The 144,179-nt window shown below is 41.9% G+C and overlaps 3 protein-coding genes across 6 annotated transcripts; 1 reads left to right on the top strand and 2 right to left on the bottom strand.

Moving 5' to 3' along the window:
- Positions 1-16,311: 16,311 nt before the first annotated feature.
- On the top strand, positions 16,312-38,815 carry LOC110521777 (terminal uridylyltransferase 4). Of its 3 annotated transcripts, none has more exons than XR_016495244.1 (29): positions 16,312-16,710; positions 18,049-18,617; positions 18,786-18,958; positions 23,355-23,471; positions 23,771-23,948; positions 25,429-25,517; positions 25,998-26,049; positions 26,418-26,487; positions 26,735-26,861; positions 27,166-27,285; positions 27,481-27,666; positions 28,022-28,196; positions 28,542-29,113; positions 29,390-29,540; positions 29,776-29,862; positions 29,993-30,096; positions 30,216-30,273; positions 30,412-30,515; positions 31,624-31,827; positions 31,995-32,072; positions 32,232-32,409; positions 32,497-32,544; positions 32,665-32,747; positions 33,005-33,141; positions 33,391-33,551; positions 33,887-33,984; positions 34,199-34,348; positions 35,132-35,308; positions 35,502-38,815. XR_016495244.1 is itself a non-coding variant. In XM_021599628.3 (29 exons), exons 2-29 carry the CDS (start codon positions 18,131-18,133, stop codon positions 35,588-35,590), a joined length of 4,689 nt encoding a protein of 1,562 aa, XP_021455303.3. In that variant the 5' UTR covers positions 16,312-16,710; positions 18,049-18,130; the 3' UTR covers positions 35,591-38,815. The 3 variants fall into 3 exon arrangements, 2 of the variants coding, with proteins under 2 accessions (XP_021455303.3, XP_021455302.3); XM_021599628.3 differs by having other exon boundaries at positions 33,005-33,120; positions 34,199-34,805; XM_021599627.3 differs by having other exon boundaries at positions 34,199-34,805.
- A 4,697-nt stretch (positions 38,816-43,512) lies between these two features.
- On the bottom strand, positions 43,513-57,675 carry LOC110521776 (cytochrome P450 2J2). 2 transcript variants are annotated; one of them, XM_021599626.3, is made up of 9 exons: positions 57,300-57,675; positions 56,899-57,091; positions 55,142-55,291; positions 50,969-51,129; positions 47,833-48,009; positions 47,248-47,389; positions 46,837-47,024; positions 46,358-46,499; positions 43,513-44,176 (listed from the first exon to the last, which is right to left on the bottom strand). In XM_021599626.3, the coding sequence occupies exons 1-9, from the start codon at positions 57,498-57,500 to the stop codon at positions 44,001-44,003; spliced, it is 1,530 nt and encodes a 509-aa protein (XP_021455301.3). In that variant the 5' UTR covers positions 57,501-57,675; the 3' UTR covers positions 43,513-44,000. The 2 variants fall into 2 exon arrangements, with proteins under 2 accessions (XP_021455301.3, XP_090088072.1); XM_090231946.1 differs by lacking the exons at positions 55,142-55,291; positions 56,899-57,091; positions 57,300-57,675.
- Positions 57,676-71,542: 13,867 nt separating this feature from the next.
- LOC110520956 (pituitary adenylate cyclase-activating polypeptide type I receptor-like) lies at positions 71,543-132,156 on the bottom strand. Its single transcript, XM_090230776.1, has 13 exons — positions 131,953-132,156; positions 130,290-130,398; positions 103,607-103,711; positions 81,940-82,040; positions 76,534-76,631; positions 76,181-76,313; positions 74,960-75,113; positions 74,696-74,756; positions 74,474-74,543; positions 74,229-74,320; positions 73,859-73,988; positions 72,390-72,431; positions 71,543-71,964 (listed from the first exon to the last, which is right to left on the bottom strand). Exons 1-13 carry the CDS (start codon positions 132,154-132,156, stop codon positions 71,677-71,679), a joined length of 1,587 nt encoding a protein of 528 aa, XP_090086902.1. The 3' UTR covers positions 71,543-71,676.
- Positions 132,157-144,179: the final 12,023 nt, after the last annotated feature.

Here is a 144,179-nt window from a genome sequence, read left to right as displayed (position 1 = left end):
TACGACCGGTCGTAGACCTAGGGTTTTGGAGTCTCCTAGGAAGGTTTAGCCACCATAAATGTTAGACTAGGCAATGTGGGCACAGCATGCTTGGGAAGGTTTATCCCCCATACAGGTTAGATACTGTAGGTACTGTGGGCACTGCGTGCCTATAAGGGTTTAACCATCCCCTAGGACTAGGAGTTGAAGTCCCCTAGGAGGTTTGAGGGGAGTGGCCATACATACGACATGTCTGTTTGACTGTCTGTATTGTCAGTGTGGTATTGGAGAAGTTGGCACATCTGTATACTAGTACGCATGGTGAAGGTTGCATGTAAGTTCTGGAAAAAGGGACATTAAACAGAGCCATGGATACACTGAAAGTGGCCCACAAGCAATCTAACAATTTGGCTTGAGTATGGGAAAATGTTTAGCAAATTTGATAAAATTGGTTAGCACTTCCCTGCTGATGGAAAATTCCACACTGATTATCTGAGATGAGTTGGCACAAGCGTTTTAATGTCAGCGTTCTATCAATGGAAAGGTAAAACCGATAAAACCAAAACTAAAGACCTGCAAGGTCAACTAAACTAGACGACTCCAGTAAGACGGGCGGCAGGGTAGCCTAGTGGTTAGAGCATTGGGCAGGCAGGTAACCGGAAGGTTGCAAGTTCAAATCCCCGAGCTGACAAGGTACAAATCTGTCGTTCTGCCCCTGAACAGGCACTTAACCCACTGTTCCTAGGCCGTCATTGAAAATAAGAATTTGTTCTTAACTGACTTGCCTGGTTAAATAAAGGTAAAATAAAAGACGTGACCAATAAAAACTAGGAGTAACTGGAGTGGAATCTAAAGCTACGCAACTATTACCCATGCCATTGACAATAGGTCCAATAACAATACCGGGATCATTCTTTATGGTAGCTGGGGTAGAACCGATTTTAGGTTTGGATAATCTTTGTGAACTGTGGGCAAAAGATGCCTTTAGATTGCGGTCTTATCAAAGGGTGTAAACCTTTGTGGTGGAGGGTTTACACCCTTTGATAAGACCGCAATCTAAAGGCATCTTTACCACCTACACGGCAGTATCCGATTAAGCCGGGGGCTGGGGACTCAGTGGCGGTGGATATCCTGATATTACTGGAAAGGAGTATACTTATACAAGAACCAACTCATTGTACCAGCCTCTATTTCTAGTGAGAAAGGAAAGGATGTGGTGTATCATATTGGATTCCCATGTATTACTAACAAACATTCAGTTAGGATAACGCCTATAGCCCACATCAATACTATTCATTCTCTGGGAGGACCAAACACTCTACGTACGCTCAGAAAAAACCCTGCCGTTTTTACATTTCTTGAGACACTTTATTCCGTCTTATTCTGAAATAGGGGAACCTTTTACATGACGAAAGAGAGGAGGGGTCCTCATGAGAGAATAGAGTGGAGCCAAGATTGTGAGGATGTGTTTTATAGAAACAATTCAAGATTGTGAGGAGGCATTTGTATAGTTAAAGAATCAGTTGTGTCAAGTGCCTGCATTGGGGTTGCCAAACCTGACATTTCCATGCATGAATAAGATAGGTTCTGTGGTAAGTTGTGCGGCACCATGGGGGAAAGACAGACCAGTCATGTACTGGAGTAAATCCTTAGGCAAACGGAATGCCACTATGACTAGGAGAAGTACAAGCAACCAAAATGGTTCTGCAAAACACCGCCTCGATTACTATGGGTCAAAACATGTTCCAAATGCAGTTGCAACTACTGTTCACAGTACAAAATCCCAACACGCCCGGTGGACTAAATGGAAAAGGACGCAGAAATCTGTAAGGGGTAGTTCAATCGATACAGTACGTTTTAATTTGGTGAACATTTGGTATCTGGCTGATATATTTTATAATATGGGAGCATTACATATTCATCTCCAAATAAGACATCAATGAGTGTGAAGCCAATAGTGAATAGACCGCGGCGATTGGTAATAAATATATACAGTAAAAACTTCAGGGTAGATTCAAATACAAACGATACCTTCCAATAAGGAGAAAGTAAAGGGGGGGAAGTGGCTTCCCTGTAAACAGAAGTTATCATGTGTGGTTTTGTCTGTAATGAAAACCTTTTTGCTCACCTGGTAAAGTATTGTTAGAGGGTAAGAGAGGTAGAGTATAGTAGAGATTGTAGAGGGAAGAGATATGTGCTGGCTGATGGTGATTGAGAGGGCTTTCCTGTTGGGAAGAGTGGATGAGTCGGAGTTGAGGGAAGCAGATATGTAGACGAGTGAAAGTAACAACGAACGTGAGAAAGAAAGGAAATGGGAAATTAAATGGGAAGTAAGATTTCGAATTTTTAGGACTGGTTAAAAGCAAAATGTGTATTTTCTCCACCAGGAGAGGATGGGGTGTCCCTATCTCTCCCTTTGCAATGCTTCCTGAGGCTGTTGCCTTGGGAGAGCAGTTTGTGAAATTCTGCAATTCCATAAAGTTGGTGCTCTGAATCCTGTGTCATTATTGCCCTTGCCCAATGAGGGAGAAGCTCATGAGTGTGATCCAGACTAAATCACTCCAAAGCCTCACCCCGATCTGTAGGAAACAGAACTAGAATCGGGTAAAGTAGGCTATTATACACAGATGGCTCTAGTCACATGACGACAGGAGGAAAGCGAGTGATTGGACATGCTCTGTGTGATGATGTGGAAGCATTTAAAGCTGGCCCATTGCTGCATCAATTTCAGCCCAGGGAGTTGCGCTGTCGGTTGCCAGCAGGGGAGGATGCTACAATGTACACAGACTCTCTCTATGCGTTAGGAGTGGTTCATGATTTTGGGACTCTGTGGTCACAAAGGGGCATGCTAACTGCGACAGGAACACCAATTAAACATGGACACGAAGTAGAGGCATTACTAGAAGTGTGTCTATTACCCTAGTAGACTAGCTGTGGTAAAATGTGAAGCTCACACCAGTCATACTGATGATATAGCAGTAGGGAATTTCCGAGCAGATGAGGCGGCGAAAGCGGAGTCACAATCTAAAACAGAAGATGCGACCAAACTGCATGTAAATCGTGTAAATACTAAAGCTGGGATTCTCAGCAAACTCCCACCAAACAGCTACCACCACCAGACGGATCCTTTACATCATTGCAGATGGACTTTATATGGCCACTTCCTCGAAGTAGGGGTAAGACTCACGCACTGGTAATTGTGGACTGGTTTTCAGACTCTCCTAAGGGAGGTAATTCCACAATGGGTGAATCAATGTTGTCATACTGTCAGAAAATGATCCATGCCTTGCAGTGTATTTACAGGTAAAATTAACACACCCCAGGAGATAACCACAAGCACAGCCTGAGTCTGGGGGACTGAGTGTACATCAAGGTCCACCAAGCCGGAGTGTTCGGACAACGCTCACCACGCCTACAGCAGTGAAAACTACAACCTTTCCTCAGTGGGTCCATATTTCTCATGTGAAACGAGATCCGGCTGACTAAGGGGTAAGCTGGAGGAGGAACTACTAGCAGAAGAGCTGGAGAAAATGAGACTTGAGTAGGAGTTATGTTCAGAAAAGTGTCATAACAGCATCCATCTGTGTACTGATAACTGTATTCCTTGCACTAGCAGTGGTGATTTATGGGAACAATGATAATTACCGCATTTCAATGCCAGTACCATGAATAGGAGAGTGGACAGGTGAGAAGGTGAACTGGGTGAGAAGTGCAGTTAATATCACAGGGGCAAAGCAGATCATTATCCTTTTCATACGTGAGTTCCAAAATATCTCTAACAGTCCCCCAGAGTGAGTTTTCTTATGTGCGTAATGTCCGAATTCGCTCACTGTTCCAAAATGTGATTGCTAAGCAACAAGACAGTTAACATTTGCTGCCCTCAAACTAAGGCACGCTGCCTGCTAATTTTCCATAGGTTTGAGGCACGCTATGCTAATCAGTGGAGGCTGCTGAAGGGAGGACAGCTCATGATAATGTCTGGGACAGTGCATGGAATGGAAACCATGTGTTTTATGTATTTGATACCAGTCCGCTAATTCCGCTCTAGCCATTACCACCAGCCCGTCCTCCCCAATCAAGGTGCCAGCAACCACCTGTGATGCATATGTAAGACAAGGATTAGCTAGATGAGCTGGGCAAATGTATCTCTTCGATGAGAGCCCAATGGCCCAAGTACTCCACCAGTGTTTCCTCAGATCAAATGGGCAGACATTTGTGCATCTCCAGTCAGAACAGAACCTGCCTGAACTCTTCCCTTAGTGCATTTTCCGGCTGGTGCTCACATCGCATTCATTGTTGTTTTCCTGACTAATAAATACTGTGTGTATTCATATCAAAGTCAGTACCTTATTACCTTATCATAATACAGTTTCTGTATATCATGTTATGTCATTTCTACTGTAGCAGACTGTATTTATGTATGGGGCATAATGTATTCTGTGTATATTCCTTTATAAGCGTGGACAAGCAAGGTACTGATTTCATAACCTTGATTGTGTTATATTCAATTTTGATCATGTGGTTGCATTCATCTATTAGTTCTGCGAAACGATGTTAACACTAATGGCGTCAAGGAAGTATTAGCTGGTGTTGTATCCGGAAGCTGCCCTGGCCTTATCACATTGCATTGGCCTGCACTTGGCCTGTATAGCTCTGCCCTGCCCCCTTGTGGAGCCCTTGTGGAGATCATCAGTTATTATGTTGCAGGTAATATGTTTTTATTGCTGTATCCTCATGTTGTATTCTAATTACTAATCATTCCTCTTTATTCTGTACTTTCAGAAACCACACACACACACACAGTATTTGCCAATATCAGAACTGGAACTGGACATATTTTGTGCTGAAGATTGAGGACAGCTTTTGTATGTTAGAAATATACTGTTTGGAGAGGGAGTAGGGAGGATAAGGGAGTGGGGAGGATGAGGGAGTAGGGAGGTGGGTAAAATATTGCCAATAAAATCGCATAATGGGACTGTGTTTGATTTACATGCAAAGTTTATGTTCAATTACAAAAAAAAGGGGTTTTGGTCTCCAGACGGAGACTCATCAAAGCAAACAGTAGAGCCAGGAGGGGTGAGGCCATTCAGCTACCACAGACCTACTGCACCTCACCCACTATAGCTCTGCCTACATCACCACCAGCATCTTCAGAGGGACCTGGGCCTTCGTCGGTGAGCAAGGGGTCCTCAGATTCAGGGGTCTCAATGGCCACAAGGTTGGGGGGCAGCTCATCACTGTCACTGTCAGAATCTGATTCCTCACTGTCATTCTCAGAGTCATTCTCAGAATTTCTGCATTTGCGAGTTGTCTCCTTTTGAAAGACATGGCTAATGCTACAGCTTAGCCCACTGACTACATCCATAAACAACAACAATGAATGGCTCCAAGTGAGTATCAGGGATGACATGATTGGCTGCCGGTGTGGTGATACTGATGAAATGTCTCCACAGATGGTTTGCTTACATAACAGTTTAGGATAACTAACATGGCAGGTTAGGAGAACTAACGCAGCAGGTTAGGTGAATTAACAAGGGAGGTTAGGAGAATGAGGTTAAGGTAAGGAAAAAGGTTAGGCTTAGCTACAATGCTACAGTTGTTGACAACTGTGTTCCCCCGAAGCGACCACTGGCTAGAGCTGATGTAGGCCTAGCTACTCCATCTAGCCACAACGGTAGAAACGTAAACAAACCATGTGTGGTGACAAATCATCAGTATCATAACACTGACACATGCCAATTGTTTCAATGAATCTCTATCAGAAAATGGTTTGTGTGGTAATCATTTCTTTATTTACTGTTTCAACCACATGTTTTCAAGTACTGGTGACAAATGTCCCACACGGTGACATGATATCATTGACCCACAGTCCCACACGGTGACATGATATCATTGACCCACAGTCCCACACGGTGACATGATATCATTGACCCACAGTCCCACACGGTGACATGATATCATTGACCCACAGTCCCACACGGTGACATGATATCATTGACCCACAGTCCCACACGGTGACATGATATCATTGACGTGACGTGCAAATGATCGATAGAAAACCGATCGCGCAAATGTCACCATTCTGATTTTATTAGTGCGGGTGCAATGAGCCGCCCCAGTCAAGATGCCGCCCTGGGCGGCTGCCCATGTCGCCTATACCTAAATCCGCCACTGGCTGGAAGTTTGACATTTTTGCTGCCCGTAGCATTTTCATTTTTGATTATCTGTTGAATGTCTGTTGCAAAACTACATGATGTTGCACACTTTCCATGAACTGTTTTCGTATTTGTTCATTTAGCCCATACATTTGACTCTTTAAAAGCTCATGCACTTTTTAAGGGATGGCAACTGATTTCAGGAAGTCAATGTAAATGAATTTCTACAAAAATAAAAAATAATAAAACCAATGAAACTACACATAAAGATGTAGAAGGAGGATACCATTAGCCAACAAAATAACACAAGTTGTTTCTGAATACGGAGTGTTATTTATATGTATGGGAAGAAACAAGGCTATAGAGCCTATAGCATTTATGATTATATAAACTACTGAGACTATAGACACGCAAGACTATAGATACTGTAGACTATGGACTACATACAGTGCCTTGCGAAAGTATTCGGCCCCCTTGAACTTTGCGACCTTTTGCCACATTTCAGGCTTCAAACATAAAGATATAAAACTGTATTTTTTTGTGAAGAATCAACAACAAGTGGGACACAATCATGAAGTGGAACGACATTTATTGGATATTTCAAACTTTTTTAACAAATCAAAAACTGAAAAATTGGGCGTGCAAAATTATTCAGCCCCCTTAAGTTAATACTTTGTAGCGCCACCTTTTGCTGCGATTACAGCTGTAAGTCGCTTGGGGTATGTCTCTATCAGTTTTGCACATCGAGAGACTGAAATTTTTTCCCATTCCTCCTTGCAAAACAGCTCGAGCTCAGTGAGGTTGGATGGAGAGCATTTGTGAACAGCAGTTTTCAGTTCTTTCCACAGATTCTCGATTGGATGCAGGTCTGGACTTTGACTTGGCCATTCTAACACCTGGATATGTTTATTTTTGAACCATTCCATTGTAGATTTTGCTTTATGTTTTGGATCATTGTCTTGTTGGAAGACAAATCTCCGTCCCAGTCTCAGGTCTTTTGCAGACTCCATCAGGTTTTCTTCCAGAATGGTCCTGTATTTGGCTCCATCCATCTTCCCATCAATTTGAACCATCTTCCCTGTCCCTGCTGAAGAAAAGCAGGCCCAAACCATGATGCTGCCACCACCATGTTTGACAGTGGGGATGGTGTGTTCAGCTGTGTTGCTTTTACGCCAAACATAACGTTTTGCATTGTTGCCAAAAAGTTCAATTTTGGTTTCATCTGACCAGAGCACCTTCTTCCACATGTTTGGTGTGTCTCCCAGGTGGCTTGTGGCAAACTTTAAACAACACTTTTTATGGATATCTTTAAGAAATGGCTTTCTTCTTGCCACTCTTCCATAAAGGCCAGATTTGTGCAATATACGACTGATTGTTGTCCTATGGACAGAGTCTCCCACCTCAGCTGTAGATCTCTGCAGTTCATCCAGAGTGATCATGGGCCTCTTGGCTGCATCTCTGATCAGTCTTCTCCTTGTATGAGCTGAAAGTTTAGAGGGACGGCCAGGTCTTGGTAGATTTGCAGTGGTCTGATACTCCTTCCATTTCAATATCATCGCTTGCACAGTGCTCCTTGGGATGTTTAAAGCTTGGGAAATCTTTTTGTATCCAAATCCGGCTTTAAACTTCTTCACAACAGTATCTCGGACCTGCCTGGTGTGTTCCTTGTTCTTCATGATGCTCTCTGCGCTTTTAACGGACCTCTGAGACTATCACAGTGCAGGTGCATTTATACGAAGACTTGATTACACACAGGTGGATTGTATTTATCATCATTAGTCATTTAGGTCAACATTGGATCATTCAGAGATCCTCACTGAACTTCTGGAGAGAGTTTGCTGCACTGAAAGTAAAGGGGCTGAATAATTTTGCACGCCCAATTTTTCAGTTTTTGATTTGTTAAAAAAGTTTGAAATATCCAATAAATGTCGTTCCACTTCATGATTGTGTCCCACTTGTTGTTGATTCTTCACAAAAAAATACAGTTTTATATCTTTATGTTTGAAGCCTGAAATGTGGCAAAAGGTCGCAAAGTTCAAGGGGGCCGAATACTTTCGCAAAGCACTGTAGACTATTGAGACCATAGACAATGAGATACTATAGATACGCGAGACTACAGATACTATAAAGAGTATAGATACTGTAGAGACTATGGCGACTGTAGAGGAACCGCCGAAGATACATATGACGTGGAAGAAGGCTGGAGCTAGGGCAGGTAACAGTACCATGCCCTGCAGACAGCTGTCTGTAGGCATTTATAAGAGAAATATTTATGTGGTCTGCAGCCACTGGTAGAGAATAGTATAAAGTGCACTAGGTCCTATTCTATACGTATAGTGAAGATACATATGGTGTATAGGAAGTAACGACAGAGAATCGTTGAAGATGCCAAGTTTGTTTGGGAATAGTACTAAGTGAATATGGCTGTGGAAGTTAGAATTTTGGATAATAAATGGATTGAAATGATTACTATTAAGATTTAAATGTGGATAATAAGATTGATTGAAATTTGGAAAGTAAGCTGATTGGAATTTGGATAAGAGATTGAAATGTAGCTGTAACGTACTGGGTGAATGATCTTAGACCTACTGTATCCAAGTCATTCATCCTCCTTTTAGCTTCAAACGATGGAGAGAAACAGATCATTTAGCAATTAGGCTGTAATTGATTGCACCTCATTCCAGTTCTGTATGAGAGTTTTTCCATCTATAACGCTATATAGGCATTCTGTCCACCACCACCCATCGTAGTCTGGGACTACTAATAATAGCACGTGGTGTTTTTGAACACAGTGTTTTGTTTTATATGTATAGATGTAGCGGTCTATAGGCATTTCTGAATTGTCTATGTGGTCTGGGACCACTGTCTTTTCGAGGCTAGAAACGTTGAAGATACATATAGATGCACATGGGGTGACGGTGGTGTGAATACTTAGGTATAGCTATATAGGGGAAATAATAAATACCCCCAACCAGTTCTGTGTGAGCTGAGTTTTTCGATCTATAATGTTATCTTGGGTTGTGTCCACCAACGCCCATCGATCTTCAGGTAGTGAGCACTGACAGGAGAAGCCGTTGAAATATTTGAGAGGGTAACAGCCGCCGGACACTGATTTCCTCGATATGAAAGAGATGTGTACCTCTAGGGCTGCTGCGCTGTGATCGTTGCTGCGGTTTGGAGGTACAAACCTAAAGATTTATAACGTTATAAAGGAAAGAAGAGAGTATTATTCCCGAATATGCTGTTAAATAGAACAATGGTGTGAATATTTAAACCCCTGTATGAATAGAACACTAGTGTAGATGAGGAATTTGTGATGTAAAATGGGTTATTAGAAATAAAGTAACATAATATTGAGTATAATGGGTTATTATGATGATCTGATGAAGTAAGAATAGAAACATAATAAAATACAACTTGCACACCGAAACGTAGATGTACGTAAGTGGTGTAAAAAAGTATTCTGAGGTATGTTCAGAGTGGTCCCTTTCTAGATAATTTGAGGTTAAAGCATTAGACGGGACTTGACTTAGCCCTAACCAATAAAACTATAATTATAACCAATGAATGTTGAACATGATTTTCTGTTAACTAAACTTAACCCCACAATTTATTGTAGTCCTGATGAGATATTAAAGCCAAACTGAAACACTCCCCGAGGAGGAGTGGGGGTCTCAGGCGCCAGACATCTTATATATAGAACATTCCAATGACAGTGGACTGATAGGCAGTGCTAGCCCAGTTATATCAACTGTTTACCTCTCCCCTTCTGAATTGACTGATGTATGTTATAAATTCGGAACATTTACATATGAATCTTAAAATAATAGACATTTAATAAGTGTCAAACAGAAAGTGAATATCCAACAGAAATTTAGAGTAACATTGTTAGGGTGGGCTAAAATGAAAACAATGCCTTCCAATAGAGAAAGTTATCATGTTTGTTTTGTTTTGTTTTAAACCTTGCAATAGGGATAAAAGCAGAACATTGTTTGAGAGTGATCCGTGTGTATTAGGAGTAGTGATTGAGATTTTTTTCCCTACTGGATGGAGTAGAAGGGTTTTAGTTGAAGGAAACAGGTTGTGGAGACTAGTGAAAGTAACAAAGTGAATGGTAATTGGCTTTCAGATAGCATTCTAATAATGCAATATTTTAGTAATTTTGAAGAAGATTGAGCATTGGTACTGATATTAAATTAGAGGCTTTAATATCCACTGCTTTCTTGTTTAAGTCATCTGTTGTTTGTGACAGAATATTGAGCTGATAAGCCAGCACCAACATTTTGAAGGTCCTAGCAGATTTGTTAAACAACAGGTTTTATATTTTCACCAAGTTTATGTCCCTGGGACAGTTTGTACAGAATTGTATGTCAACGCAACAGGTCCAAATAACAATGATTACAAGAGAGGGGCACTGGGATTGTTTAATTTAGAAGGTGCATATTCAGCTTGACGAGACACTGTATCATCTCATTTGTATAATTCTGTATACGACTGATGGAATGTCTGCTACCAAGTTTTTTTCCCATGTTTATCAATGATTCTGTATCTCTCTTTGAAAGGCTTCCTAAGCCAAGTGCCTTGGAGGAGCAGCTAAAAGGTACCCAGATCCAGCTATTAAGGGAGCTCCAAAATTAAGTAAGGCCTGGCCATTTTGTTTGTTTTTACCCTAAGATTTTTACCACCCACACACAACCCACCAGTTAATGAAAATTTGTTAGTGGTTAATACTCTGTTTGATTTATTGGTGGGGTCTTTCTTTTTTTGTTTTAGTGGTTTTTCACGGGTTAGAAAGGATGCACAAATTACATTTTTTGAAGTTTCTATTTGTCAGAGTTTTGGTTGCAAAACATGTACTGAAAAACCCAATGTAAGCCTGATACACAACATGTTTGAAATGTTTAAAATATCATTAAATAATGTCTGAGGTACAGGGAAACAAACACTCACTTAATGGTGTCATGTATTGTCATGTTGTGTGTTTCTGTCCTTTCCCTTCACCCTGTCTCCCTCTGCTGGTCGTTGTTAGGTTTCCTTTTCTCCCCCTCTTTCCCCCAGCTGTGCCTTGTCTCCTCCTAACTACCCATTCACCCCGTTTCCCACCTGTTCCCTTTTTCCCTCTGATTAGGTCCCTATATCTCTCTCTGTTTTTGTTCCTGTCCTTGTCGGATTCTTGTTTGTTGTGTTTCATGCCTGAGCCAGACTATCGTCATGTTTGCTGTAACCTTGTCCTGTCCTGTCGGAATCTGCCGGTCTATCTGAGCCTACCTATGTTTGGTAATTAAAGAAGCTCTGTTTAAGTTAATTCGCTTTTGGGTCCTCATTCACGCACCGTAACAAATGGAGCTGACTGACCTCTGACCTCTGTTCTGACTTTCTTGTGAGGCCTGATCACCCTCACGATTAAGACTAGAGACATTGGGTGAGATATAGATGGGCTATGTAAACACTAATAATTAGAAAATTTTTATAATTTATCATTAGTCCAATGTTTTATTCGCCCCACGAGAAGGACATAGAGAGCGCTGCCCCTGAATGAGGGACACCCGTCTCTAGTCTATTTTACCATTACCTTACGGGATACAATTATTTCCTTATGGATTCATCAAGAGTTGTAATTCTAATTTGTTTATACTTGATTTAACAGGCAGTGATGTTTTTTTGGACATTTGAATCACGATGTGCGTCATGCGTCCAAAGGGGGGAATTACCAGTCCCTTGTGGCTTTTTGGTAAATATGCAAATAGATTTTCTTCACATGCCTGCCTGTAAAAGGAAAAAAATATATGTTGGTAATGGTTGAGAGTTACTCCAACTGTATAGAATTTTTCCCCACATCAAGTGATACGTGCATTGTTGTTGTTGTTTTCTTTATGTTCTTTGTTTTTGTCTTGCTTCAATAACAAATCTCATCAGATTGGGTCTGCCGGATGGTCGGGATTTCTCCCTAAGGATTTGCCCTCTCCTTGACCTGTAACTCTGCAGTGAGATCGCCAAGATGATAGGGGAGCATAAGCCATTTTTTTTTTAAAATGATGGTTTCAACTGTGTGTCGTTATTTTCTTTGACATTTGAAATCTGTATTAAGAATCAGGTAGTAGTAATCATTTGTTGTACAGTAAATCATTTGTCTGGATTTTCTGAATCAGAAATGTCCTAAACTAAACTGTTGTTCTGGTCTGTCCTCTCTCGTGGTTATGGCGAAGGTGACCACAGATAGTATCTAGATGCATGAAAGATAATTAAGCCGAGAAGAGTGTGAACCTCACCCCCTCTAACCGGGTGAAATAATGGCGAAAATGGCGTTCAGGATGATTCTTCACCACTTTTACCGTAAGACCTGAGTCCGAGCCAACAACCTGTACACAGCATCCAGTCGAAGCGATCAACTGCCTTTTCTCCCAGGAGTGTGAAATCATTCAATGTGGGGTGAGCATGGAGAGAGATCCTGTCCAAAACTTCTCATGCTGCTGGTGTACTGGTAGGAAAATGGACAAGACATAATGAACTGTAAAGGACAGTGACATTATCAAGGGCCATCCACTTTGAACATGTGCCATTAAAAACATGAACTGAAACACTACCTGAAGAAGGGGGGGGGGGGGTCCTTAGGTCCTTATGCTCCCAAAACCGTACCGCAAGCAATGCATGTTAATGTTCAGACTGAGCGTTGGGGATCTTAACAAACCCCCCCCCCCCCATACAGAAGAAGACACCTTCATCCAATGACTCTTATGTGTAGTGTAATGGAACTGAAAGTCAAAATCAAGGGCTAAATCCATGATACTATTCGTGACTTCAAACGGATCCCCCAGGTAACACTGATCCAAACCCTCACTCCCACTATAAACTAATCCAGGGATTTCTTAGTTTCCTTCACAACTTTACTGTAGCTCACTCATTCTCTCTCTCTGTAATCTCATCTTCACCTGACCCCCAATCAGTTTCATACAGAAAATCTGTAACCGCCATATTCCCTCCAGCACTCTTCCTAGTTCCTGCCCTGAATTTTTTTTCACCACCTCCTTCTTTACTTTCCCCATCACAACACCAGAGGATTCCAAATTCAACCAATGAGAATTATTGAGTCTGAGTGACAAAAGCTGTACCAAAGGCAAACTGTGTCATTGAGGGGAATCAATGAATCTGGCCCAGGTGCCTGGATAGGCGCAATTAGCAAGTGGAGTAATCATTAGGATTCTGTTTTCACAAGTGATTTCTTTTGATTCAAACATTTACAGTTGTCAGAAGTTTACATACACCTCAGCCAAATACATTTTAACTCAGTTTTTCACAATTCCTGACATTTAATCCTAGTAAAAATTCCCTGTCTTAGGTCAGTTAGGATCACCACTTCATTTTAAGAATGTGAAATGTCAGAATAATGGTAGAGATAATGATTTATTTCAGCTTTTATTTCATTCATCACATTCCCAGTGGGTCAGAAGTTTACATACACTCAATTAGTATTTGGTAGCATTGCCTTAAAATTGTTTAACTTGGGTCAAATGTTTCAGGTAGCCTTCCACAAGCTTCCCACAATAAGTTGGGTGAATTTTGGCCCATTCCTCCTGATAGAGCTGGTGTAACTAAGTCAGGTTTGAAGTCATCCTTGCTCGCACACGCTTTTTCAGTTCTGCCCGCATATTTTCTATAGGATCGAGGTCAGGGCTTTGTGATGGCCACTCCAATACCTTGACTTTTTTGTCCTTAAGCCATTTTGCCACAACTTTGGAAGTATGCTTGGGGTCATTGTCCATTTGGAAGACCCATTTGCGACCAAGCTTTAACTTCCTGACTGATGTCTTGAGATGTTGCTTCAATATATGCACATAATTTTATTGCGTCATGATGCCATCTATTTTGTGAAGTGCACCAGTCCCTCATGCAGCAAAGCACCCCCACAACATGATGCTGCCACCCCTGTGCTTCACGGTTGGGATGGTGTTCTTCGGCTTGCAAGTCTCCCCCTTTTTCCTCAAAACATAACGATGGTCATTATGGCCAAACAGTTCTATTTTTGTTTCATCAGACCAGAGGGCATTTCTCCAAAAATTAGGATCTTTGTCACCATGTGCAGTTGCAAACCGTCGTCTGGCTTTTTTAAAGGCGGTTTTGGAGCAGTGGTTTCTTCCTTGCTGAGCGGCCTTTCAGGTTATGTCGATATAGAACTCATTTTACTGTGGATATAGATAATTTTTTACCTGTTTCCTCCAGCATCTTCACAAGGTCCTTTGCTGTTGTTTTGGAATTGATTTGCAGTTTTCGCACCAAAGTACGTTCATCTCTAGGAGACAGAATGTGTCTCCTTCCTGGGCGGTATGACGACTGCGTGGTCCCATGGTGTTTATACTTGCGTACTATTGTTTGTTCAGATGAACGTTTGTAAATTGCTCCCATTGATGAACCAGACTTGTGGAGGTCTACAATTTTTTTTCTTAGATCTTGGCTGATTTCTTTTGATTTTCCCATGATGTCAAGCAATGAGGCACCGAGTTTGAAGGTAGACCTGGCAGTACATCCAGAGGTACACCTCCAATTGACTCAAATGATGTCAAATAGCCTATCAGAAGCTTCTAAAGCCATGCCATCATTTTCTGGAATTGTCCAAGCTGTTTAAAGGCAGAGTCAACTTAGTGTATGTAAACTTCTGATTACTGGAATTGTGATACAGTGAATTATAAGTGAAATAATCTGTCTGTAAACAATTGTTGGAAAAATGACTTGTGTCATGCACAAAGTAGATGTCCTAATCGACTTGCCAAAACTATAGTTTGTTAAGAAGAAATTTGTGGAGTGGTTGAAAAACTATTTTTAATGATACAGTTAAAGTCGGAAGTTTATATACACTTAGGTTGGTGTCATTAAAACTTGTTTTTCAACCACTCCACAAATTTCCACAAACAGCTCAAATAAGTAAAGAGAAACGACAGTCCATCATTACTTTAAGATATGAAGGTCAGTCAATCTGGAAAAATGTCAAGTGCAGTCACAAAAACCATCAAGCGCTATGATGAAACTGGCTCGTATGTGGACCACCACAAGAAAGGAAGATCCAGAGTTTCCAGAGGATAAGTTAATTAGAGTTACCAGACTCTCTACCAGACCAGAAATTGCAGCCCAAATGAATGCTTCAGAGTTCAAGTAACAGACACATGTCAACATCAACTGTTCAGAGGAGAGTACGTGTATCAGGCCTTCATGGTCGAATTGCTGCAAAGAAACCACTACTAAAGGACACCAATAATAAGAAGAGACTTGCTTGGGCCAGGAAACACAAGCAATGGACATTAGACCAGTGGAAATCTGTCCTTTGGTCTGATGAGTCCAAATGAGAGATTTTTAGTTCCAACTGCTGTCTCTTTGTGAGACGCAGAGTAGGTGAACGGATGATCTCTGCATGTGTGGTTCCCACCGTGAAGCATGGAGGTGCTTTGCTGGTGACACTGCTTGTGATTTATTTAGAATTCAAGGCAAACTTAACCAGCATGGCTACCACAGCATTCTGCAGTGATATGCCATCCCATCTGGTTTGCGCTTAGTGGAACTATAATTATAAACTATAATAGTTTTTCAACAGGACAATGACCCAAAACACCTCCAGGCTGTGTAAAGGCTATTTGACCAACAATAAGAGTGATGGAGGGCTGCATCAGATGACCTGGCCTCCACAATCAGATGACCTGGCCTCCCGACCTCAACCCAATTGAGATGGTTTGGGATGAGTTGGACTGCAGAGTGAAGGAAAAGCAGCCAAATAGTGCTCAGCATATGTGGGAACTCCTTCAAGACTGTTGGAAAAGCATTCCTTGTGAAGCTGATTGAGAGAATGCCAAGAGCGTGCAAAGCTGTCATCAAGGCAAAGGGTGGCTACTTTGAAGATCCAAAATATAAAAAAAATATTCGGAATTGTTTAACACTTTTTTGGTTACTACATGATTCCATATGTGTTATTTCATAGTTCTGATGTCTTCACTATTATTATACAATGTAGAACATAGTAAAAAATAAAGAAAAACCCTTGTATGAGTAGGTGTGTCCAAATGTTTGACTGGTACTGTATGTTTCAGTAAGATTGGATTTTTAGCATTTATAGCGATGGTTATCAACTGTACTGCAGGGATGGAACGTAAGTGGCAGAGAAATTGAGGTTGTGGTGGCAGCTGCAGAGAGGTATTTGGGTATATGAGATTTGACCTCAGAAGAGTTACATGGTGTGTTAAGAGGTGGTGTCCTATCCTTTCAGGTTGTTGGCCTGAAGTAGGACTAAATATATTTAGATAGTGGAGTAGGGTGGTGTTTTATTTTTTTAGTGAGTGTAATGTTAAATGGTAGGGTATTGTTTTTTAAGCAAAGAATAAGGGAGTTACACTCCAGTCTAGTAGGAGGCGGTAATGCAACATTTATTGAATGAAAACCGCCGTTAAACCTCATGGAAGAAGACAAAGTGTAGAGGGATTAACATGGCGTCTATGGTTGCTGTGTTGATCGGGGCCGTGGATGAGAAAAACAATATACTGAACAGGAAGATAAATACGGTCTAGGTCAATTTTCAGCTAAAAACCTGCATATTACAGTAAGGCATAAGATATTATTTGTGGACGTTTTGACGATTTTGTCGTGCATCAGTTTTATAGAGTACCTAGCTAGTAAAACAATTGTCAATAGAAACGCTAAGCCGCCAGCGGAGATATGTCTAGTTTGCGAACTAGCTAGCCAGCCATTTATTAGCTACTTTGACTTATGTAGCTGTCGTTAGCAAAAACATTTGCTAGCTAGCAAGTCCGTGCGCGAGCTTGCGGATATGTATTTGTCTCGAGCCGTTTTTAATACATTTTAGTTTGCTGCTTCTGCAGGGTTTCTCGCTGAGCGAGAAGGCCATTTCGCCTTGTGGTTTGGTTTCGTTTCTTAATAAATAAGTGCTTCAGCCATGGTTTTGTTAAGCTAGATGCTTTTAGCAACGCGGGTGTATTTACATACACTAGCGTTGCTCCGAATTGTATTGGGTTGCACAGAAAACTGTCCGCGGGAAGCCCGTAGTTAAATAAAATAAATAATCATTTCAACTTACTGTGCTGGTTGGACATTATGAAAACATTGAATTTGAAACAAAATAGAATAGGGATATAGGAATGTATTGTAAGTGTAATGAAACAGCAGGGAGCAGGTCTCGAGCCCGAGGTCCGGCGCGCTATCGACTGTGCCGCAAAAGCATGCTCAAGCGGCAGAGTCGATAGCGCGCCGGTTCGAGACCTGCTCCCTGCTGTTTCATTACAGTATTATCAAACGGACTTTCCAAACGTGGGACTATTGTAGAACCACTTCCTCTCTGGTTACCTCATGTCAATATAAAAGTCCCCCACAAGTTATTCCTTTTTCGTCCATGTAATAGTGCAGGACTTTTATTTTGATATGAGGTTAGTGTGTCTACAACAGACCCACGTTTTGGAAACTGTTTAATAATACTTGTCTTTAACTAGATATTTTGTTAACTTCTGGCATTTTGGGCTACCCAATACTATTGGAAGCAATGCTAGTGTAAGTAAACGCAAAGCGTTGCTAAAAGCAGCTACTAACCAACTAGCGTTAACTACGCCCTCTGTTATATTGTAATAATGTGTCTTTGCAATGAACATAGCTAGTTATCATTTTACCTTTTTCTGAACTGGTCCAACTAACCATATATTTTCCTAGCTTAGATGCACTCTTGTTTAATCAGGCCTTTGGGACTTCATTGCAGCAAAGGTTTTGCCACTGTCCATTGGCTACTTTCTCAGTTCCTCTTATCAATACCCAATTTCTTCAATATATGATTTGATAGTATTACTATTTAATATATAATAATAGTTTAGGCTATTGCTCTTCTAAGGTATATGTAGGTAATGCCAACAATGAATGCATTTCATCTCTCCAGGTTTTCGTTGGACTAGCTGCCTCACTAGACCCTGATCACTCAATACAGAGTAGCAGTTAGTGGGAGAGGACAGGATCGAGGCATGGAGGAATCAAAAAGCCCATTAAAATCAGTCAAGTCCTCTCGCAACGAGGCCAAGGGAGCCAAAGCTTCATCCTCTGCCAGCTCCAGGCCCCTGAAAGAGGCTCCAGTCCAGAGAGAGTGCCCCAAGCCTGCCACTGCCTGTCGGAGCAAGGAGAACATCACCACAGCCAGGGAAGACCATAAGGACCAAGGCAGTAACTGTGGGACAGGCACAGGCAGAGCCTCCACTGCCAGCCCTCATGACCCAGGGAGAGGGAAGCCTCGTAGGCCAACTGGTAGGACCAACTCTGGGGAGAGGGGGAAGGTGAGACTTGAAGGCCAGCGGCAGCAGAGGGTTGATGCTAGGCCCTCGTTGGTTACAGGACGCAGCCTGGCTGGTGTAGGTGGAGACAGAGACACAGGAGCCACAGGTATGGCGGCCACTTCATCTGAAGAAGGCCTTACTTTACAGACCAAGACAAGTCCATTGAAGTTGAAGTCACCGGGTGAGTTATTCTATACTTTACATAAATATAGGTTAATGTTTGAGCCATTAGCCGCTATAATATGTCTCTGTTAGAGACCTCTTGTTGTTGTTATGCCATGGAAACTATTCTTGGTCAAAATATTTGTTTCCTACAGCTGTTTCATATTCTGCCTGTCTGTGTTTGCAGGTGAGAAGGCTAGTGCTGTGGTGGGCACAGGGCAGCCTGCATTGGAGGTCACTGTGGTGGGGTCAGGGGTCAACCAGCGTGGTCAGGGTAGAAACATGACCTCTGAGCAGAAGCTGGGTCTCAGACAGGCTGAGGAGCGCCTCTACAGAGACTACATACACAGACTGGTCAAGGTGAGGAGAGAAAATAAGTTACCTCAGTTTGTATCAGTCAACTGTTGTCTGTATGTATTGTCTGTATTAGTTACTGGAATTTATGTACACAATTGCACATTTAAGGCAGCTTCAGTCTCAAGTTAGATCGGTCTGATGGTGCTGAGCGATTAACCAACATTTTGGTTATTGTTCATTTTTTTAAGCAGCTAACTGACCCGCATCGGTTAACCTCTTTCAGCTAGGGGGCACTATTTTTATGTTTTTAAAAATAGGCCCATATGCTAGAATATGCATATAATTGACAGATTAGGATAGAAAACACTCTAAAGTTTCCAAAACTGTCAAAATATTGTCTGTGAGTATAACAGAACTGATATTGCAGGCGAAACCTGAGGAAAATCAAACCAGGAAGTGGCTTCTATTTTGAAAGCTCCATGTTCCATAGCCTGCCTTCGCTCCATTTAAAGGGATATCAACCAGATTTCTTTTCCTATCGCTTCCTCAAGGTGTCGACAGTCTTTAGACATAGTTTCAGGCTTTTATTTTGAAAAATGAGGGAGAAAGATAACATCGCGTCGGTGGATAGCTGGGTGTTCCCATGAGTTTTGCTTGCGTAACACAGTGGGGCAGCCATTGACTCTCCCTCTTATCGATTATTTATTTTAAAAACAACCTTAGGATTGATTATAAAAAACGTTTGACATGTTTCTGTGGACATTACGGATACTATTTGGAGCCGCTCGAGCCTGTGGATTTCTGAACATAACGCGCCAAACAAACTGAGTTATTTTGGATATAAAAATAACCTTTATGGAAAAAAAGGAACATTTATTGTGTAACTGGGAGTCTCGTGAGTGAAAACATCCGAAGATCATCAAAGGTAAGCGATTAATTTTATTGCTTTTCTGATTTTCGTGACCAAGCTACTTTGATGCTAGGTGTTCATAATGTTTTGTCTAGTGATTGATAAACTTACACAACAGCTTGGATTGCTTTCGCTGTAAAGCATATTTTCAAAATCTGACACGACAGGTGGATTAACAAAATGCTAAACTGTGTTTTGCTATAATGCACTTGTGATTTCATGAATATAAATATTTTTAGTAATATTATTTATGTGGCGCTATGCAATTCAGCGGTTGTTGATGACAATTATCCCGCTAAAGGGATGGGTAGCATCAAGAAGTTAAGAACAAGTTTATCTTTAATGCAACCGCTGTGTCAGATTTCAAAAATGCTTTATGGCAAAAGCACAATATTGAATAATCTGAGAACAGCGTTCAGCCACAAAAACAAGCCATACAGTTACCCGCCAAATTGTGGAGTCAACAAAAGTCATAAATAGCATTATAAATCTTCACCTACCTTTGCTGATCTTCGTTGGAATGCACTCCCACAAGAAATGTTCGTTTTGTTTGATTACGTCCATATTTATATCCAAATACCTCCGTTTTGTTCACACGTTTAGTTCACTATTCCAAAGGCACAATGCGCGAGCCCAAAATCCAGACAAAGTCGTGTTCCATTACAGTTTGTAGAAACATGTCAAACGATGTTTACAACCAATCCTTAGGGTCTTTTTATAATACATCTTCAATAATATTCCAACTGTACAATAGCGTATTCATTACAGAGGAAAAAGAAGGAACGGCGCACCCGTGTGACCGGCAGTAAACAACTGATTGGCCTCAGCGTAGTCCACTTGTTGAAACAGCTCTTATTCGACACCCTTCCACAATAGAAGCCTCAAACAACTTTCTAAAGACTGTTGACATCTGCTGGAAGCCTTGGGAAGTGCAATCTGGCCCCATAGACACAGCATATTGGATAGGCAATCACTTAAATGAAACTACAAACCTCAGATTTCCCACTTCTTGGTTGGATTTGTCTCAGGTTTTTGCCTGCCATATGAGTTCTGTTATACTCACAGACATCATTCAAACAGTTTTAGAAACTTCAGAGGGTTTTCTATCCAATACCACTAATAATAGGCATATACAGTGCCTTGCGAAAATATTCGGCCCCCTTGAACTTTGCGACCGTTTGCCACATTTCAGGCTTCAAACATAAACATATAAAACTGTATTTTTTTGTGAAGAATCAACAACAAGTGGGACACAATCATGAAGTGGAACGACATTTATTGGATATTTCAAACTTTTTTAACAAATCAAAAACTGAAGTTCAGTGAGGATCTCTGGATGATCCAATGTTGACCTAAATGACTAATGATAATAAATACAATCCACCTGTGTGTAATCAAGTCTCCGTATAAATGCACCTGCACTGTGATAGTCTCAGAGGTCCGTTAAAAGCGCAGAGAGCATCATGAAGAACAAGGAACACACCAGGCAGGTCCGAGATACTGTTGTGAAGAAGTTTAAAGCCGGATTTGGATACAAAAAGATTTCCCAAGCTTTAAACATCCCAAGGAGCACTGTGCAAGCGATAATATTGAAATGGAAGGAGTATCAGACCACTGCAAATCTACCAAGACCTGGCCGTCCCTCTAAACTTTCAACTCATACAAGGAGAAGACTGATCAGAGATGCAGCCACGAGGCCCATGATCACTCTGGATGAACTGCAGAGATCTACAGCTGAGGTGGGAGACTCTGTCCATAGGACAACAATCAGTCGTATATTGCACAAATCTGGCCTTTATGGAAGAGTGGCAAGAAGAAAGCCATTTCTTAAAGATATCCATAAAAAGTGTCGTTTAAAGTTTGCCACAAGCCACCTGGGAGACACACCAAACATGTGGAAGAAGGTGCTCTGGTCAGATGAAACCAAAATTGAACTTTTTGGCAACAATGCAAAACGTTATGTTTGGCGTAAAAGCAACACAGCTGAACACACCATCCCCACTGTCAAACATGGTGGTGGCAGCATCATGGTTTGGGCCTGCTTTTCTTCAGCAGGGACAGGGAAGATGGTTAAAATTGATGGGAAGATGGATGGAGCGAAATACAGGACCATTCTGGAAGAAAACCTGATGGAGTCTGCAAAAGACCTGAGACTGGGACGGAGATTTGTCTTCCAACAAGACAATGATCCAAAACATAAAGCAAAATCTACAATGAAATGGTTCAAAAATAAACATATCCAGGTGTTAGAATGGCCTAGTCAAAGTCCAGATCTGAATCCAATCGAGAATCTGTGGAAAGAACTGAAAACTGCTGTTCACAAATGCTCTCCATCCAACCTCACTGAGCTCGAGCTGTTTTGCAAGGAGGAATGGGAAAAAATTTCAGTCTCTCGATGTGCAAAAGTGATAGGGACATACCCCAAGCGACTTACAGCTGTAATCGCAGCAAAAGGTGGCGCTACAAAGTATTAACTTAAGGGGGCTGAATAATTTTGCACGCCCAATTTTTCAGTTTTTGATTTGTTAAAAAAGTTTGAAATATCCAATAAATGCCGTTCCACTTCATGATTGTGTCCCACTTGTTGTTGATTCTTCACAAAAAAATACAGTTTTATATCTTTGTTTGAAGCCTGAAATGTGGCAAAAGGTCGCAAAGTTCAAGGGGGCCGAATACTTTCGCAAGGCACTGTATTAGCATCTGGGGCAGAGTAGCAGGCAGTTTACTCTGGGCACCTTATTCATCCAAGCTACTCAATACTGCCCCCCTGTCACCAAGAAGGTCAATTATTTGAATTCCATTTAGTTTTTTTCCTGTCAGCTCGATGTTCAGTTTCTGTAGAGATAAATCAGATTAAGCCGAACTGTGCAATATGGTAGGGAGTTGTAGTTTCCAACAGCCCAATATTGGACATAGTTTAGCAGAGAAAATTGTGTAATTAACTACAATGAGCATAATCCATTGCACGCCTGCTTACTTGTCTATGTGGAACAGACACAGAGAGAAAAGAACACGTGAGAGGGGTAGAAAGCAGTTGCTTTGCAAGGTGTACTTGAAAATGCATGATCTAAGTGATTTGATATAGTTGGTAGCCTGTTCAGCAGTCATAAAAGTAGGCCGTATTTACTTTGAAGAACTAATCAAATTGTGATTTTGTCTGACAGCATAGGCAGCAGCTCTATAGAGATGAGGACTTGGAATAAATAATAGTCATCCAATTAAATATTTTATTAAAGTAATGCAAATGAATTATGGCTAAGGGATAAGCAGTAATGGTCAGTCACTACCATCATGGGATTTCTATTTATTATTTTATTCTGTGTTGCAGTATTCAAACCACAATGCATAGTGCATTAAATGTTTAAGTCTTATCAACTTGTAATTGGTTAATGAGAATTATCACCAGGTAAAACTGTTTCAATGCTAATAGTCAACAGCTCAAGACGTAGAGTTAAGATTTCCATGTCTACAGGGCAGAGGGGTGGGGCACTATCATATCATCATCTCTTACATGTGATTGGTTTCACTGCTCTATCTCCGCCTCTACAGCCGTCTCCTGAATACCCTAACTTCCAGTATCTATGCAAGCTGTGTTCTGTACACATTGAGAACATACAGGGGGCACACAAACACATCAAGGAGAAAAGACACAAGAAGAACATCATGGTGAGAGAAAAAGCTACTTTTATTTAATTTGTCATAATTATCATGTTCTCCAACGACAACGGATGTGTATTGTAACTTAGAAGGGAAACCTAGGCTGTTATTTCCATTTTTCTGACATTTTAGAAGTGGAAACATTTACTTGAGGTGGAGCTTATTGATGTGTGTCTGTTTATTTTTCCTCTATTTTTCCTTCCTCTGTATCCCCCCCCCAGCATTTTCACTAGTCAATTAGACAGGGCCATTGGAAATTTGAATTCACCATGCCTTTGTCCCTCTCCCCTGTGCTGTAACTGTTTTAGGATAAGCAGGAAGAGAATGAGCTGCGGGCGCTGCCTGCCCCCTTCCCAGCCCAGCTCGGAGCCGTTGACGCAGCCGTCCTCCGGGCGGCCAACCAACACGGCATCTCAGACCAGGACTTCCTGGTGCGACAGGAAGTGGTCGACAGGATGGAGGAGATCATACAGCAGCACCTCTCAGGTAACAAACTCTTCCTATCCTTCTGTCTCCTCCCTGTCATCTAGGCCTGGGTGAAAGCTGTGCAAACGCAGCTGGTCTTTCTCTTGAATGTGCGTGTCCAATAATGTCCACTTCACGTTCATGCGCATGTCACGTGTGGCAGCTGTGGCAGTGTTTTCCCCTTTCTGCCACAATGACATGCAGATCATTATGCATTGATATTTGGGCTGGGCGATATGGCCTAAAACACATCTATTTTTTTTTTTCCAAACTTGTGGGCGGTTCACGATTATATATCAACAAACAAAATATTCTCTCTAAAGAAGCTTTTTTTCTGTACAATTTAAAGGTCAAATACACTGAATTTATACCTAGGCCGAATATATGCTTTCCACAATCATAAGACCCACTAATAATTTTAATATTTTATCAAAATAGTTGTACCTGCTTTTTTGTTGTTGTTGCAATAATCACTGATCTGACTTTCAGGTCTGTCTATAAAAATGCCCTTTTTGTTACACATTTATACAGAACCATGCACAATGCACATTCACTAATAATGTAACAGGCATAAAATAAAATAAACACCCGACTCATGAACAATCTCTCAGGCACAATCCCAGGTGCTAGTGAGTAGCCAGCTAATATTTATATTTCAAGTTTAGTCAACTTAGATCATGGTATAATTTCACAAGCTCTGAAAGGAAAAGCAGTTCAATTGTTAAGAGCACAACCGTCCGTCTCCTACTGTTTGAACAGTATGCTAGTCTTTCCACTTTGTTCAGATGTTGAAATCAAGTTGGCTACCTTATTTCTCAGAATGAGAACGAGTTGCCAATTCCTTATATAAATAGTTTGTTTATTGCACATGTTTATAAGCCTAAACAGCTAGTATTTTATTTTTTATGTATTTCCCTAAACAGCTAGTATAACAATCATTATTTGACAAAAATGCTGCTAGCGATACGTGGTACGGTAATGTGCATGTGACAAACTGAGCATTAATTCTTCAGAATGATTGTTCATTGGTACATCCATTTTAGTAGTGTCTGTTGTCCTCCAAATTTGAGGAGTTGAAACATAAACAGGGTATGGTTATAAAGGCTAACCTCTCCTCTATTACAGTAAAATAATGTATCTTGGTTTCGGTGTCCATATGCCTGATTCTGTTGGACCAAACCAATGCAGTATTAAATGATACACTGAACAGTAAGGTTCAATCCAATGTGTTGTATTGAGTAGAAGTGTGAATATCGGTGACTGGATTTCGTGTAGCAAATCCGCAAAACATTTTGAAGAAGGGAACAGGCGAACAGGACGCTAAGGCCACTGACATTTTTCCTAGTGGTATCGCGATACTACACGGTATCGTGATACTTGTCCTGCTATCGTATGATGAGTGAAATGTTGGTATCGTGACAACACTAGTAGGGAGATTATATGATCTGAATCATGTATAATGCTGTTTAATGTATGGCTTTTGATGTTGTTTCTTATCCAGTTTGCTCCCTTCGGCTCTACGGCTCCTGTCTCACCCGATTTGCCTTCAAGACAAGTGACATTAACATTGACGTCACCTACCCCTCCACTGTAAGTCTTTGTTGTGTTCTCACCTAACCACTAATGCAAGTTATATAAATGTTAAGTGGGTGCACATCGAATTGTTGTTAGTGTTAAGACGTATCTTTGGAGTTAACAGTTACATCAGTGGTAATCAATACATGGCAAACAAGGGAAGGAGGCTATTCAAAACTATTGGGACACAGCCTTGGTTTGCATCATCACCTCAATGTCAGTCTGTATCGGATGATCAGCGATTGCTCTTCAACATCATTGCTTTGGATAATATTTAACTGATTTGGGTAGTGCTTATTAGTTAAGAGGATCCAAGTACCTGTGAATAATAGGACTTCTAAACAGGACACTGTAAAACAAAACACATTTAACAGTGCGGACCGAACCGAGTTCACCAAATTGACACCCCTAATGAATGCATTTGATTGAATTTGATATGATCAACTTTGATGCCGACCCTGACTAACAAATGTCATGCTGTTGTTGTTTCTCCAGATGACCCAACCAGATGTGCTGATACTAGTACTGGAAATCCTGAAGAACAACAGTGAGTGTTGAACAGCCCTGCATGAATAAACACTGTCAGTGTAGAGAGCGACTGTAGATTCAGCACAAGGAGGATTGACAGAGTCAGTGAGCTCTTTGTTCCAGCCCACAGGCCAGAGCAGGGAAGAGTAGAGCTGTACTGAGTTCTGTGTTAGACTGGAGAGTCCATATTAACCTCCTTGAATGAAGAATGTTGTTATGAAATGAGAACATTTATAGAAAACCTGATAACTAATGCACGTTAGTTTTAATACAACCCCTCTTTTTTTCAGAAGTTACAGTATGTCAATTGGTGAGCCAGCCTAGGAGATAATGTTGTTGTCTTTGAGTTTGGGAGCAGTCAAAGAATGTTCACCTTTCTCTTTACAGCTGAATATTCTGAGGTGGAGTCTGACTTTCACGCCAAAGTTCCGGTAGTGTTTTGTAGAGATGTCAACAGGTCAGTGGAATGTCAACTCTACTGCTTTCTATTAGCTCTACTTTGATCTATTTACAACATACTACTGTTTGAAATATCCTCTGAGTTACTGGTTGCTGGATGGTTTTCATTCCTGGGCACATTAAAGCAATACATTTTGCAACAGAAAACAAAAATGATTTTTTTCAGGTAGCCCCTCTGTTTCAGTCAGTTTTCTTCCGTTTGGTGCCTAATGAATACAACCCTGATGAGTTTGTTGTCTCCACAGTAGGTTGTTGTGCACGGTGAGTGCAGGTAATGACGTAGCCTGCCTCACTACCAACCACCTGGCTGCCCTGGCTAGACTGGAACCCAGACTGGTGCCTCTGGTCCTGGCCTTCCGCCTCTGGGCTAAGGTAAGGGTGGCCTGGGGGACATTCTCTTTAATGGATAGTATGCCATCATATGATGTAAATGGTATATATCTAGTGCTTTTGATGATTACACTTTTTCAATGTTCAGGCCTTTGCTGACTAAACCTAAACCTCTTCATGCCTACAGTTCTTAAAGTGTACTGTATTTGTCTGTGGGTTTCATTGTAATGAGTCAATGATATGATGGCTCGACATACCTTTGCATACTGTAGTTTTAGTTGTTTTGATGACACCAACAGCCCCTGACCAGAGACAATTATATATTTGGTTGTTTCCGTTCCTCTAGTTGTGCCACATTGACTGCCAGGCGGAAGGGGGTATCCCCTCCTACTCCTTCTCTCTCATGGTCATCTTCTTCCTCCAACAACGCAGGGACCCCATCCTCCCTGTCTACTTCGGCTACTGGGTAGGTGACACCACAGAAATATAATAACTAGAGTGGACATCGTTCTCTTTGTCACGCATTTGATCATTTTAATAGAACTGGTCACCATTATGACAGGCACATTTGAAGGTAATAAATTACTTTCAAGTGACAAGTCATAACATGTTGCTGGCTTTTCTGTTGTTGATAGCTAAGCTATGTTGTGTTCTGTTTCAGATTGAAGGCTTTGACGTGAAGCATGTGGACGAGTACCATCTGACGGGGATAGAGATGGATATATTTGTGGGGTGGGAGCACAGATCCCCCAGTACAGAGGGACGGGGGGACGGCAGGGGGGAAGGACGGAAGGCCAAGTCTGAGCAAAAGAAACCTGATGTGAAGAACCGGCATGTAGCGGGGAAGGTGAGTAGTCCGGGAGGGGAGGGACTACTCACCGGCTCTGCAAACAGCACACTCACACTATGGTCGAGTTCTGAATTTCTTCACTTTTCCCAAAAAGTGTACACTAGCTCACTCTCCCCTTTATGGATTTATTAGATTGTTTTGCATAAGCTAGCTCGAGAGATCTGACACCAGTCTTTTGGTAACACTTAATGACAACTTTCATAAGTACACAGTCCATGAAGGGAAGTGAACGAGGAGAGAATGTGAATGTTAATATGGCTTTCAAGAATCAGAATGTTTTTTTTTTATGGAGCTTCCTGAACTAAGCCTATGTCACTGACATAGTGTATTTCCCACTCTCTGTCCCTCCCAGACGCGTCTATCCCTGGACCTGGGTAAGGGTGTTTCCCTGGGCCAGCTGTGGCTGGAGCTGCTGAGGTTCTACACGCTGGAGTTCGCCCTGGAGGAACACATCATCAGCATCCGCCTCAAAGAACTTCTCTCTCGAGAGATGAAGAACTGGCCCCGACGCAGGCTGGCAATCGAGGGTAAGTGACAGAGAGGGGGAGGGGAGAGACCGCTGAATGGGGGTGTATTCGGAGAGGTGAAATGATAGAAACGTACTGAATAGAGCTGACATGTCATTGTATTCTACATGACAGACAATCAGGTTTGTTTTACACAATACATTTTTATGTGTGACTAGCTCTCCTCCTTTGTTACCTATTTTGTCATTACTATTTGTCTCCCTCAATGAGCCTGCTGAAGTACCAGGGGTTAATAAGTTGGGGTTGGAAAGGTCAGAAGGACCTCTTATTTTTTGATTTCTCAGTGAGTTTCTACACCCCGCTACCACCTTTCAAGTCGTCATCCTCCATTTCCTCTTCTGTCAGATCCGTTTGCCCTGAAGAGGAACGTCGCACGCAGCCTCAACAGTCAAATGGTCTTTGAGTACATCCAGGAGCGCTTCCGCACCGCCTACAAATACTTTGCCTGCCCGCAGAGCAAGGACCGAAACACCGTGGGGCAGCAGAGAGGCAAGAATACAACCAAACATGGGGGCATGAAGCAGGAGGAAGGCGAAAGAAAGGGTGGAGAAGACGGGTCTGAGAAGAGTGGAGGTGGACAGGGCGATGGGAATGAAGGGAAAAGTCAGAGCTCTGAGACAGGTCAGAAGGAGGATGGTGAGAGTGATGAAGAGGAACGGGCTGAGCGGACTCAGGAGAAGGAGGAGAGGGCATTGAATGGCGGGCTTATGGACTTGGTCCTTAGTGGGGGGGGGACTTCAACGGATGGGGCTGTAGCGGAGCCTGGCACCACTCTGGAGCCTTCCTCCGCCTCAACCCACAACGGCCTACTGGATAGGGATGAAGAGGAGGAGAACCATGTGTCAGAGAAGCAGGGACACATTGCACCAGAGGACCTGCACTATATCTTTGACAGAATGATCTTCACTGGCGGAAAGGTAACACCTTACTCATCAAACTTGTTTTCCAATGGACAATGTAAATTCTATAACTGATTTGACAGCACATTTTGTATATCTTTATGTAAGTTCCAGAACTCCTTTGCCATAATTGTAATAGTTTGACTCATGGATTTGGCTTAAAGTTTATGAGAAAGCAGGTCTTTACCATAGTTTTCAGGTATTATCTTAATGAGTTTCTGGTCATTTGGATGTTCACAAGTTCTGCTTTCCAACAGGTCAATCCTCTTTATTATTTGATTATCCCCCCTGCAGCCTCCTACAGTCGTGTGCAGTACATGTAAGAGAGATGGCCATCTGAAGGACGAGTGTCCTGAGGACTTCAAGAAGATCGAGCTCAAACCGCTGCCCCCCATGACCGACCGCTTCAGAGACATCCTGGATGGCCTTTGTAGACTCTGCTACCGTAAGTCGTCCGCTGTTCATCATCCTTGTACCATCTTACAAGGAGTTTGAGTGATTTTTTTTGTCCAGATTTTGTCCCAGCATATCTTCTATATTATGGAGCGAAGACAGGTGTCTTTAACCATACACTGTTAAAAACAATATACTTAAATAACACACACAGGAATATTCAAGCACGCTAAATATCATTTTTATTTTCCTGTTTTTTTGTTGTTAAATGTCTGTTGTGTTTGTAGATGAGCTGTCCCCTTCCCCTGGAGAGCAGCAGAAGAGAGAGCAGATCCTGGGTAGTCTGGAGAGGTTCATACAAAAGGAGTACAATGGTACGTACAGATAACAACTGAGTTGCATATGTAACGGCTGAGAACAGCAGTGTAAAGGAATACGGAACTTCCTATACAGTGTTACCACTTCAGTGTGGTACTATAAAACATCTATGATATCATTCTACAGACAATGCCCAGCTGTGTTTGTTTGGTTCCTCGAAGAACGGCTTTGGCTTCCGTGACAGCGACCTGGACATCTGCATGACCCTGGAGGGCCATGATACAGCAGAGGTACATTAACTCACTGGACCGGCACCCATTTTGACATTTTAAACTAAGCCTTCAGTTCTTTGTCTGATCTCATCTCCCTAGTCATTTTGAGATGTAAATATGTCTACCTCTACCAACAGAAGTTGAACTGCAAAGAGATCATCGAAGGCCTAGCCAAGGTGCTAAAGAAACACACAGGTAAGAGACCAGTTCGTCCACAGCACATTACATTGACTCCTTTCAGAATGCAAGGTTTGACTGCTTGCTATGAGTACAGAGTAGACAGTCATATTTTGTGACTTTTGTGATTGATTAACCTGTGTTTTCCCATATCAGGTCTGAGGAACATCCTGCCTATCACAACAGCCAAAGTGCCTATTGTGAAGTTTGAACACAGACAGAGCGGACTGGAGGCAGACATAAGCCTCTACAACACTCTGGTGAGTAAACAGACTGGTAAGCGTCAGTCACTGGTTAACAGGTCCTTTTGTAACTCAAGCTAAGTTGCTATTATCTACATAATTGCTTACTAGCTTAAAAGTTTTTATGGGCGGTGAAATTGCAGTGCGCAAAATTCTAAAATACCAAATTCAAATATTTTACATTCTTGAAAATATATGTGTTATACATCAAAATTAAACTTAATTTATTGTTAATCAAGCCAGCCGCTGTGTCAGATTTCAAAAAGGCTTTACAGCGAAAGCAAACCATGCGATTATCTGAGGACAGCGCCCCGCATACAAACACATGAAAATCATATTTCAACCAGGCAGGTGCGCCACAAAAGTAAGAAATAGCGATATAATAAATGCCTTACCTTTGAAGATATTCTTCTGTTGGCACTCCAAAATGCCCCAGAAACATCACAAATGGTCCTTTTGTTCGATAATGTCTTCTTTATGTCCCAAAAATGTCCATTTATTTGTCGAGTTTGATTCAGAAATACACCGGTTTCAACTCGCCCACAAAGTATCTAATAAGTTACCTATGAACTTGGTCCAAACATTTCAAACAATGTCCCTAATCCAACCTCAGGTACCCTAAAATGTAAATAATCGATTAATACCGGATAAAAACAACGTGAAGCGCGCTCCAGTCCACGCGCATCAAAACAGTAGAGTCCACCTGGAGTGACACTTACTTCTTCATTTCTCAAAAAAAAAAAACATTGAACAATTTCTAAAGACTGTTGACATCTAGTGGAAGCCATAGGAACTGCAACCAGGTTCCTAATAAGGGTATCCCATAGAAAACAATTGGAAAATCCTATGACCTCAATTATTTTCCCTGGATGGTTTGTCCTTGGGGTTTCCATATCAGTTCTGTTATACTCACATACATTATTTTAACAGTTTTGGAAACTTTAGAGTGTTTTCTATCCAAATCTACCAATTAAATGCATATCCTAGCTTCTGGGCCTGAGTAACAAGCAGTTTACTTTGGGCACGCTTTTCATCTAGAGGTGAAAATACCGCCCCCTACCCAAGAGGTTAAGCAATTAAATGCATGCATCTGTATGTATTCATTGGCATCAATCCTCTTATCCAGGCTCAACACAACACCAGAATGCTGGCTACCTACGCTGCCCTAGACCCTCGCGTGCAGTTCCTGGGATACACCATGAAGGTGTTTGCGAAGCGCTGTGACATAGGTGACGCGTCCAGAGGAAGTCTGTCATCCTATGCCTACATCCTCATGGTGCTCTACTTCCTGCAGCAGAGACAGCCCCCTGTCATCCCTGTTCTCCAAGAGGTACTGTTCACTTACCCTCTGTTAACCCTTTTTACAACCCCAAAGTGGTTACTGTTATAGCTTGTCTGTATGGACGTAGCCCACACCAACAGAACATGCTGAAAGACTTTTGTAAAATAATTTATAAAAAACTTAAGGAAATAACCCAATGTTGATCTTTTTCTTAGGTCTTTGATGGACATTCTGTACCGCAGAGGATGGTGGATGGTTGGAATGCCTTCTTCTTTGATGACATTGAGGAACTGGTGAGTTGTTTGGTCATCAACACTACTGAATGTAACATCCTACATGCCTGCTTTTCCTAAATTATGTTTTTGTTGTTGCTTACTAGTCATTGTAGTCAAAAGCGTTCTCTAAAAGTTCTGAATATAATAAAGCTCACTATCTGTTGACGTCCCCCGTAGCGTCAGCGTCTGCCAGAGCTTCCGCAGAACCGCGAGACTGTGGGGGAGCTGTGGCTGGGCCTGCTCAGGTTCTACACTGAAGAGTTTGACTTTAAGGAACTCGTCATCAGCATCCGCCAGAGGAAACGACTCACCACCTTCGAGAAGCAGTGGACCTCCAAGTGCATCGCCATCGAAGGTAGTGAAACTATCCTTCTCAGTCACATGGTTGTGATGATGAAAGGACCAATTTGATCACTGATGACTGACTTTTTGTTTTCCTTAGATCCCTTCGACTTGAATCACAATCTTGGTGCTGGAGTTTCTCGCAAAAGTAAGTGAACTATGTCTCCTAAAGTCATCCTTAGGAGGCCAATTCTGTGTTGTCTCTAGTATTTCAGTGATCATGGTCCCTAACACCCCCCCCCCCCCCCCCCCCCCTCTCTCTCCTCAGTGACTAACTTCATCATGAAGGCCTTTATCAACGGCAGGAAGCTGTTTGGTACTCCTTTCTACCCCCAGCCTGGCATAGAGGCGGTATGACACACATTAGATATAGGACTGTATTAAACAGAGTGTTAGAGTATGAGTGCTGGTATAGGTTCATTTTTGCCTTTTTAAATGACAATGAGTAAGAATGGGACCTGATCCAAGATCGGCACTCTGAAACACATTTTAAGTATGGGCATTGTTGCCTTGACACTGAGTTGCATTTATGAACACGTATCAAATGGTTCCATTTGTCTAAGTAAAGTCTGTTCTCATGTCTAACAATGTTTTCTTCTGTGGTACAGAACTACTTCTTTGACTCCAAGGTGCTCACGGACGGGGAACTTGCACCTAATGACAGGTGCTGTCGGATCTGTGGCAAGATCGGTCATTACATGAAGGACTGCCCCAAAAGACGCAGGTACACAGGGAGAGAACATCAGTGAGTGTTTTTGGAATGTGTGTGTGTGTGCAGACCTGAGTTCAAATACTATTTAAAACATTTTCAATACTTTGAACATTTGCTTTAGCATGCTTGCAGTGCCAGGTGTCACCGGTTTGCACTTTTGTCTGTTGGTTCTATTGCAACAGGCATAGTATATATTATTTAAACCTGTGTTGGGTGGTGTTTCCATGTTTGATTGAACTAATCCTCTGTTTCTGTGCGTGTGTGTGTCATTTGTCCAAAAAGGGGGATGAAGAAGAAGGAGAACGAAAAAGAGGAGGATGTCAAGGATGGAGACGATCATGAGCCTCGGGAGCGTCGCTGTTTCCAGTGTGGTGAAATTGGTCATGTACGGCGGGACTGCCCAGAGCACCGCCACCTTAGACAGAAAGCCGCAGGGGGACCAGGTACACACACACACACACACACACCTCAATGTCCTTTTATTTGCACTACTTTTTAATGGGTACAGGTGACATAATGTATATTAACTGATACCAAAGAAAATACTGTACCAAGTTTGACTATGATTGTTTTTAGAAGCTCAACTTTATTTGAGTGATCCACAATGTTTTATTTATTTATTATCTGAGCTAGTGGATCACAGCAAGAGTATTTACCAGCTATGTATACAGTAACTAATTAATGATTGAAGTATTTTCTCATTACTAGTACTGCCCAGCACAGGGCAGCAGTGGGACAGAGTGATGTATGTGGTGGTTGGTTTCTCTGTTTCCTCCAGTTTCCCACATAGTGCGAGCCATGGCAAGCTCCCAGTCCATCCCCATCCCCCAACCTCCCCAGGACCTCCCTGGACGCACCAGACAACCTTCCGAATGTGTGAGTACAACAGGGAATTGTCTCTCTCTCCCTTAGCCACCCTAACCATGCTCAAATATAATGCATTGAGTACTGTTGCAGCTAGCTTCTTCATCTATCAATACTTGTATGTATGTATGTATGATATATTTATTTTCATTTTTTTCTGTCTTTCCCACTACCTCCTGCTCCCTTGCTGTCTCTCCAACTCTGCTCTCTCGGTCTCTCTGTCCAGTCTGATTCCCGCCAGACTCCGCCCTATTCCCCTCAGCCCACCCTGTTCTCCCAGGGTTCGAGCCAATCCTCCAGCTCCCCCCAGCCCTCCTCTTCCAAGACCTCCACCTCCGCTGGAGGGGTACCCCACAAGCAGCCCCAACATCCCCAGGTTCCCCTCTCTCTCTTTAGCTTCCCTCCCTCCCACCCAAGCCAGTACCATCACCCTGGAGCTCTCACTGCTCTGGGGCTACTGCCGTCCCACCACAACCAGCACCAATCACACCTGTCCCAGGGACACCAGGCCCATCACCAACCTCACCACCCCTCCACCTCCTGGCCCATCCATGGCCCCGTCCTCCAGACCTCCAGTGGCCCTGAAGGGCCCTCCCCGCCCGGCCTAAAATTCTCCTTACGCCAGGCCCCCGGGCAAGGGAATGGGAACACAGGCCCAGGGGGGTCTCCGGTGGGTGGCAGCCCCATGAACCTCAATGACCCCAGCATCATCTTCGCCCAGCCGGCGGGGAGGCCCATGGGGTTGGGAGGAGGGCCGGGACTGGACGGGCACTGGCACAACCACCTGGCACAGCAAGGGGCACTGGTGGCTAATGGCACTGTGGGCAAGTCAGGTACACACTGGGTGGCACTCTGTCTGTGTCATTCTGTCCACGTCTTTGTTTATTTGACTGACTGTGGTCAGATTCTGTCCTTGTTCCGGGAGTCTTTAGCAGTAACTGTCTGTTTCCCTGTTAACGGTGCTGATTGTGTGGTCAGGTAAGAGACACCAGTGGTTTTGGCTACACACTTAATTTACTGTTCACAAAAAACTGGTGCTAGGACAGAAGGATATTATCAAATTATTGTAGTTGGCTTAGTTTGTTTGTTTTAAATTCCAAGGATGTTTTGCTGTACTGAATTTGAAGACCTCTCCATTCCTCCCTCCCTCCCCCCGCAGATCCGGGCTACCAGACCCAGTTTGGGGGGGTGAGTCAGCAGGGCTCTAGGAATTGGGAGCACAGCAACGCAGCCCACTACTCCCAGTCCCCGTCCTGGCCCTACCGCATGCCACAGAAATTCATCCAGCAGGGCAACGGGTGCTACCCACAACCCGGCAAGCCCGTCATGTCCCAGAGTAAGAGGCTCAGAAAGCGAGAGGGGATAGGGAGAGACGGACACAGGGTCAAGAGATGTACTGCTAGGATGCCACCTCTCATTTAGTATACTTTTTTACTAAACGTAATCTAAATAATTTACCCCTTCAATCTTAGAAAAATGCCCCTACAGCAGTTAACTTTACTTCCTTGTTTGTCTTGACTCCGCCCCAGGTTCTGTGGTGCACCCCAGTCAGCATTTCCCGCTCCTCCCCCACGGACGACGACATGTCAACCTCAATTACATCCAACAGAAGAAATGAACTTTGAATTCTAAACTCTGCTCCCATAGCATATCCATTCAGTTAGGTTTTATGGTCCTTCACCATGACAAAACAAAAACGATATAATCGAAAATTTGCATAATTTGGTCACACTACTTTTTAAATGAATTTGATCATTTTTGTACATTTTTTACACGTTTCCTTTTATCTCCTTACATTGATTTGTGATACAAATGTCATATTTTAATATCCCCATTTTTGAAGGGGTCCAAAAAGTGTTTATTTTATTGTGTAAAGGAAGTAGGTAAAATATTAGCTTTACTCATACTTTGCTTGCTTATTAAGGATAAAAGCTTTGAATAGATATTTGTAAAATATATATATATATATATATATCATGCTCACCCCTATCAGATAGTTACAGTGCCTTTAGAAAGTATTCATACACCCTGACTTATTCCACATTTTGTTGTGACAGCCTGAATTGAAAATGGATTCAATTGTTAAAATTCACTCTGAATTACACAATACCCCATAATGACAAAGTGAAAACATGTTTGTAGAAATATTTTGCACATTTTATAGGACATTAAATGCATGCATTGAATTTACATAAGTATTCACACCCCTGACTCAATAATTTGTAGAAGCACCTTTGGCAGTGATGACAGCTTAGTCTTTCTGGGTATGTCTGTTAGAGCTTTCCACACCTGGATTGTGTAACATTTGCCCATTGTTGTTAAAAAAATCCTCCAAGCTCTGTCAAATTTGTTGTTGATCACTGCTAGACAACCATTTTCAGGTCTTGCCATGGATTTATGTCAAAACTGTAACTCGGCCACTCAAACATTCACTGTCGTCTTGGTAAGCAACTCCAGTGTAGATTTGGCCTTGTGTTTTAGGTTATTGTCCTGCTGAAAGGGGAATTCATCTCCCAGTGTGGTGGAAAGCAGACTGAACTAGGTTTTCCGCTAGGATTTTGCCTCTGCTTAGTCATCAACACTAAGAAACAGAACGGAACTATCTGAAAAACTCCCCAGTCCTTAACGATTACAAGCATACCCATAACACGATGCTGCCACCACTATACTTGAACATGTGGAGAGTGGTACTCAGTAATGTGTTGTATTGGATTTGCCCCAAACATAACACTTTTTTTCAGGACCTTGTTGCAAACAGGATGCATGTTTCAGAAAAATTTAATTTTATACAGGCTTCCTTCTTTACATTCTGTCAATTTAGGTTAGTATTGTGGAGTAACTACAGTGTTGTTGATCTATCCTCAGTTTTCTCCTACCACATCCATTAAATTCTGAAACTGTTTTAAAGTCACCATTGGCCTCATGTTGAAGTCCCTGAGCGGTTTCCTTCCTCTCCGGAGTTAGGAAAGATGCCTGTATTTTTGTAGTGACTGGGTGTATTAATACACCATCTAAAGTGTAATTAATACCTTTGCCATGCTCAAAGGGATATTCAATGTCTGTTTTTTGTATTACTTTTACCCATCTACCAATAGGTGCCCTTCTTTGCGAGGCGTTGGTAAACCTTCCTGGTCTTTGTTTGAAATTCACTGCTCGACTGAGACAATTATCTGTAAGGTATGTGTGGGGTACAGAGATGAGGTAGTCATTCAAAAATCATGGTTAACACTATTGCACACCTAGTGAATCCATGCAATGTATTATGTGAATTATTAAGCAGATGTTTACTCCTAAATGTATTTAGGCTTGCCAAAACATAAGGGATTGAATACTTATTGACTCAAGATATTTCAGCTTTTCATTTTTTGTTAATTAAACATTTCTACAAACATAATTCCACTTTGGAATTAAGGGGCATTGTGTGTGTGTAGGCCAGTGACCAAAAAAATCTCAATTTTAAATGTAGGTTGTAACAACAAAATGTGGAAAAAGTCTAGGGGTGTGAATTATTAAGGCACAATTAAGGCACTGTATGTAGTGCCAAAAATACCTATAGTAAGTGGCAACATTTTAAAATGAATAACAAAGTCCCCCAAAAATACTTTAAACACAAACACTTTGTTTTTGGTGACTATTTGTTGACTGCAGACAATTTTGGTCAGTTTCCCAAACAGATTAAACTTAATCCAATCCTGGACTAAAATAATTTTTAATAGAGATTCTTAATCTGTCCTGGAAACCACTGCCTTGTTTTTTTTTTTTTTTTTTTTTAAATAGCCGATTGGGACAGCAAATTGTTGTCGCTCTACGTACAATGCAGTACAGTATGTTTTTCACGATCAGATTCGGTAATGATTTACATAACTGCAGCTGCTATACTAGAACATGGATTTAATCAGCAGGACACTGGTATTGCATACAATGTCACTGTAGTATTATTGATTCATACATTTGTTGATTCTAAAGTTACAGATTTCAGTTATTACATAATGGTAGTGGTTGTCACCCAAGTGAACATTTTCCTAGAAATGCCTCTGAGGAATGTTTTTCTCTCAAATCAATGGAAGAAGCTGTCACAGCAGTCCACTTTGCATTGGGTTTGGGCTCTCCCACCTTTGCCTAGCCCATAGCCTTTGTGTTGGATGGACAATGTGAAAGGCAGTAGCAGTAATGTATACAGTCTGGTAGAACTTTTCCTGTTAGTCTCAGGTAAACCAGAACAGTAGGGGACAGAGGTAGGAAAGGAAGGATGCAAGTAAGAATGTATGCTTATGAATAGGTGGACTGAATAAGTGCTCATGATCACTACTAAAAGTCTAGTTATTGCAATTTCAAAACTATACTACACACAGGCATGAAGGTTGTAAGGCTGGAGTGTGGGCCCAACCTTGCTGTATGGTCTGGTCTTCTATGAGGTGTACAGGTAGGCAACCTCTACACTGGCCGGTCCCTACACCCTGGCTTCTGGTGGGGAACATGCCCCAGCTACTGAACAAACCTGCACCAACTTTTGCTGAGGCAGTGGTGTGAAGTAACTAAATAAAAATGCTTTGAAGTACTACTTTAGTAGTTTTGGGGGGTATTTGTACTTTACTATTTGTATTTTGAACAACTTATTCTACTACATTCGTAAAGAAAACATACTTTTTACCCCCATTTTCCCCGACACAAAAGCTAATGCTTTGGAAGGACAGCAATGTTGTCCAATTCACACACCTTGTCAATATGATGAGATGTCAAGCCTCTGATCTGGTGGACTCACTAAACACAAATACTGTTTGTACATGATGTCTGAATAATGGAGTATGCCCTGGCTGTCTGTAAATAAATACAATTTTAAAAATGGTGCTGTCTTGTTTGCTTAATATAAGGAATTTGATATGGCAATCTAGTATTTTTATCCATAACTGTACTGTACTCAAAAGTAACAGTATCTGGTGTGGCCAGCAGCTGCAATAAGTACTGCAGTGCATCTCCTCCCCATGGACTGCACCAGATTTGCCAGTTCTTGCTGTGAGATATTACTCCACTCTTCCACCAAGGCACTTGCATGTTTCCGGACATTTCTGGGCGGAATGGCCCTAGTCCTCACCCTCCAATCCAACAGGTCCCAGACGTGCTCAATAGGATTGAGATCCTGTCTTGCAGGAAATCACGCACAGAACGAGCAGTATGGCTGGTGGCATTGTCATGCCAGGATGAGCCTACAGGAAGGGTACCACATGAGGGAGAAGGATGTCTTCGCTGTAACACACAGCGTTGAGATTGCCTGCAATGACAACAAGCTCAGTCCGATGATGCTGTGACACTGCCCCAGACCATGACAGACCATCCACCTCCAAATCGATCCCGCTCCAGAGTACAGGCCTCGGTGTAATGCTCATTCCTTCGACGATAAACATGAATCCGACCATCACCCCTAGTGAGACTAAACCGCAATTTGTCAGTGAAGAGCACTTTTTGCTAGTCCTGTCTGGTCCAGCGACGGTGGGTTTGTGCCCATAGGTGAAATTGTTTCCGGTGATGTCTGGTGTGGACCTGCCTTACAACAGGCCTACAAGCCCTCAGTCTAGCCTCTCTCAGCCTATTGCGGATTGTCTGAGCACTGATGGAGGGATTATGCGTTCCTGGTGTAACTCGGGCAGTTGTTGTTGCCATCCTGTGTACCTGTCCCGCAGGTGTGATGTTCGGATGTACCGATCCTGTGCAGGTGTTGTTACACGTGGTCTTCCACTGCGAAGATGATCAGCTGTCCGTCTTGTCTCCCTAAAGCACTGTCTTAGGCATCTCACAGTACAGACATTGCAATTTATTGCCCTGGCCACATCTGCAGTCCTCATGCCTCCTTACAGCATGCCTAAGGAACGTTCACGCACATAAGGGACCCTGGGCATCCTTCTTTTGGTGTATGTCAGAGTCAGTAGAAAGGCCTCTTTAGTGTCCTAAGTTTTCAGACCTTAATTAATGACCTTAATTGCCTACCGTCTGTAAGCTGTTAGTGTCTTAATGACCGTTCCACAGGTGCATGTTCATTAATGGGAAACAGTGTTTAAAACCTTTTACAAAGAAGATCTGAAGTTATTTGGATTTTTACGAATTACAGTGCCTTGCGAAAGTATTCGGCCCCCTTGAACTTTGCGACCTTTTGCCACATTTCAGGCTTCAAACATAAAGATATAAAACTGTATTTTTTTTGTGAAGAATCAACAACAAGTGGGACACAATCATGAAGTGGAACGACATTTATTGGATATTTCAAACTTTTTTTAACAAATCAAAAACTGAAAAATTGGGCGTGCAAAATTATTCAGCCCCTTTACTTTCAGTGCAGCAAACTCTTTCCAGAAGTTCAGTGAGGATCTCTGAATGATCCAATGTTGACCTAAATGACTAATGATGATAAATACAATCCACCTGTGTGTAATCAAGTCTCCGTATAAATGCACCTGCACTGTGATAGTCTCAGAGGTCCGTCAAAAGCGCAGAGAGCATCATGAAGAACAAGGAACACACCAGGCAGGTCCGAGATACTGTTGTGAAGAAGGTTAAAGCCGGATTTGGATACAAAAAGATTTCCCAAGCTTTAAACATCCCAAGGAGCACTGTGCAAGCGATAATATTGAAATGGAAGGAGTATCAGACCACTGCAAATCTACCAAGACCTGGCCATCCCTCTAAACTTTCAGCTCATACAAGGAGAAGACTGATCAGAGATGCAGCCAAGAGGCCCATGATCACTATGGATGTGTATATTGTCGTATATTGCACAAATCTGGCCTTTATGGAAGAGTGGCAAGAAGAAAGACATTTCTTAAAGATATCCATAATAAGTGTTGTTTAAAGTTTGCCACAAACCACCTGGGAGACACACCAAACATGTGGAAGAAGGTGCTCTGGTCAGATGAAACCAAAATTGAACTTTTTGGCAACAATGCAAAACGTTATGTTTGGCGTAAAAGCAACACAGCTCATCACACTGAACACACCATCCCCACTGTCAAACATGGTGGTGGCAGCATCATGGTTTGGGCCTGCTTTTCTTCAGCAGGGACAGGGAAGATGGTTAAAATTGATGGGAAGATGGATGGAGCCAAATACAGGACCATTCTGGAAGAAAACCTGATGGAGTCTGCAAAAGACCTGAGACTGGGACGGAGATTTGTCTTCCAACAAGACAATGATCCAAAACATAAAGCAACATCTACAATGGAATGGTTCAAAAATAAACATATCCAGGTGTTAGAATGGCCAAGTCAAAGTCCAGACCTGAATCCAATCGAGAATCTGTGGAAAGAACTGAAAACTGCTGTTCACAAATGCTCTCCATCCAACCTCACTGAGCTCGAGCTGTTTTGCAAGGAGGAATGGGAAAAAATTTCAGTCTCTCGATGTGCAAAACTGATAGAGACATACCCCAAGCGACTTACAGCTGTAATCGCAGCAAAAGGTGGCGCTACAAAGTATTAACTTAAGGGGGCTGAATAATTTTGCACGCCCAATTTTTCAGTTTTTGATTTGTTAAAAAGTTTGAAATATCCAATAAATGTCGTTCCACTTCATGATTGTGTCCCACTTGTTGTTGATTCTTCACAAAAAAATACAGTTTTATATCTTTATGTTTGAAGCCTGAAATGTGGCAAAAGGTCGCAAAGTTCAAGGGGGCCGAATACTTTCGCAAGGCACTGTATAAATCATTTCACCTTCCTTATATTAAGCTAACCAGACTGCACCATTCATATATTTATTTTTGTTACGGATAGCCAGGGGCACACTCCAACACTCAGACATAATTTACAAACATAATTTAGTAAGTCTGCCAGGTTGCAGGGAGGTTCTGAACGTTTTACTCTGGTTCCTTAAATGTTTTCGAGGGAGGTTTTATTAACGCTCTGAGAATGGAAATGATAGTTTATTTTTTTAATTTTTTAATTTTTTATTTTACCCCTTTTTCTCCCCAATTTCGTGGTATCCAATTGTTTTTAGTAACTACTATCTTGTCTCATCACTACACTCCTGTACGGGCTCGGGAAAGACGAAGGTTGAAAGTCATGCGTCCTCCGATACACAACCCAACCAAGCCGCACTGCTTCTTAACACAGCGTGCATCCAACCCGGAAGCCAGCCGCACCAATGTGTCGGAGGAAACGCCGTGCAACCTATTCTTCTATACCAACTTGAAACAGCTGAAAATACTATATTGTTGGTTATTGAAACAATATTTTACAGCGGTTTAGATGATAGTATAGATTGCTTGTTTTGTCACCAACTGAAATTAGGCCAACTATTAGAATTTCAGCAACCAGGAAATGGTGGAGCGATATCTGCATATTGCACATTTAAAACTATCAATAAGACTTTCAATAACACTGCTAGCTTATTTCGGGTAAAACATGTTTTAGTTCAAGTACAGATAGGACATATGGAAATACATTTTCTTAGACATTAATAACACAGCAGTGAGATTCAAACCTCTAAACTTCTATTCTCTATCCATGGAATTAGTCCACTGATGGATCCAACATGCTATGTTCTTTTTATGCATACAAAGCTGGTCATTGTAGTCTATTCAAATGGACCCCATTTCAAAGGAGCCAAGCACTCATCGAGATACATGTCTCGCATTACTTATTTCATATGTATATAATGTATACTGTATCCTTCACTATCTATTCTTTACTATCTATTGCATCTTAGCTGCTCTGTCTGTCACTGCTCATCCATATATTTTATACTTATATAGTCTTATCCCATTCCTTTACTAGATTGTGTGTATTGGATTTTGTTGTGAAATGTGTTAGATATTAGGTTTTGTTGTGGAATTGTTAGATATTACCTCTTAGATACTGCTGCACTGTCAGATCTAGAATAAGCATTTCGCTACACTCGCAATAACATCTGCTAACCATGTGTATGTGACCAGTAACATTTTATTTTATATGGTGTGGCCAATTAGTGGACCAACACACTTGAACACACTTAACAAGATAGCAGATAAAGAGAGTTTTGTTAATGATGAATGTATATATTTTATGGAATGTTTTCTTAACATTCTCGGAACAATTTAAGAACATGACTTTAAATAGAACCATATGGAAACATTACTGAAATTCCCACAGAAGAACATTGCTAACATTCTCTGAACTATTTGAGAACATTCCCAATGTCAAAACAGTTGGAGAACGTTCATAGAACATTACCAAAATTGAAATGAAATGTAATCATGTTTGAACTTTTAGGAAACGTTCTGTTAAAGTAATAGGAAGGAAATAAATTCCACAAATTAACTTTTAAGAAGGAACACCTGTTAATTGAAATGCATTCCAGGTGACTACCTCATTAAGCTGGTTGTGAGAATGCCAAGAGTGTGCAACGCTGTCATCAAGGCAAAGGGTGGCTATTTGAAGAATCTGAAAAATTAAATATTTGTTTAACACTCGTTTGGTTACTACATGATTCCATATGTGTTATTTTATAGTTTTGATGTCATCACTATTATTTTACAATGTAGAAAATAGTAAAAATAAAGAAAAACACAAAGTGTATATTGTAGTGTATATTGCCTTGATAGAAAATAAAAAGGTACAGAAGAAATCACAATCCACCAGACCATGGGTCAAATACATTCAGATATGCCATATACATGAAAGACATGTAGTATGTTTACATTGAAAATCTAAAACACTCCTACATGATCAATCAAATATGTCCTTCTTATTCAAGTTTAATCTAGGACTACAACATATGGTTTGAGATCTTGATATGTAGAGTATTATTGGTATGTGTAGTGTCACTACGTGAGTGTGTTTTCTCCATCTGCAGCCTTTTCAGTTGTTTGGTGTTAAGAAAGACTTCATTTCCTTTTCATTTGTGTCAATTTAAAACCTAAGCAACCAGGCAAAGGAAGTTTTAATCAATTACCTTAGTTGATCAATCAAGTACAAGGGAGGTGTGAACCTTCAGACACTTGGCCCTCCAATAATTAATTTTTAAACCCCAGCAACATAATGAATAGGGCAGCTGTGGAAGACTCATCGAGGTGTTGCACACAGCTGGTAAGGCTTGGGACTGTGTGTAACCCCCATCTGAAAGTCCAGGCTGGGTTCCACCCCTGGGGGAGAGAAGAAGGTGAACCTCTGCAGCAGGGAGGTGAAGAACAGGAAGAGTTCCATCTTGGCTAGCTGCTCCCCAGGACACACCCTCTTACCTGGGGAGGGAACCAATCACAGTAAACCTTCTCTAACTGACACTGTAAAGCAGGGGTGTCAAACTCATTCCATGGAGGGCCCAGTGCCTGCAGGTTTTTGTTTTTTCCTTTCAACTAGACAACCAGGTGAGGAGAGTTCTTTATTAATTATGACCTTAATTCAGCAATCAAGTACAAGAGAGAAGCAAAAACCTGCAGACACTCGGCCCTCCATTGGAATGAATTTGACACATGCTGTAAAGTACAGAACAGTTACTTTGGATTGGGATACTAACACTAACGTACACTGAAAAACATTTCCTGTAAAATGTACAGTAACTTACTGGCCTCAATTTATTTAGCAGTACAGCTACTGTAATCCATTTGACGGTAATCCATTTTATAGTACCAAAAATGTTACTAATATCCAATTACCCATGCAGTGACATATTACACAATGTTCTTAGCAAGTCTTTCATTTTGGTCCATTCAAATCGATTGTGCCCCCTCGCTTTGAGCAAATTCAGATGCTCAAGCATAATCTCCAGATAGGCAACATCGGTGAGCCATTCCTCACAATTGAAATGTTCGAAGCTCATAAAAGCGACCCAACAGTTTACCCCCGGAAAGCCAGCGGACCTCTGCATTATAAAGCACCTGCTGGTGCTCCCTCCCCATATCCCTGCAGAAGGCCTGGAGACACCTGCTGGTGCTCCCTCCCCATATCCCTGCAGAAGGCCTGAAACACCTGCTGGTGCTCCCTCCCCATATCCCTGCAGAAGGCCTGGAGACACCTGCTGGTGCTCCCTCCCCATATCCCTGCAGAAGGCCTGAAACACCTGCTGGTGCTCCCTCCCCATATCCCTGCAGAAGGCCTGGAGACACCTGCTGGTGCTCCCTCCCCATATCCCTGCAGAAGGCCTGAAACACCTGCTGGTGCTCCCTCCCCATATCCCTGCAGAAGGCCTGGAAACACCTGCTTTTCGTTGGAACTCTTTGATATATTTGACCGTTTCTTCTGAAACTCCTTAGTCTGTTCTTGTTCTGAGAAATGAAGGCTATTCCATGTGAGAAATTGCCAAGAAACTGAAGATCTCGTACAGCGCTGTGTACTACTCCCTTCACAGAACAGTGCAAACTAGCTCTAACCAGAATAGAAAGAGGAGTGGGAGGCCCCAGGGGACAACTGAGCAAGAGGACAAGTACATTAGAGTGAATAGTTTGAGAAACAGATGCCTCACCAGTCCTCAACTGGCAGCTTCATTAAAAAGTACCTGCAAAAGACCAGTCAAGGTCAACAGTAAAGAGGCGACTCCGGGATGCTCGTCTTCTAGGCAGCGTTGCAAAGAAAAAGCCGTATCTCAGACTGGCCAATAAAAAGAAAATATTAAGTTGGGCAAAAGAACAGACACTGGACAGAGGAACTGCCTAGAAGGCCAGCATCCCAGAGTCGCCTCTTCACTGTTGACGTTGAGACCGGTGTTCCAGCAACAATAGTCATTTACAACATTAACAATATTTACACTGTATTCTGATCAATTTGATGTTATTTTCATGGTCAAAACATTAGCTTTTCATTCAAAAACAAGGACATTTGTTTGACCCCAAACTTTTGAACATTAGTGTATGTAAATAATTGTTTGAATATGTTGGTAACCCGTTGTATAAAGGTGATAATGCCCTCGAACTCGATGTTTAGAGGATACATTGTCACTTTTTGCCGGCCCTCAACTTTGTCTCGGGTCTAAAACCCGTACCAATATATCCTCCGAACACAGGCTTCTCGGGCATTATCACTTAAATAGGAGGACCTAGTCGGAAGGTATAAATGTAAGCGCTTGTGTGACCTGTATGGGTTTGCTATGTACTGTAGCTGCAACACCCAGTGTGGTGATTAAATCTAATTTCAGTTTCTCTGGGTCCATCTGGATTATTGTACCAGAATTTAGAACATAACAATACAGTATCATACCGTTAATGTATACAGTAAGTAACTGATCAAATAAAAGTCTAACGGTGTACTCTAACTATATAGGCAAGTCAATGATTCAACTTCAAGTCAATCAGTTAAACCGATTAAACCGAGTCAAGTATTACTATGTAAGGAAGATGAGTTGTGCATGTACTATTTCCTATAGCGCAGCTTTATTTGGCACCAATATGGGGGTCAACTGATATGGAAGAAACGTAGTACAGTATTACCCAAAGAGAATGGAAGGAATGCGTCTCTCTTCCTGAACTTGCCCTCCTGATCCAGGAAGTGTCCCGGGTTGAAGGTGTGAGGGGTCTCCCACTCTGACTCATCAAACAGGATCGACTGGAGGGTGCCAAGCACAATGGTGTTCTGAGGGGGGGAAAAAAATAACAGACATTATCTCATCAACAAGTACACAATGTTATGGCATCAATGTTTTATGTGTAGTTGAAATAATACGGAAAATGAGGAAAAAGGAAAAAAGCTTATGCTTTTAAGTGTAGGGATGTCCCTATACGATAACCAAACACATTTATTTCTTCTTCTAAATGTACAAACACCACATGGTGACAACATACTACACATTAATGTAGTTATAAGGAAGACATCTTTATAAAGCGCTGAATCATGCAGTGGATGCGCCGTGAGATCACATGATTAAGTAGAACAAGTACATGATCTCTATGCTTGAGATGAGACGACTGACCTTAGGGATGGTGTATCCTCCAACCTCAGTGTCTTTAGTGGCCATGCGGGACACGTTGAGCGGTATGATATTCCCCATCCTCTGTGTCTCATGGATGACTGCGTCTGTGTAGGGCATGCGGTTCCTGTCTTCCATGGAGGGCTGCCGCGACGACCTAACAACTGCATCGATCTCTGCCTGCACCTTGGCTACAACAGGGATACAAAATATAAAGACACAACACAAAGGAAGTCTTCATGCAAATGGATTGTGTGTGTGTGTGTGTGTGTGTGTGTGTGTGTGGTGTGTATGCGTGCCTCCATGTGAGAGAATGACCTTTTATTAATCAATCAAGATCAATCGCTTTGACGAACTGATTAAATGCTATAGGGGTCGAAACGTAGTCATTGTGATGGCGGTGGGAGCACTTACCTTGTATCTCCGGGTAGTTGATCATAAACAGAAGGCCCCAATAGAGGGTGGTAGAGGTGGTCTCTGTCCCAGCCACAAATAGATCCAGAGTGCAGAAGGACAAGTTCTCCAAGTTGAACCCAGCCCTTGTGTCATCTTCACACTGTGGAACAAAACACACCAAAACAACCTCAACATGCTAGATACTTAAAAATATTTGACAATCTAACGAATTCATGATGCTTTAGCTAAATTACCAATGTGTCAAGAAAATGTGATAAAAAATGTTTACATGTGTTGCAATACAAATAATAGCTCTGAATCCACATTCATTTGGATGGTAAGTGTGCCCTGCACCCACCACTTTTTTGTTTAAACTACTTGATTATGTAGAACCCCTCCCTAATACTATTATCCAATCCGACCTCATCATCATCATGAGTGTAGAGGAGGGTAAACATATACTATACGTAAACACCACTTACCTACCTACTGCGGAAAAATACTATAGGGAGCAGTACTATATTCACTGCGAATGGCAATCAGTTTTTACTTCTTTTTTTTTACAACTACATCACCGATAATGATTGTCATTATCATCGTCACCTTCTCTATCTCGTTGAGGAAGCAGTCAATGAAGTCTCTTGGTGACGAGGGGTCGTTGTCCTTCATGTGCTCCTGAATCCTGATGTTGATGAAGGAGATGACCTCCTTCCAGCCAGTGAAGATCCTTCTGTGAGGACCAGGAACCCGACGCATGACCCACGGCATCATGTTATACATCTGAGGACAGAGTTAGGGCAGGGACGGACTGAAACCAGAATTCGGCCAGGGAATTACAAACACAGCAGCCCCTCAAGGCCCTAATTTTTAGTAAAATAATGATAAGTCTGACAAAAACATAGTTCCTGGCAGCAATTTGCCAGTAAGTTACTGTAATTTATTTTACATATATCTACTGTAATTAATTTTATGGTACCAACACTTTTACTGTAATCTAAATTACAGTACCAAGTATGTACCTGTAATCTAATTTACAGCATATGACTGTAATTTCCCAGTGTTCTTTGCACATTTTCATTTTACATTCACATTTAGGTAATTTAGTGGGCGCTCTTATCCTTAACATCTTACAGTTGGTGCATTCAACAAAGGTTGATAAAAACATACCACAGTCATAGCATGTAAAGAGTTTCGGTAACTGTTACTGAAAATATTGTACTTAAGGATACTCTGATCTTCAAAATTATTGTAATTTCAACAAGATATCTTATGATAAATATATATCACTCTGGATAGTGCCAATACATTGCTGAAATATTCAAGGTAACTTGATGCCAACTTCCTGTACACTACTGTAATGTCAAGCAACGAAACAGTAAAATACTGTCAAAGTGACAAGGTAACTGTAAAAAAGTTCTTACCATATTTTACAAGGGGTTGGAAAAAGCAGGTTGGCTGCTAGGCATTTGAATGAAAACTTGATTTATATTACTTGCACTATTAGAGGCCGAAACAAAAACTTCCAACCAGGCCATGATTACAGGGCAAAACAAATCAAATGGGCATGGTTACATTTTCAACCATTAGAGGTTTAAGGCCCATTGCCAATCTGATTAGTGATGGGTTGTTTGCGAACGAACAGCTCTTGCCGCTTTTTGAACTCAACAACGTTTTTCTGCAGATAAGTTACAAAATAATTATGGAAAGAGAGTGACTCCTCACTGCTGAAACAATAAATAGTGGAGAGAGCGTTTCAATCTGGTCCATTCTGAATTTTTCAGTGCATTACATTTTTTTTATGAGGGCAGGTAAAAATTTATTTGAACTCGCTTTTCATGATCTGACATAATTGTAGCCCACCTTTTGGGCTTTACATTGGGAACCAAATGAGCCATCTCTTTTACAATGAGCCGGCTCAAAGAAGTGATTAAGAATTCCCATCACTAACTCTGATCTGTTCCCTATATACAGTGGGGAGAACAAGTATTTGATACACTGTCGATTTTGCAGGTTTTCCTACTGAAAATCAAATCAAATCAAATTGTATTTGTCACATACACATGGTTAGCAGATGTTAATGCGAGTGTAGCGAAATGCTTGTGCTTCTAGTTCCGACAATGCAGTAATAACCAACGAGTAATCTAACTAACAATTCCAAAACTACTACCTTTACAAGTGTAAAGGGATAAAGAATATGTACATAAAGATATGTGAATGAGTGATGGTACAGAACGGCATAGGCATGTAGAGGTCTGTAATTTTTGTCATAGGTACACGTCAACTGTGAGAGACGGAATCTAAAACAAAAATCCAGCAAATCACATTGTATGATTTTTAAGTAATTCATTTGCATTTTATTGCATGACATAAGTATTTGATCACCTACCAACCAGTAAGAATTCCGGCTCTCACAGACCTGTTAGTTTTTCTTTAAGAAGTCTTCCTGTTCTCCACTTATTACCTGTATTAACTGCACCTGTTTGAACTCGTTACCTGTATAAAAGACACCTGTCCACACACTCAATCAAACAGACTCCAACCTCTCCACAATGGCCAAGACCAGAGAGCTGTGTAAGGACATCAGGGATAAAATTGTAGACCTGAGTGGATTAATCAAATTGATGGCGCAAACTAAACTGACTTTTGGGGATATAAAGAAGGATTTTATCTAACAAAACGACACTACATGTTATATCTGGGACCCTTTGGATGACAAATGAGAAGAAGATTTTCAAAAAGTAAGTGAATATTTAAATCACTATTTGTGAATTTATGAAACCTGTGCCAGTGGAAAAATATTTTGATGTGGGGCGCCGTCCTCAAACAATCGCATGGCATGCTGTCGCTGTAATGGCTACTGTAAAACGGACAGTGCCGTTAGATTAACAAGAATACAAGCTTTCAACCCGATATAAGACACTTGTATGTAACTAAATGTTTAATATCCGTAATTTTTAAGATTTTTTTTATTTGAATTGCGCGCCCTCCAGTTTCACCGGAAGTTGTCCTTCTAGCAGGACGCCTAGACTTACAAATTCTTATTTTCAATGACGGCCTAGGAACAGTGGGTTAACAGCCTTGTTCAGGGGCAGAACAACAGATTTTTACCTTGTCAGCTTAGGGATTCAATATTGCAACCTTTCGGTTGCTAGTCCAACGCTCTAACCACTAAACTACTATTTTCTTTGTAAATACAATTTTTAAAGGGTGTAGTTTATATTATGTGCCTTCAATTTGAATACATTGAATCTATAACGCTCATTATATATGAAATTATCTGAGCAGTTACATTTATGACCAATAAAACAAATACAGTGGCTCTAATTTCTATATATATTTAATCATAGCAGATTATTTTATTTTTCCATTAGATTGAAGTTGAGTGGGGCTATGGATATTCTTGATCAATATGATCTTAGATGATTTTACTATTATCCATTAGCCTTTACATGCACTACATGACCAAAAGATTGGTTGATTTAGATAGGGTTTTTGGGGCAAAAAGAGCTACGGCCAGTATGTTTCTGACAAAGTTAGGTTCAATGGAAAACTTCAGTCCAGTCAGATTTCCTGATAATTCTTGAATTGATGGATGGCCATAATATTTACATTTAAAAAAACCTATTAGTGCATTTAATATTGTTTTCTCCTCTAGGGTAGACAATTGTAGTCAACAAGTCAAAGTAAGTAACCACAAGGTTGAAGCAGTCTACAAATAGAATAAGAGTGAGAGACTTACCCCGGCCCAAAAGCCCCCTTCCAAGTAAATAATCTCGTTCATTGTTTTCAGGAGGGTTTGGAATTGGTCATCGCTGTATTCAAAGCGGGCACCAAACACAAGACAGCAGATCACATTGGAAACAGCATTGTTCATCAGTATCTGGGGGCTGAAGGGTTTTCCTGCATGGGCCAAAAGAAAACCTTATTCCCCACAAAAGCAATATGGCTTACATCAAAAGTAAAATGTCACCATATAGGCTAGTGGCCAATCCTCAAAAAGGGCATTTGTTTGAGATACCCCTACCAGAGGTATAACAAAGCACAACCATGTTTTTTCCCCTCTGAGGTCTCCAATATATGAAATTGATGGTTGTATACATAAGCTCATGTGGCCCAATATCGCAAACTCTGATATTGCAAAAATGTTGAATTACAAGTAGTCAATTGTCTCCCCTACATATACAAACAAACAGCATTAGGATATCTTAAAGGATTTTGGAAATATAGACCTGTAAACAGATACATTAGGAGGAAATATTAACTATGAATACAAATGTAACTTTCTGATAGTTGTTCAATAGACAACTTCCAGGTCAAATTTGCTCTCATTCAGTGCTGTATGGTCCTGCCCGACAAAAGTGTATAAAGTTACGTTTTTTTGATGTTGTGGCTATTGCAATCAGCTCTAAGGCAAGTGGGCCCAGACACTGAACGCTCATTTATTTCAAAGGTTCCTCTGTGGACTTTATACATTATGTGCCCCCCCCACCCAAATCCAATATGGTGTCCAATATCCAATATGCCTGCAACATCACCATTAACTGGTGGTTCAATTACCTCTGTACATGTTTTAAATTAGATATTTTTCAGGTTTGTGTACTGTACTTATGACCTGTACTCAAGACAATTTTTTGGAACTTCAACTACATTACATGACCAAAAGTGTGTGCTCATCAAACATCTCATTCCAAAATGTGCTGCTTTAACTGCCTTCACTCTTCTGGGAAGGCTTTCCACTAGCTGTTGGAACATTGCTGCAGGAACTGGCTTCCATTCAGCCACAAGAGCATTAATGAGGTCGGGCACTGATGTTGGGCAATTAGGCCTGGCTTGCAGTCGGCATCTCAATTCAGCCCGATGGGGTTGAGGTCAGGGCTCTGTGCAGGCCAGTCAAGTTCTTCCACATCGATCTCAACAAATTTCTGTATGGACCTCACTTTGTGTACGGGGCATTGTCAAGCTGAGAGGAAAGGGCCTTCCCCAAACTCTTGCCACAAAGTTGGGAGCACAGAATCATCTAGAATGTCATTGTATGCTGTAGCGTTAAGATTTCTCTTTAGTGGAACCATGAAAAACAGTCCCAGAGCATTATTCCTCAAACCAAACTTTATAGTGCTACACGCTTCAATACACTCGGAGGTCCCATTCTGTGAGCTTGTGTAGCCTACCACTTCGCAGCTGAGTCGTTGTTGCTCCTAGATGTTTTGACTTCACAGCACTCACAGTTTTTATTTTTATTTATTTTTTTACCTTTATTTAAGTAGGCAAGTCAGTTAAGAACAAATTCTTATTTTCAATGACTGCCTAGGAACAGTGGGTTAACTGCCTGTTCAGGGGCAGAACGACAGATTTGTACCTTGTACCTTGTCAGCTCGGGGGTTTGTACTTGCAACCTTCCGGTTACTAGTCCAACACTCTAACCACTAGGCTACCCTGCCGCCCCAGTTAACAGCAGCTCTAGCAGGGCCGAAATTTGGCCACAGAACTACAACAACGATTGGCTACTTTGTCTCCTCACCATTTAAGGACACACGCATGTCCTTGTTGATATGCTGTAAGTGTGTGAATGAGATCGAAACATGAACACACATTAAAAAACTAGTTGTTTGAATATGCAAGGTGGTTGGTATAGGATCGAGAAGGCAGGTGATATCACTTTCCTGAGCATATCTGTGTCAACCAGGGAAAATAAATCCATAGTGCCTTTGCGTGGTAGGCTAGGGCACATAAACTTCTCATCAGGTCTTGCTTCACTGATACCCAGCCTAATGTTTGTTATCTTATCTTTGAAATATGCCGTAAACTCATCACTCATTTAGATGTGGAGGAAAGTTCACCTACATTTGCGGGGGTAGGATTTATCAGGCCATCACTGCTCGAAAAGAGCTCTCGAATTATTCTGATTATTAGTGATCAAGTTAGAAAATGAGGTCATCTGGCAGTTCTAATTGACTTGTTATATATGCCAAGTTGCTCTCTTAGAACATCATAATGGACCTGCAACTTCTGCTCTGCCTTTCTGCAATATCTCTTTAATTCATACATTTCCTCACTAATCCAAGGGGCTCTCCGTTTGGATCTGGCCTTTATCAACTTTACTGGAAATATTCATTTGCTATTAAAGTTATCAACTAAATCATGACAAGAGGGAGGAGGAATAGGTGATGGAGCATTGTTCATACACTCAGTAAAATCTGTAGCAACTTCAGAGGTAAGACAGCATTTCTTAATAATGTGTTCAAGATGACCCTCTGCTATGGGCAAAAAGGTAGTAAAAAATACAAGATGGTATTCAGATAAAGCAACATCAACAGTAGAGGATATGTCAATTGGAAGGCCCTTGGTAATAACCAGGTCCAGAGGATGGTCCCGGTAATGGGTGGGCCCAGTGACATGTTGGATAAAGTCAATAGAGCTCAAAAGATTAATATATTCAATGGCCTTGGAGTGAATATTAAAATCACACAATGAGTTTTATCATAGTTCTCAAGGACAACAGTTCAGATAAGTCAATAAAGAAAGTGGGGAAGTGCTTTCGTGGCCTATACAGGGTTCCCTACGTGGAACAGATAGGAGACACTTCAGAACAAACTTCCTTTTGATTTGTTTTGGTACTATCTGAGAGATGTAAGAAAGATCCCCATAAATGTATTTATCCCCTTATTTTAGGCACTAAACTATCTAAATACATAATACCATAATTTTTTTAAAACTGGTACCGGGAACCTTCAGATGAGTCTTGTGAGCATCCTAGAGGAAAACAACCAACATGTATTTGTTTGTGAGAGTACCTTTCCGCATAGGGGTCATATTAATATTTAGCCTGGCCTCCCGAGTGACGCAGCAGTCTAAGGCAAAGCATCGAAGTGCTGAGGCGCCACTACAGCTCCGGGTTCAATCCCAGATTGTGTCACAGCCGGCCGTGACCAGGAGTCCCATTGTGCAGTGTGTCAAGAAGCAGTGCGGCTTGGCAGGTAATGTTTCAGAGGACGCATGGCTCTCAACCGGCACCTCTCCCGAGTCTATTGGGGAGTTGCAGCGTTGAGACAAGATCATAACTACCAATTGGATATCACAAAATTGGGGAGAAAAAGGGGGTAAAATATGTTTAAAAAATAAATAATAATAATATTGGTGTGTAGCCCAAACTGTTCGGACACTACAGACAGAAGCTGGCAGATCGGCTGTACCGACTTCAGACGAGTCCCAAGACGCTTGTGCGGTAAGACCATCTTGTTCATGAGTGTCTCACATTTCCTTAGAGATGTTTTCGTGAGAAGACCGATTTTCAGGACATCTCATGGTCTGACAAACACCACTCTGGCTCTGCAACCTTTCACTGCAGATGCGGAAGGCAGATATCGGCGGAAGCGGTATTTGAGACGCAGCCCATACAAAAACAAATTGCTTAAACAAATGGATTTTGATGGAGATTTTTTAGTATTATGTTCATTTGCTTTCCACAGGTGTGCGGACATTTTAGGCCAATTATTTTATTATGATAATTAGATTTCCATGGGGGCGCTGACATCGACCTTAGAGACCTTAAAGATATGGAAAAACGCTAGTGTTTTGTAATGCCTCAGGTAGGGGCATCTAAAAATGCTTTATATCTCTACACTGAACTTCAGTCTGCAAAACTTCTCTGTAAGCACCACAGCTCATATACAGCTTTGTTGTATTTTTTTTGCTTGGTGCTTGGACTCCTGATCTGAACTGAATCTGTTTTCAACGTGAAAATCGAAACAGTTTTTAATCGCTATATGTCTGTTGCATCCAAAACAGAGACAACTCGTGTAAACTTAATGCCAGTGCGGTGTTTACCCAAATCTGTTTTGACAAGTATATTCATTTCCTTGCAGGGACAATAAAGTTTGAATTGAACTGTAACCATATCAAGTTTCCACTGTACCTTGTTCACTCTGAATGGCTTCATTCAAACACTGCGCTTCAATCTGGATGGATGGCTCCAGACTCTTCTTGCCCAGTCCAAAGTTCCTCAGTGTAGAGAGAGCAAACCTCCTCTGTTGCTTCCATGGATACCCGTTCGACATAACCACACCTACAGTGGGGCAAAAAAGTATTTAGTCAGCCACCAATTGTGCAAGTTCTCCCACTTAAAGATGAGAGAGGCCTGTAATTTTCATCATAGGTACACTTCAACTACGACAGACAAAATGAGAAACAAAATCCAGAAAATCACATTGTAGGATTTTTATGAATTTATTTGCAAATTATGGTGGAAAATAAGTATTTGGTCAATAACAAAAGTTTCTCAATACTTTGTTATATACCCTTTGCTGGCAATGACAGAGGTCAAACGTTTTCTGTAAGTCTTCACAAGGTTTTCACACATCTGTTTCTCAAGCGTGAGGCAGGTTGATGGAGAAGTACACACCCTAGACAGGATTCTAGCTTCTTATGGAGGTGATCCCTGCAGAGGGACCGCTCAGCGGAATTTTCAGAGCGCCACCTATAGTACTTTACTTAGTACTCGTTAAATCTCAAACTTTCATTAAAATACACATGCCAGGTACTGAATTAAAGCTACACTCGTTGTGAATCTAGCCACCGAGTCAGATTTGTAAAATGCTTTTCGGCGAAAGCATGAGAAGCTATTATCTGATAGCATGCACCCCCCAAAATACCAGCACGACACGTAAACAACAGATTTTGCGGTAGCCGGCGCTACCCAAAACGCAGAGATAAAATATAAAACATTCATTACCTTGGACGAGCTTCTTTGTTGGCACTCCTATATGTCCCATAAACATCACAATTGGGTATTTTTCCCGATTAAATCCGTCATTGTAGGCGTTTACAGGGGGTTTGCATATATTTTCCCTCGTCTTAAACAATTGATTGAATGGCGGATTAATATTTTTTGTTTTTGGTGAACAGTTTTACCAGGGATTTTTACTCCTAAACACGTTCTGTTATAGCCACAGACCCGATTTAACCAGTTTTAGAAACGTCAGAGTGTTTTCTATCCACACATACTTATCATATGCATATACTATATTCCTGGCATGAGTAGCAGGACTTTGAAATGTTGCGCGATTTTTAACAAAAAGCTGCGAAAATTCGCATCATCTATAACAGGCTAGCCTGTCAGGGCCTGTCACCCCCTATCCATCTCTTTAATACTGATGGCCAAGCAAAGAGGCATGAGGTCCCATTTTGGAGTCTTTGGTAGGACTTGAACGGGGATCGAACCCCCAACCTTTCCATTTTTAAGGATTGACACTAATACACTAAATATGTAATATTTCTACAATAATAAATTATTATGATCCATAATCAATTATCAGTTAATAACTGTAAGATGATGACAATGTCCTGCAAGCCCAGGGTCTTGTCAGGCAGAGGTCGGTAAATCCAGAGTAGTGGCAAAGACACAGGACAGCAGGCAGGCTCAGAGTCAGGACAGGCAAGGGTCAAAACCAGGAGGACAAGAAATAGAGTGACTGGGGAAAGGCAGGAGCTGAGACAAAACACTAGTTGACTTGAACAAACAAGAAAAACTGGTACAAACGGACAGAAAACACAGGTATAAATACCCAGGGGATAAGTGGGGAAGATGGGCGACACTTGGAGGGGGGTGGAGACAGGCACAAGGACAGGTGAAACAGATCAGGTCGTAACAAGTATAAAGTATGTGAGCGTTACCTTTACTTCCCATTGCTTGACTTCCAAGATATATATCTTCAAATAAGGGAATGGAGGGACGATCGACAAAACTGTCGCCATTGTGGACCAAGGCCTCTTTCACCATCTCGTATCCACTCAGAATAACCCACTTTGACCCTTGGTTTGCTGATGGAATTCGAAGGCTGAAAATCTTTCCATATTTTTTTTCACACTACAAGAAGAACAACAAGAAATAACGTTTGTCATCAAAAGAGTGCTAAGCAGCATTAAGTTAGCCTGGTGCCATATCTGATTGTGCTCTTGCCAACTCCATTGCTCATTGTCAAGCCAAACATTTGTCTGGCATGACAATTATTGACAAGGAGTTGGAATGATAGCACCAACAGAATGATACTCAGGCTAGCGTTTAGTAAACCCACCTCTTCAAACTGAAGATGTATCTTAGCAGGATCAAATTGAAACATGTTGCCAATGAAAGGCCATGACCAAGGTCCAGGAGGAAAATTCTTTGGAGTTTTGTTCTTCAGGAGGTCGGCAAGTACCAAGAAAACACAGAGGAAAATCAAAAAAGTCTTTATGTCCAACCATTCCAAAACAGAAGAATGAAGTAATTTGCTCATCTCACTACAAGTGGAACTGACTCAAAAAAAAAGCACACAGAAACTAAACAGAGGAATGACGTGCCAGTGATTTCTCTGTAACCTGCTCCCTATCTCTCTGCTTCCAAAGTAATGTCATAATAACCACTGTTGTGTGTGTTCATACTTGGGACTGGGCGTGTGCTACTACCATAACAACGGCAGAGTTCATGCATTTCCCCTTTGTACAGAGTTGTTTTCTCTCCTCAGAAAACCATGGTTGCACAATGACTACACAGAATTCCTCCTATAGAGGTAGATTTCAGCTTTGTTGCTAAGTCCTTAGCAATATTACTTTACTGTAGTACAGTGCATTGTAGGCTGTATACTGCACAATGGACAAATTGTATGGCCCTGAACATTGTGCTTTCCATTTATTAACAGTACTGACTGCTCAATAGATTTTGACTGGTTGCAGGTTCATATCAACAAAGAACAAGATTTACAATATCACAGAGACAAAGGACAAGTTTGTGAGATGCAGGGTACAGTACTGTAAAAAAATAGGGGTACAAGGAGGAGGAAGAACAAAAAACAAAATTGCAAAGAACAAAGCAGAGTAGTCATTTCTGATCAATTTTGAGCTACTATGATAGAACATGTTTTCGTTCATCAAAAGACAATGACGGAGAAATTTGAATATTTTTTTAGATAAAAAATATACTTCTCCCTGAGGATTGTATGTTTTGAACAATGTGTTTTCTATTTTTCGGTGTATTGTTAACTGACTGCTTGAGAGTGTATATCATTTTGATCACTTTGTTTATGATTTGAGAGCAGTGTTTGATTTTGAACAAAGGTCAAACTGTTTTGAGGCGAATGTTTCATTTTGCAAGAGGAATCAGAGGTTATGCAAATAGTGCTTGAAGATGACGTTTGTGTTTAATGTTTTCAGGAAATGGAGCAAGGTTTCAGAAATTGTGTTTTAGCAATTGAGAAACTGTATGTCCTGCAGTGCATCTCCTCCTCATGGACTGCACCAGATTTTACAGTTCTTGCTGTGAGATACCCCACTCTTCCACCAAGGCACCTGCAAGTTCCCGGACATTTCTGGGGGGAATGGCCCTAGCCCTCACCCTCCGATCCAACAGGTCCGAGACGTGCTCAATGGGATTGAGATCCGGGCTCTTCGCTGGCCATGGCAGAACACTGACAATCCTGTTTTGCAGGAAATCACACACAGAATGAGCAGTATGGCGGGTGGCATTGTCATGCTGGAGGGTCATGTCAGGATGAGCCTGCAGGAAGGGTACCACGTGAGGGAGGAGGATGTCTTGCCTGTAACGCACAGCGTTGAGATTGCCTGCAATGACAACAAGCTCAGTCCGATGATGCTGTGACACACCGCCCCAGACCATGACGGACCCTCCACCTTCAAATCGATCCCGCTTCAGAGTACAGGCCTCGGTGTAACGCTCATTCCTTTCACGATTAACGCGAATCCGACCATCACCCCTGGTGAAACAAAACCGCGACTCGTCAGTGAAGACCACTTTTTGCCAGTCCTGTCTGGTCCAGCGGCGGTGGGATTGTGCCCATAGGCGATGTTGTTGCCGGTGATGTTTGGTGAGGACCTGCCTTACAACAGGCCTACAAGCACCCAGTCCAGCCTCTCTCAGCCTATTGCGGACAGTCTGAGCACTGATGGAGGGATTGTGCATTCCTGGTGTAACTCGGGCAGTTGTTCTTGCCATCCAGACCGCTGTCCGTCTTTTTGACACGTTGAACCACTCAGATAACAGAGCTACATCATAGTTACCCCTTGTGTGTGTGTGTGGCTAGTTAGGTTTCACTGACTACCATCACAGCTCAAAACAGCTGTTCTGGGGGTGTGTTAGTGCATGCACAGCACATTGTCTTAGTGTTTGAGTGTGAGTGTGAGTGTGAGTGAGAGAGAGAGGGGGAGGGGGAGAGGTAGGCTTGTTGAAATGTGAAGCGCATACTTCACAATCGAGTGGAGTGAACACACACATTTAACCCCAGGGCAGTGTGGAATGGAGTGATGAAATATCAACAGTCATAATTCCTGGGAACTGAGATTCGAATCACGGACCCAGTCAGATCTGCGTTAAGAGACACTCATTTATCTTTCTCTTCAATTCTCTGACTTTGTCCATATCTCTTGCAATGTGAATAGCCTCTTGAACGGTGTTGAGTGACGAGAACCTGTTTAAGACTCACAAGTTCCCTGGCCGTCTGTCTGCGCCCTGAGGGAATTGCTTTGCACCACGAAAGTGTGTACAGTGGTACGGTTCTCTTCCTCTCCCCTTCTGTTTCGGAGTGGACCTCCAGCTCCTATCCAAGCCACCAGCACATAAAACCAAGAAGGAGTTGTCACTGAAATTGTGTTGTTGTTTTATGGACATCACCGCTGAGATGGTAAGATTTATTGTCAAGTTTCCACTCCTTCTGAAACAATACTAGGCTGCCTATACTGCATGAAAATGTAATTGGCTTTCACTCTCCTCTAAATTGTTATATTGCATATAGTCTATGACAAATGGATGTTTTCTCTTTACAGTTAATACAGCACTATAAAAGGTGGATTGGTACTGTTGTTCATCTGAAATGCTTTTTCTGATTGGTATGATAAAAAATTATGCTTTGGCTCATTCAACCTATTCTGTTAAATTTGTCTGGAATCAAGTAACGAATTTGACAGATCAATGTGATTTTTTTTTTATTGAATGAAAGTTTCTAAATTGCTTTCAACACCTCATTCATATTTGCTTTGCATAGTGGTGGGTGTGACATAGCTGCGGAAGCCTATCAGAAGAGTTGGAGGCGTGGCCTATTGAGGGCGTGACTTTCAGTTTGTTATTTTTGGCCACCCGTGAGTATATATGTCATTGCAGTTAATCTTTTTTTTAAATTTTTTTTTTACGATGTTCACTGACAGCACTCAATCTAAAATGATATTGTTGTAAGTACTGTGATACTAAAGAGCAGGGAAGATTTACGTTGATGAGGTGGTTATGATTTGGTGCCAATATTGTAACCAGTTAATAAAGTCTTATGTAAAGAAAGTTTTTGGAATCATTATTTCATGTTATGGAACCAAGTTAGTATATTGATTACCAAGAAATGTATTGAATTGCTTGTAACCCAATTGTAGAAATGTGCATATGTTTTTCCAAAGTGACAAATCTTCTTGGTATAACATGACAAAATGAGTTGTATATATTAGTTATTTGTTAGGTTTAACTAAAGAGGTAAAGTAAATTGAGCGTTGAAAGAAATAGGTTGCAACTTCAAACATAGGTTTGTTAACCCATTGAGTCCCACCATTGCGGCGGCGTGATTTAGGACTTCTAACCCCTTTTAAACATTGTATGTTTGAGCGACAGAATTCTGGGTTCTGGGTCATTGGATTTTGTTTATTTTTTTGTACCAACAAATAGTCTGTGTGATTGACGGGGGCTGAGCTAGAGAAGTGTTAGTGAGACAAGGGCGGATCCCGAAGGGGCCTTTGGCAGAGTCTTTTTTTACAAAAACATCAGTTGTTTGAGCTACAAACTATTTCAAATAGCTGAGACTCTCACGAGCACCCATGTGTAACATGTTTTGCTCTATGATGCTCACAAGCTACACAGGAGTCGTTAGAAGATCATAGGAAATCCCAGGACATAATGTCTATAATACTGCAATAAGTTCACATAGGCAGAAAAAGGCCTATATAATTTTAAAACAGGTTCAAAAATGGGAGAGATGGACAAATACTGATTTCAAAACAAAATGGACAACATTCTCAAAAGATGCCAAATTGATTTTGTGATGTTGTCCTATATTAAATGTACTTATTAGACTGTTAAAATGTAGGGGAAAAGGCAGACGTTGTATATACTGTAAACATTGGATTTCTCTGGTCTGAATTGCATAATCATTTTTGTTTTCAGATGTTTTCCGTTGGTAGACCTACTCATGTGTCTCTCCTCACTTTGAAATCCTGCTCACCAATGTCAAATCAAATCAAACTTTATTTGCCACATGCAAATAAAGTGCAGACTTTACTGTGAAATGTTTACTTACAAGCCCTTAACCAACAGTGCAGTTCAAGAAGAAGAAAATATTTACCAAGTAGGCAAATAAAAAGTAACACAAGAATAACATTAACAAGGCTATATACAGGGGGCACTGGTACTTAGTCAGTGTGCAGGGGTACAGGCTAGTTGAGGTCATCTGTACATGTAGGTGGGGCTGAAGTGACTATGCCTTAGTCACTTAACAAACAAACATTGAGTAGCAGCAGCGTACAAGAGGGGGGGTCAATGTAAATTGTAGGATGCTAATTTTTATGAATTGTTCAGCAGCTTGGGGGTAGAAGCTGTTGATGAGCCTTTTGATTTTCAGTCTTCTGAGGGGGAAAAGGTTTTGTTGTGCCCTCTTCATGACGGTCTTGGTATGTTTTGACCGTGATAGTTTCTTGGTGATGTGTATACCAAGGAACATGAAAATCTCGACCTGCTCCACTACATCCCCGTCAATGTTAATGGGGGCCTGTTCGGCCCTCCTTTTCCTGTAGTCCACGATCAGCTCCTTTGCCTTGCTCACATTGAGGGAGAGGTTGTTGTCCTGGCACCACCCTGCCAGTTCTCTGACCTCCTACCTACATCCCGTCTCATCATTGTCGGTGATCAGGCCTATCACTGTTGTGTCGTCAGCAAACTTATTGATGGTGTTGGAGTCATGTTTGGCCACACAGTCGTGGGTGAACAGGAAATACAGGAGGGGACTAAGTACACACCCTTGAGGGGCCCCAGTGTTAAGGATGAGTGTGGCAGGCGTGTGGTTGCCTACTCTTACCACCTGGGGGCGGCCCGTCAGGAAGTCCAGGATCCAGTTGCAGAGGGAGGTGTTTAGTCCCAGAGTCCTTAGCTTAGTGATGAGCTTCGTGGGCACTATGGTGTTGAACGCTGAGCTGTAGTCAATGAACAGCATTCTCACATAGGTGTTCCTTTTGTCCATACCAAAGCTGATAATTGTGACTTGATTGAATTTTTATTATTTGAATAATAATAATGATGATGATGGTGAGAGCCCTAAACCCTTTAATCATCGGCTATTGTTTCTTTTTGTCACTAAAGTCACATTGTTTTCGTTGCTTTAATCATGTGACAAATTGTCTTAACTGAAACGTCGAAATTTTGGCCATTTATAGGATATTTTATTTTCCACATGAAATGTTTATTTTCATAACTGATCAAAATTTGGTATGCTATAGCCTACAGATAATTTTCTCCCAATATGTACAAATACATTTTAGGCCATATAACGAACAGCTATGCATGATTTAATGAAAAGCAGCAAACAGACACAACATTGTTTCACATTATTTAATAAAAAACTCATTAACAGAAACAAGCCATGTGATATATAGCTGTCTTCACAGTTTCCCGTCAAATAGGCTTACAAGGGAACTCTGTATCTCTACGAAGTTGATTGCGTGAGGGGGTCTGTGCTCATCAAAAAGACATGTAAGCTCAAACTGTGTGGACACCAAGGAACTTGAAGCTCTCGACCTGAAGTTCCTTGAAGCTCTCGACTTGAAGCTCTCGGTCCATCAAGGTAGATGGGGGCGTGCTTGCCCCTCCGTTTCCTGTAGTCCATGATCAGGTCCTTTGTTTTGCTAAAGTTGAGTTGAGATCAACTTTAGCAAGGGTCCTGATCTTGGTGATGAGCTTGGAAGGGACTATGGTATTGATTGCTACACTGTAGTCAATGAGCATTGATATTCCTTTTGTCCATGTGGGTGAGGGCAGTGTAGAATGCAATAGAGATTGCATCATCTGTTGGGGCGGTATGCAAATTGGAGTGGGTCCAGGGTGTCTGGAATGATAGTATTGATGTGAGGCCTGACCAGCCTTTCAAAGCATTTAATGGCTATAGATGTGAGTGCTATGGGACGATAGTCATTTAAGCAGGTTACCTTGGCGTTCTTGGGCATGGGGACTATGGTGGTCTGCTTGAAGCAAGTTTGTATTACAGACCGGGTCAGGGATAGGTTAAAAATGTCAGTGAAGACACTTGCCAACTGGCATGCTCTGAGTACGCGTCCTGGTATTCCGTCTGGCCCTGCGGCCCTGCGAATGTTAACCTGTTTAAAGGTCTTACTCACATCGGCTACAGAGAGCAAGATCACACAGCTGGTGCTCTCATGCATGATTCAGTGTTGCTTGCATAGATGGCATTTAGCTCCTCTGGTAGGTTTGCATCGCTGGGCAGCTCACAGCTGGGTTTCCCTTTGTAATCCGTGATAGTTTGCAAATCCCGCCACATCTGTCAAGCATCAGAGCCAGCATAGTAGGATTCGATATTAGTCCTGTATTTAGACTTTGCCTGTTTGATGGCTTGTCGGAGGTATTTGAGGGATTTTTTTATAAGCATCCAGATTAGTTTATGCGCTCCTTGAAAGCGGCAGCCTTTACCTCAGTGTGGATGTTGCCTGTAATCCATGGCTTCTGGTTGGGGTATGTATTTACGGTCACTGTGGGGACGATGTCGTCGATGCACTTACAGTGGGGCAAAAAAGTATTTAGTCGGCCACCAATTGTGCAAGTTCTCCCACTTAAAAAGGAGAGAGGCCTGTAATTTTCATCATAGGTACACTTCAACTATGACAGACAAAATGAGAAGAAAAAAATCCAGAAATTCACATTGTAGGGTTTTTAATGAATTTATTTGCAAATTATGGTGGATTTTCTAGATGTTTTTTTCTCATTTTGTCTGTCATAGTTGAAGTGTTCCTATGATGAAAATTACAGGCCTCTCATCTTTTTAAGTGGGAGAACTTGCACAATTGGTGGCCGACTAAATACTTTTTTGCCCCACTGTATGTGTTAAACTCCTCAATGTTATCAGATGAATCCGAGAATATATTCCAGTCTGTGCTAGCGAAACAGTCATGTACCTTAGCATCTGCTTCATCGGACCACTTCCATAATGAGTGTCACTAGTACTTCCTGTTTAAGTTTTTGCTTGTAAGCAGGAAGCAGGAGGATAGAGTTATCGTGTGATTTTCCAAAGGTAGGGCGATGTAGGGCCTTGTACAGTATGTATCTTTGTGTGTGAAGTAAAGGTGATCTATGAGTTTTTCACCTCTAGTTGCAAAGGTGGTATGCTGGTAAAAAAATGAGGTTTTTTCACCTGCATTAAAATCACCGGTCATGAGAAACGTCACCTCTGGATGTGCATTTTATTGTTTGCTTATGGCCGTATACAACTCGTTGAGTGCGGTCTTAGTGCCAGCATTGGTTTGTTGTGGTAAATAGACAGCTATGAATAATGTAGATGAAAACTCTCTTGGTAAATAGTATGGTCTGCAGCTTATCATGAGGTATTCTAACTCAAGTGAGCAAAAACTCGAGACATCCTTAACATTAGAGATCGCGCACCAGTTGTTGTTAACAAAGAGACACAAACCTCAGGTAACTTCACTGTTAAAAATGTCTTATGGTACACTACCAGCTACTGGTTGTCGTGAAAATACGATAAATATACAATAAATTACAGTTTTTTTCTGCTAAATTAAGGTGTTTTTGCTGTATGCTAATTCATTGGGATTTGAACTCAAAACCTACTGGTTATTAACTACTTGAATTTCCTGCTGTGCCAACAGGTCAGTGAGAATCCAATATAAAAATAATATTCAAATACTCTTTGAAGAGGTAGTGTTTCAGATGTTTTCGAAAGATGGAACGGGACTCTGCTGTCCTAGCTTCAGGAGGAAGCTGCTAATCTTGCTGCTCCATAGGCATGTACCATGGTCTTGTAGTGGATTCAGTGGATTGTGCGGAGGAGCAAGGTGACATTAGCGACCTTGGGAAGCTTGAGCCCCAGGAGGACGACAGCATACTGGATAAATTGCAGGGGTTTTATGGCACAAGCGAGGAGCCTAGTCTGCAGCAAGTTGCAGTAGTCCAGATGAGAGGACAAGTGCCTGGATTAGGACCTGTGCCACTCGTCAGTGAACTTCAGGTCGGAAGGTCGAAGCTCTAGAAAGATGCCCGACATGGAATTCTGAGTTGGATGACTGATTAAAACGGATTTTTCCCAGTCGGAGCTCGTTTTCCCCCTAAATTCCCAGTTGTCTTGAACGTACTGACATCAGAAGTTCAGAGATCCCAGTTGTTTTGAACGCAGCATTATTTTGAGGAAGACAGGTGACAGGAGTTAAACCAGTATTTAAGTTTTATTTTCTACAGTTTGGACTCACCTTGCTGTGCTCACTTGAACAGGAAGGTGGCACGACGGTCCTCCGTGGGCCAATTTTGTCATCAAAGTCCGGCATTCTCTGTGCTTTCAAGACGACTGGGAACTCGTAAAAAAAAACGAGGTTGAATCATGAGGACGTCATTAATCTTCAGGTCATACTGTAGCTCTAGAAAGAGGCCCGAGTTCCTGACTTCGGAGAATTCGGAGTTGGATGACCGTTCAAAACGTATTTCCCAGTTGGAGCTAGTTTTTTTCCAGAATTCCCAGTTGTCTTGAACTTACTGAAGTCAGGTTTTCAGCCGTTCCGAGTTAAGAGTTGTTTTGAGTATGGCACAAATCATGCTCCATTGACATCATGGCCATTGTTTAATGTTTATCATTTTAAACTTGGAAAAGAGACCCCTAATCCCAGATTTGGGACCACACAGCCACTCCACTGAATAGCAGGCTAGTGATTGCTTTACAATTCTTGCACTTAGCTCCTGCCAATGATTGTTTCCAAAACACTCATTGTTGAATTTGCGAATTCCAACTTGTTGTGTAATGTTTATGTCCAATGAGCACCGATACATTTGGTCTATAATTTCTCTTCATATGACATGGATTAAAAAGGATTTGCCAGTAGATTTGTCGACTTGATTCATGATGATGACTGCTTGCTAAGATTTTGAAAGTATGATGTTGACATGATCAGTCCAATCAAAGCTACAGTAGATATAATGTGATTTGACATCATTTTATCTGTGGCCAATGACCTTGAGCCTTCTTGGATGGGCACTTCTAATTTAACTCTATGACAGCACCCAAGGGGCTTGAATTTTCAAAGTCTACCGTTAGACTTGACAGGGACTACTCTCCCCATGATTGACAGAACACTGAGCTAATCATGGCGCAACTGCAGCTTTATTAACTCAACAATTATTATAGCATTTTTTTTTACATTGTTTGCAAACTCATGTGACATGTATTAATGCCAAAATAACATGCAAAACTGTTTTAGTTTGTTTAGTTTTTTTTTTAGCAAAGAAAGTGGGGCTCAATACAGGTGGGGCTCTGCCCTGAATGATGGTTCGCCACTGATCGTAATAATGTAGCTAACCAGATAGTATAACAGGCAAAAATGCTAACAATTCTTTGTGGCTATCTGGCTAGCTAACAGTAGTAGCTAGCCAGTTAGCTCTATTTACTTACTATGGGATTGCGACCTACGCACACTACAGTGGGTATAGTAGGCAGGTAACCATGTCAAAATGAACACAGCATGCATTTATTAACATATCAAGATACAATACTGTAGTCAGGCAATACATGAGATGTGAATAGTGTAAGACACAGAATTAAGCTACTATTGCAGTATCTTGTAAATGTCATACTCGTTTGAACCAGACAGCATCAGATAGTGTGCTGTTTTGCACGCTCAGATGCTTTCTCCTTCTGAGATACATTCAGCCTCTTGCGAATTGAAGGACAATTCTGCAACACATTTTTAAGGGAAGCCTGGCTTCCTTTGACATCCATGAATACATGCCACTGCTTTCACTGCTGCAGTGTTTACGTGTCTTGTTTTGATGTACATATTTAAGAGGTGTTGTATAATATTATTGCATTATTGACTTTAAGTCGCATGAAATGTTTAGGACATAAATGTTTGTGCTTTCTTACCAATTTATGGCCACTCTCTCGCCTTAGATGAACATGCCAGTAGAAATTGGTAAGACAGCACAAACAGATCTGGCACAAGTGTCACGTTCTGACCATCGTTCGTGTGTGTTTTCCTTGTTTTAGTGTTGGTCAGGACGTGAACTGGGTGGGCATTCTATGTTGGATGTCTTGTTTGTCTATTTCTATGTCTGGCCTGATATGGTTCTCAATCAGAGGCAGGTGTTAGTCATTGTCTCTGATTGGGAACCATATTTAGGTAGCCTGGGTTTCACTGTGTGTTTGTGGGTGATTGTCCTTAGTGTCCTGATGTCATTGTGCTTTGTTAGGTTACACAAGTATAGGCTGTTTCGGTTTTCCTTAAGTTTATTGTTTTGGTAGTGTTTGTGTTTAGTTTGTTTCTTCATTAAACATGGATTGCAATAATCACGCTGCATTTTGGTCCGACTCTCCTTCTCACACGGAAAACCGTTACAACAAGGCTAGCCCTCTATTCCTCATCCCAAAGAAACAGCATCTCACCAGAAACATTCAGAAATATTATACAATTTAAACTCCTAAATAACAAAAAAGCTGTTTACACAGGAGCTCAAGTTCAAGTGATAAATCCATTGATCCTTTCAAGAGGTAACAATTTCTCAGTCAATCAGATCAGTTCTATTTTCTTGTCACATTTTACAGTACCAATACTTCTGACTTTGTTCTTGTTCAGATAATGTACACTACATGACCAAAAGTATGTGGACACCTGCTCGTCAAACATCTCATTCCAAAATCATGGGCATTAATATGAAGCTGGTCCCCCACTTTACTGCTATAACAGCCTCCACTCTTCTGGGAACGTTTTCCACTAGATGTTGAAACATTGCTACAGGGACATTCAGCCACAAGGGCATTAGTGAGGTTTGGCACTGATGTTGGGCCATTAAGCCTGGTTCCAATTAATTCCAAAGGTGTTCAATGGGGTTGAGGTCAGGGCTCTGTACAGGCCAGTCAAGTTTTTCCAAACCATTTCTGTATGGACCTTGCTTTGTGCACGGGGGCATTGTTATGCTGAAACAGGAAAGGGCCTTCCCCAAACTGTTGCCACAATGTTGGAAGCACAGAATTTTCTAGAATTTGTTGTATGCTGTAGAGTTAAGGGGCTTAGCCATCAAACTTTACAGTTGGCACTATGCATTCGGGCAGGACACGTTCTCCTGGCATCCCAGATTTGTCCTTTGGACTGCCAGATGGTGAAGTGTGATTCATCACTCCAGAGAATGCGTTTCCACTGCTCCAGAGTCTTATGGTGGTGAGCTTTACACCACTCCAGCCAACACTTGGCATTGCGCTTGGTGATCTTAGGCTTGTTTGCGGCTACTCAGCCATGAAAACCCTTTTCATGAATTTCCCGACAAACAGTTGTTGTGCTGATGTTACTTCCAGAGGTAGTTTGGAACTCGGTAGTGAGTGTTGCAACCGAGGATAGACGATTTTCACGCATTACGCGGTTTCACCGGTCCCGTTCTGTGAACTTGTGTGGCCTACCACTTCGCGGCTGAGCCGTTGTTGCTTCTAGACAGTTCCACTTCACAATAACAGCTCTTACAGTTGACCGGGGCAGCTCTAGCAGGGCAGATATTTGACGAATTGACTTGTTGGAAAGGTGGCATCCTATGACGGTGCCATGTTGAAAGTCACTGAGCTCTTCAGTAAGGCCATTCTACTGCTAATGTTTGTTTATGGAGATTCCATGGCTGTGTGATCAATTTTATTCACCTGTCAGCTAAGGGTGTGGCTGAAATAGCCAAAAACATTCATTTGAAGGGGTGTCCACATACTTTTGTATATATAATGTATTACATTGACAGAAATAAAATATGACTCTCCAGTGCTCCCTTGTGGAGAAATGCAATTATTGACAGCAAGAAATAAACAGACACGTTAATCCAAAGAACTGCACATTTTCCCAACTACACGATACAAATACATACGCATACTGTACAGTTTTAACGTATAGTCAAATAAATATGTTAATACAATAACCATTCTCTAAAATGTAGCACACAAAGTATGTAACACATCTTCTTTGCAATTGTTGAAATATAAAATGTATATATTTCTATTTCAAGTATGTCATATTTGATTTGATTAACCTACTCATTTAATTATATTATAAACCTATTACCTACAGTACAGTTACATATGATACAAAAATATTTGATTGATCACAATGAAATCATTAAGATGTGTTGTCTAGGTATATACAGCGCCATGAAAAAGTATTTGCCCCATATTTGTGATACTGAATCAGAACTTCAACCAAACCTAATATTAGATAAAGGGAACCTGAGTGAACAATAACACGACAATGACATATTTACTTCATAAACAAAGTTATGCAACACTCAAAGTAATTGTGAAAAAGTAATTGCCCCCTTACACTCAATAGCTGTTTGCGTCACTTTATCTGCACTTCCTGTAGTTGTTGATCAGTCTCTCAAGTTGCTGTGGAGGAATTTTGGCCCACTGTTCAATGCAGAACTGCTGTAACTCACCGACATTTGTGAGTTTTCAAGCATGAACTGCTCGTTTCAAGTCCTGCCACAACATCTCAATTGGGATTAGGTCTGGATTTTGACTAGGCCATTCCAAAACTTTAAATGTGTTGCTTTTTAGGCATTTTCCTGTTGACTCTGTATAGGAGTTGCAGCGATGAGACAAGACTGTAACTACCAATTGGATACCACAAAAAAGGGGTAAAACTTTTAAAAAATGATAATAACAAGTATACAATTTTTTAAAACTCAGGTTCCCTTTATTTGATATTTGTTTTTGGTTGAAGATCTGATAACATTCAGTATTAAAAAAAATCTAACATTTAGAAGGGGGGCAAATACTTTTTCATGGCACTGTATTGTATAGATTGCTCAAATATGATATTTTATATAAATAAGTTGAAATTGGTATTTATAAAATCTGGTTCCGTATCTCTAAATAAATGCAATGTAATCCAAGAAAACAGGAGTGCACAGTTTCAAAAACACAACCCATACTAGACTATATAATTCATTCATTCATGGCGATTTACACATCTATTGTTAATCACAAAAAACAAGAGGGTCTAAATAAATAATTGTACAGTGTAGTGCTCCAGATGTGCTGCTGCACTGTGCAACATGTTGCAATGCAATCCGTAAGGTAGAAGTGGCAGTGGTGTAATGTACTTAAATAAATATACTTGAAAGTACTACTTAAGTAGTTTTTTGGGGCATCTGTACTTTACTGTACCATTTATATTTTTCACATCTTTTACTTTTACTTCACTGCATTCCTACAGAAAATGATGTACTTTTTACTCCATGCATTTTCCCTTACTCGTTACATTTTTTATGCTTTGCAGGACAGGAAAATTGTCTAATTCACACACGTATCAAGAGAACATCCCTGGTCATCCCTACTGCCTCTGATCTGGCGGACTCACTAAACACATGCTTCGTTTGTAAATGATGTCTGAGTGTTGGAGCATGCCCCTGACTATCAGTAAATAAAAAAAAAATAAAAAATGATGCTGTCTTGTTTGCTTTATATAAGGAATTTGAAATAATTTATACTTTTACTTTTGATACTTAAGTATATTTTAGCAATTACATTTACTTTTGATACTTAAGTATATTTAAAACCAAATACTTTTAGACTTTTACTCAAGTATTATTTTACTGGGTGACTTTCAAATTTACTTTAGTAGTTTTCTATTAAGGTATCGTTTACTTTTACTCAAGTATGAAAATTGGGTACTTTTTCCACCACTGATAAGTGGTTGTTCTTCTCTGTACACTTCAGGTTGATGAGGGGAGAGAGGTCAGTTTAACATGGACGATATAGGGAATAATTTGCCATTTCAGATGCAGGCACTGTTTGATTTCTTACTACTCTGGATTCAAGCCCATGTCTGGCAGAAATACCAGCAAACAACCCAAACACAGCACAGTTCGAAATGCCCTGACACACAAGGCTGTGTATATCATTGTACTATGAAATATACTGTATATTGTAGATACTATAAGGGTTGCTTCAGTTGGGAATCTGGTCAAACTGTGGCAATTGTGATATAGGGACTCAAGGATTTTCCTGTAGAGTTCTTCGTCAGTCTATGGAACCCCCCAGCCAAGCCAATCAGTCAACACAACAGATACCACAATCTATAGAACAACATTCAAAGAGAGACCTCTCTAGAGACAGTTCTATCTGATATTTGGCGATTGCAGGACAAGGAGAAGGAAAGGAGAGACCATTTAATTTTTGTTCACTCAGACAGTGTGAGTGTGTTAGTGCAGGTGGAATCAGAGTTGTGTGTTAGGGTGTGTGTGTCGTCACAGATTGAGACAGAGCTGTTTGTGAGTGTGTGTGTGTCGGTGTGTGTGAGTGTGTATGTGTCACTGATGCAGGGCAGTTCCTTGGGGGAGGACTTCTCCAGCACAGAGATCTGTGTGACGGTGGAGCTCTCTGTGAATAGGGTGCGTCTTCTCCTACTGTAGCTCATATAGCCCTGGGTCTGCCACTTCCACAGACGCTTCTTCAGCTCCGCCTGCACCTAGACACACACACACACACACACACACACACACACACACACACACACACACACACACACACACACACACACACACACACACACACACACACACACACACACACACACACACACACACACACACACACACACACACACACACACACACACACACACACAGTCAGAGAGAGTGATATAGTAGTTGGGGGGAGAGAGAATTGATGGGGGGAGAGAGAGAGCGAGAGAGAAACTCTCATTTAAAATCACATTGAGAGGTCTGTACATGGCGTACAGTACTTAAGATAATCTGGACATTAGAGACTTGAGAAAGCAGTCTATAAGAATTTTGGATTTTCATCCTCGTCTCCGCAGTAAGAACACTAAGTGTTATTCAATCAAAGTTCTAATTCTGTCATTCTAATTATGTTGGTAACCCCCCTGCTTACTTCTCCATTCAGGAAACAGTAGAGCAGAGCCACAACAAAGCCCTAAGAAGAAGGAATAGAAAGTGAGTTGTACTGTACATCAGGCCATTTTGACTAGCTACGTTATTACAAGATCATATACAGTTGAAGTCGGAAGTTTACATACACCTTAGCCAAATACATTTAAACTCAGTTTTTGACAATTCCTGACATTTAAACCAAGTAAAAAATCCCTGGTTTAGGTCGGTTAGGATCACCACTTTATTTTAAGAATGTGAAATGTCAGAATAATAGTAGAGAGACTGATTTATTTAAACGTTTAATTCTTTCATCACATTCCCAGTGGGTCAGAAGTTTACATACACACAATTAGTATTTGAGTAGCATTGACTTTCAATTGTTTAACTTGGGTCAAACGTTTCAGGTAGCCTTCCACAAGCTTCCCACAATAAGTTGGGTGAATTTCGGCCCATTCCTCCTGACAGAGCTGGTGTAACTAAGTCAAGTTTGTAGGCCTCCTTGCTCGCACACACTTTTTCAGTTCTGCCCAGTAATGTTCTATAGGATTGAGGTCAGGGCTTTGTGATGGCCACTCCAATACCTGGACTTTGTTGTCCTTAAGCCATTTTGCCACAAGTTTGGAAGTATGCTTGGGGTCATTGTCCATTTAGAAGACCAATTTGCGACCAGGCTTTAACTTCCTGATGTTTTGAGATGTTGCTTCAATCCATATTTTGTGAAGTGCACCAGGCCCTCCTGCAGCAAAGCACCCCCACAACATGATGCAGCCACCCCCGTGCTTCACGGTTGGGATGATGTTCTTCGGCTTGCAAGCCTCCCCTTTGTTCCTCCAAACATAATGATGGTCATTATGGCCAAACAGTTATATTTTTGTTTCATCAGACCAGAGGACATTTCTCCAAAAAGTACGATCTTTGTCCCCATGTGCCGTTGCAAACCGTAGTCTGGCTTTTTTATGGTGGTTTTGGAGCAGTGGCTTCTTCCTTGCTGAGCGGCCTTTCAGGTTATGTCGATAAAATACTTGTTTTACTGTGGATATAGATACCTTTGTACCTGTTTCCTCCAGTATCTTCACAAGGTCCTTTGCTGTTGTTCTGGGATTGATTTGCACTTTTTGCACCAAAGTACATTCATTTCTAGGAGACAGAACACGTCTCCTTCCTGAGCGGTATGACGGCTGCATAGCCCCATGGCCCCATGGTGTTTATACTTGCGTACTATTGTTTGTACAGATGAACGTGATACCGTCGGGCATTTGGAAATTGCTCCCATTGATGAAAAACGAGCTTTAATGACTCCAACCTAAGTTTATGTAAACGTCCGACTTCAACTGTATTACGTCAAAACACACTTATTCAGACAGCGTCATCCCCAACACACGTTGCACGTCACATTCTGTACGTTGCATAAACACACACACACACGTGAGCAGGCACGCGATACGGGCACTCACGCACACACACATCTACCTGGAAGGATCCCAGACCCAGCTCTATGAAGATGCGTGCCTCCTCTCCTGTGTTCTCTGGTAGGAAGGCAAACACCATGTAATGCATCCCAAACAGAGGGATCAGGAACAGGGTGGACTTAGCCAGCCTCCTGCGCGCACACACACACACACACACACACACACACACACACACACACACACACACACACACACACACACACACACACAGCAATTAACACTCTAGGCCAATGCGTAGGCATTTGTTGAGGGAGCCATTACAACTGTTCTGGTCTGAGATGTACTCATCACGCAAGCGTGGTCACTGAACCATCATCGTTATGTATGTGTGTGTGTGTGTGTGTGTGAGGAGGGGGGGGGGGGGGACTCACATGAAGTGGCTTGTTTTGTGTCCCCTGACACCGGGAGATTTTAGCTTCTGGACCAGTATACGGATCACATTAATGAAGATGATGAAGTTGACCTTAAGCAGTGGAGAAAGTTAGGGCAGAATACTTTGCAACACAGGGTGGTTTAGGGTTGGAGTTGAGGCTAAGGCTAGGTTTATGGAGACCACGGTCAGGGTTAGATTTGAGGTTAGGGTTAGGTAAGGTTAGGTGAGTGTTAGGCTATTCACCAGCAGTGATGCAGTTATAGGCCCTTTGATAATCCACCAAATGAAGGCCACATCGGTGTCGTCCCAGCAACTACATTGGGACAGAACAAGATGATATCAGACAGTACCGTATTATAACCAATCTCCAATTGTATTACATTAGGATTCATGTATGAATTTATAGGCTACATGACCATATCAATTCAGAGTAAATTCAAAGCAAATGCTAGTTTCCATACTTACCCTCTGTTATCATAGAAGTTTCGTGTCAGAACCCACACCAACAATACTGTGGTTGGGAGACCTAACAGACACAGAGAATGGACAAACATCAGCAAGATGTTGTAACAAAGCCATGCCTCTTTGAGTTGTTGAGGAGAGAGGGAGAAGGGAAGAGAGAAAGAGAGAGAGTGAGTGTGAAAAGAGAGATAGGTGTGTGTGCGAAAGACAGAAAGAGGGAGAGAGAAAGAAAGAAAGAAAGAGGACAGATTGAGAAAGGTCACCTACCCCAGCCGATGAGTGTGTACCACCAGAAGTACTTATTGTGTGAGACAAAGGTGAGGGCAAGGAGGGTCTGGAGGTACATGCCCTCGACCAACAACCAGAAGTAGTTAGCCAGGATGCTGAACTGGAAGAACGCCACTGCTGATTTACACGCCGTCTGCAGGAGAACACAAGATACACACACAAAAAAAAAATGCTGTGTTTGGCTGACCCAATTGCTGGGTTACAGGCATTGGGTCACTTAGTTGTTGAATTGTTTTCTTTAAAAAGGAAAATGTTGGGTTGTTGATGATGGGATATTGAGATATGACCCAGTGAGTCAGATCAGAAGACTGGAGGTGTGGCTTAGTAGGGGCGTGGCTGCCACATAGTTATTTTTGGCCAGCCGTGAGAGTAAATGTCATTCCGGTTCATCTGTTCCGGTTCACTGACACTTTTGTAGTTTTAATGAGGCTTACACAAGTGTATGAGTTCTACAAAAACCCATGCATATCCCAATTACGGGATAGTTACCACTTTGTTACAATATGTAAATAATAATGTTATTAACTTTATATTAGAATACGCAATGTGCAACAATATTCAAGGAAATGTTACATTTGCAAATTACCTGCACACTGCCACCTCCACCCCTCCCCTTCACCCTCGGGTTCCCCATCCACCATGCCAATGACTCCCTGAGACACAATCACACTTTCACACCTTTCTATAGTTGACTCTCTATTGCCTCGATCTCCTCTCTGTGCTGTGGATTTACTTTCTAAGTATAGAATTCCCCATCGCCTTGTCTGTACATACAGCCCTTTTCTCTCAACTGGACGACTTGCTCTGTTTAGAAGCATGTATCAGCATAAAATATACTGAGGAGAAAGTCTTGACTCGCTCTCTCACAGACTCGTTTCAATAACTTAAAATGTGTTCAAGTGAGATTGTGTTTACCATCTCACACTGTTCCCATACAACAAGATGAGTCATACACTCTGAAGGCAATGACATTCAATGGAGGAAAGTGCTAGGATGAAGACTTATAAAGTTTCAGGAACTTAGTATAGATCGATGGGATACTCTATGAACTTACGTGAAGTTAATGTAGATACGGTATAGAATATCTAAATACTGTATATGGTGGTGTAAGAGGTAGAAGTCACAGGGAGTTAGAGACAGTTTTGGGACATTAAATCCTGTGTAGTAAGTGTCCTTTGTTGATGACATCATGGCACTCACAGTGGACATGAAGCAGTGGTCGAAGTTCTCATCAGCAAAAAGAACCCCATCCTTGATGAAGACGGCACTGGCTCTCAGGATGAACGAGGAGAAGAGGTTGATGTGGATGTAGTTCCTGGTACAGTGGAACTTCCTGTACGGGTGAGTTAACTTCTTATTAAACTGACATCATTTCCTGTCAGGCGAATTTAGAGGGTCCATGTTTTCAAATGTATTCCCATACAATATATAATGTACCATTATAAACTATGATACCCATATGAATGCAGTCCATTCTTACAGTGTTATCTATTTATCATGTATCTGTGTATCTCTTAGGAACTAATATTGGACTGAGTATGTCCTAGTGTTACCTGAACACAGCGAATACAAAAATGGCTGATATGAGGGAGATGAGGGAGGTGGCGTATCCAGCAGTGTACACCTGACTGATGGTCAAAAAGTATGTTGTCTGGAAATCAACAGGAGAAAGGTCAAAAAGAAACATGAAGTACTGGTTTTAGTATTTGGGGGGAGGTTCATTTATTTGCACCAAATAAAACTAGTGAAAGACAACAGTACAGATAGAAAAATGGTGTGCAAGAGAAGTTGGAAACCAAAAAGGGATTACGGTGCATTTGGAAAGTATTCAGACCCCTTGACTTTATCCACATTTTGTTACGTTACAGCCTTATTCTAAAATGGATTAACTTCTTATGGGCAGGACGGTAGCGTCCCACCTGGCCAACATCCGGTGAAATTGCAGAGCGCGAAATTCAAACTACAGAATTATAAATATTTAACTTTCATAAAATCACAAGTGTAATACATCAAAATAAAGCTTAACTTCTTGTTAATCCAGCCGCTGTGTCAGAATTCACAAAGGCTTTACGGCGAAAGCACACCCTGCGATTATCTGAGGACAGCGCCCCGCATACAAAAATCATGAAAAACATACTTCATCCAGGCAGGTGCGCCACAAATACTGCCCCCTACCCAAAAGAGGTTAAAAAAAGAAATTTCCTCATCAATCTATACACAATACGCCATAAGGACAAATAAAAAACAGGTTACGGAATATCATATTTACATAAGTATTCAGAATCTTAACTCAATACATTATTGAAGCACCTTTTGCAGCGATTACAGTATTGAGTCTTCATGGGTATGACGCTACAAACTTGGCACATCTGTATTTGGGGAGTTTCTCCCATTCTTCTCTGCAGATCCTCTAAAGCTCTGTCAGGTTGGATGGGGAGCGTCGCTGCACAGCCATTTTCAGGTCTCTCCAGAGATGTTAAATCGGGTTCAAGTCCGGGCTCTGGCTGGGCCACTCAAGGACATTCAGAGACTTGTCTCAAAGCCACTCCTGTGTTGTCTTGGCTGTATGGTTAGGGTCATTGTCCTGTTGGAAGGTGAACCTTCGCCCCAGTCTGACGTCCTGATCGCTCTGGAGCAGGTTTTCATCAAGTATCTCTCTGTAAATTGCTCCGTTCATCTTTCCCTCAATCCTGACTAGTCTCCTAGTCCATGCCGCTGAAAAACATCCCCACAGCATGATGCTTCCACCACCATGCTTCACCGTAGGGATGGTGCCAGGTTTCCTCCAGATGTGACACTTTGCATTCAGGCGAACATGGTTTCATCAGACCAGAGCATTTTTTTTTCATGGTCTGGGAGTCCTTTAGGTGCTTTTTGGCAAACTCCAAATGGGTTGTCATGTGCCTTTTACTGAGGAGTGGCTTCCGTCTGGCCACTTTACTATACAGGCCTGATTGGTAGAGTGCTGCAGAGAAGGTTGTCCTTCTGGAAGGTTCTCCCATCTCCACAGAGGAACTCTGGAGCTCTGTCAGAGTGACCATCGGGATCTTGGTCCCCTCCCTGACCAAGGCTCTTCTCCCCCAATTGCTCAGTTTGGCCGGGTGACCAGCTCTAGGAAGAGTCTTGGTTGTTCCAAGCTTCTTCCGTTTAAGAATCATGGCATCTACTGTGTTCTTGGGGACCTTCAAGCCTGCATAAATATTTTGGTACCCATCCCCAGATCTGTGCCTCAATACAATCCTGTCTCGAAGCTCTAGGACAATTTCTTCGACCTCATGGCTTGGTTTTTGCTCTAACATGCACTGTCAACTGTGGAACCTTATATAGACAGGTGTGTGCCTTTCCAAATCATGTCCAATCAATAGAATTTACCACAGGTGGACTCCAATCAAGTTGTATAAAGAGTTCAAGGATGATCAATGGAAACAGGATGCACCAGAGCTCCATTTTTGAGTCTCAGAGTAAAAGGTCTGAATACTTATGTATATAAGGTTTTTCTGTTTGAAGTTTTTTACATTTGCAAAAAATGTAAGAACTTCAAATACCATCAATACTTTGGCTGCATATACTCAATCATATATTTATATAATTATCATATACTGATGATTAGATAAAACAACGTAAGCTTAGCAAATTAACTTATCCAGACAGGAAGGTATTGTTGGGTTTCTGTCTGGGGAGTGAAACTTCTTAATTAGAGTTTTCACATGCATGGCACGATCACACACCTTTCTCATGGCCTTGGCAAGTGTGTGTGTGTGTGTGTGTGTGTGTGTGTGTCTTCTATTATGTAGGTGACAGAGGGTGTGTGGAGCAGTGGAGGCTCCTCAGAGGAGGAAGGGGAGGACCAACCTACTCAGTGAATTTCATAAAAGTTTAAATAGTGACACATTAAAAAAGTTCATCCTTTTTAGATAAAACAATACTAAATATATTCACGTCACGAAATAGCTGATTAAAACACCTTTTTGCAATGGTCTACAGTAGCCTCAGGAGCAAGAGAGAGAGAGAGAGAGCTAAGTTTATCCAACATATGATCTGCTGGTGTAACGGCTAAACAGCTTGCTGTACACTGTACTGTGTGGTTGTACGCTTGGATTGTGTGTTTACTAACACGTTAGTTCTAGTAGCTAGATCTGAGCTGTGTAGCGGTTAGCAGTTATGGTATGAAGGTTTGGCTTGGAGAGTTTTTTTGCCTGGTCACAGACAGCTGTTGTGTTGTGCACAGAAGTCCACAATCAAAAGGAAAACGTTCTAATTTTGTTGTGTTACAGCCTGAATTTAAAATGGATTAAAATTAGATTTTGTGTCACTGATTAACACACAATACCCCATAACGTCAAAGTGGAAATATGTTTTAGAAAACAGTACATTTTTTCAAATGAATAAAAAAATGAAAAGCCTAAATGTCTTGAGACAATACGTATTCAACTATTTTGTTATGGCAAGCCTAACCAAGTTCAGGAGTAAAAATGCCGTTAACAAGTCACATACAGTGCATTCGAAAAATATTCAGACCCCTTGAAATGTCTTAAAACCTGTTTTCACTTTGTCATTATGGGGTATTGTGTGTAGGTTGATAAGGGGAAAAAAACAAATTAATCTATTTTAAAATAAGGCAGTAACGTAACAAAATGTGGAAAAAGTAAAAGGGTCTGTATACTTTCCAAATGCACTGTAATAAGTTGCATGGACTCACTCTGAGTGCAATAATAGTGTTTAACATTTTAAATGACTACCCCATCTCTGTACTCCACACATACAACTATCTGTAAGGTCCCTGCGTCGAGCAGTGAATTTCAAGCAAAGATTCAACCACAAAGATGAGGGAACTTTCCTATGGATCGCAAAGAAGGGCACCTATTGGTAGATGGGTAAATAAAGCAGCCATTGTATATCCCTTTGAACATAATGCAGTTATTCATCTTACACTTTGGATGGTGTATTAATTCCACCAGTCACTACAAAGATAGAGGAGCCTTTCCTAAATAAGTTGCTGGAGAGGAAGGAAACCACTCAGCGATTTCACCAAGAGGCCAGTGGGGATTTTAAAACAGTTACACAGTTTAATGTTTGTGATAGGAGATGACTGAGGATGGATCAACAACATTGCAGTTACTCCACAATACTAACATTAATGAATGCTGCAAAGTAAACGTTTTGTCCTGAATACAAAGCGTTATGTTTGTACACAACATTGTTCCAACACAACATTTTCAAGAATGATGGTGGTTGCATCATATTATGGGTATGCTTGTCATCGGCAAGGGATTTTTTTTAGGATAAAAATAAAAGGAATAGAGCTAACCACAGGGAAAAACTGATTCAATCATATCAATATATATTTGTGTTTTATTTTCCATTAATTAAAACAATAAATATAATTGTTCCTCCATTTTTAAAATACAGAGTATTTTGTGTAGATAGATCATTGACAAAAATTGTATCAATTTTATCCCACTTTGTAACAACAACATGTGGAAAAAGTCAAGGGGTGTTAATACTTTCAAAAGGCACTGTAGCTATACACTGATCTCTGGACCTGGAAAAACTTTGCAGAGAATGAACGATGACCGAGGAAAACACACAATACTGTTTGCTATAGCTTGCTCAACATGTATATTATTCTTCTGGCTTTATCTAGAACTTTTTGTAATACTTTACCTTGCCTCACTGGCTTGTTAGCGTCCTAGGTGGGTTGTCCCACGAAAAGCCATCCGTTAAAGTTTTAAGTAGAACTTGTGCACCAATATTTAATTTAAAATCTTGTTATATTAAATTAATTGTGCTTTAATATAGACCACAGAGAATTCAATAAAACATTTTTTTTTATATGAATAAAGGATTGCTTAAAGTGCCAAAATTCATTATTTTGACATGTTCCTCAGTCATCCCCGTGTCACTTCGAGGAAGATTTTAACCCACTTAATCCCAACATTTATCCACGTTTCACCATCATTGTAAAGGCTAAGTTATTTTGTTAGTTGACAGTCATTTCTTTGATTAGTGATTCATGTATGTCTGTCCCTCATTTTAAGGTCAAGACTGTTACATGAACTGAACTCTTGTTACGGTGAAACAATTCCCCTTTTTCAAAGGAAAAGAAACATTGTACATCTAATAGTCAAATCGTAGAGTAAAAGCAGGTGAGCTGGTTCTAACTTTTTTTGGACACTTTCTGGTGTTTTGTGGTGGAAAACTGAGCAGGTCGAGCATAACACGTCAACCCTGTTACCCGTAGATAGACAGGCTAGAAATTTTTTAATTTCATTTATTTTGTGAATTAGCATTCAGTTTCCACACCCTGTTGCACACAAGCTTTCATTCACCTTGTCACAAGAGGATGTATGGCTCATTTAAGAAGAAATCGTCAACCCTGGTATGGTCAACCCTGTGACTTCATTTGGCACGTAATAGGCACTTACTAATAGTAATATTTTTTTTCCCTCTTGAGATGTTTAAAAAAATATGTGTATATATATATTTCTCACTACTTTTACACTTCTCTAAAGGCACCGAATCGGTGGAACGACCCAGGTAATCAATGACATCTGCAATTGTTCTTAGACGATATCCATTGGATTACGTGTTTGCTTACTTGCACAAGCTGCATCTGAAGTCGGACTTGATCGCATTTACTTATATGTAAACAGACCGGTTTCTGATTCTGAACTACAAGCGTAACTTTTCATGATGCGCCTGGGAAATGGGTCTGTTACAATGAGAGTACAGTACAGCCCAGATAATTCAAACAAGCACATGACTGAATAGTTCATTAGAGGTTTCCTCGTTCAATTTGTTTCTAATGGCAGAATCAACATGACATTCCTTCTGTCCTCAACCAATCACATTCCTTCCCCCACAGAACAAAATTGAAAGTGGAACATTTCAATGAGTGACTGAATAACAGAGTGATTAAAAGAGAATGTACATTATGTGAGTGATGTGATATCTCTAACCTGTGATCCTGTCTCTGACTCCTCTGCGAACTCACAGGCCTCCTCATATGTAGGGTACAGCTCTGTCCAGCCATCCTTCGTACAGTTCCTGAAGATGTAACCTGAGAAACAGATCAACCAATCATAGGCCAGCCCTGAGGGTGTGAAGGAGGAGCCACCAGAGCTGGTGGCCTGCAGGTATTTTCTCAACTGGATTTGCTCACCTCCTGCGTCCTCTCTCCTCCGTCATCTCTCGCCTCCTTTTGAAAAGGATCAAAGGGAATCGAGGAGAGGGAACGTGGACGGAAATGCACTTGTCTGAAATGAGACGATCCTTCTCCACACGCACTCTGTCAGGCAAATTACATTTACAGGGGTGGAATCCCAAAATAAATGTGTACAGTGATAAAAACAAATTAAGAACATTTTATAGATAAAACCATATGTAGCATATTGCTCTCTGACAATACAACAGCTAATTCAAAGAGGGTGTGGGAGATATCAAAACTCTTCCGCAGTATGATACACTGGTGCTTCCAAGCCAAAAGGAGGCTATCGAGGAGGGGAGGACCGTATTCTGTTTGCCTACTAATGATATGACAGTCGACCACTCAACCACTTATCGGTTTCCGGGTCATGGAGGAGAGAGGAGAGACTTTTACCCAAATTCCTTATCCCAGGCAGAACTCAGGAGGGTCGCCAGTTCATTCTCCCCTCACATACAGTAGAATAATCAGACAGAACTACAGCATTGTAAAATTGCAGAATTCCTTCAGTTCTCCAGATCAGAAGCATCATTCCCATATGGGGCACAGGGGCACTTGCCCCCTCAAAATCGTCCTGTTTTTTATTTTGAACAAAAAAAATTGTTTGTTTGTTTTTTCTCTGTAATACCACTAGCCAGTTGAAGTTGGCAATAGCTAGCCCAGATTGGTTCGCAATCTCCTAACCTCATAACTTGCTACCAAGTGTCACACCCTGACCATAGTTTACTTTGTATATTTCTATGTTGTGGTTGGTCAGGGTGTGATCTGAGTGGGCATTCTATGTTACATGTCTAGTTTGTCTAGTTCTATGTTCGGCCTGATATGGTTCTCAATCAGAGGCAGGTGTTCGTCATTGTCTCTGATTGGGAACCATATTTAGGTAGCCTGGGTTTCACTGTGTGTTTGTGGGTGATTGTTCCTGTCTATGTGTTTTCACCAGATAGGGCTGTTTAGGTTTTCGTTACGTTCATCACGTTCTTTATTTTGTAGTGTTTGTATTGATTCGTGTTTTACGTTTGTTCATTAAAACATGGATCGCAATCTACACGCTGCATTTTGGTCCGACTCTCCTTCTCATAAAGAAAACCGTTACAGAATCACCCACCACAAAAGGACCAAGCAGCGTGTCAACAGGCAGGAGCAGCGCGAGGAGAAGCGCAATAAGGATTTCTGGACATGGGAGGAAATCCTCGACGGGAGAGGACCCTGGGCTAAACCAGGGGAGTGTAGCCGCCCAAAGGTGCAGCAGGAGAAGAGGCAACAGGAGCAGCCCAAAGAGGAGGTATGGACATGGGAGGACGAATTAGAAGGAAGAGGACCCTGGGCTCAGCCAGGAGAATATTGCCGCCCCAAAGAAGAACTGGAGGCGGCGAAAGCGGAGAGGCGCAGATATGAGGAGGCAGCACAACGTAGCGGATGGAAGCCTGAGAGGCAGCCCCAAAAATTTCTTGGGGGGGGGCTAACAGGGAGTATGGCTACGCCAGGTAGGAGACCTGGGCAGACTCCCTGTGCTTACCGGGGGGCTAGAGAGACCGGACAGGCACCGTGTTATGCAGTGGTGCGCACGGTGTCTCCAGTGCGGGTGCATAGCCCGGTGCGGTATATTCCAGCTCAGCGTGTCGGCCGGGCTAGATTGAGCGTCGAGCCTAATGCCATGAAGCCGGCTCTACGCAGCTGGTCCCCAGTGCGTCTCCTTGGGCCAGCTTACATGGCACCAGCCTTGCGCTCGGTGTCTCCGGTTCGCCTGCATAGCCCAGTGCGGGCTATTCCACCTCGCCGCACTGGCAGGGCGACCGTGAGCATTCAACCAGGTAAGGTTGGGCAGGCTCGGTGCTCAAGAGCTCCAGTGCACCTGCACGGTCCGGTTTTTCCAGTACCACCTCCACACCCCAGCCCTCCGGTAGCAGCTCCCCGCACCAGGCTTCCTGTGCGTGTCCTCGGCCCAGTACCACCAGTGCCAGCACCACGCATCAGGCCTACAGTGCGCCTCGCCTGTCCAGCGCTGTCGGAGCCCTCCTCCTCTCCAGCGCTGTCGGAGTCTCCCGCCTGTTTTGCGCTGTTAGAGCCTTCCTTCTCTACAGCGCTGCCGGAGTCTCCCGCCTGTTCAGAACTGCCAGTTAGCATAGAGCTGCCAGTTAGCATAGAGCTGCCAGTTAGCATAGAGCTGCCAGTTAGCATAGAGCTGCCAGTTAGCATAGAGCTGCCAGTTAGCATAGAGCTGCCAGTTAGCATAGAGCTGCCAGTTAGCATAGAGCTGCCAGTCTGCATAGAGCTGCCAGTCTGCAAGGAGCTGCCAGTCTGCAAGGAGCCGCCAGAGCTGCCTGTCTGCAGGATGCCGCCAGAGCTGCCTGTCTGCAAGGAGCCGCCAGAGCTGCCAGTCAGCATGGAGCAGCCAGGGCCGCCAGTCAGCATGGAGCAGCCAGGGCCGCCAGTCAGCATGGAGCAGCCAGGGCCGCCAGTCAGCATGGAGCAGCCAGGGCCGCCAGTCAGCATGGAGCAGCCAGGGCCGCCAGTCAGCATGGAGCAGCCAGTCAGCATGGAGCAGCCAGAGCAGCCAGTCAGCATGGAGCAGCCAGAGCTGCCAGTCAGCATGGAGCAGCCAGTCAGCATGGAGCAGCCAGAGCTGCCAGTCAGCATGGAGCAGCCAGTCAGCATGGAGCAGCCAGAGCTGCCAGTCATCATGGAGCAGCCAGTCAGCATGGAGCAGCCAGAGCTGCCAGTCGACCAGACTCTTCCAGATCTGCCAGTCGACCAGACTCTTCCAGATCTGCCAGTCGACCAGACTCTTCCAGATCTGCCAGTCGACCAGACTCTTCCAGAGCTGCCAGTCGACCAGACTCTTCCAGAGCTGCCAGTCGACCAGACTCTTCCAGAGCTGCCAGTCGACCAGACTCTTCCAGAGCTGCCAGTCGACCAGACTCTTCCAGAGCTGCCAGTCGACCAGACTCTTCCAGAGCTGCCAGTCGACCAGACTCTTCCAGAGCTGCCAGTCGACCAGACTCTTCCAGAGCTGCCAGTCGACCAGACTCTTCCAGAGCTGCCAGTCGACCAGACTCTTCCAGAGCTGCCAGTCGACCAGATCTGCCAGTCGACCAGATCTGCCAGTCGACCAGACTCTTCTAGAGCTGCCAGTCGACCAGACTCTTCCAGATCTGCCAGTCGACCAGGATCTGCTAGATCCAACTACCTGCCTGGGCTTCCTCTCAGTGCTGAGCTTCCTCTCAGTGCTGAGCTTCCTCTCAGTGCTGAGCTACCCATCAGTCCCGAGCTACCTCTGTCCCGAGCTGTCCCTCTGTCCCGAGCGGTCATTAAGGAGGGTAACCTATCTAGGGACGCAAAGGAGGTGGACTAAAACGATTATGGAGTGGGGTCCACGTCCAGCGCCAGAGCCGCCACCGCGGACAGATGCCCACCCAGACCCTCCCCTATAGGTTCAGGTTTTGCGGCCGGAGTCCGCACCTTGGGGGGGGGGGGGGGTACTGTCACACCCTGACCATAGTTTACTTTGTGTATTTCTATGTTGTGGTTGGTCAGGGTGTGATCTGAGTGGGCATTCTATGTTACATGTCTAGTTTGTCTAGTTCTATGTTCGGCCTGATATGGTTCTCAATCAGAGGCAGGTGTTCGTCATTGTCTCTGATTGGGAACCATATTTAGGTAGCCTGGGTTTCACTGTGTGTTTGTGGGTGATTGTTCCTGTCTATGTGTTTTCACCAGATAGGGCTGTTTAGGTTTTCGTTACGTTCATCACGTTCTTTATTTTGTAGTGTTTGTATTGATTCGTGTTTTACGTTTGTTCATTAAAACATGGATCGCAATCTACACGCTGCATTTTGGTCCGACTCTCCTTCTCATAAAGAAAACCGTTACACCAAGGAGCCATTTCAGGCTATCAATCAAGTTAGAGTAGCAAGCTTGTCTAACTATTTTAGCTGACATTCCTGCTGGCCAGGTTGGTAGACTTTAGAAAAGCAAGTAATAACTAAATGTACTGAATAAGACTCACATTCCTTTCAATATGTTACCCAGATTTGAGCAGAGATGTAGAGAAGCATATGTAGTTTCTTTAAAAATAACCACCAGTCAGGAGGATAGACAGCTCAAGAGGTATGCTTAGATATGCAGAAAAAAAAGTACAGATATTTTTTACAAAGATTTAAGCATAATTATGGCTCTAGAACGCAGGAAAATCTGTTTCAAGTGTTTGAAATTTGCAAAATTCTCCAACTTACGGACGGGTAGCATGAGCACCCTCTAGAACACCCCCCCAGCCATCCTCACGTACTTTGTGCCCTTTCAGATTTTTGGGTTGCATGATGCCCCTGATACAGTGCGTTGCAATAGTTAAAGAACAAAGACACAAAGCAATGAACGTTTACAGTAAAAGAGTGTTCAATACTTTATCATACTAGACAGTGAAATACTGTAGTTCAGAATGCAGCAGGCTAATTAATTGCCTAGGGACCTGTCTTCTCTCTGTTCTGTTTATTTCTTTATGATCATACTCATGTATATGATTGCATGTGTTGTGTTGGTGCTGTTGGTGTGTGTGTGTGTGTGTGTGTCATGGGCTAAGGGATCAGAGGGCTGTGTGTTATTATTTCTACAGACTGATTAGATAGAGGATTAGATGCACCACAGAGGGCAATGACCGAAGAGGAGAGAAAGAGATAAGGGCCATAGTGGCAGGAAATAATGAACACAATGAAACACACACCAAACACATAGAGACTAGGGTTCAACTCCTGGCCAGGGCTACCCACAGAACTCCCAACAATATACTTGCATGGTTGGTTTCATTGACTCTTCCCTTTAACAGCCCCTAATTGACCCATTTTTGACTACAACTTCTTGGAGATGATCAGCTTGAGCAAAGTGAGGTGTAGAATCACTGATCTATCAAGGGACTCCCGAGTGTCACAGTGGTCTAAGGCACTGCATCTCAGTGTTAGAGGTGTCACTAGAGACCCTGGTTCGATTCCAGGCTGTTTTACAACCAGCTGTAATTGGGAACCCCATAGCGTGGCACACAATTGGCCCAGCACCGTTAGGTTTCGGCCAGGGAAGGAGGTCATTGTAAATAAGAATTTTTCTTAACTGACTTGACTAGTTAAATAAAGGTTAAATAAAAAATATACAAATACGATTCCTTGCCAAATAATAGGTTTTGTGTGATTAAGATTCGCAGAGCTACACCTCCCCTGGCACAGGCGGTCCCCCTGGCAAACACACACACACAACCAAACATTGATTGATTGGAGACAGCTTATGTCAATTACAGAACATTTACAATTGATTTTCTACCTGTAGCTACAGTAGTGGATAATGTTGGAAATACTGGTAAAAGCCCAGTGCCTCCCAGGGCCTCCAGCACTGAGCTAGCCACGGCACGCCTTCACCATGAGGTAGCTGCTTGCTAGCTAACGCCCCACTAGCCTCACGTCTATAGAGTTATACTGTGCTCACCCCATCAGCCCCTCGTGTCGTGTCACTAACAACACCAGCGCTTCAATCCCTGGAAAGGCAGAGGACTTTACTGCTTCCATTTTTCAGAAATGTACAAAGACTCAGCCCAAGTAAGTAGAGACCTCAACATGACCTCTTTATTGTTGGCTTATCAGGCTGAGTTACTGGAGGGGGTGGGGAAGCATCTGGACTCGGACACCCTAGATCCGGATGCTTGGGAGGAGACTTGTATGATTACAGACCTGAGCCTCCGTTCCTCCCATAGTACCATCCAAGGCTGTGGTCATATCATGAGCCTAGTGGAGGTGGGAGAAATGGTACTTTGGCTAAGCTTATCCAGCTTCAAAGAGAAAGTGCACTATACAAATTATGGGTTCAACAAGGGTTCTTCTAAGATCCTCAAAGTTCTTCAAAGAATCTAAGGGTTCTTGGCACTGAAAATGGACCCCAAAAGGTTCAACCAAGAAGGGAAAGGGGGATACCTATTCAGTTGTACAACTGAATGGGATTCATCAAGGAACCTCCTTAGCTGGTGGGGGTTCTTGCAGGCACCTAACTGCCCAACTGAAACATTTTGATTTGAATTTGAAAGGACAGCAGGTTAAGGCACTTACCTTAAATTGAGTAGATCTTTACATTTTTCAGTTCAGGTTTGTCCCTTATATGATCTAAATTGATATTGTTTAATGGTGATACCATCTGTCTTTTCATATTTGTGCAAATTTTTCTAAAACAATGACTGGACACAATTCAATGGATATCAATTAACGAAGAGGTAAGAATATGTAGGCTATAAGAATATGCTGAAGGCTAGCTGTATTGGGTGCAGATGACTGAATTGCTCACGTTTGTGTCTGTGTCGGCAGGCACACGGACTGGGATGCATACAAAGGTATGTCAATTGGTATTGGTATGTTATGCAGATCACATTTACCAACCTCCTTCCTCCCTTATCTCTTCAATTAATATGCCACAGGCCTCTACATTATGGAGAAGGTATGTGTATGAAAACCATTATCAAAACAGATTTTTTCATTCACATTCACCACAATAACTAAGGTATGAATACTGTTGTGTGTTCTGTTAATCTTATAATTACATTTTTGGGGATTCACAGACTTCACCCTTCCTACCTCTCTGATGAATATTGATGGATTCTGGGTACTAACTCTTAAACTTGGGATAGGGTTAATTATCAGGAATCATATTTAAACATTGAGTGCTTAGGTTTAGAGGGTCTACATCAGAAGTTAATGGTTATCTGTAGGAGGAAAGTATATGGTGGGGGGAATTAAGCTTGGAATGTACTGAGTGTTGGGAAATCGATCACATATGGCAGACATTGATAATCTGAGAGAGCCATGGATTAGTGATGAAGGGGGTCGAGGTCAGGTCACGTTAAGGGACAAAGAAAAGTTTATGGCCCATATCACTTATATACGATACATGAAGATACAATGTTTGTTCAGATGAGTAGGAGGAGACTCAGCCAAGGAGGAAGGGTTAAATATCAGTGCTTGTGTAAAATGTTGTTGTCTGATGCAGCTGTATTGACCCTCTGGGAAGAGTAAACTTGGTTTGAGCTTTCCTAGTGTCCGTTGTATTTTATACTCTGAGAATTAGAACCTCACAATATAACAAGCAACCTGTTCAATCGCCACGCACTGCAAAATCATTCTGGCTATGGATACAGAGAACATCAACACATTAACATCAACACACCAGAGGAAATACCCACTGGACTTGGGGCTCTGCAGATTAGGATTTTTTTTATTCTACGTTGCCACTAAAATCATAATAAACTGAGAAATAAAATGTGGTGTAATGGTTATGCATATTATTATCATTAATAATAATAATAATAATATCAGGGGTATTTAAAAAACTGTACCCCAAAAAGTAATTCAAAAGGTTCTTTGAGGATCCATTAAAAGAGATTATTTGAAGAATTTATAGGGATTCCCTTACAGTTTCAATATGAAGAACCCCTAAAGGGTACTCCAGGAACCTTTTCTTTTTAGAGTGTGGACCTCCTGGATGCCCCAGGGACACACAAGGAATTTTTCAGCCCCACTGTGACATGTGTAAAAAGGGAAAAAAAGGTCCCAAACTGTCATTCTGATTCCCATGTACCATGGGATGAGCATGAGGGGGGGCTGGGCAACGGGTTCAACCAAATATGAGCTGCTATACTGTTGCAGGTATCATCCGGATATTGAGAACCGGTAAGTAACTGTAAGTGCTGTAGTCTTACTGGTACAGTAATATGTACCGTTCTTTCATAATGGGAAGGATCACTAAAACCATTAAAATACTTTTACAGAACTGCAAGAAAACTAGTATCTGGTGCAAGAGTGTTTACCCCAGAGCAGGAGACCCACATTGTAAATATGGTCATTGCAAATAACTGCATCAGACTCAGAACTGCAGGACCACATAATGGCATATAACACCATATTCCAAAACGTTAACAGAGTGAGTCTCTCTGCACTGTCTCGTCTACTGAAACGCAACATAATTAGGATGAAGCAGCTGTATAGAGTCCCTTTCGAAAAATGAACTCAGACCGTGTGATACAACTGAGATATGAATATGTGCAGGTAAGCTATACTATCCTGTCATTGGTACTGGATCTGGAAGTGTATGGTGCTACATCATATTGACTGATCCCTGTCTTTTCGTACTGTGCTACATTGTTTTGTCTCTTTCAGAGAGTCATGGAGCTAGAAGTGCATCATGAGCTAATATAAGTGGCAAGGCAGGTTTCAACCTTGCAAAAACAAGGGGCCGCGGCAGAAATATCATCGGACACCGTGCCATCATCAACGTCCTGGGACAACGTGGTGGCAACAGAACAATGTGTGTGGCTATTAGTCAAAACGGCGTCCTTCACCATCATGCAATCTTAGGCCCATACAACACTGCACACATTATCACATTTCTGGACACCCTCCACAACAGACTAATCCCTAATGACCAGTGGCCAGAGCATCAGATACGTTATCATCTGGGACAATGTTAGTTTCCACCAGGCTGCTGTGGTCCGCAATTGGTTCACAGGTCACCCACTTTCAATTGCACTCAATCTCTCCCCCACACTCTCCGTTCTTGAATCCTATTGAATAATTATTCTCTGCATGGCGTTGGAAGGTGTATGATCTCCAGCCCCACCAACGCATACCCTTTCTACAGGCAATGGAGGAGGCTTGTGGAGACATCGGTCAGGGGTCATGCCAGGCCTGGATAAGGCACTCCAGGCGATACTTTCCACGCTGCCTAGCTCAGGACAACATCGCATGTGATGTGGATTGTCTTTTTTTCTAGCACAAATGTTTGTTTTTTCTACTGCTTTTTTTTCTTTGAGAAGTGTTAGAACATTTTGAGAATAAAAAACAACTTTTCCCTCATTTGTTGTAACGATCTGGGTGTAGTGGGTGCGAAGTCAGGCGCAGGACGCAGATATTTCAGGGTAGTGCTATTTAATGCACAAACTGCGAACATAAGCCACCCCACGAAAACACAGGGCGCACACAAAACCAAATGCCCCAAACACGGGGACTAAAACAGTCCAGCAAATAAAAACACGAACAGGAAAACACGTTAACCTCTAACGTGCACACTAGTCACACAAACAATCCAGCACAAAGAGCAGGCTGGCTAATAAAGCCCAACTAATCACCAAATAAACAACAGGTGTAACCAATTAACAGACAAGAGGGGGAGGGGGGGGGGGGGGGGGTGAAAGAATCAGTGGCAGCTAGTAGGCCGGTGACTACGAGCGCCACCCGAATGGGAAGGGGAGCCACCTTCGGTAGGAGTCGTGACATTTGTATTGATAGTGTGTTATGTTCGGAAAACACATCCATACTTTACACATTTGGATACCTGTGTGTATGTGTGTTTGTATGATTAGACTTTATTGCAAACTGCTATACCCTGCACACAGTTAAGTGTTTTTCATTTATACTATCAGTGCTTCGTGTGCTTATTCAAATGGTTTGTGTGTACTGTATTGATGCAAAAACATCATTTTTAAAAGAGTTAAGAGTTTTGCAAGAATCGTTTGCTTTTGCCAGAGATGTGTACTGTTTTGCTGGTTTGGTGTAAGGTTTTGTGGTTAGTGTGTAGAGTTTTGCAAAAAATAGCCTATAGTTTCAAAGATAGTGCCTAAGCAATCAGAAAAAAATGTAATTCAATTTCTGTGCATTTTGTTATTCTCATGTTTTACGTACTAGTTATATTATGTGTTTATGCTGCAACTCTTATTTGGGTGTGAATACTCGTACATTCAGATGTACGTACATTCAGCTGATATTCTTTGCTTCGTTTTCTACACACAGTAAGCACATGGCATGGCTGCCAATATTGCATTATGGGAGTGCGTGCAGGTTAGGCTCCGTAAACATCATCTACAGTAGGTGGATGTTGTGTTATTCATGCCTGGCTGTATGTTCTGTATCATCTGCACATAGTGTTATGGCATTCTTGCTATTATTGCAAGAGCACACAGAGGTTGTGGTTGCCTAGAGGTGAACACTAGCTACTCCTTCCACGGCATCTTCTGGAGCATTGCAGTACGATGGCTCATCATTTTAGGATAATAGTAAGCATGTTTATCTGTGTTATCATGCATGCTTGTACATAGTGCGTATGCAGGCATCTTATACCCTGATGCAGCTCACTGAGCATGACTCATATCTACCAACTTGTGCTGTTCCAAATGTGTGGGTTCTACATGAAGGTACTAAACGATATCATAACCGCCATCGATAAAAGACAGTACTGTGCAGCCATCTTCATCGACCTTGCCAAGGCTTTCGACTCTGTCAATCACCATATTCTTATCGGCAGACTCAGTAGCCTCGGTTTTTCTGATGACTGCCTTGCCTGGTTCACCAACGACTTTGCAGACAGAGTTCAGTGTGTCAAATCGGAGGGCATGCTGTCCGGTCCTCTGGCAGTCTCTATGGGGGTGCCACAGGGTTCAATTCTCGGGCCGACTCTTTTCTCTGTATATATCAATGATGTTGCTCTTGCTGCGGGCCATTCCCTGATCCACCTCTACGCAGACGACACCATTCTATATACTTCCAGCCCGTCCTTGGACACTGTGCTATCTAACCTCCAAACGAGCTTCAATGCCATACAACACTCCTTCCGTGGCCTCCAACTGCTCTTAAACGCTAGTAAAACCAAATGCATGCTTTTCAACCGTTCGCTGCCTGCACGCCTGACTAGCATCACCACCCTGGATGGTTCCGACCTTGAATATGTGGACATCTATAAGTACCTAGGTGTCTGGCTAGGCTGTAAACTCTCCTTCCAGACTCATATCAAACATCTCCATTCGAAAATCTAATCTAGAGTCGGCTTTCTATTCCGCAACAAAGCCTCCTTCACTCACGCCGCCAAACTTACCCTAGTAAAACTGACTATCCTACCGATCCTGGACTTCGGCGATGTCATCTACAAAATTGCTTCCAACACTCTACTCAGCAAACTGGATGCAGTTTATCACAGTGCCATCCGTTTTGTCACTAAAGCACCTTATACCACCCACCACTGCGACCTGTATGCTCTAGTCGGCTGGCCCTGTAGGTCTAGATTGTGATTATCAGGTCACTCTTCCTGTGCACACTGTGCATGCTGCAGATGCATCAGCCACTGTTGAGCAATTTCAGTTAGACATTAGGCTGTTTAGATGAGGTGGATACGTAGCTATTGTTAGTTGCGGTTTTGGGGGATTGTTAGTAATACTGTATGTTTTATGCTATGTGATGGTATGTCATGGCTGAGTTGTGCCGCTCTGCAGAAGTCTACTGTATGGTCTTCTCTCTGTAAAATGTCCGCTGTTATATAAGCACATACAGTGGGGAGAAGTATTTGATACACTGCCGATTTTGCAGGTTTTCATACTTACAAAGCATCTAGAGGTCTGTAATTTTTTATCATAGGTACACTTCAACTGTGAGAGACGGAATCTAAAACAAAAATCCAGAAAATCACATTGCATGATTTTTAAGTAATTAATTTGCACTTTATTGCATGACATAAGTATTTGATACATCAGAAAAGCAGAACTTAATATTTGGTACAGATACCTTTGTTTGCAATTAGAGATCATACGTTTCCTGTAATTCTTGACCAGGTTTGCACACACTGCAGCAGGGATTTTAGCCCACTCCTCCATACAGACCTTCTCCAGATCCTTCAGGTTTCGGGGCTGTCGCTGGGCAATACGGACCTTCAGCTCCCTCCAAAGAAGGAGTTTAATCCATGACGGCGTAGTGTGTTACTAATGGTTTTCTTTGAGACTGTGGTCCCAGCTCTCTTCAGGTCATTGACTAGGTCCTGCCGTGTAGTTCTGGGCTGATCCCTGTTTTTTTTGTTGATCCCTCTTTTTTGACCTTCCTCATGATCATTGATGCCCCACGAGGTGAGATCTTGCATGGAGGGTGACTGACCGTCATCTTGACCTTCTTCCATTTTCTAGTAATTGCGCCAACAGTTGTTGCCTTTTCACCAAGCTGCTTGCCTATTGTCCTGTAGCCCATCCCAGCCTTGTGCAGGTCTATAATTTAACCCTGATGTCCTTATACAGCTCTCTGGTCTTGGCCATTGTGGAGAGGTTGGAGACTGTTTGATTGAGTGTGTGGACAGGTTTCTTTTTTATAGGTAACGAATTCAAACAGGTGCAGTTAATACAGGTAATGAGTGGAGAAGAGGGTTTCTTAAAGAAAAACTAACAGGTCTGTGAGAGCTGGAATTCTTACTGGTTGGTAGGTGATCAATTACTTATATCATGCAATAAAATGCAAATTAATTACTTAAAAATCATACAATGTGATTTTCTGGATGTTACGATCAACTAGGTGTGGTGGGTGGAATCTGGCGCAGAGAGCAGGGTTCAGTCGTTTTTCAAATTTATTCCCCAGCGCAACAAAACAGTCACGCCAACACACAGGGCGTATATAAGTTGCCAGTCCAAACAACAGGACAAAATAGTCCGGAGAATAAATACACGAATAAATCACACCATCAAACACAGAGTAACAAAAACAAGCCCGCACAAATACCCAGCGGGCCTAGTGCCCTTAAATACCCTACAAACAAACCCTAATACAAAACAGGTGTACCCAATTACCCAATAACCCAAAACAAACGGAAAGGGAATCGATGGCAGCTAATAGGCCGGCGACGACGACCGCCGAGCACCGCCCGAACAGGAAGAGGCACCATCTTCGGCGAGGTTCGTGACACTGGATTTTTGTTTTAGATTCCATCTCTCACAGTTGAAGTGTACCTATGATAAAAATTACAGACCTCTACGTGCATTGTAAGTAGGAAAACCTGCAAAATCGGCAGTGTATCAAATACTTGTTCTCCCCACTGTATGCCTTTTCTATTCCAATTTCAGTCGGGAAATGTGCCATGTCATGCTCCAATAGCAGGGTTTCAGTTCATATTGGGCGTCAGGACCCGTCTGCATGCAGTCTGCTCAAGAATCCATCTGTCTGCCTACTCTTCATGACCTATGGAGAAGCAGCGAACATGCATATCAGAGTTTCTCTCCTCTCAGTAGTTTGAGTTCACGTTAAGGCAACAGTGTTGAGTTGACATTACACTTTTCCAGAGGCGGTCCATATGATGACTTTAGGGGTTCTTTCCGTCTGAATACACTAAATGTTCCTTCCCTTTACTTTTGTGTGATCGCTTAGGTTTGCTTTACGGACTCTCACTTGTGGAACATTGTCATCGTCACCAGAACTAACACCGCTTTGTCCTCTCTTTCATGTTATGCGGCCTGCATGCTGAACACGGGCAGCACCTGGCGAACCTCTGTTCAATATTTATCATTGATGCTGGCAAACGAGATATTGGTTTTCATCACGGCTCCGTCTCCTCTGCCAACGCTGCGGGCATACCCCTGAGATAAACGCAGCCATTCATTTTGATTTGGCGCTGCTTCAGCGGCTTCCCTATCTGGCCCTGCATCCACACTGAAGATCATAGGGCGTGGTCTTCTACTTCCTGCGAACTCTATATTAGATTAAAAGCCAAGGAGATTTTGGATGCTAAAAGTGATGAGTTCATCTGCGAGTTCCCATGCATTAAATAGTTCACTATGTCGCCGTTCAGCTCACAGTCAATAGCTTTGCTTCAGTTGTCTTCGTAATAAAGTTCAGTGCATATCAGTACAGGTGGTTGGCTGGGTGCTTATTACTTAGGTTGCTTATAGTATATACTTCGTGCAGACCACATGATTAGGCTTCCCATATAGTTCTGTGATAGTACCTGGTGGTGCTTCTTTAGGGTACACTGCTACTTAGCAGATAGGCAGTTGTGCCAACATTAAGCTCATCTTGACTCAAGCAAGGGTACCCAGCTGTACATAAGACAGATAGGAGTTATACGTCGCTCAGTATGCACAAATGGTTAACATTATTTTAGTTATTTATATTTAAAATACTTGTTACCCCTTTATCTCCACAATTTCATGATATCCAATGGGTATTTACAGTCTTGTCCGATCGCTGCAACTCCCGTACAGACTCGGGAGAGGCGAAGGTTGAGAGAACCATGCATCCTCCGAAACACAGCCCTGCCAAGCCGCACATCTTGACACACTGCTCGCTTAACCCGGAAGCCAGCCGCACCATTGTGTTGGAGGAAACACAGTACAACTGGCGACCGAAGTCAGCGTGCATGTGCCCGGCCCGCCACAGGAGTTGCTAGAGCCGTTTGCTGCTACTACTACCTAACTACAGTACCACTCAAATGTTTGGACACATCTACTCATTCAAGGGTTTTTATTTATTTTTACTGTAATTGTTGTCCAAAGTTTTGACTGGTACTGTAATTTCAGGCTTTTTAGTACTTTTGTGTTTCAGTTCTTTTTATTAGAAGATGTATTATTTCAATAATTATCCCTTCTAATATTGTTTAAAAAAAAATCTATTTCTAAATAATATGAATAGAAAGTATAATACTAATTATTTTACAACATTCCTTATCTTGAATAGTAAGGTATATTTGTAGATTATTTCTTTATCAATTCAAGTATTTATTGTTTTCCTGTTGTGTTTTATTACAATCCCTACCATGGATAGTATTGGGTGTTCAGTTATTAGACACATCGATGAGAACATTGTATTATTTAGAATAGCCATGGAGTAGTCTTGGTGTCTCAGAACCGTTGGTTATTTAAGTGATAATGCTAGAGAAGCTGGAGTTTGGTGGATATATTAGCACGGGTGTTGTTAGGCCAGAGACGATGTCAAGAGCCGGCAAACCATGCCAATGTATCCTGCAAACACCGGTGTCGAGGGCATTATCACTTTATACGATGGGTTAACAACATATTCAAATAATGATTGACATATTTTCATTAAATTAATTAATGAATTAATTCATACTATTTCATCCTTCCACAATATATAGTCCCGACACAAATCTAGGGTTGCTACCCAAGCCAGCTGCATTTTCTTTCTATCGGTTCGGTTGCCAGAGACACGACCCAGTCGTTCAGTCTTTTTGTTCTGTATTTGTTCTGTACCCAGTTGTTTGTTGTAATTGTTCCATTGCCATACTGGCTGGCCACATTCTTATCCCTTGCTTGCTTGCTAGCCAACTATGGCTAACTTATAGTCACGTCAAATAGTGCAGCCAGAATAACAACAAAGTAGCTGAGTTTCAAGTTCCTTGGTGTCCACATCACCAACGATCTACCAAACACACCAAGACAGTCATGAAGAGGGCACGCCAAAACCTTTTCCCCCTCAGAAGACTGAAAAGATTTGGCATGGGTCCCCAGATCCTCAAAAAGTTCTACAGCTGCACCATCGAGAGCATCCTGACCGGTTGCGTCACCGCCTGGTATGGCAACTGCTCGGCATCTGACCGCAAGGCACTACAGAGGGTAGTGCGAACGGCCCAGTACATGACTGGGGCCAAGCTTCCTGCAATCCAGGACCTATATAATAGGCGGTGTTAGAGGAAAGCCCAAAAAACTGTCAGAGACTCCAGGCACCCAAGTCAAAGACTGTTTTCTCTGCTACCGCACAGCAAGCAATACTGGAGCGCCAAGTCTAGGACCAAAAGATTCCTTAACAGCTTCTACCCCCAAGCCATTAGACTGCTGAAGAATTAATCAAATGGCCACAGGACTATTACATTTGTATTGTACACTGCTGCTACTCGCTGTTTATTATCTATGCATAGTCACTTCGCCCCTAAATACATGTACAAATGACCTCTAACCTGTACCTCTACACACTCGGTACTTGTACCCTCTGTATATAGCGTCGTTATTGTGTTACTTTTTATTGTTTTTTTACTTTAGTTTTTTTGGCAAATGTTTTCTTAACTCTTCTTGAACTGCACTGTTGGTTAAGGGCTTGTAAGTAAGCATTTCACAGTAAGGTCTACACTGTTGGTTAAGGGCTTGTAAGTAAGCATTTCACAGTAAGGTCTACACTGTTGGTTAAGGGCTTGTAAGTAAGCATTTCATGGTAAGGTCTGCACTGTTGGTTAAGGGCTTGTAAGTAAGCATTTCACGGTAAGGTCTACACTTGTATTCGGTGCATGTGACAAATACAGTTTGATTTGATTTGCATTTGTTTAAGCTGTTTTCTAGTGACATTTATTTGGATAGATCCATAAGAATGAGCTCATGAGGCACGATTTCACCTGGCATAGAAAATGTGCTCTCTCTTTAGGACACTGTTATTCAGTGGAGCCAATAACAAAGCTAACACAATCACTTCAAACTGAAGCTGGAAAGACTACAAACTAGCTGCACTTCATTTCGTTGGACCTTTTTTCAATTTACATTTCTTTGAATGTATCCATAAAAAGGATGCCAGCTGACTCATGATTTTGACTGGCTGAGAAATGCTGCCTGCTTGTCTCTCGTTCCGACTCCTGACACATTCATTACTATGGGACAGCCGGAGATCGACTTTGAATATTAAAACCATGTTGCAAATATCAGAGAGACAGGCAGCGAGGTTTATACAAATCTCCGCTGTTAAAAACGAAATGGTTGTCACGATCGTCGTAAGAAGCGGACCAAAGCGCAGCGTGGTGTGAATGCATAATGTTAATAGATGACGAAAAAACACAAAGTAAACTGAACAAAACAATAAAATGAACAACGACCGTGAAGCTATATACCAAATGTGCTGACACAAGCATCTAACATAGACAATCACCCACAATCCCCAATGACAAAACAGGCTACATAAATATGGTTCCCAATCAGAGAACCATATCAGGCCAAACACAGAGACAAACTAGACATACAACATAGAATGCCCACTCAGATCACACCCTGACCAAACAAAACCTATAAACATACAAAGCAAACTATGGTCAGGGCATGACAATGTTAGTCTAAAATAAATGTGAGTTAATGTCTCGATGCTTTTTATAGTGGAGAGTTTATAAATTGTCTGGCAGGGCTGATGAAAAAGTGTATTGCGCAATCAGATGGAACAGAGTAAATAGGCATTTTAACGTTTTAGATTTAGCCGGTGGTAACTTGTAGAATAGACACCGGCTGGAATGTGGTTTTAACAAATCAGCATTCAGGATTAGCACCACCCATTGTATAACAATGAACTACGAGAGCTACACGTTGATTGAATTTGGGTAGTTTTGTATTCATTCATATCCCCAGAAATCTGACCAGAGTTGAATGCCTTGGTCCACACTCAGTTTGCGTTGATGTTGCTATTTACCCACGCATGAGATTTGATTATGGCTTTGAGAATAGGTGTTGTGTTTATTTTGTAGACTAAGCATCTTCCACTATGCTATCTCCTTGCCCCCTCTCTCCTGCCTCTGGCCTCCCACTGTAGAAGTAGTGAATTACTATCCACTAATGACACCTTCATAACAGCTCAGTAGCCCTGTATCAACACAGCAGCTTACTGAGAAAAGGAGGTTAAAGAGGGTTTAACACAATGGGACTGTGAAGCTGGCTATTGGCTGTTATGGATAATAAATTATAACTTCACCCATCCAGTACCTTGCTCCACAGTGAGACGGTGAGCGGTAGTAGAATGATTGTGGGGTATTGAACAGTATAGTGAAGAGTGGGCGGCTTGACTGATAAGATGCCAGTGAGATTTTAGATTCTGTATTAGCATTAGCATAAAGTGGATAGTGGCCATAGCATGGAGGCCTGTAGCCCTGCAGCCATGGTAAGACAGGTTTGGTGGGTGAGTGGATGGCTCAGCAGTACTATCTAGCCTAGCGGTAGCATAGCATAACTGAGGGCTAAGGCTAAAACTCCAGGGACAGTAGAGACTGAACAACTGTGGCTAACAAGCTTCAATAATGCTCATCCTCACACTCCTCCTCACTCTCAGAGTTGAACCCTTTGATTTTTGATTATTTCTTTATTTTTCCCTCCGTGGCTCTAAGTGCCTCTGGTGTACTTATCGTTGACTGAGTCTGCGGGGGAGGGAATCCAGGGAGTGCTCTGTAGGCTAGCTCCCACTCTTAATTGAGTTATGAGGTCATCGTTCATATTGACAACCCCCGCCCTTTACTCCCACTCACTCTTAAAGTTTAAGTCCAAGCTCAAGTTTCACTGAGATAATGCTTCAAGGGGTTTTTCCCTTTCTCTTGTTCTTTACATTTTTTATATTTATCTCCCTCTCTCACACGCACACACACTCTCCGTCTTTTGCTCTTCCTGTCATTGAGAAGTACAAGCCATATACACAAACCTCCACACCAAAAAACGCATAATATTTCCCTAAACTTACCCATTAATGTTGGTTAACACATATCAAACCAATACAGACTACATATTTCCCTGCCTTCACACATTCATTTTGGTCAACACACACATACTTCCACAGAGTGTGTTTCTGACTCCATGGAGACGTTCTTAGTGTAGTCATTTTAAGAACATACATTCATCACTGTGCGTGTGTTTTATCATGTTTAAACACCTTATCCAATGTCAACCATTTTACGAGCCATGAGAGGCCATAACAGTGTTTGTTTTCTTTGGTGTACACTCCTAGAATTAGTGGTCACTCAAGGAACCCTGGAAATCCTCAAGGAACCCCTGCAGTCAATGGATTCATATTGGCATCTTTGGTTAGTTGTGGCATTCTTTGAGAAACCTTTAACATTTCGATGTAGCAAAAGGTTCTTAGAGGAACCCTGGACTGGAGGCTGGCTTAGTAAGGGTGTGGTTTTCAGCTAGATCTTTTTACCCGACCTGTGGGAGTAAATGTCATTCCTGTTCATATGTTCGGTTGCATTTTCATCCCACTGTATGATTGAATGCTATCAGTTTTGTCGTTTTGGTGGTGTATGAGTTCCTCGAGTCCCTTTATTACTATATATACAGTGCCTTGCGAAGGTATTCGGCCCCCTTGAACTTTGCGACCTTTTGCCACATTTCAGGCTTCAAACATAACAATATAAAACTGTATTTTTTTGTGAAAAATCAACAACAAGTGGGACCCAATCATGAAGTGGAACGACATTTATTGGATATTTCAAACTTTTTTAACAAATCAAAAACTGAAAAATTGGGCGTGCAAAATTATTCAGCCCCTTTACTTTCAGTGCAGCAAACTCTCTCCAGAAGTTCAGTGAGGATCTCTGAATGATCCAATGTTGACCTAAATGACTAATGATGATAAATACAATCCACCTGTGTGTAATCAAGTCTCCGTATAAATGCACCTGCACTGTGATAGTCTCAGAGGTCCGTTAAAAGCGCAGAGAGCATCATGAAGAACAAGGAACACACCAGGCAGGTCCGAGATACTGTTGTGAAGAAGTTTAAAGCCGGATTTGGATACAAAAAGATTTCCCAAGCTTTAAACATCCCAAGGAGCACTGTGCAAGCGATAATATTGAAATGGAAGGAGTATCAGACCACTGCAAATCTACCAAGACCTGGCCGTCCCTCTAAACTTTCAGCTCATACAAGGAGAAGACTGATCAGAGATGCAGCCAAGAGGCCCATGATCACTCTGGATGAACTGCAGAGATCTACAGCTGAGGTGGGAGACTCTGTCCATAGGACAACAATCAGTCGTATATTGCACAAATCTGGCCTTTATGGAAGAGTGGCAAGAAGAAAGCCATTTCTTAAAGATATCCATAAAAAGTGTTGTTTAAAGTTTGCCACAAGCCACCTGGGAGACACACCAAACATGTGGAAGAAGGTGCTCTGGTCAGATGAAACCAAAATTGAACTTTTTGGCAACAATGCAAAACGTTATGTTTGGCGTAAAAGCAACACAGCTGAACACACCATCCCCACTGTCAAACATGGTGGTGGCAGCATCATGGTTTGGGTCTGCTTTTCTTCAGCAGGGACAGGGAAGATGGTTCAAATTGATGGGAAGATGGATGGAGCCAAATACAGGACCATTCTGGAAGAAAACCTGATGGCGTCTGCAAAAGACCTGAGACTGGGATGGAGATTTGTCTTCCAACAAGACAATGATCCAAAACATAAAGCAAAATCTACAATGGAATGGTTCAATAATAAACATATCCCGGTGTTAGAATGAGAATGGCCAAGTCAAAGTCCAGACCTGAATCCAATCGAGAATCTGTGGAAAGAACTGAAAACTGCTGTTCACAAATGCTCTCCATCCAACCTCACTGAGCTCGAGCTGTTTTGCAAGGAGGAATGGGAAAAAATTTCAGTCTCTCGATGTGCAAAACTGATAGAGACATACCCCAAGCAACTTACAGCTGTAATCGCAGCAAAAGGTGGCGCTACAAAGTATTAACTGAATGGGGCTGAATCATTTTGCACGCCCAATTTTTCAGTTTTTGATTTGTTAAAAAAGTTTGAAATATCCAATAAATGTCGTTCCACTTCATGATTGTGTCCCACTTGTTGTTGATTCTTCACAAAAAAATACAGTTTTATATCTTTATGTTTGAAGCCTGAAATGTGGCAAAAGGTCGCAAAGTTCAAGGGGGCCGAATACTTTCGCAAGGCACTGTACATGGTGACATTCAACCATACATGTTTCAACCAGAATATAGCAAAGAGGATTTACATTTTGGGGGGGGATTTAGCTAGAAGCTCAGCTACAGCCGATGCCAGCACCAAGAGTGCAGGTGGAATACGTTGGCTAGCTAAGTAAGTTGTTTTTCCTGCAAGCCACCTAAGCTAACTTTAGTTTGTCTACTGGAACCCATGTTGTGTATTGCTGGCTAACGTACTACTGTGTTTTGCTCTACGGGACTCGTCTGAAGTTGGTATCGCTGATGTGCCAACATCTGTCTACAGCGTCCGAACCTTTTGAGCTACAAACCACTATGGAAAGCGGAGACTCTCACGAACATGATGACGTTCTCCATTTTTCTCTACAACCCCCACGAGTGTCACGGGACTCGTCTGACGGTAACCCGTACAAACCAATGGAAGTATGGAGGTAGTTTTGTGCCAAAGGAGCATAAAGAAATGCTCAGGAAGTTAACCTATACGAGTTTGGGTATGCACCCGTCGACCTGAAGCATGCAGAAGCCTTTATTCGCCAACTGATTCATATCTTTAGTGTTTGCATGCGCTATTAATGACCCAACTAATAGTAGAAGCTTTTACCTCTGATCTTTCGATATACATCAGTGGATTGATCAGGAAACACACACATACTGACATCCTTCCTTACACCTCTACAGAAGCTACATTGGTTCTGCTTATATAAACTTCTCCCCACTGTGATGTGTGGGTTAAGGCCATGTTTAAAGGTCAATCAATCAATCTATGAAAAGTATTTATAAAGTTATTTTTTACATCAGCAGTTGTCACACAAACCATATGCCATTACCCAGCCTATAGACCCTAAAGGGTAACCAGAAGCAGAGGCATATTGTCCAGGAAAAACTGCTCAGGGACAAATCGCTCAAAGGTCAAAGGATAGTGCCAAAGTTAAAGGTGAAAGGTTGGACATCATTACCTTTGTTGGCGAAGAGCTGGGAGATGTCTGAGCAAGACACATTGACAATCTGGCCCACATCAGCCCGGTACCAGCACCTGACCTCATCCCACTCCGTACGACACCCTGAGAAACGCACACAGAGGCATGCATGCACACACACGCACCCACACAGAAAGAATGGATGTTAGCACCTCACTTCATCCCACTCAATACGACACCCTGAGAGACACACACACATGCATGCATGCACGCACGCATAACACACACACACAGGAGGAAGGAGGAAAGGATATGAACACAGTTTGTCACTTCCTGTCAGCAAGCTGTAGAACGGACAGCAGATTTTTGCCAGGTTTGATGGGTCCACTGTAAACTCTAACAATCAAATCAAATCGAATGTTTTGTCACAATGCTCCAAATACAACAGGTTCACCTTACAGTGAAATGCTTACTTAGAAGCCCTTAACCAACAATGCTTTAAGAAGTGAAGAAAAAAATGTGTTATGTAAAAAATAGACAAGAAAAAAAAACATTTAAAATAACAAAAAGCAGTAAAATAACAATAGCAATAGGGAGGCTATATACAGGGGTACCAGTACAGAGTCAATATGCGGGGGCACCGGTTAGTCGAGGTAATTGAGGTAATATGCACATGCAGGCAGAGTTAAAGTGACCATGGATAGATAATAAACAGAGAGTAGCAGCAGCGTAAAAGAGGGGTCTGGGTAGCACTTTGATTAGCTGTTCAGGAGTCTTATGGCTTGGGGGTAGAAGCTGTTAATAAGAAGCCTTTTTGGACCTAGACTTGGTGCTCCGGTACCACTTGCCGTAGCAGAGAGTGGTTGGAGTTGGACAATTTTTAGGGCCTTCCTCCGACACCGCCTGGTATAGAGGTCCTGGATGGCAGGAAGCTTGTCCCCAGCAATTTATTGGGCCATACACACTACGCTCTATAGTGCCTTGCGGTCTGAGGCCGAGCAGTTTCCATACCAGGTGGTGATGCAACCATGTAGATCAGAATGAAGATCACAGTGGGACTGGAGGAACAGGGAAAGTAAGGACAGTGTGTAATCATAACCAACTCCTGGCCATGAGACACAAAGTCCCTTTTAATAACAGAACACTAATATCATGTGTGCATATGGGTCTTTCTATACATAAATGGGGCCAATGTGTGACATTGGGATAAACATTTCAAAATGGTTTGAAAAAAAAAAAAAAAAAACTTTTTAAATGCAGTTCTTCATGTGTACTTAAAGAAATAAAAGTCTATATATGCAAATTAGCCCATAGCTCCACCTGTGCAACAACATAGACCTAGGATTATACATCATTTAAGCAGGGTTCATACAGACATTGGCAAGTCAAATTCAAGGACTTTCAGGGACTTTTTCAAGCACTTAATTGTAATTTTCAAGGACCTCAACGTAATACAATTGTATAGTTGATATAATTGTACATATAGGGCCTAATATACTGTAGAACCCACCTCCCCAAAAGGCATGCATGAAGTGTACCACTTCACCACTTTAAGAATAATGCATTTTTTAAGCCTTGATGTTGAAATTATTTTTACATTCTAAAATATGTGCAAATAATGTGGATATTGCCTGACTAAATACATAGATTGGATGCATGCATGGAGATATTTCTGTAATCTACAGTATTTGGCCAACACAGGCACACATAATAAAGACCATGATTAGCTGTATCATTAATCTCACCATTGTTGTTTTTATTATGAGAAAGTGACCAAAAACCAGGTTCCTTTTTTAATGGAAGGATTTGTTTGGAAAGCCAAGTTGAAGCCAACATTAGATGTTATCGTCCTCATAATAACCACACGCGGTTTTACTGCAGCAGAGTAGCACAACCCCCTTCAATTGAAGTGGTGGCAAACAAATGAAAGTGGCCACATCTCTTGCAAAAACGGATAAAAAAATAAAAAAAACATAATCACAAATAATTATAAGGGAGCTGGAGAACTTATGAATTGGTGCATTTTATTGAATATAGTTATGATTCCCCCTTATATTTTAATGTAATGACGTGAACAAATTGGCAGATTATTATCAATGACTTATCAACAGCTGTTACAAGTTGTCCAGTGTAGGAAATCCTCACTGGTATCCTAGTTTATAGAAAGACCCATATGCATGAGACAGAAGAGAGAGAGAGAGAGAGAGAGAGAGAGAGATGTGCATCAAATCAAATGTTATTAGTCGGATTCGCGGAATACAACATCTGTAGACTTTCTGAAAAACGTTGAGTTAAAAGGAAGACAAATATTTGCTAAATAAAAAAGGAAATAGTAACACAATAAAAAAACAATAATGAGGCTATTTACAAGGAGTACCAGTACTGAGTCAATGTGCAGGGGTACAAGGTACAGTACAGTAGTTGAGGTAATTAAAGTAATACAGTACGCATATGTGGGTAAGGGTAAAAGTGATTAGGCAATCAGGATATATAATAAACAGAGTAGCAACAGCGTACATGAAGTGTGAACGTGGGAGGCGTCAATATAAGATCCGAATGCGTGCCCATGGAACATTCTCCTCGGAACTTGATGAACTGACACAGGAACTGACACAACTCAAATCTGAACCACCTACAGGGTCACAGTGACTCTATAGGTTAGAGTAATGAGTACAAAATCACTTTAAGTAACTGTACTTTAAGTAACTGTACTATATATTAAGTGCAACAGGTTTTATCAGCACGTTAGGGTTTACAGTGCACCTGATCTGGTTTGAGAGAGTGGTGGAATTAGATTGGTAAATAAGCTGAGTGTACAGATATAGGATCTTCATTTGAGCCAGTTTGAAATTTAGAAGTGGAAATTACAAACCTCAGAAACCTTTTTAAACTTCAAATACACTACAAGTAAAAAATGTCCTGCGTTGCAGGGTGATCCAATTAAGATCTTACATCTGTATGTTCTTTTATTTCCCCTTTCCACAGGTTTCAATCTTTCCTTCTCTCACTCCTCTCTGGCATGCACTTTTCCCCTCAGGCTTTACTTTCAGATGTTTAGTGGTTACATTTGTTTTCCATTTCTCCATGTGTCATACACAGATACCTCTCGTTTTGGTTGTAATGCTGTTTACAATATTGTTCAGTCTGGATTACTATACTGTATTTCCACACTTAAGGCATTCCAGAAATGACATTATTTGTTGTGAACATCTGGCCAATAGGGAAGAAAGAAAGAAATTAAGAGGGGGCAAGATACTGTATGTATCTAGAAGATGTTCAATAAAAAATCCTGTTTGCAACTGGACTAGTGATTACACTCTAGATCAGCTAGATGCAGGCAAGAGTGTAATATTTAATGTGTCACTATCTGTCAATGTGTCACTGTCTGTCACCTCAAATCTTTCTCTCGACCTGTGTGCACCTGCATTGTAAACTTTCTTTAAATCATAGGCTAGGTTGTAGCAACCTCATGATGAGTACAGGGAAAATTTGAGCATCATGTAGTAGCCTAAACCTGTCGATGTTACATTAAGCTGGGTGAATATAATATGAATGACAGTATGCTGTAATAGAAATAAGGTTATGTTCATAAAAGAAAGTATCATCCTCCCTCACCTTAAACAGCACTGACCGCCATTGGTGCGTATGTAGTGTATGTGAATGTGTGTGGGTTTTGTGTGTGTGCATGAGTGAGTGTTTATATGGTGTATATATACAGTGCATTCGGAAAGTATTCAGACCCCTTGACATTTTGTTAGGTTACAGCCTAAAAATGTTACATATTTGTAAAGGGTTATATAGTGGTGGGGTGAAGGGCGTGTTTCATAGTTTACAACCAACGTCTGTTCACTTGGGTAGGGCCACTGAGTGAGCAGAGTTTTTACTCTATGAAAACCATTCTCTCATTTAGAAGCTAAAATTAATTTAATCTTTTCACAAATAGTTCCATATTTAAACATTTAAATTGCACACCAATTCCATGTGAATCTAATAACTATAATGTGTAGACTTTCCAAGATACAGTTTATGTCATCCTATCATCAGTAATAATGTCTCAGATGACAAGTGATCTGACATCATATTCTTTAAGTACCAACGCATATTTTCAACTGGTTGGATTACCGAAACATGGTTCTAGTCCCCAACATTTTGATGTTTTCAGACTCTCTCTATGTTAACAAAGGGCATTCCAAGAGACACTCTGTAGAGTAGAGAGAGAGGAAAGGGGGAAAGGTATTTATGGGGGTCATAAACCTCACCAACAGGGCAACGTCATGACACTTGTCAACTGTGGGACCTTATATAGACAGATGTGTGCCTTTTATAAATCATGTCCAATCAATTGAATTTATCACAGGTGGACTCAATCAAGTTGTAGAAACATCTCAAGGATGATCATTGGAAGCAGGATGCACCTGGGCTCTATTTCGAGTCTTATAGCAAAGGGTCTCAATATAGTTATGTAAATAAGGTATTTATGTTATTTCTGTTTTATAAATTTGCAAAAATCAAATCTGTTTTCAAAAAACTTTTTTCGCTTGTCATTATGGGGTGTCGTGTGGAGATTGAGGAAACATGTGTATTTAATCCAAAATGACTTTAGAGCTGGTATGTAAAATATGTTTTAAATGGTTGATTACAGTTGTTTACAGTTTACGTACACCTTAGCCAAATACATTTCAACTCAGTTTATCACAATTCCTGACATTTAGTCCTAGTAAAGAATCCTTGTCTTAGGTCAGTTAGGATCACCACTTTATTTAAGAATGTAAAATGTCAGAATAATAGCAGAGGGAATGATTTATTTCAGCTTTTATTTATTTCATCACATTCCCAATGGGTCAGAAGTTTACATACACTCAATTAATACTTGGTAGCATTGCCTTTGAATTGTTTAACTTGGGTCAAATGTTTCAGGTAGCCTTCCACAAGCTTCCCACAATAAGTTGGGTGAATTTTGGCCCATTCCTCCTGACGGAGCTGGTGAAACTGAGTCAGGTTTGTAGGCCTCCTTGCTCGCACACGCTTTTTCAGTTTTGCCCACAAATGTTCTATAGGATTGATGCACCTGTACTGACCTCGCCTTCTGGATGATAGTGGTGTGAACAGGCAGAGGCTCGGGTGGTTGTTGTCCTTGATGATCTTTTTGGCCTTCCTGTGACATTGGGTGGTGCAGGTGTCCTGGAGGGCAGGTAGTTTGCCACCGGTGATGCCTTGTGCAGACCTCACTACACTCTGGAGAGCCTTACGGTTATGGGCGGAGGAGCAGTTGCCGTACCAGGCGGTGATACAGTCCGCCAGGATGCTCTTGATTGTGCATCTGTAAAAGCTTTTGTGTTTTTGGTGACAAGCCTTATTTCTTCAGCTTCCTGAGGTTGAAGAGGCGCTGCTGCGCCTTCTTCACCACACTGTCTGTGTGGGTGGACCATTTCAGTCTGTCCGTGATGTGTACGCCGAGGAACTTAAAACTTTCTACCCTCTCCACTACTGTCCCGTCGATGTGGATAGGGGGGTGCTCCCTCTGCTGTTTCCTGAAGTCTACTATAATCTCTCTTGTTTTGTTGACGTTGAGTGTGAGGTTATTTTAATTCCACCACACTCCGAGGGCCCTAACCTCCTCCCTCTAGGCCGTCTCGTCGTTGTTGGTCATCAAGCCTACCACTGTAGTGTCGTCTGCAAACTTGATGATTGAGTTGGAGGAGTGCATGGCCACACAGTCATGGGTGAACAGGGAGTACAAGAGAGAGCTGAGAACGCACCCTTGTGGGGCCCCAGTGTTGAGGATCAGCGGGGTGGAGATGTTGTTACCCGTCAGGAAGTCCAGGACTTAGTTGCACAGGGTGGGGTCGAGACCCAGGGTCGAGACCCAAGCTTAATGACGAGTTTGGAGGGTACTATGATGTTAAATGCTGAGCTGTAGTCGATGAACAGCATTCTCACATAAGTCTTGTCCAGATAGGTTAGGGCAGTGTGCAGTGTGATTGGGTCGTCTGTGGACCTGTTGGGGCGGTAAGCAAATTGGAGTGGGTCTAGGGTGTCGGGTAGGGTGGAGGTGATATGGTCCTTGACTTGTCTCTCAAAGCACTTCATGATGACAGAAGTGAGTGCTACGGGGCGGTAGTCATTTAGCTCAGTTACCTTTGCCTTCTTGGGAACAGGAACAATCTTGAAGCATGTGGGGACAGCAGACTGGGATAGGGATTGATTGAATATGTCCATGAACACACCAGCCAGCTGGTCTGCGCATGCTCTGAGGACGTGGCTGGGGATGCCTTCTGGGCCTGCAGCCTTGCAAGGGTTGACACGTTTAAATGTTTTGCTCACCTCGGCTGCAGTGAAGGAGACCCCGCAGGTTTTGGTAGCGGGCCATATCAGTGGCACTGTAGTGTCTTCAAAGCGAGCAAAGAAGTTGTTTAGTCTATCTGGGAGCAAGACATCCTGGTCCGCAATGGAGCTGGTTTTCCTTCTATAGTCCGTGATTGACTGTAGACTCTGCCACATACCTCTTGTGTCTGAGCCGTTGAATTGCGACTACTTTGTCTCTATACTGACGCTTAGCTTGTTTGATTGCCTTGCGGAGGGAATAGCTACACTGTTTGTATTTGGTCATGTTTCCGGTCACCTTGCCCTTATTAAAAGCAGTGGTTCGCGCTTTCAGTTTTGTGCGAATGCTGCCATCAATCCACGGTTTTTGGTTTGGGAATGTTTTAATAGTTGCTGTGGGTACGACATCGCCGATGCACTTGCTAATAAACCCGCTCACCGAATCAGCATATTCGTCAATGTTGTTGTTTGGGAACATATCCCAGTCTACGTGATCGAAGCAATCTTGAATCGTGGAATCAGATTGGTTGGACCAGCGTTGAACAGACCTGAGTGTGGGAGCTTCCTGTTTTAGTCTCTGTCTATATGCAGGGAGCAACAAAATGGAGTCGTGGTCAGCTTTACCGAATGGAGGGCGTGGAAGGGCCTTATATGCATCGCGGAAGTTAGAATTACAATAATCTAGGGTTTTACCAGCCCTGGTTGCACAATCGATATGCTGATATAATTTTTTTTCCAGATTAGCCTTGTTAAAACCCCCAGCTACAATAAATGCAGCCTCAGGATATGTGGTTTCCAGTTTACATAGAGTCAAATGGGGGAGGGGGGGGGGGGGTATATGCGGCTGTTCAATGTAACATCGATAGGTTTAGGCTACTATGATATTTGAATTTCCCTATAGCCATCATGAGGTTGCTACGAACTAGCCTATGAATGAAAGTTTACAACGTAGGTGCACATAGCTCGAGAGAAAGATTTGAGGTGAAAGATAAGTGACACATGTACAGATGTTTTGCTTGAATGCTACACATTCAATACCGCCTTGCACACTCTTGCCTGCATCTAGCTGATCTAGTGTGCAATCATTATTTCAACAGTTGCAAACGAGAGTTTCTATTGTACAAATTCAGGTTTGTTTATCCCCGTTTCGTTAAGTTTTTTTCCATTTAAGAAACATTTTTCAACATAATCAGCAGAATTAATACACCCCTGATCACACACAAACAGTTCACTTTCATAGCCACATACAAACAGCTCATTGTATTCCTTCTCGCATCTACAAGCTCTCCTCCACTCACCTTTTCCCTTCACTTGTAGACTTCAATGCACAACACAGTTGTGACCAGATAAAAAAAAACTTTCCAAGCAAAACCTTCATTTCATAACCACTAACCTCAAAACACAGCCTACATCATTGTCACCATATTAGCTAAAGTAACGTCATAGTCAACATAGCTAATAGAACTAATGCGTTAGTAAACCCGCTACAATCATGCAGTACAGTGTACAGTCAGTAAGCAATTTAGCAGTTAATTAGTAAAACCCAAAACATACCTTGACTTGGAAGAGTTCCAGTGTTGGATAGTCATAACCAGCTAGCTAACATAGCATCCCTCGGTTTGCGCCGGCTGTTTGTATAAACTAGACTAGCTACCTGCATTCGCTAGCAAAGTAAGTGAAAGTGGACAATGACAACAAAAATGACAACAAACCGCTCTCTTTCTGTGTTTCTCTCTCTCTCTCTCTCTTGCATCTCCTTCATGTTTGAATAAATTAATTTGTCAAAACTGTTCAACTATAATCTTGCTCTCGTTTTGAGTCAACTACTCACCACATTTTATGCACTGCAGTCCTAGCTAGCTGTAGGTTATGCATTCAGTATTAGACCCCATTCTATGATCCTTTGATTGGGTGGACAACATGTCAGTTCATGATGCAAGTGCTCTGATAGGTTGGAGAACATCCTCCGGAAGTTGTCATAATTACTGTGTACTGTAAGTCTATGAAAGGGGGTGAGAACCACGAGCGTCCTAGGTTTTGTATTGAAGTCGAAAACACCCAGAGGAGGACAAAGTTAGCTGACCTCCGACAGAATGCTGTCAAGGCTACTGTAGACCTTCATTGCAAAACAGGGTGTATAAACTCAACATGTAAAGTGTTGGTCCCATGTTTCATGAGCTGAAATAAAAGATCCCAGAAATGTTCCATACGCACAAAGCTTATTTCTCTAAAACGTTATGGACAAATTTGTTTACATCCCTGTTAGTGAGCATTTCTCCTTTGCCAAGACAATCCATCCATCTGACAGGTGTGGCATATCAAGAAGCAAGATCATTACACAGTAGCACCTTGTGCTGGGTACAATAAAAGGCCGCTCTAAAATGTTCATATTTTGTCACACAACACAATGCAACAGATGTTGAGGGAGCGTGCAATTGGCATTCTGACTGCAGGAATGTCCACCAGAGCTGTTGCCAGATAATTTAATCTGATTTTCTCTACCATAAGCTGCCTCTAACGTAATTTTAGAGAACTTGGCAGTACGTTCAACCAGCCTCACAACCGCAGACCACATGTAACCACACCAGCCCAGGACCTCCACATCCAGCTTCCTCAATTGTGGAATGGTCGGAGACCAGCCACCCGGACAGGTGATGAAACTCATTCTGATTGGCTGGGTCTGGCTCCCCAGTGGGTGGGTTTATGCCCTCCCAGGCCCATCCATGGCTGCGCCCCTGCCCAGTCATGTGAAATCCCTTGATTAGGGCTAATTTATTTTAATTGACTGATTTCCTTATATGAACTGTAACTCAGTAAAATTGTTTCAATTGTTGCATGTTGTGTTTATATTATTGATCAGTATATTTGTATCTAAATAATGGTTGAGCTCAGTCCTTGGGGTTCCGTAGGCCGAGTTTGGCTTAGACTGAAATAAATATATTTCACCATGCGCCTCCAAACAAGAAAAGAAACACAGTAAAAGTCACAAAATGAACATTTTGGAGTTTGTCTGTTTTGTGTGTGAACTGCCCTCTTTTTGACTGAATCATTTTTGATTTTAACGCACCAATCTAACATGTTTTCTATGTTGGTTGAACTCAATGTTACCATCTTTCATCCCTACTCTAGAGGAGATATGGGCGCACTTAGGATGCCCATAGACACACACACACACACCTGGATGAGGGGATATGGGCACACTTAGGATGCCCACAGACACACACACACACCTGGATGAGGAGATATGGGCACACTTAGGATGCCCACAGACACACACACACACACCTGGATGAGGGGATATTGGCACACTTAGGATGCCCACAGACACACACACACCTGGATGAGGGGATATGGGGGCACTTAGGAGGCCCAGGACCAGTAGGAGCTCAGGCTTCATCTCCCCTTGGGCGTCTGTAATGGTGTCAGCCAGGATGAAGACACACACACAGTAAACTGTCGTCGGCACTTCAGATTTTCTCACCTACCCCAGTTATAACTAACCCGATTCAGTTTATAAACTAACTCATTATTAGAATCAGGTGCGCTAGATTAGGGTTGAACTGAAAATCTACAGGATGGTAGGACTCCAAGAACAGGGTTGAAGAGCCCTGACAGACAAACAGACTCCTACCTGACAGATAAGCTACCTTTCATGTTCACCTTTTCCAAGGCGGCTGTCAAAGGAAACTGGAGGAATTTGATGACCTTTAGACGTTATCATATGTCTCACAAAGCTCTCTATAAAAATGGATTATTTTGAAACACAAACGGGTCACTATAGAGAAACAGACTTACAAAGAATTGAATTTAACTCTTAAATGTAATATAATGTAATTAAAAATGTAATCTACCTAATTTCCAAAAGTAATTATTTAAACAATAACTAGTAATGCTAGTTATTAGTAATAATAACTAGTAATAGTCCAAGAAAGGTTAACATCTCACCTTTCTGGTAAAATTAGTTGTAAATTGCAGAGGTGTAGTCACATTTGAGGACACAAGCTCAAGTACACAGTACAAATATGATAAAAATATGTAATATTTTATATGACGTATTTCCTTTTTAACAAAACTGTATGAATAAGGCTTGAAGTGACATTTTTGTCTAAATATAGTATTTATAAAATTACTAAGTATAAGATTTCACCTTCCTTATAATTGTAAAATACATATTTGTTTATTTATTGTTAGAGAAAATGTGCATATTTTCTAAACGTCTCTCTTGATCAAAACTTCTGCCCCGATCGCTGTGAACGTCTCACAGAGCTCTAGCTTGGCTTCCTGAAATCTCATTAATCTTGTCCGTCTTTACAAAGAGAAAGTGTTGTTTTGTTTAAAATCTGTGAAATATTTTAAATTACTGGCTATAAATCAATCTCTATATGTGCTACAGTAATAAAACCACTCTCTCCTGCTGCATTATGATGTATTGATTCCAGGCATATTTGCTTTTAGTGGCTGTGATATAAGGTTCAGCCATGAGTCTATGGACAGTCGGAAGAGCGAATTAAATGATAAGATTGACATCCCAGCTTCAAGTGGTGTCAGATTTCATATCCTGCTTCACACAGGTAACAGACCAGGGTTGGGTAGGTTACTTTCTAAATGTAATCCGTTATAGTTACTAGTTACTAGTCCATTTTTTAAAATTAGTAACGTAACTTTTGGATTACCCAAACTCAGTAATGTAATCTGAATACATTCAGTTACTTTTAGATTGCTTTCCCCTTAAGAGACAGTAGAGGGATGGGCCTGGAGAAATGTAACCACTCTCAGATTACAGTTTTTCACAATCGCTTACACACTAAAAGTGGTACTTGAGGCACACTCAGTGAAACCATTAACTCATGTCCTGATCTTCAAACCAAGTCTGCAAAACTGCGAGCACATTATCTGCTTTACACTCAGTTTGCAATTGTAAAACACACTTCTGCAAAACACTAAACACAGTTCTCTACATTAGACACATCATTCAAAACTAACAGGTCTTGTGTTTCGTTTGGAAAACACTGCCATTCCAAATGCCACACTCAGTTACAGATTACCTACACCCAGTGCTGACGTGTGACAACACCTAGCTAATTTCTTCACTTAGAAATCAGAGCTTGAGCACTATAAATAGGCAACAATGGAAGCCAATTTTGGAGAGAGAGTTAGAGGAAGAGGAGTGAGAGTAAGAAGGGGACGAGGGCAAGGACAAACCTATTTATTTATCTTCTACTGTATTTTTTTTTTTTTTACTCTGGCAGCTCCGGACAGGAGGGAGACTCTGGCAGCTCAGGACAGGAGGGAGACTCTGGCAGCTCCGGACAGGAGGGAGACTCTGGCAGCTCCGGACAGGAGGGAGACTCTGGCAGCTCCGGACAGGAGGGAGACTCTGGCAGCTCCGGACAGGAGGGAGACTCTGGCAGCTCCGGACAGGAGGGAGACTCTGGCAGCTCCGGACAGGAGGGAGACTCTGGCAGCTCCGGACAGGAGGGAGACTCTGGCAGCTCCGGACAGGAGGGAGACTCTGGCAGCTTCGGACAGGAGGGAGACTCTGGCAGGCACAGGACTCACCGGGCTGGGGAGACGCACAGGAGACCTGGCTCTGGGAGCAGTCACAGGACTCACCGGGGACATCCAGGAGGCCTCTTCCTTGGCCGAGGCACCGGATACACTGGGCCGTGGAGGCGCACTGGTGGTCTCGAGCGCAGAGCTGGCCCCACCCGTTCTGGCTGGATGCCAGCTTCCACCCGGCAAATACTGGACGCTGGCACCGAGCACACCGGCCTGTGAATGCTCCGCCTCGACACCGTGAACATCACCCCATAGCACGGGGCCTGATCAGTCCCATGCACTCCACGGAAAGCACGGGGAGTTGGCTCAGGTCTGCTTCCTGACTCTGCCACACTCCCCGTGTGCCCCCCCCCCAAAAATTATTTGCGGCTGCCTCTCGGGCTTCCTTGCCAGCCGTGTTCCCACATACCGCTGGTTCCTTTCTCCGACTGCCTCTGCTCTCCTAGCTGCCTCCACCTGTCCGCATGGAAGGCGATCTCTTCCCGCCAGGATCGCCTCCCATGTGTAGACTCCCTTGCCGTCCAGAACGTCCTCCCATGTCCAGGAGTCCACCTTACCATGCTGATTGGTCCGTTGGTGGTGGGAAGTTCTGTCACGGCTGGCTGAAGGACTGGACCAAGGTGCAGCATGGTAAGAGTACATTTTCTCTTTATTAAAAATGACGCCAACAAAACAAAGAACAAAGCCAAACCGTGAAGCTTTGAGCTATGTGCCCTGAACAAAGTCAAAGTTAACTTCCCACAAAACAGGTGGGGTAAAAGGGTACCTAAGTATGGTTCTCAATCAGAGACAACGATAGACAGCTGCCTCTGATTGAGAACCATACCAGGCCAAACACATAGAAATAGAACATCATAGAACATAGACTGCCCACCCAAATCACACCCTGACCAACCAAAATAGAGACATAAAACGCTCTCTACGTTCAGGGCGGGACAGCTGTGATGGTTCTGAAAAACCATCCTGTTCTTTACCTCTCTGACATGTTTCCTTTTATGCCATGAAATACACTGTCATGACGTTGCACTCTTTGGGTACAGCGAGTTTAATGAAGGAAAATCCAATTCCCTTTGGAGTTTAACTAAATCATAGGTCTGCCCCATGAGCACATACATTGATTTGGCGTCGTGGGACAGCCCCTTTTTGTTCTTACGAATATAACCCCCACCTTGGGGAATTTATCTTCAGACCATGCTTCTCTCAATTACGAGAGGGCTAAAGTTTGAGTAGAGACTAGCTTACCTCGATAACCACGAGAGGGCTAAGGTTTCAGACGATTGCTGAATTCTTAACCATACCACATGGTTAAACTCTGAGACTATCGAACAGACAGAATAAGAACAGATCTTTGATACTAATTACTAGTCTGCAGCTAGGAATTCAACATCATTGAATGCGAAGACCCTCAACTGCTGAAACATCTATTCTATAACAACATTGCTGAATGTTACTCTGAACTATCCATTCTAACCACGGCAGAGAGTGAGAGGGTGGACAAACTCTCCAACAGAAACAAACTTTCCAACAGAGACCACGACGACACACTGAGCGTAAATATATACAGTGCCTTGCGAAAGTATTCGGCCCCCTTTGAACTTTGCGACCTTTTGCCACATTTCAGGCTTCAAACATAAAGATATAAAACTGTATTTTTTTGTGAAGAATCAACAACAAGTGGGACACAATCATGAAGTGGAACAACATTTATTGGATATTTCAAACTTTTTTAACAAATCAAAAACTGAAAAATTGGGCGTGCAAAATTATTCAGCCCCCTTAAGTTAATACTTTGTAGCGCCACCTTTTGCTGCGATTACAGCTGTAAGTCGCTTGGGGTATGTCTCTATCAGTTTTGCACATCGAGAGACTGAAGTTTTTCCCATTCCTCCTTGCAAAACAGCTCGAGCTCAGTGAGGTTGGATGGAGAGCATTTGTGAACAGCAGTTTTCAGTTCTTTCCACAGATTCTCGATTGGATTCAGGTCTGGACTTTGACTTGGCCATTCTAACACCTGGATATGTTTATTTTTGAACCATTCCATTGTAGATTTTGCTTTATGTTTTGGATCATTGTCTTGTTGGAAGACAAATCTCCGTCCCAGTCTCAGGTCTTTTGCAGACTCCATCAGGTTTTCTTCCAGAATGGTCCTGTATTTGGCTCCATCCATCTTCCCATCAATTTTAACCATCTTCCCTGTCCCTGCTGAAGAAAAGCAGGCCCAAACCATGATGCTGCCACCACCATGTTTGAGAGTGGGGGTGGTGTGAGCTGTGTTGCTTTTACGCCAAACATAACGTTTTGCATTGTTGCCAAAAAGTTCAATTTTGGTTTCATCTGACCAGAGCACCTTCTTCCACATGTTTGGTGTGTCTCCCAGGTGGCTTGTGGTAAACTTTAAACAACACTTTTTATGGATATCTTTAAGAAATGGCTTTCTTCTTGCCACTCTTCCATAAAGGCCAGATTTGTGCAATATACGACTGATTGTTGTCCTATGGACAGAGTCTCCCACCTCAGCTGTAGATCTCTGCAGTTCATCCAGAGTGATCATGGGCCTCTTGGCTGCATCGCTGATCAGTCTTCTCCTTGTATGAGCTGAAAGTTTAGAGGGACGGCCAGGTCTTGGTAGATTTGCAGTGGTCTGATACTCCTTCCATTTCAATATTATCGCTTGCACAGTGGTCCTTGGGATGTTTAAAGCTTGGGAAATCTTTTTGTATCCAAATCCGGCTTTAAACTTCTTCACAACAGTATCTCGGACCTGCCTGGTGTGTTCCTTGTTCTTCATGATGCTCTCTGCGCTTTTGACGGACCTCTGAGACTATCACAGTGCAGGTGCATTTATACGGAGACTTGATTACACACAGGTGGATTGTAGTTATCATCATTAGTCATTTAGGTCAACATTGGATCATTCAGAGATCCTCACTGAACTTCTGGAGAGAGTTTGCTGCACTGAAAGTAAAGGGGCTGAATAATTTTGCACGCCCAATTTTTCAGTTTTTGATTTGTTAAAAAAGTTTGAAATATCCAATAAATGTCGCTCCACTTCATGATTGTGTCCCACTTGTTGTTGATTCTTCACAAAAAAATACAGTTTTATATCTTTATGTTTGAAGCCTGAAATGTGACAAAAGGTCGCAAAGTTCAAGGGGGCCAAATACTTTCGCAAGGCACTGTATATTGATTGCAATTATTCCCGAATGAGTGAGCGTTCATGTGCAAAGGGTTAGCATTTCAATTGTTATAATTATCAACATTGTAGTTTTTATTTTACCGGTTTTACCGGTTTATCCCACTAAGGAAACTCTGCTATCATTTCCTTGTAACTATATCTACTGTCACGTTCTGACCTCGATTTCCTTTGTTTTGTATTTATTTAGTATGGTCAGGGCGTGAGTTGGGTGGGCAGTCTATGTTTGTTTTTCTATGTTTTGGGGCAGTTCTATGTTTTCGGCCTAGTATGGTTCTCAATCAGAGGCAGGTGTCATTAGTTGTCTCTGATTGAGAATCATACTTAGGTAGCCTGGGTTTCACTGTGTGTTTGTGGGTGATTGTTCCTGTCTTTGTGTTTGCACCAGATAGGGCTGTTTTGAGTTCTCACGTTTCTTGTTTTCGTTAGTTTGTTCATGTATCGTGTCTTCATTAAAATACAATGAACAACCACCACGCTGCTTTTTGGTCCGCTTCTACTTCACAACAAGAGAACCGTTACATCTACTGTTCGTTTGTTTATGCATTTCTGTGATCATTTATTTACTAACTACCTAAAAAATTTAAGACAATTGATGTATGGATGACTCATAGTGAAGACTGGGTTCAGGCAGATAACCAACCATTTACAATATTAAAATATCTGAAATATCTTTTTTTGGAAAATTACAATTTTGTAATCTGAATATATTCCTTTGTGCTCCGACTTCCTAGTTAATTACATTTACATGATTAAGGTTAGTTTAACCACATAATAATAATTACAGAGAATGTATTTGATAAAAATAAGTCTTCAGTTTAATGATACCAAAGACATGACAGCACTTTTTTTTAAATCCTGTAATTTGTCGGTACACTACAGGCTACTGGTTGCAGTGGAAGTAAGGTAAACAACAAGTTACTGAATTAAGGTGTTATTGCTGTAAAGCACATATGTCAGAGTCAAGGCCCGCGGGCCACATCCGGCCCGCAAGAAGGTTTTTTACGGCCCCTGGGATGATCTTGATTTATTATTAGAACCGGCCCGCAGCAAGCCGGCAGCCCGCAGATCTTTTACACGCACCAATACTACATTTCCCACAATGCAAAGGTGACGCACCGAGCAGTAGGCTGCTTCATTTCAATATTTATTGGCACAGCAGTCGTCAGCATCACAGTAAAATTAACTTTCAGATACCCATCAAAAATGGCAAAACGGAAGGTGGATACTGAGAACCGGGGGTTTCAAACAAGGTGGGAGTCGGAGTATATGTTCACGAAGGTAGCTGGAAAACCTGTGTGTCTTCTGTGTGGAGAAAGTGTGGCGGTACTGAAAGAGTGTAATCTGAGACGACATTATGAAACGAAACACGCGGACAAAAACAAGAATATGGACATGGAACAAAGGCTACAAAAGGCAGAGGAATTAAAACGAGGCCTCAAATCTCGACAGGCTCTGTTCAAAAAAGCCAAATCACAAGGCCAGGCTGCTTTCAAGGCCAGTTTTATTTTGGCAGAAGAGATCGCTAAATCAGCCCGGCCATTTACGGAGGGGGATTTCATCAAAAACTGCATGATTAAAGTTTGTGACGAAGTTTGCCCAGAAAAAAGGCAACTCTTTTTAAATGTGAGTCTGAGCAGAAACACCATTGCCGAGAGAGTAGACCAGTTGTCCATCAATCTAAAAGAGCAGCTTGTGAAAAAGGGAAAAGATTTTATTGCATATTCCTTGGCTGTGGATGAGAGCACCGACATTTCTGACATTGCCCAGTTGTCAATTTTCATCCGCGGAGTGGACTCCAGCCTAAGCGTGACAGAGGAGTTTTTGGCTTTACGTCCTATGCATGGCACAACTACGGGGCATGATTTGTATGAAGAGGTGTCAAGATGTGTAAATGAGATGGAGCTGCCTTGGGAAAAACTCGTGGGTTTGACAACCGACGGAGCACCTGCGATGTGTGGACACAGGAGCGGACTGGTGGCGAAGATACGGGAAAAGATGCAAGAGGAAAACGCGACAGGTGAGCTGACAGCTTATCATTGTATCATACACCAGGAAGCGTTGTGCGGTAAAGCCTTGAAAATGGAGCATGTAATGAGCATCATCACGCGCACAGTTAACTTTATCAGAGCCAAAGGTTTGAATCACCGCCAGTTCAAGGCATTTCTGACGGAGTTAGAAACGGAGCATGGTGATTTGCCTTATCACACAGAGGTGCGATGGCTAAGCCAGGGAAAGGTGCTTCAAAGATGTTTCGAGCTTCGTGAGGAGATTTGTCTATTCTTGGACAGCAAAGGGAAAGACACAACACAACTCCGAGACGAAATGTTTCTGTGTGAAATGGCTTTTCTGTGTGACATTATGAGTCATCTGAATGCAATAAACTTGCAGCTGCAGGGTCGGGATCGTGTCATCTCTGATATGTACAGTACAGTGAAGGCATTTAAAACCAAACTGACTCTGTGGGAGACGCAGATGCGGAAAGAAAATTTGAGCCACTTTCCCAGCTGCCAGACCATGAAAGAGAAGCTCTCTACCAGTGCGTTCCCGAGCACACAGTTGGCTGATAAAATAGGTATGCTTACCACTGACTTTCGACGCCGATTTGCTGACTTTGAAGCACAAAAAAGCAGGTTGGAACTGCTCGGTAACCCATTTGCTGTTGACGTGGAAAGCTCACCACCAAACCTCCAAATGGAGTTGATTGACCTCCAATGCAATGATGCACTGAGGGAAAAATATGCGGCAGTGGGTGCTGCGGAGTTTGCCCGTTTCCTCCCCGGCACAATGCCCCAGCTGCGCATCCAGGCTGCTCAAACGTTGTCTATGTTTGGCAGCACATACCTGTGTGAACAACTGTTTTCTTTGATGAACCTGAACAAAACATCACACAGAAGTCGACAACCTCAAACAAGTGAACATTACTGTGCAATCACATATTTAGAGTTTTTACTCAGTTCAAGTTTAAAAGTTAAAATTTAATATTTGTTTTCACTGCATGTTACTTCTCCTTAAACAAAGTGTTGTTTTTGATTAATAGATTTTTGCACTTTATTTTTTTGTATTTCAATCCAATTATATTTTAAAAATATTTCAGTTGAGTGGATGATAGAAAATTGCTATTATTGTTTTTTCTTTGAAGTAAATTTAGCCCACTTTTGCTAAAATAGAAAATATAGTCTACTGATGGTGCCTCGAATACCGGTTTCTTTCATTTAATGTTCATGTTATGGGGATATTTATATAAAGGAAATTTGTCTTTTGTGTCTGTTGAAAATTAAAGATTACTGACAGAGCCATAAGAAAATATTGCTTTATTTATCTGATCATATTGTAATATATTTGTTAGGTTTTCAGTAGGTTCAATTAGGTTCACTAGACTATATGCGTCATTTAAAAATGTTTCAATGAACATTCGAACAGTCCGGCCCTCGTCTTGTAGCTGATTTTTTTATTTGGCCCTCCGTCCATTTGACTTTGACACCCCTGCTGTAAAGGGACAGTATGCTGCTGAATGCTGGTTAATTGTGACTATATTTCACTTGGGATTTGAAATCACAACTGCTTTGTTGCTAATTACTTGAAATTCATGCTACTCCACCAGGTCTGTGAGCATGACAGAGATTGGTCAAAGATTTAATGGAAAGAATAGATACTTTTGCTTCGAGGCAAATAACACTGAAACATACAAGAGAGCACCAGCTGTTCCGGAAGACTAATCATGCTCTCCGCAGCCGATGTGAGTAAGACCTTTAAACAGGTCAACATTCACAAGGCCGCAGGGCAAGTGTCTTCACTGACATTTTCAACCTCTCCCTGTCCGAGTCTGTAATACCAACATGTTTTAAGCAGACCACCATAGTCCCTGTGCCCAAGAACACTAAGGTAACCTGCCTAAATGACTACCGACGTAGCACTCACGTCTGTAGCTATGAAGTGCTTTGAAAGGCTGGTCATGGCTCACATCAACACCATCATCCCAGAAACTCTAGACCCACTCCAATTTGCATACCGCCCCAACAGATCCACACCTTTGTGAGAATGCTATTCATTGACTACAGCTCAGCATTTAACACCATAGTGCCCTCAAAGCTCATCAATAAGCTAAGGACCCTGGGAATAAACACCTCCCTCTGCAACTGGATCCTGGACTTCCTGATGGGCTGCCCCATAGGTGGTAAGGGTAGGTAATAACACATCCGCCACGCTGATCCTCAACACAGGGGCCCCTCAGTAGTGCATGCTCGGTCCCCTCCTGTACTCCGTGTTCACTCATGACTGCACGGCCAGGCACGACTCCAACACCATCAATAAATTTGCAGAGGACACAAGTGGTAGGCCTGATCACCGACAATGACGAGACAGCCTACAGGGAGGAGGTCAGAGACCTGGCCATGTGGCTGGCCATGTGGTGCCAGGACAACCACCTCTACCTCGAAGTAATCAAGACAAAGGAGATGATTGTGGACGACAGGAAAAAGAGGACAGAGTAAGCCACCATTCTCATCAACGGGCTGCAGTGGAGCAGGTTGACAGCTTCAAGTTCCTTGGTGTCCACATCACCAACAAACTAACATGGTCCAAGCACACCAAGACAGTCATGAAGAGGGCATGACAAAACCTATTCCCCCTCAGGAGACTGAAAATATTTTGCATGGGTCCTCAGACCCTCAAAAGATTCTACAGCTGCACCATCGAGTGGTTGCATCGAGTGGTTGCATCACTGCCTGGTATGGAAACTGCTAGCCTCCAAACGCAAGGCATGACAGAGGGTTGTGCCTACGACCCAGTTCATCACTGGGGCCAAGCTTCCTGCCATCCAGGACCTCTATACCAGGCGGTGTCAGAGGAAGGCCCTAAAAATTGTCAAAGACTCCAACCACCCTAGTCATAGACTGTTCTCTCTGCTATTGCACTGCAAGTGGTACTGGAGCACCAAGAGGCTTCTAAACAGCTTCTACCCCCAAGCCATAAGACTCCTGAACATCTAGTCAAATGGTTACCCAGACTATTTGCAGTGCCCCCCACCACCTCCTCACCCCCTCTTTACACCACTGCTACTCTTGTCATCTATGCAGTCACTTTAATAACACTACCTACATGTACATACTACCTCAACTTACCGGTGCCTCTGCACATTGACTCTGTATCATTACCCCCCTGTATATAGTCTCGCTATTGTTATTTTACAGTTTCTCTTTAATTACTTGTTACTTTTATCTATTATTCGTATTCATATTTATTTTTGTAACTGCATTGTTGGTTAGTAAGCATTTAACTGTTAAGTCTGCACTTGTTGTATTCGGCGCATGTGACTAATACAATATGATTTGATTTGGACACAACACGGATCAAACAACTGCCACCTCAATCCAGGAACTGCCAGCCCATACGTCGCCCCTTCCCCAACAGAAAGACACATAAACCGTATTTCCAATTTAACATTTTTATTCACTTGCAACTTGCTGTTGCAGAGTATGCTGGGAAATATGATAATGATGGGAGTGGTTTGGTTGAAAGTGATGTGTATGAGTTTCAAGATCCTGTATTAGGGTAAAACTAGGCCCTCAAAATAAGGCCTTATGAAATACGTCTGGTATTGTGTTTAAGAAAATAATCGTACAACGTCTGCAAACCAGCAGTTGGGGCAGCCTAGCATTTTTTTAGAGTGTACATCAACGGTGTAAAAAATATACGCCATGTGAAATATTTGTTATCACATAACATCCAGTTGTCTATAATGCCCATATTTTCTGCTTTCCCCCTCTTAAACAGGGATACATTCAGTGCAGTTCCAAAAATACTAGCTATTGAGAGAATTTGAAAAAAGTATCTCTCATTTGGGTTGCCGATCCATGGTTTAGAAGATAGAACTGAAGGATCAGCTGAACTGATAGAACTGAAGGACAGCTGAAGGACCAGCTGAGGGAAAATAGGGCTGAGGAAATATAGGGCTGTGGGAACTGATACAACACGTTGCTGAGGGAACAGACATGGTCCCCGTAATTCTGTCAGTGGTTGGAGTAGAACTTGAATCTCCTTCTTCCACTGAAATGTGCAGTGTTGCTTTTTGTGGCAACTCTTCAATGATCATCAAGCAGGTAAGTTGTCCATCAATGTCAGGGTCTTCATACTGCAAGAGGAAGTCGTGGTTCAACTCAAAATGTTCCTTCAAAATGTTTAACGTCAACAGCGGCTGCTGGACGGGAGATGAGGTTTATCTTCCTTGTATGGTCAGCATTAACAATGCAAAGTAACATTGCTTGAGGGTCTGAGGCTGCCATTGCTCTGTGGAAGAATAAAACATTTTAAGAGGGTGCACTTGCAATATCAAAATTGTGGTAACACAATGACAATGGAATCATGTTGTAACCAAAACAAATGTTAAACAAATCCAAATATATTTTAGCTTCTTCAAAGTAGCCAACCTTTGCCTTGATAACGGCTTTGCACACTGCTTTTCCTTCACTCTGCGGTCCAACTCCTCCCAAACCATCTCAATTGGGTTGAGGTCGGGTGATTGTGGAGGCCAGGTCATCTGATGCAGCTTGGTCAAATAGCCCTTACACAGCCTGGAGGTGTGTTTTGGGTCATTGTCCTGTTGAAAAACAAATTATAGTGGGACTATGTGCAAACCAGATGGGGGGTATCGCTGCAGAATGCTGTGGTAGCCATGCTGGTTAAGTGTGCCTTGAATTCTAAATAAATCACAGACCGTGTCACTAGAGAAGCACCCTCACACCATCTCCATGCTTCACAGTGGGAACTACACATGTGGAGATCATCCATTCAAATACTCTGCGTCTCACAAAGACACGGCAGTTGGAATCAAACATCTTAAACCAATGGAAAGATTTCCACCAGTCTAATGTCAATTGCTCGTATTTCTTGGCCCAAGCAAGTCTCTTCTTATTGATGTCCTTTAGTACTTGTTTCTTTGCAGCAATTCGACCATGAAGGCCTGATTCACACAGTCTCTGAAGCATTTATTTGGGGTGCAGTTAACTCTAATGAACTTATCCTCTGCAGAAGAGGTAACTCTGGGTCTACCTTTCCTGTGGAGGTCCTCATGAGAGCTAGTTTCATCATGGCGCTTGATGGTTTTTGCGACTGCACTTGAAGAAACTTTCAGTTCTTGAAATTTGTTGACTGTTGTTTCTCTTTGCTAATCTGAGCTGTTCTTGCCATAATATGGACTTGGTATTTTACCAAATAGGGTGATCTTCTGTATACCAAGCCTACCTTGTCACGTCACAACTGGTTGGCTCAAACGCATTAAGGAAAGAAATTCCACAAATTAACTTAACAAAGACACACCTGTTAATTGAAATGCATTCCACGTGACTACCTCATGAAGCTGGTTGAGAGAATGCCAAGAGTGTGCAAAGCTGTCTTCAACGCAAAGGGTGGCTACTTTTAAGAATCTCAAATATAAAATCTATTTTGATTTGTTTAACACTTTTTTGGTTACTACATGATTCCATATGTGTTATTTCATAGTTTTGATGTCTTCACTATTATTCTACAAGGTAGAAAATATTCTAAAAAAAGAAAAACCCTTGAATGAGTAGGAGATAGATAGATAAGATAGCCAACATACATATAGTACTATCCAAAAGTTTGTGGTCACATAGAAATGTCCTTGTTTTTGAAAGAAAGCATATTTTTTTGTTCATTAAAATAACATCAAATTTATCAGAAATACAGTGTATACATTGATAATGTTGTAAATTAATATTGTAGCTGGAAACAACTGATTTTTGGGGGGAATATCTACAGATGTACAGAGGCTCATTATCAGCAACCATCACAACGGCGTTCCAATGGCATGTTGTGCTAGCTAATCCAGGTTTATCATTTTAAAAAGGCTAATTGATCATTGACAACCCTTTTGCAATTATGTTAGTACAGCTGAAAACTGTTGTGCTGATTATAGAAGCAATAAAACTGGCCTTCTTTAGACAAGTTGAGTATCTGGAGCATCAGCATTTATGGGTTCAACTACAGACTCAAAATGGCCAGAAACAAAGAACTTTCCTCTGAAACTCGTCAGTCTGTTCTTGTTCTGAGAAATGAAGGCTATTCCATGCGAGAAATTGCCAAAAAACTTAAGATCTCGTACAACGCTGTGTACTACTCCCTTCACTGAACAGCGCAAACTGGCTCTAACCATAATAGAAAGAGGAGTGGGAGGCCCCGGTGCACATCTGAGCAAGAGGACAAGTACATTAGAGTGTCTAGTTTGAGAAACCGATGCCTCACAAGTCCTCAAATGGCAGCTTCATTAAATAGTATCCGCAAAACACCAGTCTCAACATCAACAGTGAAGAGGTGACTCCGGGAGGCTGGCCTTCTAGGTAGAGTTGCAAAGAAAAAGTCATATCGCAGACTTGCCAAAAAAGAATAAAAGATTGAGATGGGCAAAAGAACACAGACACTGGACAGAGGAAGATTGGGAAAGTGTTATGGACATACGAATCTAAATTTGAGGTGTTCATGTCACAAAAAATAACATTTGTGAGGCGCAGAAAAAACAAATAGATGCTGGAGGAATGCTTGACGCCATCTGTCAAGCATGGTGGAGGCAACGTGATGGTCTGGGGGTGCTTTGGTGGTGGTAAAGTGGGAGATTTGTACAGGGTAAAATGTATCTTGAAGAAGGAAGGCTATCACTCAATTTTGCAATGCCATGCCATGTGGATGGCGCTTAATTGGAGCCAATTTCCTCCTACAACAGGACAATGACCCAAAGCACAACTCCAAACTATGCATTAACTTTTCAGGGAAGAAGCAGTAACCTGGTATTCTGTCTATAATAGAGTGGCCAGCACAGTCACCAGATCAACCCTATTGAACTGTTGTGGGAGCAGCTTGGCCGTATAGTACGTAAGAAGTGCCCATCAAGCCAATCCAACTTGTGGGAGGTGCTTCAGAAAGCATGGGGTGAAAACTAGAATGCCAAAGCTCTGCAAGGCTGTAATTGCTGCAAATGGAGGATTATTTGACGAAAGCAAAGTTTGAAGGACACAATTATTATTTCAATTATACATAATTATTTATAACCATGTCAACGTCTTCACTATATTTCCTATTCATTTTGCAACTTATTTCATGTATGTTTTCATGGAAAACAAGGACATTTCTAAGTTATCCCAAACTTTTGTAAGGTAGTAATATATATATATAAATTTAAATTTAAAAACTGGATCTCCACTATAAAAAAGCATCTACACATTATGTCACATTTCTTTTAGACTAACATTTAGTTTTCAACAAGAGATATTTGTATAAACCTTGCTGTCTGTCTCTCTGACATTTGCAACATTGTTTCAATATTAAAATTCGATCTCAGGCTGTCCCATAGTAATGAACATGTCCAGAGTCCGGACAAGACAGACACAGCGTTTCTCAGTCGAAATCATGAATCAGCTGGCATCATTTTTATGGATATATACAAAGATTAGTGTAGGGACTATATTTGTTGGAAGGATGAAATAGTATGAATAAAAATAATGAATCAAAATAATGTTTTTATTTGAATATGTTGGTAACCCGTTGTATCGTGCCAAGATATCCTCCAAACATTGGCATCGAGGGCATTATCACTTAATTATTCAGGGTGCATTAAGAAAAGAGACCTTGGTATAAACATGTCTTCCCTGTCAAAATAAAGGTTAAATAAAATAAATACAACATTTCACATGACTGGGAATACAGATATGCACCTGTTGGTCACAGATACCTTTAACAAAATGGACCTCACAATGAGCCTCAGGAATCTCTGTGCATTCAAATTGCCATGGATAAAAATGCAATTGTGTTCGTAGCTTATGCCTGCCCACACCATAACCCCACCGCCACAATGGGGCACTCTATTCACAACATTGACATCAGCTAACCGCTCACCCACACAGTTGGACGTACTGCTAAATTCTCTATAACGACGTTGGAGATGGCGTAGGGTAGAGAAATGTACATTACAGTTTTTCTCAATTGCCAAAACACTAAAACCCATTGGCTGAACAAAGTTCTCAGTTGCCTGAACTCATTTAGCTAATTATGCAGTCTGTTGTCAATACCTTCAACAATTTCACATGGTAAAACACAATTTGCAGATCTCACTTACACTTTTCAGCAAAACTCTAAACACATTCTCATTCTCAAAACACATTCTGCACTCTTAATGCACATGTCATCCATACTGGTAAACACAAGTGGCAACAATCAAATACAAATAGAGAACATGTGTCATTGATTGAACACAACCACTCAAAATTGATTTAACCTGTTTCAAATGATGTGACACAACCAATATAAGCCAGTTCAGAGAGCAAACAGGTTGTTAAAGGTGGGAAGGAGAAAGTCTGAGAATGGATACTGTAGTACAGTGCATTGTAGGCTGTATACTGTACAATGGACAAATTGTAGGGCCCTGAACATTGTGCTTTCCATTTATTAACAGTATTGACTGCTCAATAGATTTTGACTGGTTGCAGATTCATATCAACAAAGAACAAGAATTACAGTATCACAGAGACAAAGGACAAGTTTGTGAGATGCAGGGCACAGTACTGTAAAAATAGGGGTACAAGGAGGAGGAAGAACAAAAAACTAAATTGCAAAGAGCAAAGCAGAGTAGTAATTTCTGATCAATTTTGAGCTACTATGATAGAACATGTTTTTGTTCATCAAAAGACAATGACGGAAAAATATGAATCTTTTTTTAGATTAAAAATGTACTTCTCCCTGAGGATTGTATGTTTTGAACAATGTGTTTTCTATTTTTCGTGTGTTTTCTATTTTTGTTTACTGACTGCTTGAGAGTGTATATCATTTTGATCACTTTGTTTATGATTTGAGAGCCCTGTTTGATTTTGAACACATGTAAAACTGTTCTGAGGCGAATGTTTCATTTTGCAAGAGGAGTCAGAGGTTATGTAAATAGTGCTTGAAGATGAGGTTTTGTGTTGAATGTTTTCAAGAAATGGAGAAAGGTATCAGAAATTGTGTTTTAGCAATTGAGAAAAACGGTAAATTATCTGGCAAGAGCTCTGGTGGACATTCCTGCAGTCAGCATTCTAATTGCATGCTCCCTCAAAACTTGAGACATCTGTGGCATTATGTGACAAAACTGAACACTTTAGAGTGGCCTTTTATTGTTCCCAGCACAGGTGCACCTCTGTAATATTCATGCTGTTTAATCAGCTTCTTGATATGACACACCTGTCAGGTGAATGGATTATCTTGTCAAAGAAGAAATGGTCACTAACAGATTTAAACATTTTACCATTAAGAAAGTTTACACTGACGCCAACAATAGATAAAAACTTGCTACGTAAATAATTCAAATTTGTGCCACCATTTTTGGAAATATTTTTTTCTGAACATAAACGTGCAGTCATCGTTTAGGAGGTCAGATGTAATCAAGGTCAAACTTGAAAGACGTATTTGTAAATCTATCACCACAAGGCCTGTTCACTAAAACCTCTGGTAAATTTCATCTGAATCAAAAATAGTCTCACAAAATCAAGACTGAATATGCATGTTAAGGGAACCTAAAACCTTTGTGACTACAAAGTTTTCACATCGATTATGTTTACAGAACTTAATCCAATAAATGAATAGTACTGTTTGGGTTTACAGTACCTGTCCTGGCAGAACGGTTGCGACCCTCCTGTCTGCGTGTGTGGATACAGCTCTGCTGGGCCTTCATGTGTTGGGACACCAAGGCACAGTCTGGATGGATGGCCTCCACCTGGAGGGGGGAGGGAGGGAGGGAGTATGAGAGAGAGGGAGGGAAGGAAGGAAGGGGAGATTTTTTTTACCTATGAAAAAGCACAGAACTTGTGTAATGTGAAAACATATTCCTGCATCTTTACCGAGACGACAAGTGCCACCATACAACATTGTCCCTTTACGCACACTGTATCATTAACTTATTCAACACATACTGTAGAGAGTTACACACTCATTATAACCCTGTCTTCCAACCATCTCTCCCCTCCTGTCCCATCTGTAGGGCAGTGAAAAACAGTCCCACCAAAACGACTTGTTTACTTCATTATAGAGACCATCTGCTACTGATGCTGTTTGGGTTAGGGCTCTGTTTATATACCCACACCCACGGGAGAGGGTGACAGTTCTCCAAAGACAGTGACAGTATCTATAACTACAGTAGAAACAGAAGTTTCGGTAGAAACTTTGTGTGCTTGCTCAACTGGAGGAAAGTATTATTAATGACAGTGGAAAAAGTGTACATAGTGAGAGAGGTCTATATCTTTGAGATATATTACAGTAAAGCCAACGTCTTTAAAGGGAAATTCCACCACTTTTCAACCTCATATTCATCAACATATTCATTCAACCTCATATTCATCAAGACAGTGAATAGTGAATGGAGGAAGCTCTTCCTGTGGATATGTTTTTAATTTGCCAGATAGGCTACACTGGTTGTCTCGATTCGTGTGCTTAATTTTAAGAGTTGAGCAATACATGTCGCAGTCCAAGAAAGCTGGGATCCTTTTTTCAATAGTGGCCAGTCAAAACTCTGTTTTCACACGTGATTGCGCAATAACTTTATAAGAACACGTGAACAGACTGGAGGTGGAGGCTGCACTGTAAAACCCAATGTGCTGTCATTACTCAAAACTTTTAAGGAAACCCGTTGCACGTAACATATGAGTACAGTTACGTAAAGTGATTTTGTTGTCATTTCTCAAACCGATAGAGTCACTGCGACCATGTAGGGGTCCAAATTTGAGTGGTATCATCTTGAACATTGCCTCCACCAAGCCACGCCTCCAATATAATTTCCCAGGACGCCTTGCCTTTTCAAGTGAATTGCAGAGTTATTACCCATGACTGTATTTGTTAGTGACAGAGACAATATTGCTGAATTCGTTCATTTTTAGTCCTGTCGCTTTCATCAAGTGAATTTCTAAGTAAATGTTATATAAGTGGGAGACAGGGAACATCAGGATCTACCAGCAACAAACGGTGGAATGAACGACTGAGGAGGAGGGTGACAAGATAGAAGTCGAAATCTTCACTGCCCCCCGAGCTGCCCAGACCAAGACAAAACTCAGACCCGGTTTTTAGCCTTCAGCCTGGCTGCCGCGTCACTTTGCTTTTTACACGACAACCAAGGCTCCAGCACCAGCAAAGGCCGATGAACACATTTTCTACTACCACCCACCATTTCTGTCTCTCTCGATTTCTACCTACACCTACCTCCCACTATCACACTCACGGAACCAACCCGGAACCCTCCACCACCAAAAGAGGATGGAGGGGAAACCAAACATCACACCTTGACCCGGAGCAAGCGGACCCCAGTGGAGGGCCATCCCTGACCCCTGGGTCTAGGGCTCCCTTGTGTGTCTGCTTGCTCTTCAAGTTGTCTTTCCTCCTGGTTCCCGGTTCCTGTTGCTTCCAGGCCCACAGTCCCAGCACCAGACGCAGCACCAACCCCTGGTTTTCCAGCCCTGGTAGCAGCAGATATATGGCTGCTCATGGTTGCCTCCACATAGACAGCACAAGGTACGTACAGAGATCTGCCCCCATGGAGTCACTCACAATGAACACACATACTGTTGGTGAGTGCACCAAAGCCAGGCGGGTCTGAGTCCTGTTTGTTCACTCTATCCTCCAGCACCAGCCCGATAGACATACCCTCCACTACTCCCACCCCCCGTCTCCCTCTCCATCGCTCTTCCCCCTCCCCCCACTACACCTATCACTCTCACAGAACTAGACCAGAAATCATTCATCACCACATCAGAAGAGGTGTGACGGAAGGACCAAGGATTTAGACCTGAGCTCGGAAAGAGTAGACCACATGAGAGTACCATCACTGACTTCCGGGTTCTTTGTTTCTGGCTCAAAATGTCCAGAAACAAAGCACTTTTTTCTGAAACTCATCAGTCTATTCTTGTTCTGAGGAATTAAAGCTTTTCAATGAGAGAAATTGCCAAGAAACTGAAGATCTCATACAACGTTTTATACTACTCCCTTCACAAGACAGCGCAAACTGTCTCTAACCAGAATAGAAAGAAGAGTGGGAGGCCCCAGTGCACAAGCAAGAGGACAAGTACATTAAAGTGTCTTGTTTGAGAAACAGACACCTCACAAGTCCTCAACTGGCAGCTTCATTAAATAGTACCAGCAAAACACCCGTCTCAATATCAACAGTGAAGATGCTGGGATGCTGACCTTCTAATTGCAAAATGGTTTTCTAATGATCAATTAGCCTTTTAAAATGATACACTTAGATTAGCTAACACAATGTGCCACTGGAACACAGGAATGATGATTGCTGATAATGGGCCTCTGTGTCAAGGCTGTGGGCAACTGGTGAAAGGAGTCAGACGCAGGAGAGCAGAGAGGCGGGGACAAGGTATGTAATACAAGATACACCAGTATAAACACAATACTACGGTGCGGGAAAATACCGGTACCACAAAATAAACGGGCATAATAACAAAACCCGGCAACAAAATACCAGCCGTCAGATACAGCCTTACAATAAAACAAACACGCACACAAACATGGAGGAAACCAGCCGTCAGAAACAGCCTGAACAATAGAACAAACACGCACACCAACATGGGGGAAACCAGAGGGTTAAATAATGAACATGTATGTAATGTGGGAATTGAAACCAGGTGTGTAGAAAACAAAAACAAAACAAATGGAACATGAAAAGTGGATCGGCGATGGCTAGAAGGCCGATGACGTCGACCGGCGAACGCCGCTCGAACAAGGAGAGCGACCGACTCCGGCGGAAGTCGTGACACTCTGTACGCCTATGTAGATGTTCCATTAAAAAGCAGCCATTTCCAGCAACAATAATCATTTACAAAATTAACAATGTCTACACTGTATTTCTGATCAATTTTACGTTATTTTAATAGACAAAAAAAATGCTTTTCTTCTAAAAACAAGGACATTTCTAAGTGACCCCAAACTTTTGAACAGTAGTGTATATTTTCACATATTGTTCCCCCATAGGAAAAAACTCACAACCCAGGCATTTCAAGTGCCATGCTCTACCAACTGAGCCACACTGGACCAGTTGAAGGATTTCCTGAACCAACCACAAATTCTGTAAAACCCGGGAAATTTACCAGAATTTTGCAACCCCACCTGCAAGTTATCCAGCGAGCGTTAGAATATCCAACTGTTGACATTTTTCTTCACCTGCAACCTGCATTCATAATGACTGCCAGAGTTGGAAACAGTCTGAGGATACTACCTAAGCCACTTAGACTGGAACAAGCCTTTCAGTAACAGGTGCAAAAAATCTAACTAAATGATTGGATTAGTTTAGAAAATGTATGTTATTTATTTTTGTGTAGTATAAGATCAATCATTCAGTCAATGTACATGCAAAAAACAGATATTTAAAAAATGTTTAAATGTATCTGCGTTAACGCATAATAATCATTATTATTATTTTACAGTAACTGTCAGTAAGTTACTGTAAACAAAACTGTTTTTTCCCTCTTCTTCTATGGCATTATGGTCGCCGCAAGCATACGTTAGAGGTGTATGCTGCCACCTTCTGCGTGGGCTGTGTCGGCCTACTGTTCTGGGTAAATTCAGTAAATTCATTCAACTTTGTGACGCATAAAGGGGAAGGAAAAAAGGATGGGGGGAAAAGGGGAGAAAAATTGCCCTAGCAACTAACCCTGCACTCATTAAAACCTCACCACTATTCCACCACTTTGGCCCTATCTGACCCTACACTAGGCCATCCGTCTGGGAGGATGGGACACTATCGTTCAATACACTTTGTAGCTCTTATGAAACAAAATCTTGTACACCCAAGTACTTCTCTGCAGCTGCCACCACAATATATATTTTCTGTGATTTTCATTCCATTTCTGCGTTACAGTTGATAACCCTACAGTCAAATGTTGGCATCAATACAGTAGCTATCGAGCTATATAAACCACGCCCCTCTGCAACATGCCTTCTCCGATGTTGGTTACAAGACGTTACTTATTTAAACTAGGTAAGAGAATACTATTTTAATAATAAATCTTAATAATAAATCTAAGTGTTTGACATTGGGAACATCATTTTGACTGCATATGACCAACAATGGGCAGGGTTTCTGTGACATGCATTTGATATAAGTACTTCCATACCTATTCTGTCGCTCGTATTTCACTGGCCTGAACTACAATTCATGTAGGCTATTTTGTAACAGTTTAATTAGAATACATGTATTTTCTAATAAAAATATAGACTTGCAAGTAGCCCGCTTAACTACAGCATTTTCAGTAAGGGCAGCACAATATTTTTTACTTGCTATGACTGTGGTTTACCTTAGTTTAATACACTGACTGTAATTCACTCTGGATAATAGTGCATGATAAATGAACAAAACGTAAATGCAAAGGCACACTGCCGGGTATCATTTAATGACCTCCAACGCCAAATGTGATGAAAATACAAACCGTTTGAGTGCGGAGCTTATTAGAATAATACCCAACAGTGTGCTTGGCAAAAGCTTATTTTTAACAACAAAAAATGTAACATAACATTCATTTATCATAACCAGATGCTCTTGTCCAGATTGACTTAGTCACTGCATTCATCTAAGGTTGATAAAAAATCTAATCAAATAATTAATAATATATATATATATATTAACAGTTATAGCAAGAACAATGTTTCTGTAACCGTTACTAGGAATGTTGTTGTAGTTTAGAATACATTGGTCTTCAAACTATAATGTAATTGTAATAGGATATCTTTTGGACGTATCTTTGCACCATCTTTCTGTCAGTTACTTTCCAATGCAGCACAGTGTCATGCTACAATACTGTGAAATGATCCTAATATACTGTAATGAAGTCAATTCTACTGTAATCATGTTAGTATTTCACTAATTACCTGGGATTAGTTCAAGCAAGTTGGCTGCTAGGTATTTGTATACTGCAGCATATTTATGAGTATTTGGTGTTTCATATCACTTGCACTTCTAGAACCCTAAACAAAGGCTTCCAAACTGGCTTTGATTACAAGGCAGAACAGATCAAAAAGACACGGCTTAACCTCTATTCAACCACTACAGATTTAAGACACTGTCACTCTGACCTGTCTCCTGAATATATTAAGTTGTTAAGACACTACTACCACGTATCACTTCAATTGGTACAGCACTCACTAACGGGGTGCAACAAATTTCGCCTCTTACATGGGGCATGTCTAAAAATATGTTCTCTCTAATTTACAGAATGCTGCGGTAAATATATGGCAAGATAGTGTTAAATTGTATTGTAAAATAATTACAACAATTGCTGACAGTTCATCCAACTTTTAGGTGCATACACTGCCACCTACTGTACTGGAGTGTGAGGCCAGTCAAGGCCTACCTACATAACATTCCGGTAATACAAAATTGAGAAAAAGGAAAATTACCCTGCCAACTATTAGCCCTCACAACAAAACAAAAAGTACCACCCCATTCCACTATTTAACCCCATCTAATCCTACTCAACACCCCCTGCAACTCTTCTGCAGTAAAACCTCTCAATCCCAAGTACTTCTTTGCAACTGCCACCACAACCTTTATTTTCTGTGATTGGCTATGAATGCTACCATGGCTATGAATGCTAAGAAACCCACCTTACTGAAGCACATATTATTCCCAACACTCCATTGGTCTCTGCCTACTCACAGGAATCTTCTCAGGATCCCTCACCCTTTACCATCTTCTACCACTCTTCACAGCTTCATCATTCAACACTTTCTCTACTACTCTGACCTTGGCAACCTCAACCGGCCTTTCTCATGCCAGACACCTTCGATCTCCAGCCCTGCGGACACACACACACACACACACACATACATACATACATACATACAGTGCCCTGCGAAAGTATTCGGCCCCCTTGAACTTTGCGACCTTTTGCCACATTTCAGGCTTCAAACATAAAGATATAAAACTGTCTTTTTTTGTGAAGAATCAACAACAAGTGGGACACAATCATGAAGTGGAACGACATTTATTGGATATTTCAAACTTTTTTAACAAATCAAAAACTGAAAAATTGGGCGTGCAAAATTAAATTGGTACAGCAATCTCACTAACGGGTGCAACAAGTATAGGCAACCCTCAAAATGTTGTAACATTTTCATACGCGAGTTCCAAATATCTCTAACGGTCGCCCCAGCGAGAGTTGATTTATGCACGTGATGTCAGAATGCACTCACTTTTCCAAAACGTGATTATTACGCAACAGGACATATAATACGTGCTGCAGCTAATTATCTATAGGCTAGCTATGTTTCTACTTGTCAATTCCAACTTATTTTCTAACAAGTTGTATTTTCTAACAGTTTGAATTGAGGTGTGATCCGCCTCCTCATTAATTCACATAGAATTAGCCCATTTCAGCGTTGCGGACAATTTATGTTTGAGAAACGTATGTCTTCATGGGTTCTCTCTTCGAGGAGAGCCTACACACTTCACCAATGTTTGTGCAGATCAAGTATGCAGACATTTGTGCAGTCTTGGAAAATGTTCTGGCTGGCGCTCGCATTGCAGTCCCTGTCGTTTTCCTTACAAATAATAACTTTAAACATGGGTGCGTTCCTATAAAAGTAAGTTCCTTATTTTATGTATATTGTGTTGTTGTTTCTACTGTAGGTGCATACAGTATATATGTATGGAGCATAATGTATTTACTGTTTTATTCACATGTTTTCAAGTACTGGTGTCAAATAATGCATTTCGATTATTGCATAGATTGTAATGGACACCTATGTGTGTAAAATAATTTTTGGAAGGTTGTACTGATTATAATGAGCTAATGCTAAGCTATTTGCCAGCTATGTGTGGCACCATGTTTGTTGACACTATACAATGCATTCTGGATGTCACGTAAAACATCTGTCAGACCAAAGATGTTATAATGAGGTAAAGAAATGGGTCACTCATCTTTCGGGTAAACTTCCGGAAGGGAATGAAGGGATGTGAATGACCGTAGATGACAACATGCATACTGCAAACAGACCGAACTCATCTTGTCTCCTCTTATTATGTTTGGTTGATGCAACAAACAAAAAAACAGACGGCTCGCAAAAACTACCCATCATTGGATTCCTTTTGATTTCTAGAAACTGTTTTACTCAATTGTTCCGATCAATGGTGAGTTCACCCATGATGTGATGGGGTGAAAATAAAGGGTCCATACATCAAAACTTCATCTTAGTGAGAATGTCCAATGTCATTTTGCTCCGATATTTGATTAATTTAATGAAAATAAGATACATAGACTTTAGCTTTTAAGAGTCAATTACTCAAATTCAAAATAAAAAGGTGTACAATTGATTTGAACACAATCCTAAAGGGGCAAGTTTTTTGTTTTTACTGAAAAACAACAACCAAAATTCTGCCCAATTATTTCCCTTCAAAATGTGTTCTGGGGATCGCCAATATGCACATATTTAAATTTGACCAAATATTTGCCTTAAGGGGGGAGCGTTTCCCCCCAAGTTACCCTAGTTGTGGGTCTTTCCCCTATTGAAAGATAACATTAATATGTTTACACTTTATTTTGCTTGACTTTGAACACTACAGGGAGATGCCAAGGACATGTGTCCTAATAGAGACACGGGAGACACTCAAATCTCTTTCACAGTCAGCACCGGAGAACGGGACTCTTGCTGCTCATTTACGCCTTCAGAAAAATGATACTGTACGAGGACCGCACGGAGTACTGTTAGACACAGTCGCTGTGTCCCGGTCTCCGTGGTTGGCACCGGAGCACACCAGACTCAGCAAGATCCTTTCTCAAAGGAAATTAACTTAACAATAACCAGCTGGATCCTGGGACTATGATGACAATTGGAAGGACAATGATCTGTAAGACTGGATGAAAGATGCAGTGTTGCAGCCTAATATTCAGGGAAATTAAGTCCCAAACTTTTTAGAATTCTTTCTCATTTAACCTATAGAAATAATGTATAGTTTGGATAGTGTGTTATAGAGCATTGTATAAAATATGCTATATTGATGATTAAATTGATTCGCAATTAAAAGAGGTCGAAATAATGTTTTAATGTTATAAAAGCATTTACTTACCGTTCCCCATACAATCTGATGCAGCCAAATAGCAAATAAAGTACGTATCCATTTCAACGACGAAGTTTTAGTGAGTAACATTGTCCTTTATAATTAATTGCCCCTTTTCTTAGTATAACAGATGGTTCAAAGAATAGTACAATGCATTGACATAACTCTAAATAAGTATCCTAATGATTTAATGAAACACTGATTAGTTGTTTCTCTACCTCATGAACGAAAACTAGTATTGTTTGATTCTCTTTCAGTCTATTATCCACAGATTTGGCATTTGCCTGTATGTAACCCTTTTTGTCGCCGTTATTCAGAAGTTTTGCGGGGTTTCTCCAGCGCAGTTATGCTGGGCTTAGTTCCTAGCAAGACTTCGTCATACTCGTACAAGAGACAGAACTCGACTGAGTGAATGAGGTGCGCGCCTCCTACTCAAAAGCCAGCTACAGTACAGCGCAGCGCACACGCACAGTCGGAGTAGTAGACGTGCTTGTCCTCCTTGGAGATAAAGAACGACCGTAGTTTGCCCACTGGCTTCTTATGTTATAAAAGTGTTTTGTATCCACTGTTAATGTTAAATACTAAAATATTAGGGAAACCATGGTTAGCATAATTGCAGTAGACCTAGGCATACATGCATTTTATTGTCCCGTGAGGGTAGTGCATTCTGCTGGTACAGTGCTGGAGACCGGATAGATACTTCTGTAGGTGTCAGAAAATGATCTTGAGGTCTATTTAACAGACAACCCCCCACCTCAAACAGGCTTACAGGTCAAATAAATAAAATTAAAAAATTAAAACACTATGTGCACATACACTACATATTTCATCAAGGAAATGGGTTACAAACGATATGAGGCACCCATAGCTCTAATTTGGCAACACAACATGATCTGCATCTTTAACATATGATTGTTAGTTACTGATTTTCCATTCACGTTAATTCATTGTTTTTCCATAGAGTCCAAACACAGGCAGTCCTCAACCATAGACATTTAATGAACTGGATTAGCTTTAGGCTTAGTCGCCATGCCAGGACATTAGCATGGGGAGGATATAGGGACCTACACTATAAAAATAACAACTCTTTGGATCAACTTAAAAATACAAATAATTCAAGTGATTACACATAAGAGTTAGGTTTTCTCAATGGAAAAATACTATACTTGTTGAAACCAAATATATGATTCAATGCCAACTGTATTATTTGACTATTTAAAAAAAACTATATTTCAAGTTGGAGGTTAAAATCAAATAAATAACATAAATGCAAACTAATTTTCATGTAAATACACCCACTTTTAAAAATTCTAGTAGATTTTTAACTTTTACTCAAGAAATTACTCTGGTTCAATAACGTGAAATAGTGACTCCAAACTGATCTTTACATAAAATGTTCTAATTTATTGGCCACAATATTGTAACCAAATTGTGACTTCTTAAAAGGCACCGAACAGTCCTTCTGATTCTAATCAAAAGATTACCCATAATATTATTTCCAGATAATATCATTCTGATTCTAATCAAAAGATTACCCATTATATTATTTCCAGATAAAACTGCTCAAAATGTTTCTCTCATGTCAAACTACCAGGAAGTCTGAAAAAAAAACAGACTGATTGGACAGGGAGCTAGTTGGCTGAGTGGGCCTGGACCAAAGGAATGCTTATGTGAGGATGCTGTGACAACCCTCCCACTCTGTCTGCCAAATTCTTTCTTTTTGCTCTTGTTTGACTTATTACGACGTCGGTGGGAAGAAAGTTGTCAGCAAAATGGTACACCTGGGTTCGGGTGTGTCCTAGGGATAAATACACCTTCACCCCCCCATTCATTGAAGAGACTCTCCATGCAGACACACTGTTGGATTTTGGTTGTGGCAGCTTGCTTTGGCACTCTTCAGAACCCTTCATTATCACATATTTGCACGCAACCTCTTACACTACTGTTACTTTAGTTAATAAATATATTTTGTGTTATTTCTTGATCTCCACATTGTCTCACTTCTTGTTAAGGGCTACGAGCCGGTCCGGCACGTGAAATCTCTGCCTTTATTACACCCTTCGGTCGGTTTATGCAGATACTTGGCAGGAGCATATGTCCCATATTCAAGCCTTGGTCGACCATTGCGTACCTAGAGCATGAACCACCAGGTGGTTGGGCAGGGTGAAGTGCATCCTGTTTGGGATAAAGTGGTAGCTACTGATGCTTTTCCACCGCCAACTACTAAAAAGGAACTGATGCGGTTCTTGGGAATGATTGATTATTACTGTCGTTTCTGTAGGAACTTCTCTACCGTAGTCGCTCCCCTGACAGATTTGCTGAAAGATAAGGCGGTTTACGTCTGGTCTCCTCTTTGTCAACAGTTTTTTGAGGATGCAAATAGGTTGCTTACCGCAACTCCAGTGCTGGTTGCTCTTCGTGTGGATATGTCATTCACCTTGCAGGTGGATGCGAGTCACTTGGGGGCAGGTGCAGTACTGCCTCAAGCAGATGTGTCCGTTGTTGAGAAGCCTGTTAGTTTATTTTCCAAGAAGTTTAACCCTTATCAGTTGAACTACTCCATGGTGGAAAAAGAAGCGCTAGCACTCATATGGGTGCTACAACATTTCGAGGTCTTTGTTGGGTCGGGTGTAGTACCTATTGTGGTCTACACCGACCGTAACCCTGTTACCTTCTTGAGGTCTATGATGTGTCCTAACCAGAGGATAATGAAATGGTGTTTGTTTTTACAGGCATTCCATCTCGATGTGCGGCACATCAGGGGGACTGATAATGTCTTTGCTGACACACTCTCTCGTGTGCCATGTTCCGGAGTTGTCAGGTCCCATTGATTGGTGGACACGCGTTCTCTCAAACACATTGTCTGAGTGTACGGTGTCGTTCACGTGACCGGCCACTGTTTATCTAATGTTTTGTATTGTCCTGTTGCTCCTGTCTGTTCCCTTTTGTTCTCGTTTTCTTCTTTCCTCTTAAAGTTTGCTTCCTGGCCAGTATTTTTGTTTGAATTTATGGTTGGTGTGGTGTTCCCAGGATCCTTGGTGGTCCCGGTTTTATGGAGGGGGGTGTGATGACCCTCCCACTCTGTCTGCCGAATTATTTCTCTTTGCTCTTGTTTTCCTTGTTAGGATGTTTTTGGGCGGAGCCGGGAGGGTTGTCAGCGAAATGGGATACACCTGGGGCTGTGTGTCCTGGGGATGAATACATCTTTCCCCCATGAATTGAGGAGACTCTCTACAAAGACACACTGTTGGATTTTGGTTGTGGCGTTTTTGTGGCCGTTTTGTTTGTCTGCTTTGGCACCTTCGACACCCTTCATTATCACATCTATGCAAGCAAAACACTTACTTTACTGCCTACACACACCATTGCTACTTGTTTATAAATATATTTTTGTTATTCCTTGATCTCCACGTTGTCTCCCTTTTTGTTACGGGCTACGAGCCGGTTCATGACAATGCTGTTCGTCAATTACAGCTCAGCCTTTAATACCGTAGTGTCCTATAAGCTCATTACAAAGCTTACGGCCCTGGGTCTGAACTCCTCCCAATGCAATTGGGTCCTGGACTTCCTGACGGGCCACCCTCAGGTGATGAAGGTTCGGCAACATTACCTCCGACACAAATTCTCAGCAAGGGGACCCCACAAGGGTGCATCCTCAGTCCCCTCCTGTGTTCCCTGTATACCCATGACCGCGTGGCCTCACACAGTTCCAACTCCATCATCAAGTTCGCTGACGACAACAGTAATAGCCCTGATTACCAACAACGAGACAGCCAACAGGGAGGAGGCAGGCACTCTGAAGGCCTGGTGCCAGGTAAACAACCTCTCCCTCAACATTAGCAAAACAAAGGAGCTGATTATGGACTCGTGGAGGAACCAGGCTGGACACGCCCCCATCCTCATCAATGGGGTCACTGTGGAGACGGTCAATAACTTCAAATTCCTTGGTGTACAGATCTCAGAGAAGCTGAAATGGTCTAACCACACGGACACAGTGGTGAAGAAGACACAACAGCGTATCTTTAACCTTAGGATGCTGAAGAAATTTGGCCTGTCCCCGAGGGCCCTCAGTGTTCTACAGGCGCACCATCGAGAGCATACTGTTGGGCTGCATCACAGCCTTGTACGGCAACTGAACCGTTGCGGACTGCAAGGTACTTCTAAGGGTGATAAGTGCAACTGAACGCACCATTGGGTGCACACTGCCTGCCTTACTGGACACCTACAACACCAGGTGTCGCAAGAAGGCCAAGAAGAATATCCGGGACCACAGCCACCCAAGCCATGCCCTGTACTCCCATCTTCAATCACTCAGACGTGGGCAGCACAGGAGCGTCATGGCAAAAATTGGAAGACTGGCCAATAGTTTCTATTCTAAGACCATCTGGCTGCTGAATAGCCACTACTAGTCGACTAACGGCTTCCCCATGGACAAAGTAATGAAACACAGTACAATACTGTAAAAGTGACAAAGTTTCTACAGTATTTTACTGTAATTACAAGTGATTTGAGTAAGCAGGTTGGCTGCTAAGCATTTCTATATTATTGCATATTAATTAATGACTACTAGATGTTTTAAATAATTTGCACTTCTAGATGTCTAAACAAAGGCTTCCAAAAGGGTTGTAATAACAGGGCGAAACAGATCAAATGGACATGGTTAAATATTAAATCATTTTTAAAGTTTTTTTATTTTTTAAAATTCTTTACAGGTAAACCTTTTTGTGGGTGGAGTTTGCCAGGAAGGGGGTGCTGGTGGAGGCACCAGCACGAGTGGGGATAGTTCCTGGGGTATCTTTGGTGGGGGACGTTTCTGGGACATCTTGGGTGGTGGCATGTCTTCCGGATTCATGGATTTCCGGTGGACATGGTCTCTGATCGCGGTCCTCAGTTCTGTTCCCGGTACTGGAATGCGTTCTGCACCCTCATTGGGTTGTCGGCCAGCCTGTCCTCCAGTTTTCACCTCCAGTCTAACAGCTCGTCGGAGAGAGCCAATCAGGACATGGAGATGGCTCTTTGTTGCCTCGTCGCCGCCAACCCCACCACCTGGAGCCAGCAACTCATGTCAGTGGAATACTCCCGCAACACCCTTCCCTGCTCGGCCACTGGTCTCCCGCCCTTCGAGTGTTCCATGGGATATCAGCCCCCACTCGTCCCTGAGCAAGAAGAGATCAGCATACCCTCGACCCAGATGTTCATCTGCCACTGTCGCCGTACCTGGAAGAGAGCCCGGTCCTCTCTTCTCAAGAATACCTCCAGGTATCGGTGATAGGCAGACCACCACTCCTGCTCCCCGCTACCGTCTCGGGCAGAGGGTATGGCTGTCCCATAAACCTTCCCCCGTTTTAATCGGCCCATTCCACATTGCTAAGAATCTTAGCCCCTCTGCTGTTTGTCTTCTGTTGCCCCGCACCCTCCGTATGTCACACTTGTCCAGGATAAACCTC

The sequence above is a fragment of the Oncorhynchus mykiss genome, chromosome 4 (assembly GCF_057628025.1).
Source record: "Oncorhynchus mykiss isolate SJ-2025 chromosome 4, ASM5762802v1, whole genome shotgun sequence".
In the NCBI taxonomy this organism is placed as follows: domain Eukaryota; kingdom Metazoa; phylum Chordata; class Actinopteri; order Salmoniformes; family Salmonidae; genus Oncorhynchus; species Oncorhynchus mykiss.
This window is presented reverse-complemented; position numbering and strand designations above follow the sequence as displayed.

What these genes read in the sequence shown, in the direction of transcription:
- LOC110521777 (XM_021599627.3), top strand. Translation starts at nt 18,131, where the DNA reads ATGGAGGAATCAAAAAGCCCATTAAAATCAGTCAAGTCCTCTCGCAAC. An exon ending in TTTTGTAGAGATGTCAACAG is followed by an intron (nt 26,488 to 26,734) that starts GTCAGTGGAATG and finishes TTGTCTCCACAG; the next exon opens with TAGGTTGTTGTGCACGGTGA. An exon ending in GGTGCTAAAGAAACACACAG is followed by an intron (nt 30,274 to 30,411) that starts GTAAGAGACCAG and finishes TTCCCATATCAG; the next exon opens with GTCTGAGGAACATCCTGCCT.
- LOC110521776 (XM_021599626.3), bottom strand. Translation starts at nt 57,500, where the DNA reads ATGAGCAAATTACTTCATTCTTCTGTTTTGGAATGGTTGGACATAAAG. An exon ending in TCAAGCAATGGGAAGTAAAG is followed by an intron (nt 55,292 to 56,898) that starts GTAACGCTCACA and finishes GCCCCACTGTAG; the next exon opens with GTGTGGTTATGTCGAACGGG. An exon ending in ATTCCTTCCATTCTCTTTGG is followed by an intron (nt 44,177 to 46,357) that starts GTAATACTGTAC and finishes TTCCCTCCCCAG; the next exon opens with GTAAGAGGGTGTGTCCTGGG.
- LOC110520956 (XM_090230776.1), bottom strand. Translation starts at nt 132,156, where the DNA reads ATGAGCAGCCATATATCTGCTGCTACCAGGGCTGGAAAACCAGGGGTT. An exon ending in TCCGCTTGCTCCGGGTCAAG is followed by an intron (nt 130,399 to 131,952) that starts GTGTGATGTTTG and finishes TCCCCCCTCCAG; the next exon opens with GTGGAGGCCATCCATCCAGA. An exon ending in TGGGTCTGGGATCCTTCCAG is followed by an intron (nt 72,432 to 73,858) that starts GTAGATGTGTGT and finishes CCTTCTTCTTAG; the next exon opens with GGCTTTGTTGTGGCTCTGCT.